Below are 102,624 nucleotides of genomic sequence, written 5' to 3'. Positions count from 1 at the left end.
GATCAAAGAAAGTCAGGCTATTGTTATGAGCCAGCAGAAAATGTACTCTTCCTTCCTGTCTTTGCAACACGTGAAGGTTTGTAAACCTATTTTGAAGCTGGAAGTTGTTTTTGAAGTTATTACTTGCAAGGTTGTACTGTGATAATTTTAGTGTTAATTTATTTAGAATGTAGACTTTAGAAACTGAATTTACACTGATATAAAATCCGAACCGGCAATTGTTATTTTGAAGCTTTTTAACTGATCTAACCCTTAACATTAGTTTTTGTTGGTGTAACTTAATATATTTTACATGTTTTAATGTGATCTATGTTCTGGAAGTATCTTTTCCATAATTTTTTTTTCCATGATAGGGATTTCATAAAATCCTTCATTAAAGAGTTTTTAAGCCGGCACCACTCTAGCAGACTCAAAAAACTTTATTTTGACATATGCAGCAGTTTTGCTGAGATTTCGCTCTCTTCGGTTTGAAGTATGACACACCTACTGATTAAGAATGGTGGAGGGTAGACAGACATAACAACTCAACGCAACTCTCTCTCTCTCTGTTCCCTGTCTTGAGGAGCTTGCCGAAATAACAACAGGAGGACTGCTTGAGCATAAACAATTGTAAAACAAATGATTTAGGATGTGATTCATGCAGTAACGTTACCTTGTGGGTGTGTATTTATCCCTTCTTGCCATAGAACACATATCTCCATATGCAGCTTTCAGTGAGTTAAGAAATTACATTAAATAAAACAGACTGTTTTTTAGTCTAGGAGAAAAATACAGGAAAAACGCTTGGTGACAGAATCACTTGAATTACAGTCAGCGTTTGAGATGATATGCAACTGAGCGTGATGAAAATGTTCAGATCAACTTGACGTCTTGTCATTTCTTCAGTAAAAAATGAAGCTCATTGATCACTTGAAGAGAATACAAGAGTCCGCCCTGATGACAGAATTATTTTTTCAAGCAAGCTGATTTGCCTTTTCAGTTTTTGAAGCCATTAAATCTGCAGGAAGTCCAGATGATCAAGTGATAAACGACCTCCTGCTGGCAAGCACTAATTCACGCTTTGTCTCCCTCTGACCGGCTGGCGATTATATTAATGAACCTCACACATGATAATCACTGGAAAAATAGAAGTTTGAGTATGTAGGAAGACACAATCTATTGCGTCATTCACATTGTGTCATGGGAATGGGTGGTCGCTGAAGAGCTCTTTTGGCACACTTTAATTGGTCCCGATTTTCTGATTGTGGAGTGTTTCCCTTCAGGATCATGAGTAATGTAGTTCTGTCTAGGTCTGTCCTTAAAGCTTTGTAAGTTATTGTGAAAAATCGACTCCCCTATGGAAAAAATGTATGGGATTTTTACTTCCGGAATAATACTTTAGTACTTTTTATTCTTGAATAAATTTGAATAATATTGAATTTAATGAAAACATATCATTTAGATGTTACCACATTAAGCATGTTTTTTTGTGTGTAGAACTGATACTTGAGTGAGAGATCACAGTGGCCAACTAATGTAATGAATGTTTTTTTAATACTTTGTGATTGGTTTGCTTGTTTGTCAAGGATAGAGTTGTTGTAGATCTTTAGTTGTTAAGTCAAGCTCTGCTCCTTATTGGATTCCCTAAACATTTTATTCAAAGCTGCAAGCAGCACCTGACCTTAGCTATCCATTACTCCCTCCATACAGTATATCTGACCATTCCACAGAAAAGCACTGCCCTCTGTCACTTCAGGTGTGACTGGGCATTTGAAGTGTCTTCAAGGTATTAGTTTATGAGAAACAAGGAATATTCCTGTTTGGTCTAAATCAACCTGTCTCTCAGCAGCGGAAATGGCAGAACTCTAAAACTCACACGGCCTGTCATTACACTAAAATATTTAACACATCACAACACCTGAGACCTTAAGATGCCCTAGAGCTTCAGATAAGAACCGCAAGGTCGCGTGTTAATTATTTAATTGTTTGTGTGAAAATGGCTGTTAGGAAAGAGTGACATGTCTTAAAGCATTGTGATCATTTAAAATTTTCAGCCAGTTACCGATAACTGATGTTGGGTGGGTGACTATACCCTCCTCCTGTATAATTGATAAGAACATTGAGTAGAGGAGAAAAGCAGATTGATTTGAATTATTCTGTGATAAATTAGGGAATTGAGTCATTTTCCCCTTTACATGGATAATTGTTGCATGTCTCTCTCTTCATATGCATTTTCAGCATTGCATGCACAAGAGCTGACCGCAGCAGAGAGAGCTGTCAGTCTTCTGCGCTGTAACGCAGGTAGAGGGTCCTTGGCTCCACCTTATCAGATCCGAATCTGACTTTGTAGCAGTGAGTGTTCAAACACTGAACTCAGCCTTAAGGGCCCCTTATTATTACAAGACCTACAAGGCTTTTTCTTGCATGCCTGATGATGTGTGATTGCGTATTTAAAAAACAAAATACAGATGGCTTTGATGTTAAAGGCGCAGATTAAGAGGATTTGGTTTCAGTTTTTTGTGTTTATCAGTAAAATTATTTTAATGAGTGTTTCTCTTTGAATTAAACTTTTTTGTCTTTTTTGCCATGGAGCACACACATCAACCACCTTCACATTGTGTGCTGTAAACTAAAAACTTAAGCACAAACACAAAAGGGTGCTGTTCTTCTCACTGGAGGTCTCTTAGTGAGACAAAGCATCTTCATTTACCCACTCACAACACCAAACACACACAGACTCACAGGGGATTGATCGCTCAGACCAGCATTGCTGTATCAATGGAACCAGTCGCCTGGCAACATGTTGAAAGGCCTGAAGTGAATTGACAGGACACAATAGTTCTGGCCAGCGTTTGCTGGGTGCTGTTTTATGACCAAACAGTTCCCGCTCCTCTTGCTATACTCCAAAAACTTGAGAGTGTTGACTCACAGTCACTGAACTTTCATTTAAATTGTTCTGTGATCAAGGGGCTGTTTAATTGCTATAGAAAGAAAAGAAAACATAATGTGACAAAATTTGCTCTACAAATGCTTATAATTAAAGGATTCATTTTATCAATGCCTTGTTAGCTATTTGAAGGTAATTCTGTCAGGATTAGAAGTTCAGTGGTCAACAGATGACCAGTTAGCAGCTGTGAGCCGATGCTGCTTGAGCTAACATTGGCAGTCCCACCCACTGGTGTAATTTGTCTTTGCTTAGTAGTATGAATTATATGTTGACACAGTGATTTCATGCACACACAGGCATTTGGTTGGGTTGGAGTCTCTCTTGCACTTGCTGAATTCAGCTAAAGTCATGCTGATTATTATGGGTATGCTCAAATATCCTTACACTAAAACCAACACAAGAATAATTGGTGGCCAAATTTTTGGCCTACGTTTCCTCCCCAAAAAATTACAGCTCATGTAGTGCACTATGTTGTCACATCTTATTGTTTGGCAACACACACAATCAAATTTATATTCAGAATAGGGAAGAGTGGCTTTTTTTCTTACTAAAGTGGCTGTTGTTTCTAGTAGAAAAATCCACTATGATTAATTTCATTGAAAGCTTTCTGTCAACTTGAGAAAAACAAGCAAAAAAAAAAAAAAAGAGAGAGAGAGAGAATGTTTGATTATTTTGGACAATTTTGATGTATTACCTCTATTCCTGCCTTAGCTAAAAGTTGAATAAAATCTTAGATCAAAACAAAAGATTGGATGCACACAAATGCAAATATACCCAAATTTGTAATCATATAACATTTGGTTAAAAAGCAGCCAACACTTTTTTTTTTAGATGTTTTGCAACATGTCATCACTTGGAGCAAAACAAAAAACTAAAATAAATCTATTACAGTAAAGTGTGTGAATCTGTGCAACTGTTACCTTAAGGATTTTTTTCTATTTGATCTTAATCTTAAAATTGACTGCAATTAATGTAATCTAATGTAGTCAGGTTGGTACTGTAAATTTAAACAATATTTATTTTAAATGTAATAAAATCTGTTTATTTAGAGGTTACCACATTTAAGCTTTTAAAGAGGTTGCACTTTTGTTCATTTTTAAGGTGGTATCTGTCATTTTGGTTATATATGTCTTTTAAGATTCATACAAAGTGTGTGTGTGTGTGTCTCTGTGTGTCTCTGTGTGTGTGTGTGTGTGTGTGTGTGTGTGTGTGTGTGTGTGTGTGTGTGTGTGTGTGTGTGTGTTTTCACTCTCCAGGCTCCAGCTTGTTGATTTATGGCAATATAAATATCTTTGCCATTACTTGCCTGTGCCTGTTCAGGTATTTTTGCTCATAAATATGCACACCCAAATTTAATAATGTTGCATTCGGAGAGAAATAAATAAGGCTATTTAGCTTACTGTGGGCAAAACCTCCCTCCAAATAAGTTCTGTGAGTTGATTTCTAGCTTGATGACTTTAGTTTTCCTCCAGTGTGATTATAAAGAACAGGTCTCTGTCAGTTTCATCTCCTGCTGCCCAGGTTAATGCTGGCTCATTATTCAGGCCACTGACTGCCCACATGCATTAAGAAACAGATAAATTATATATGCTAATTACCTGTGATATTTTCCAATTCTAATCAATTATTTTAATTAAAACGGATCTTTGTGAATTTGGATGAGATGCTAAACTACAAAAACTAACGTTTATCTTTCTCAATAATCTGATGTGTTTGATCAAACTGCAAAGCAAAGAGACTGTGTCCTCAAATCAATAGTTTACCAAAATGTATTTTACTAAATTGTTATTTAGTTGGAGCAAACAAAGTAAGGTGTCAGTCAAGAATTCAAGTTTTCAGGGCAGTTTTAATTTTGCTATTTTACTCGTATCATATTTACTGTATGTCATTATATATAAGTCATGCACAGAGTGGCTTTATCCACTTGATTTTTTAAATAATTAGCTAATGTCAACCTAAAATTAGTGTCAGGAATGTTTGACACAAGTGTGCACAAAATGATCATTAATTGAAATGTTTGAAATTTAAAGTGAGAGTCAAATCAAAGATAAACTCAGTATAAATTATGTTCTCTTTTAACACAAAAATAAAATTTTAATGATTTGCAGTTGTTCTTGTAAATATCTGGCATTATAAAATGATGGAAATAAAAATCACATGCATCTTGTGCTATATTGCTATTGCACGGTAAAAAAAAACAGTTATGTTAGCTAAACTAACAAATGTGCTTTGTGTGGAAACATCTGAATTAACTAGTTTTATTCAATTCAAAAATATGATTTTTTAATAGGTTACACCAACAAAAGTCATTTTAATTGGTAATTTTAATGTAGTAATAAATCCTCAAGGTAACAACTACAGGTTAACACATTACATTTAATTATTTATTAAACTAAAGCATATACCTTAATTTGAAGAATTGTATTATTAAGTTTCCAATAAGTAACCACTTTAAAGTTGGATAAATAAAAACCTTTGTGAATCAGATAATTAAAACAATTAAGGGACACCTATAAAATTATTTATATATATATATATAGTCAAACTGAAAAAAGTGTGGCATATAGTAAGTGCCCAAAGATCTGTTCACATGTTTTGGTTTATATGCATTTATACAGCAGACTGTAAATGTATGTGAACACTTATAAACCACCGTTAAAAATGTATTCCTTTCAGTGGATAATGAAGTATGAAACCTAAGTGAAAACTCTCAAGTTCACACAGCCCTAGCAGAGTCACCTTGTAGGGCATCACAAACATTATATAGACAGTCACGAGTGTTGTGTTATGTGTTATAATATAGTGTAGATGTTTATTAAAACGCAAGTCGGTTGCAGGGATGCAGGTAGCCTACTTTTCAGTTCTAAAAAGTTAAAAATGTTAAAGATCGAAAGAGTCCCGCGACTAGTCTTCGACCGATTGAAGAAATACGGAAAAAAGGCAAAATCAGCTATTGTCATCGTTTCCCTTTCGGCTCATTGCACATCAATTACTTAAATGACCAATGAACATCGATTCGGACTTGATTTCACTTAATAAATATAGACCAATGCAGTTTTTCTTTCATTCCATAAATGTCATGCCGATTTGACTAAATTTGTGCAAATCAAAGCATTGTGTTTTCTGCCCAGTGCTCACTTTCACAGCTCAATTTTAACAGAAGTAATTAGACCAGCCGAAGGTTGCATTACCTCAGAATTGTGTTTTTTTTTGCGTTCTATCTCAGTTTATAAAATGTGCTTCTATCGTGCATTATTATTAAGCCTATTATTCGTATCATTGGTATAATTTCCACTTAACATGATACTGAAAACAACAGGAAGCTGCTTCTATACAGCAACACCAGCAATTGATATTAATTACAATAATTTCAGAAAACAACCCATGCAATATCTAGGCTACTGCATATGACAAAATAAACAAAAATTGAAGGACAAATTTTAGCTGTGAATGTTGGTATTTTAATGAGGCTTGATGGGTTCATGATATAGTTCATTATGCGTGAAAAGCAGCATGCAATAGTGACAAATACAACAGAGCATGTCATCATTATCCAGAAAACATACAGATTTTATAATATCAGGATAAATTAGCCTGAGAATTGTTCACAGAACAATATCTCTCGCGTGATCTATAACGTCAAAAGTGCATTTGTTATGTGTCTGGCGCGTGGAAACGCCGCAGCGTCTGTGCTTACATGCAATCCTCATTTGTCCTCTTCCGTACCTTGCCTTTATTGAGCCCAAGTAGGTCAAACATACCCCAGAATCATATGAAATCAAATTATTTACAATGATAAATAACTTATTGTAACTCTAGGTATAGGCTTATCGTGAACCTTAGCCATAGCTACTGTCCCAAAATCCATCGAACAAAAACTTTTTACGCATGTTCACACATTTTTACTTTCGTTGCCCGTTGTGCATTTGATTTGACTCGATTATTCTTGAACTTTAATCATATCAGCTTGCCTAAATTCATGATGTAGCTAATTCTGTCCACCTTATTTTGCCGTAGTGCTTTACTAAATGAGATATTTGAAACAAGTCACCATTAGAGCTTCTTCATTTCAATGTTGACGGTCTCAGATCTTTGCAATGTTCATCTGTAGCCTAATGGAGACAAATGTCTGTTTTATTGTCTTGCCGGCTTAATTGTCGTTGCCACTGAACAGTGTTCATGCGTAAGGAAAGTAAGAACTCCCTCTTTTCTGGTCGTTTTAAGTGACCTCTTGACAGTGAACGGCGACCGAATAGAGCAGTGAGGTCGGGCTCGGTATGGCGGGGCTGCTGGTCGCTGTCTGTGGAGACGTTGGGCTCAAGGACTGTGGGGAGCCCGAGAGAAAAGCTGGAAGGTGCGCAGGGAGCCTCGGGATGGACGGAACCAATGCTGGAGCGGGTTTGATTGGGACAGGGATCGCCGGTAAACTTAATGATTTGAGTGGTACTCCATAGGTGGTATATTCAGCGCTGGGTATCGTGTCCATCACATTACTGCTATACATGTGGGGCCAAGCTGTGGCCAGTTGGTTGTGCATCGGATAACCCGTTGACATGGACTGCATGGTGGAGAAGGCAAGACTTCCTGGCATTTTGTAATCTCTTGCGATTATATTTTCAATGGCAAATGGGTGTTTGAAGGTAGATGGTTGAGACACGCTTAAGTTGTACCCGGTCATTTGAGGTAGATGTGTCCCCATAGCAGTCAGTCTGAGTTTTGCTTGTTGCTGGAGGTAGTGCGCGGCGTCTGAGGGTTTTTGCAGGTGCTCGGTTGTGATCATGACTTTGAATCTCTTTCGGCGCCTCAAGAAGCTCCCGTTTTCAAACATGTCACCGCAGCTGGGATGGAGAGCCCAGAAGCTGCCTTTCCCCGGCTGGTCCGGTCTCCGCGGGATCTTGATGAAGCAGTCGTTGAAGGAGAGGTTGTGGCGCAGGGAGTTCTGCCATCGCTGCGTGTTTTCCCGATAATAAGGAAACCTGTCCATGATGAACTTGTAAATGTCACTGAGCGGGAGCATCTTCTCTGGGCCACTCTGAATGGCCATAGCGGTCAGAGAAATATAAGAATATGGTGGCTTCTGGTCGCTGTACGTGTTTCTTCCAGGACGAGGCATTTTCCCAACTGTATTTATCTTTATTTCAGAGAGTCAATGATGGATACCTTTTAAAAAACTGTTTGTTGAAAAGCGCACATAAGAAGTGGAGTCATGCAGAATAATTGACAGTCACTTAATTTCCATTCTTGTATTAAAGTTGTGCAGTCCGTTTCATTCTTGCTTGCGCGTTATAGGTATATATACACTTCGGCTTAGTATCAAAGTCTTCTCATAGTGTCTGTATCCATGATCTCAGAGTTCTGAGTGTGTGCAATGAGTGAAGTCTGTCCCCCCTATATCTGTCTCTTCAAAGTCCTCCGTGCTGTCACATGACAGTCTTCCTCAAAGGAGGGGCGCACGCACTGTCTTCAAAACAGTTTTCTTTTACACCCTTTTCACGCGACCACTTGCTTGAACCAATCAAATTAGAAATTAGAAATAGAGCGCATGTGAGATGATGGCATGGCACCTGGCTATTGATTGTGTAACAGATGGTTATATCATGGGAGAAAAGTTGAAAATAGTCTCTCATTTCATTGGAAATGAAATCAGTATCAGTATCTTGGAATCACTATGTATTCTAACCTCAAAATATATGTTAAGATAGTTATAAACACAGTAAAGTTTCATTGATCATTTTCAATATATTAGATGATGTTTGACCAAAATAGCAGCAAGATTATATTTTAATGCATTGATCATTCCACATTTGACATATTGTGTAACTAGCTGGATTGCATGAAACTCTCAAACCTTTCAACTATTATATCATCAGGCTCTCAAAGTTTTAGACATGAAGCCAAATATATATCATCTGTCAATCAATCCAAAATCAAAATCTGAGCTGGGATATTTCAACTATACAACAGAGTTTATTAAATACAAAATAACAGGCAGATCTACTAGATTGCTAGAGGGAACTGTGAAGTACCCATGTGACGTTCAGCTTTTGGTCAGTCAAGTTTTGCTGTCCGAGCAAGTCAGACATGGAATATTTTGCCTATTCATATCAGGACCTGTAAAACATATCACTCACTCATTTACGTTGGGGAGTAATGGAATACAAGTAACAGGATTACGTATTTAAAATATTAAATATATGTAACTGTATTCCACTACAGTTACAATTTATATCATTGTTAATTAGAATACAGTTACATTCAAAAAGTATTTTGATTACTGAAGAGATTACTTTTGTATTTTATTATCATTTGTTTCATTTAATATTTAGTCCTTTCAGATGGAAAACATTTATACATATAAATGATGTGATCCAAAGTGCATTTGAACAGCAGTGAAACACTTTCTTATGATGTGTTACATTCATAGGAGCAGACAGAGAAGTACATTTGAAGTAAGTTTGGAGCAGAAGAAATAGAAATAAACCTTGTATAAATTGTCAGATTTAAATTAAGATAAAATGCTTTTTCTAGCCATATTACATGCACATGCTACCAGACACAGTCATATTTTTAATCAAGAAAAATTCACTTGATCATAATATCTGTTTTTTTTCTAGTACGACCTTTGATATTAGGGCAAAAAATCATCTTCTTGGTAATAATTATTTTATTGTTTTCCTGTAAAAACTGACCTCGAGTAATCTAATGTAATATTTTACAAATGACATTTTACAGCATGTATTCTGTAATCTGTAGTGGAATACAATTCAGAAGTAACCCTCCCAACCCTGATCATTCATATGCACTTTAAAATTGTGGTTAAAAGAAAATCAACAGTGTGATCATACTCCACAATTGTCAATTTTGATTTAAATATATTTAAGTGTATATACTGTATATCATACTGTTTTATAATGTTTATTTTCACTTGAATTTTAAGGATTGTAATCAGTTTTATTATTGTAATATTTGTCCTCAATTTTTATCTTTTTGGATGACCTGCCCATGGGACAGTTGAAAATGAGCTGTAGCTAAACTGGCACATATACAGAAATGTTTATTGATGTGCACTGTCCCTGTAAATCTAAACTGAATAAATAAATCAAAATAAAACTGTGCACGTGGAGTTTGTCAACATAGGCCTACTCTGCAGAATGACTGGCAGTCATGTAGTGAAAATGAACTCACGAGGGAGCCTTTATGTGTTCTTAAATTTAGTTCTTTAAATTCTAATCTTTTAAATATCCATTTATAGGAAGGCTGTGGGACGGTGTTACTGATTATTCTTGCACCACCAGCAGCGGGACACAAACTAACGGGGGCTAGTTGTAACACACGTGGTTTAAATGTTTCCTCACACACTGGTAAGACGAAACTTCGTGTGTTTACTTGTTGCCATAGCAACACTGTGTAGAGAAATACATTTGGCAGAATAGAAAAAAGGTTGGAAGATATCGCCAGAAGTTCATTTTAAAGTAGCAAAAGTAATAATTCACACGAAAGTTAATTTTCATCTTTATTTTTAGTCTATTTTTAAAATGACTTTTTGTATCTTTTTTTTAATCTCCAATCTCTTTACAAGCATCTTACATATTCTTTTCATTCTTATCTACCCAGCAGAAGCGACCAGCCAAGTTTAAATCCCAGTTGCGCTGATGTAACTGCGTTACAATGTGCCCCAATTACAAAAAACAATTATGCAATTCCATGCTATCAGATATTTAATTTACATAATTCACCTTAATGCAATTATACTGTGGCTGTATACTATTGTGTAGTCATTGTCAAATTTCAATCGTATTGTAAATGACAAATTAATAAATGTATTTTATTGACGTAATATTTTTGTTTATCTTCTATTTATTTTAATTAGATCAGATATAGTTATTAGAGGGGGATTTTAAGATGTCATGATGGTCTTGTTACAATATGCCCCTCAACATTTCACTTTCCTTTTTTCGAGGTAGATTGCTGTTCATGAAACAAGTCCACATATTTGTACCAGACACGTGTAAAATTAATGTGGAAAAAATAATACTTTGAACCCCACGTGCTTTTACGCAAACTTAAGAAAACCATAATTTATAGGCTACTTTTTAAATTTTATATATATATATATATATATATATATATATATATATATATATATATATATATATATATATATATTAAACTGTTCAGTTTTTCTTAACTGAAAAGACACATTACAATTATTTTGAAAATATTTGGGTTAAAATAAGAAAATATATAAATCAAGAGTTAGTTTATCCAAATGTGTGTATATGTGCGTGCTTGTGTTCTTTTGAGTCACTCGTTGTGTAAAGCTGGACCACACGCAGCCTGATCCCCTGCAGACTGCTGTGCAATCCAGATCAAGCACATCTATGGGATCACATGTGCGATACATGTAAGATCATGTTTTTGTGCCTATTTCAAGGATCGGATGTATTCATCATCAGAATGAGTTTGAATGAAACAAAGTGAGATTGATTGAGAAATAAGTTTAATGTTCACGACTGCCGGTGAAAGCGCGGGACATTCAAAGAAAGAGGTCATGACACGAGAATGACCACCTTAAAAGTCTGTTCTTCATGAACGTACACAATCAGAAATAAAAGCAGAAGACAACAGGCTACCCCAAAATAATCTTTTAACTCTTTTAAATGAAATGAAACAAAAACGGTGAGACTTCTGAGCTACTCTTATCACGTCATTAATATCATGATTTTGAAGAGATTGCAGCTCAATTGCAAACGTGCACAAATTACAGCAATTGCGTTATAAATCCTGCGCATTCCTTCAATGTTTGTCCCTACATTTATTACCTATGGACATTTAATGCAGAGCGAAAGTTTGTGAATAGTATAACTATTTTGTATCATGAATTTTAGAATTAATGCATTTGGTGACTTTTAACTGGTAAAAATAAAATGTATTAAATTGAAATACAATGTATTTATTGTATTACTTTATTAATTAACCACAGAGAGGTTTTAAGGGACTTTAAACTCAGAACATAATTAAAGGAGAAGAATAAAGGAGGAATATGTTGTACCATATGTAAAAAAAAAAAAACAAGTATATGGTGTTCTCTTACTCATTTGACATTGTTTGTTTCAAGGTGAAGTCAGTGTGTTTGTTTCAAGGGAAAGGAGTCAGTCTTTAAAAGGAGGATGAACTTTAAAGTCCAACTTGTTGAGTCGTTTTTTACTTGGCACAATTAAACAGTTTGAGAAACCTATGTTGAAGACCTCATAAAGAAAGACATAAAATTGAATAAAGACATGTAAAAAAAAGAAAGAAAAAAAAGCGTAGGCTGCAATAATTTAAATCAATGTTTTAGTAGCAAAACTAATAACATAGATAGTTTTAGGCATTTTTAAAACTTTAATGTGAAGACAAAAAATTGTAATCTTAAATTGTGTATACCTGAACCTGGTGTGTGTGTGTGTGTGTGTAGATGCTGCAGTTAACCCTTGACCACTACAGCACAGGGTAAGACTTGGAGCAGGTTGCTGCTGTATGCAGTGATGAATGATTTTTAGTCTAATGGAGTGTCCTGCAGAGTCTGTAATGCATCTGTGTCAGATAGATGACACTGGCCTGTACAAACAGCCCTCTGATGACGACATGTATCTGCCAGCACAGAATTTTCATGCTTTTTAGATTCTGTTATTTACTAAGTGTTTAATGTCTCAAGGTTAGAGATACATGTGATCAATTGGCAAGTGTGCATCAATCACAAAGGTCATTTTGTCGCTTTATAACACTTTGTTCATTTTGCTGACATGGCAATTGTTCCCATGAGTTTTTTCAATTGTCCATTTTTTTATTTAGTGCTGATATATTTTAATTAAAATACACTCAATATGTGATATTGAAATATAGAATTGCTTTTGATTGCTCTTATGTAATACAATTACACAGAGGTCCAAGGACACCAATTCATTTTAAAGGGTTACCCAAAAAGGAAAATCCTCATCATGTACTTACCTTTAAGCCATCCCAGATGTGTGTGACTTTCCTTCTTCAGCAGAACCGAGCAAAATATTTTTATAAGCAGATTTCAGCTCAGTTTGTCCATGCAATTCATGTAAACAGGTGCCATCAGGCTGCTGGCTATTTGACGGTCCAAAAGGCAGCATAAAAGTAATCCACACAACCAGTCGATCAATTAATGTCTTCTGAAGCAAATCTATTGGTTGGTGTAAGAAAAAATAAACTCAACCTTTCTGGGATATTGCCACACTTGTTTACCCTCTGCCTATATTTTGTAGTTATTAATTAAATTGGCAATAAAATGCATGATGGCTAATCAGACTTTAAGAGGTATGTTGATTGCAGGCATAATTTCAAATGTATGAAAAAAAAATTACAATAATTAGAAAAAGGAATACTATTGATATAAATTGATATTTACATTTACATTCACTTTGTTTAATTTAACAAATGCACTTCTTTTTAGAAAGCACTTTTTTAAGTGTACTGATGTTATACAAATGGAAAGATAGCTTGATGTTGTTCAAATGCTGAACTTTCCCAGGTTTAAAGATTAAAGCAAGTCAACACGAGATACAATTAGGCTGATAAATTGTATGCATAAATACAAATGCACTTTCCATTAAAACTTTATTTCTGTTGCAGAACCCAAATTATAATTTTTATAAGAATATCTCATAATCATACAATGCAGGTGAATGTGATCAGCATTTTAGAGCTCCAAAAAGCACAGACAGTCATAGTAAAAGTAATCCAGCCTGGTCTCCTGAAATGTACGTGAACATGACAACATTTTTGCAATGAAAAATGTATGTACTGTATATCCCCTTTGGCTGAAGTTTTCCAGTGAAATGTCCAGCTGTGAGCGACAAAAGCAAGTAAAATTGTGTCGTATTCAGACACGGTTTTGAGGTGAATTTTAGAAAAAGAAAATTAAAACATGCCTCCCTAATCTAAAAACAAAAAACAAAAAAACATATAACAAGTTTGCAAAAATGTATATAGAGTCCCGTTTTCACTATGAGACCAGGTTGAAGTAATCCATATGACCCCAGTGGTTATATGAATGTCTTCTAAAGTGATAAGATCACTTTGGGTGAGAAATAATATTTAAGTCCTTTTCACTATAATTGTTTAATTCCGGTCGCTCTATTGCAAGTCCATGAGTGGAATCAGTTCACGCTGCCTCTCCAATCTCATGTGGGATGACATGAGGGTGAGTGGTGGTGGTTTAGTGGTCTAAGCACATAACTGGTAAACTGGTAATCAGAAGGACATTGGTTCAAGCCCCACAGCCACCACCATTGTGTCCTTGAGCAAGGCACTTAACTCCAGGTTGCTCCGGGGGGATTGTCCCTGTAATAAGTGCACTGTAAGTCGCTTTGGATAAAAGCGTCTGCCAAATGCATAAATGTAAATGTAAATGTGAGTAAATGTTGAGAGAATTCTTAGGTGTCCTGTCCCTTTATGTGATGAGCAATGTTTAGGGTGTTGCCTGCATTGTGATGCTCAGATCACAGACCCATATTAAGGAGGCAAGTCTGAGGCAATAGCACCCTCAATAACACATTTACATATAGTAATTTAGCAGATGCTTTTATACAAAGTGACTTAAAAATGAGACACATAACCGGAAAAGTTTAACAACATCTGCAGTATAGGACTGCCAAGTTCTCACAGTGACTGGAGTAGTAAAGATGCTAGCAAAAAAGAATGAAAGACAAGGATTTGTATTTTTATTTTATTTTTTACATTAAGTGCATGGTAATATCTTTCAGAAAACTCTGGGAGGAGCTATTATAATTTAGAGGATTCAGGGTAGCAGACCTTTAACTCACACTTTCATATTAAATGAGCTATTCAAATCTAATGTGGTTGTGCAATAAAACATTTATTCAGATAACAGATTTCTGATTTATTAGAACATTTTGTAAAATGGACCACTCTAATTATGGGGTTGTCTTAGCTAGACACTTATTTTGATGTCAATTTAGTGTGATTGTCAGAGCCAGTAAATCTTGTAAATCTGAATTGCTAATCTTGTTCAGACATCACTGATTATAACTATAACAGTTTGTTGATATTCAGTCTTTATTGTCCTGAATATTATATAATTTTATATAACAAAATATAGGGATAGATAGAGATGGACCGATATTGTTTTTTAATAGCCGATGTGATTATGATTCTTTTTGTGTTTAAGTGTCCATCAGCCGATATGCATAACCACATAAAAGTGTAATTCTTGTTTTATTTCTGTATTACAACTTAATCATGTATCACTAACCATTGGAGAACTGATATACAAAACTATTTTTGTGCACAACATCAAAAGCATTGTCATCTTACAAACTTCCAGAATTTATTTGTATTAATGTTATAAGACTTATAATGTAAGTTTTATACAAATGCATCGAAAAAATTCTAGGTATATTTTGAGCCATTAAGAAAAACACAAAGCTACAGGATTAAAACTTGACAGTATCTCTCAAAGAAATATGTGTATATAACTTCCATTATGTAAACTTGCATTGCATAAATCTTGTAATGTATTGTATGTTGCAAGGTTATGTCATGGCTGTTTATAAGAAGACATTGCTTTTGTAAATTCAATTAAAGCATGCCAAGACAACTTAATGGTATCCGATCATATCATAAAGATTTTTGACTGTCTTAACTATACTGCTTTTGCATGATAGTACTTACAATACCTAATAAATGTGTGTGTGTGTGTGTGTGTGTGTGTGTGTGTGTGTGTGTGTGTTACATTACAACTTCTGAGGATAAAATGACACTGATTCTGTTATAATGCACTATACTCTTTGAGTATAGGTTGTATTTCTATGTATTATAACTAGTTACAATTATTTAAGTTATAACATATTATAAGGTGTATATGAGACATTATAATTGCATTAAAATGACTTTACAATGCATTATAAATATGGGCTTCATAGAAAGTGTTACTATCCCACTTTAATGGTAAACCCCAGATTAAAGAACCGATAAATGATTAAGTGAAAAAGCATAAATAGTGGTAAAAATGATTGGTCAAACCGATTATCGGTCTATCTCTAGTCTGTGAGCCATAAAAGGACTCTGCTCCAAATGTGTGTTGTGAGCAATATCATTAGGTATCACAGAATGAATGACTCTAGATTAGTTTGTGTATTCATATCCAGACATTGATGACCTAGGCTTTCTTAAGTACACACATAAACACATTCTGCTATCTCTCCATTATCCACACACCCAAACAAACGCATTGTAGTAGATACACACCTCCCCCTACGACTCCCTCTCCACCTGCCATATTAGCAGCGTGGATTTATGACATCGTTAGCTTAAAGTATTAGATATGCAGGGACAGACCATGACTTTTATTAATTAGATTAATCTAGAGGCCCTTATTCAGAGTGTGATTAACTCTGCATGCCTCAGAGAAACATATCTGTCCCCTTGCTAAGACTCTTGAGATGAGTGTCATAGCATGACCTCTACCCTTCCCATTAATTATCAAAACCTGGAACTTTTGAGGGGTTAATCTTCAAGATTTGCCTTGTTTTGTTCAAGGCCAGCAAATGATACCCACTTTTTACACTCTCTCACTGATTGAACTGTTACGTTTGCAGCAGGGTTGTGCACCATTCTGAATTAAATGAGGAATGCCAATTCAACTTCAATTCAATCCCTGAATTTGGATTGAGGTAGAAAAAAGGATGAAGAATTTTAATTTAAGTAGAATTAAAATGGAATGAAATTCAAAGAAATTCATATGACTGTTATATTTTTTGATTTTCAGTATATCATGAAACATGTTATCATACTGTATTATCATATGCATAACAAATGGGGGTATTTCCAGAAACATTTCACTGTATAAAATATTATTAGATCAAGTAAACAAAGATGAAAAATCACTGAAATATTACTTGATTATTGTAGTTCCCTATCTGTCACTCACTCGACGTTGTGTGGATGAGTTGACACTAGGGGTCACCCTTGGGAGCCCAGACATCTCTGATCTTTGAGAAAAGGCCAATAAGAATTGGCGTGTGGGATTTGCATGCCACTCCCCCAGACATACGGGTATAAAAGGAGTGTCGCTTGCAAACACACACTCAGATTTCTTCTTCGGAGCCAAGCGGACGTATTCACAGAGCTGAATTCCTCCTGCGGTTCCATTCATCTCGCTCTCTGAAAGGATGTTGGATCTACGGCGCATTACAGAGGTTCTCCACCTCACACACAACGGTTGTGCTGAGTAAACACCCCTGGGTGCTTTGACAGCTGAGCAGAGCTTCTTATATACACACGTATATATATTTATATATATGTATATAGAGTGCCTCTTGATGGGGTGGAGCCTGAAGTGCCACTTGTGGCTGTGCTGAGTCTAGAGACATCAAAGCATTTACCTGGCTCCTTGTGACCGCTACCAGAACAGCCTGGTACGGGGGAGGAAGATTTTCATCCTTGTAACGCGTGGAGGTCATCACATCAGGGGCGCATTTTTCCACAGCTGGGCGCGCAGGGGCAGGAGGCCCGCCTCCGAGGTACCATACCTGGTACCCGAGAGAGACACGGTGCCCGGTGGTTGTAATAATGACAGCCGGGGACACCGACTGTGAGGCTCTTTTCTTAGAATGTGGGTACCGCGGCCCTGGGGGAAGGAGTGGTGCTCTTACCAACTTCCTGGGCTGCCCATCTCGGGGAACACTTTGAAGCCTTCTTGGGTTCTTGGTGACCGGCCATAAGATGGGTGGCGTTTGCTTTCTGCGGGTGGCTCGACGTCGTGGCCAGCCTACTGGGGCGGGCTGTGGCAGAGCCAGTGTTGCTGCCGCAGGGGGACACCTTGAATGTGTGTAGCCGCTACATCGGCACATCAAGATGCAGTAGAAGGTAAGTATTCGGGGAAGTATTACTTGATCCTCGGGTTCCTGAGAGCTCTCCGTGGTCCTTCGGGGCCTCACGAGGGTAGGGGACCTACAGTCATACTCTGTCAGCAAACCGTGCCTGTAGTTCGGTCCGGTTTACTCTCACGTCATCCTGAGACCCCGACCGGGCTATGTGCCCAATGTTCCCAGGACCCCGTGGTGAACCTGCAAGCGCTGCCCCAGGAGGAGGCAGACCCAGCCTTAGCGTTGCTGTGTCCGGTGCATGCTCTTCGCATCTACTTGGATCGCACTCAGAGCTTTAGAAGCTCCGAGCAGCTTCCTTTCTTTCCCCAATCCCCCATGATACCAGATCGGGACTGTATGCCTTGGCTACGCAATTCAGTTCGCTAGGCACCTGCCCAGTTCCAGTGCGCTCACTTCCGGCAGAAAGGAAGCGTTGTCTCCAAACAGAGGATTGCTCACTGGGTTATCGACGCCATCACCATGGCATACCATGCCCAGCACGTGCTGCCCCCTGCTGGCCTACGAGCCCACTCTACCAGGGGTGTTGCGGCTTCTTGGGCGTTGTCCAGTGGAGCCTCTCTAGAAGACATCTGTAGAGCTGTGGGCTGGTTAACACCTAATAACTTTGCAAGGTTTTATAACCTCAGGGTGGAGCCAGTTTCGTCCTGTGTGTTATCAGGTGACACAAACAGGTAAGTTCAGGTCAGCTGGCTGGGTGTACTGCTTGCACATAGCGCCTTTCCCCTCAATTGAGGTGAAGACGTTTGCTCTATTCCAAGCGGCATTCACAAAAAAGTGTGAAACCAGGAGGCCAACTGGCCGACGAGTCTTCGGAGAGGCTCACTGCCACCCCAGTAAGTGTGTCACTTAGGCCCCCGTACTGAGGTAAGTGCTTCACGTGTGCTGGTTGTCACCTTAGGTAACCCCGTGTGATGTATATTCCGCAAAATGGTTTCCCCGCTGGTAACCACGTCTTTCTTGGGCAGAGGGCCCTCTATCCTTGGCCACCGTGTGTGTAGTAATTCCTCCCCTCCTTGGGTAGGACCTACCATGGTGCCACACCGCACGACGTGCTTCCGCTCTGACCCGGTAAGACCGTGTGTTGTATTCCACTTAGAATTCCCCCCCTCTCTGGGCCGGGTGTGGTCTCCGCGGTGTCCTCTTTGGAGGGACACCCCCGAACGTGGACCTTATATTTGGAGGAGAACAATAGATTGGAGACTACGGCTGGGCCAGCCAGTCCTTAAACTTCTGAGCAGTTAGCTGCTCCCCGAGGTGTAGGTGTTATATTTGTTGACTTTAGGGGAATTAATAAGTATGACGAGGCAGGCAAGGAATAAGAATCTAAACACAGCTTTATTAAACTGAAAAACAAACAAGTTAACCCGGAGCAAAAGGAAAAGCAAAACACTGGGAACCAAGCACAGAACATGAAAGCTAAACATGCAAGAACTGACACAGGAAACAGGGAAACCAAGGGCATAAATACACAAGGGAACAAACAAGGGAATGAGGAACACCTGGGGAAACAATCAGGGAATTATAAATAATCAGGGAGAACCAATCAAGGAATACAACTACAAAGGACTACAAAACTAAAAGGAAACAGAAACTAAACAAGAATTTCATCATAAAAGTACAAAAACAAAAGACAACAGGGAATATGATAGAGCTCCGCTTTAAGGAGCGGATTCCAGACGAACATGGCAAGGTCAGGGAGCAGATCAGGCGGGCGGCCAGGAGACCAAGGGACCCAGAGCAGATCTGGGGGACGGCCAGGAGGCCAGGGCAGATCCGAGAGACGGCCGGGAGACCAAGGCAGATCCGGGAGACGGCCAGGTGACCAGGGCAGATCCGGGAGACCAAGGGGACCAGAGCAGACCAGACGGGCGGCCAGGAGACCAAGGAGACCAGAGCTAATCATGCAGACGGCCAGGAGACCAAGGCGACCAGAGCATATCTGGCAGACAGCCAGGGTCAGGAGGCCTGGGAGGTGGCCGTAGGACAGGGAGTTGGTCAGGGGGCCTGGGAGGCGGCCACAGGACGGGGACTGGGTCAGGGGATCTGGGAGGAAACCACAGGACAAAATAATCTCTTGGGGAGTGGGCGGAGCCACGTGAGGAATAGTTTCTGGGGGAGAGGGAGGAATAGTCACTGGGGAAGTGGGCGGAGCCGTGGAAGGCTCTGGGGTTGGAGCCGTGGAAGGCAGAGCCATGGAAGGTTCTTGTGGCGGAGCCGTGGAAGGTTCTGGGGGTGGAGCCGTGGAAGGCAGAGCTGTGGAAGGCTCTGGGGCGGAGCCGTGGAAGGCAGAGCCGTGGAAGGCTCTGGGGGTGGAGCCGTGGAAGGCTCTGGAGATGGAGCCGTGGAAGGCTCTGGAGATGGAGCCTGGGCAGCAGAAGCCTTTCTTCTTTTCTTCCGAATGGTCGAGGCTGGCAATGCTGGCTCTGGGACGGACGAGGCTGGCAATGCTGGCTCTGGGACGGACGAGGCTGGCAACGCTGGCTCTGGGACGGACGAGACTTCCAGCTCGTTGGCCGTGGAAGGCTCTGGGGGCAGAGCCTGGGGAGCAGAAGTCTTCTTTTCTTCCTCCTGCGGATGTTCGAAGTTGGCAACGCTGGCTCTGGGACGGACGAGACTTCCAGCTCGTTGGCCGTGGCAGGCGTGGGCGTTGGCTCGTTAGCCATGGCATGCTTGGGCGTTGGCTCGTTGGCCATGGCAGGCGTGGGCGTTGGCTCGTTAAGAGGATTCTCAGAGGCGAACATCTCTAAAATTAAATTAATGTACTCTTCCCATGTGTAGTTCCCGGTCTCCGGTAATTCCCTTCATTCACTGGCAAGGAGGCCAATCTGGTATAGGGACTTTAAGTGGCCATCAGCAAAACCAGTGCATCTGACTATGGTGCTGAACAGATGAGAGTATTCAACAATAGGGAGGTTCGCTCAGCTCAACCAGATAAAGACCGCTGCTAGATCCATCTTTTGGTCAGTTCTTCTGTGAAGAGGCAGGCAAGGAATAAGAATCTAAACACAGCTTTATTAAACTGAAAAACAAACAAGTTAACCCGGAGCAAAAGGAAAAGCAAAACACTGGGAACCAAGCACAGAACATGAAAGCTAAATATGCAAGAACTGACACAGGAAACAGGGAATCCAAGGCCTTAAATACACAAGGGAACAAACAAGGGAACGAGGAACACCTGGGAAAACAATCAGGGAATTTTAAATAATCAGGGAGAACCAATCAAGGAATAAATCTACAAAGGACTACAAAACTAACAGGAAACAGGAACTAAACAAGAATTTCAACATAAAAGTGCAAAAACAAAAGACAACAGGGAATATGACAATAAGTACATTTCAGGGTGTATGTTATCACTGTTATGCAGATGATATTCAACTATATATTTCTTTTAAGCCACATGAAATTTCTAAATTGTCTATTCTTCTAATTTGCATAAACTCTATAAAAGATTGGATGGCTGACATCTACTTACAGTTAAATGCCGAAAAAACAGAAGTTCTTATTTCTGCTCCTGCTGGTGTTCTTCCAAAGGTGATAGAAATTCTTGTTCCTTTATCTCATTTTGTTAAAGGGTTAGTTCACCCAAAAATGATCCCATAATTTGCTCACCCTCAAGCCATCGTAGCGTATGACTTTCTTCTTTCAGTCAAACACAAACAGAGATATATAAAAAAATATCCTGGCTCTTCCAAGCTTTATAATGGGAGTGAAATGTACCTTAGATTTTGAAGCCCCAAAATGTGCATCCATCCATAAAAAAAGTAATCCATACGGCTCCAGTGGGTTAATAAAGGCCTTCTGAAGCAAAGTGATGCGTTTTTGTAAGAAAACCCTTCGAATTGTAGGTATTTATATGGGACAAACCTTGAGTCTTGATCAGCATGTATATTCTCTTGTGCATAATTGTTTTTATCAGTTTTTATCAGAAATATTGCTAAACTAAGGCCAATTGTGTCCACAGTAGAAATGGAGATTATACATGTGTTAATTTTCTCTTGCCTTGATTATTGCAATTCTCTTTTTACTTGTCTTAATAATGCATCCTTGAAATGTTTGCAAGTGCTTAAAAATGCTGCTGCCAAACTTTTAACAAAGTCATCAAAGAGATCACATGTAACAACAAATGTAATTTCTTTATATTGGCTCCCAGTAAAATGTAGAATTCAATTTAAAATTCTTGTGATGGTGTTTAGAGCATTGCATGGTCAAGCTCCTGCTTATATAAAAGAGTTGCTGCTACCTTATAACTTCAGCAGGAATCTGAGATATTCGGAACAGGTCTTGTTAACTGTTTCTATAGACTAAAGACTAAAGGTGACTGTGCTTTTGAGGTTGTTGCTCCCAAATTGTGAAATGCACTCCCTTTGTATTTAAGTATGTAATCTGTGGACTCTGTGGTCATTTTTAAAAAGCAACTAAAACCCCTCTTGTTTAAAATTGCTTTTGTCTAATTTGTTTGTTTTGTTTTTGTTTTCTGTTTTTTTTTTATGTATTTTATATTTTTTTAATTGTATGCTTCCTTGTTTTTATATTGTGGATGTTAAGAACTGTGTGATGTCGAGAAAGGTGCTATAGAAATAAAAATTACTTACACATTTTTTTTTTTAAGTTTTACAAACACACCACTTTTTATAGTATTAATCATCAATAATAAATATAGTAAAATGTAATAATGTTTCAAATGTTTTATAACCCATGGTGGAAGAACACTTAATTTACACGAATGCTGTATTAAAACAATATTATATTAAACAATATATATATATATATATATATATATATATATATATATATATATATATATATATATATATATATATATAAAATTTAAAGATATTTGAAATCAATGTGGTGGAAATCAAAAAAATTATCTTTTGATGACTGTGTTAATTTTAGTATATTTTATTTATTTATTTGAGAGAGAATTATATACTTTTTTTTTTTTAAGTTAAATGTTTTTTAAAATTCTACCTATTAGAGAATTAACAGGTATACTTCGTCAAAAATAATAACTTAATTATTTTATAACAAAATGTGTCTTGGACTAATTAAATTGTTTAGTGTGACTGTGTTGAATTTATTTTAATTGTATTTCAGTTAATTTCACTTCCTATCATTCCAATTCCAATTCAACTTCCTGTGAGGCGTAGCCAATTTAAAGCAAATTCCAATTTATGAATTGAAAGGGAGCTCAATTCTAAAAGTCTGAATTTTGGACAACCCTGGTTTGCAGAAGAAAAGAATATTATGCAAAGGGAAAAAAACTCATCCTTTGTCTGACAATTAAAACCTTGTATTCATGCAGAAACAACTGTGACTGCATTCTATCAACTATAAAAGCAAGTATAAGCACATAACAGACATAGTCCATTCTTTATCATAATCTTGCTGTCCACATGAAGGTGCTTGAGCGACAGAACCATTCCACACTCAAGCTGAAGAGAGAAAGGCATGGAGCTGAGGTGATGGATACACCGCCAAGAAAGGAATATGTGCGTTTGTGTGCTTGATAAAGATGTGAGAGTGGCGAGGGGTGGAGACTGAAGCTGATTAAAGGAGGGAGAGGCTCCACTCCATCTTGTCTTGTGTCTTGCGTGTCTTATGATATCTTATCATTAGTTCCCCTGACAGTGATTTAGCAGCTGCTATTCTCTCTCATTGCCAGGGAACAGTGTTTAAAAGTAACCTTCTTTTAATAATCGTGGCCATTTATCACCTCTGTTACTGTCAGAGTAGATTGGAGGTAGCAGCACATTTTGTGGCCTGAGTTCATGTGTGTTTTGAGGCCTAAAGGTCCCAGAGGGCAGTCATCAGGCCTTCATGAGTCATCTCTGAACCCTAACATCCACTCAGGAAGAGTTCAGTCAGTAAGAAGATAATTCAAGGTCAACAGTGAACCAGAGAGGCTTATCTGGACCCCTTTCCTACCTGATCCCCTAAAGACCTCCAGGCCTTTACACATTAGCGTATATGTCTTTTCTGTGTTGGTTGGGTGCTTATACTGTATATGCTAGAGGAGGAGATGTCTTGTATCTCTATAGTATGAGATCAATGGCCCTTCTATAGTGTAAAGATAAGGTTAATCATGAGCCACTCTGACAGCACTCTAAGACCAGCCATTTTTCTCCAGCGATGAGACAGCCTCTTCAAAGGCATCTGTGTTCATTGTATGAGTGAGCACAGAATGACCTTCTTTATTCCTATTCTTTGCATGCACGTGCAAGTGTGTTTGTATGCTTGCCTGTGAGTTTGAGGAGTGATGAATGAGACTGTGTTGGATCCGGCATTGGTGTTGGTGTAAATGTGTTGACATTTTGTCAATACAGTATTGACATTCTGGTTAAACTGTGGATTAGGCCGATAAGCGTGTAGTAAATTGATTGTTTGCCATTCTGCCCACCATAAATCAGGCAGCAACTCTCAAACACACACACATAAGATGTTTAGGTTGTTTTTTCTCTCTTAAAGGAATATTCTCAGGTTCAAAACAAGTTAAGCTCAATCAACAGCATTTGTGGCATAGTTTTGTTTACCTCAAATAATAATTTAGACTCATTGCTCCTTTTCTTTAAAAAAAGCAAATATCATGTTTACAGTGAGGCACTCACAATGAAAGTGAATGGGGCCCAATTTGGAGGGTTTAAAGGCTGAAATGTGAAGCTTATCATTTTATAAAAGCACTTACATTGTTATGTTAAACATCATGTATTATTTAATCAGTAAAGCTGTTTAAATCAGTGTTTTTACAGTATTTATCATGGTTTTAGGGTTTAAAGTGTTTTGTCATCATGACATTTAAGGTTTAATGTTGGATTTTGCTTTAAACAGGAAAGGTTATGAAGCAGTTTTACCACAATAAAATTTATGTTGACCCACATATATTTTTGAAACAGTGAGTATTTTAACATTTACGGAATGACCCCATTAACTTTTCCTGTAAGTGCCTCACTGTAACACGATTTTTTTAAAGGAAAATAGTGACGTATCGAAACAAATTTTTGTGGTAATCAACAATATGCCACAAATGCTGGCCATTAATCGTAACTTGTGTCGAACCGGGTATATTCCTTCAAGACATTCCTTTACAATGGCATCACAATAAATGTCACCTCAGCTCATTACCATAAAATACAAATATTTTAGGGAATATTTCAAATTTATGCAGTGTTTAAATTCATTTAAAGGGATAGTCCCCCCCCCCAAAAAATGAAAATTCTCTCATCATTTACTCACCCTCATGCCATCATAGATATGTATGACTTCTGCACACTTCTGTAGAACACAAACACATTTTTAGAAGAATTTCTCTGCTATTTTAGTCCATACAATGTAAGTGAATGGGTGCCAAAAGTTTGAAGCTCCAAAATCCACATAAAGCCAACATAAAATTAATCCAGACGACTCCAGTGATTAAATCCATGTCTTCTGAAGAGATATGATAGGAGGGGGTGAGAAACAGATCAATATTTACATTTTACTTGCTGTAAACTTCCTCCCTGCTCAGTCCCTCTCCACTTCAGTTTCTCTTTCCCTTTCTTCTGTTTTTGGTGATTTACATTATTTGTGCATATCTCCCCCTACTGGGCAGAAAGGAGAATTTATGATAAACTGACGTAAATATTAATCTGTTTCTCACCCACACCTATCATATCATGTTTGAAGTGAATATATGGATTAACCACTGGAGTCATATGGGTTAATTACATGCTCCCTTTATGTGGATTTTGGAGCTTCAAAATTCGGGCCAAGGACCAACAGAGCTGAAAACTCTTGTGAGTAAAATAACTTCAATTTATGTGATTTAGTTGCATGCCCAACTTCATATGATATGTAATTCTGTAAAAATATTGGATTTCATGTGTCTATGCACGGCTTAATCTCATAATTAGTGTGAATTAAAACATTAATGTAGTTTCTGCAGGGTCAGAATGAATGATAATCTATATGACACTAATGGAATGTGTTCACTGTTCAGTAGAGGTTGAACAAGTCATGAATCAAGAGATAATCAGAATGCTTGATGAAAATAAGGTTTGCTCACTGCACACTTTAAATTGCATGGATATTGGGAACTTTTCTGACATATTTTTTCTGGACAGCAAACATGGAGAGTTTAAAAAAATAGTAATGGTCAATGAACCAGTTTTTTGCTGTTGTGACTTGAACTCTTTGACATTTAGGGAAAAGTTGTTTTATTTTTGTCAATTTTAAGTTACATATGTGGCTGTTTAATGAATGTTCATGTGTAATTAGTGTGGTTTCATGACCTTCATAGCCTGATGTTCTGATTTCTGATTGTTTGTGCAATTAGTTTACATGTCATATATGGGCTGGCACTTCATTGTGTGATGTGTACAGTATATACCTGTAGATGGTGCTTTGTCTGCATTGATTATCTATGTGTATCATTAATTATCTAGGAAGTGCTCCCAAGGTCACAGAGCTGGAAATTTAATTAGGCTGCCACTTTATTAAGTGGTCCATTTAAAATGCTGAATCGCAGTAATTTGTGGGGCAGTATTCCTACAGAAAATTAGTAGTTTTGCTCCTCCTCCCAGATTAAGTGTGTGTAAACATAAATGAAGATCCATAGACTGTATTTCATTTCCTCTATGAGTTGACAGCTGCTTCATTGGGGTAGTGGTGTTGTTCATTTTATGACAAGGTCCTCACGTCTATAACACCACATAGCTGACGGCAGCCTAACTGGTTTAACACATTCAGGATTTCCTCACGGTGTAGTGCATTTCACAAATTCTCTTTATTGCCACACACTGTTAATTTTACAGTTTCTGTTTTGTTTTTACACTAGGTCTGGGTGAATAACCTGCCATTTGTTTTTCACAAATACAGCATCTACTAAGTATCAGTGTTTTTTTCTTATTCAGAAGTGATCTCTCAGGTTTCGTATTCTACATGCTAATAATGCTCCAAAAGACAATGGTTTCACAAGATTTGAAGTAATCAAGCAGTCACTGAATGAATATTTGTATCATACTGTGTCTGTTTAAAGAGCAGAATTCATTCCTAATTTCAAAATGTCCATTGACATTTATAGAGGTTATGTAAACATTCAGAGGCTCATGGATCAATGACATGATGATAATTATTTGTCCAGATCTACTGTGTTGTTCAAATTCTTAGTTGTGTGCACTCCTGTGAATTCAAGGTGAAAGGACAGTTTATAATACCTTTTAATTGATGGTTATACCACTTTGCATCTTTAAAGACATAAGATCAGACTTTTATTTTACTGTTATTGTTTTGTAGAAAATGCTATAAACATTTTTCAAAAAGGTAACCAACATGGTAATAAACATTACATTATAAAAGCTTGATGCATGTTTTTTAAACTAGATTTGTAAAATATTTCAAATTTTTATGTTCTCTGATGACCTAATGACCCTCAAATAAACATGTGCCATAAACTATTATTCCAAATATGTGAAAATAAAATGACTGGAATTATTTCCTTTGATTTCTTCAATATCAAATTATTATAATAGTTAGTTGTTTGTTTTAATTTTATTAAAGCATGCACTGCAAAGTTTCTGTCCTAAATTCATTTGTGCTATGGCAGGGCATGGACAGGAATATTTCTCAGACAACATTAATCTGTTCCCATCAAAATTTATTCTGATCAATCAATTGTATGTCTGTTCTTATTAACAAATGTATTCTTAACCATTGGAACTCAACAAACAAGATTATTTTATCTTGGTGGCATTGCAATATTGCAATAGCAAATGGTTTACAATTAACCCATAACCCTGAATAAAGGCAGAGGAGCCGAATAAGGTCAGGATAATCTGTCCTATTCCAGCAGTGGGGGAGGATGCTGCAGTCATCTTCATAGCCTCATGAAGAACCAGCATTAAGGCACTGGTGGCTGAGATTTGGTCGGGTGGCCTGAAAGACTGTCATCTACAATGGAGAAACATAACTGAAAACCCTGTCTATCAGAGACAATGAGCCGTCACTGGGGTCGCCTTGATTGATCTTATTGCTTGAATTGAACAGGATTCGTTTTCAACGATTAAGGGCTTTCATGAAGGTTTTCCTGGTCTTCCCCTAAATACCATAATCAATTCAATCATATTGGCCATCAAAAGGATGCTGTACAGTACAAAGATCTTATTTTATCAAGAACAGTGACTTATTGATATTGATATTGTTGTTATATGACAGCTTTTATAAACTACTAACATTTTTAGTTTTGTTCTACATCTCCTGACCAAAATGTATGGCCTACGAATGATGTATCATTTTGCATTCTGAATGTTGAAGCTGTTTGAGAAAATATGTAATTTGCTTTTAATCGCACAGTTATACAGAGATGGGGAAATTAATTAAGATCATCCCAGTCTCTGGGGCATTGTTGTGTTAATTGCTCTCATTGACTCATGTAATTATTTGTTTGCTGATCACATTTGCATACTCTTGCAAATGCTGCTGATGAATGGTCTAATGATTGGTGATAAGCTGTGCTGTTTGTAGCAGTTCATGCGCTTTAAAATGCAACCATATGTACGAGAAAGGGACGCTTAATGAAAATCAGCTTTACTCATGATTCATGAACAGTAATAGAGATGTAATTCAACACAAGACACTGGCTGCATCCTCCTGCACTCTCTTGTCTCAGGACAGGGTCTTGGGTGAAATGAAAATGAGAGGTGTGTTGAATTCCCTCTGATCTGAGAGAGGTGAGAGGTCAGAGGGTGAAAGTTCCCAGTGAATCACATGGGTTACTGAGGTCATGTAGAAACAGTGTTGAGCTCATAGGGCTACACTCAATTTTCACTCACTCATCACACCATCTCTCGCTTAAAATGTTTGTTCTTTAAAGGAATAGTTCACCCAAAAATGTAAATTATCTCATCATTTACTCACCCACCATTCAGTGGCATTGTATGGACCTACACAGTGGAAATATTCTTCTAAAAATCTTAATTTGTGTTCAGATGAAGAAAGTCATGCACTTCTGGGATGGCATGAGTGTGAGTAAATGGTGAGAGAATGTTCCATGTTGGGTGAACTATCTTATTAACACTCTTGTTTGCTTCAGATCTAAATCAGATCCAGTTAAAACATCACATCACATTTCCTAAAAGAATTCAAAATTTGTTGAGAAACCTTCAACTGACTAATCAATGGCAGGTGTTTGTTTCTTTGATATTTTATATATATATATATATATATATATATATATATATATATATATATATATATATATATATATATATATATAAAAATTTAAATACACTTTGATGACCACTGAGAAAAACAGCGAGTATTGTGAGGGATAAATTCACATCCTGTCCTCTTACTCACTTAACCATGTTTTAGTTGCAGGCTCAGTAAAGCAAGCCTTTAAGCAAAAGTCTAGCACAAATGAAGTAAGAATAAATGTGTGGTGTAGTGTTCATGTTTTCTGATTTCTAAGGTAATTCAGTTTGACACAGTAATTAAATGAAGGAAGCAGCTCCCATTTCTGCCAGCCTCTCTGTATCCATCATCGTTTAAAACTCACCATCCTCCAGTGCACACAAACACACGCTCAAGAGGAGATGAATAAGCTAAATGAATGCCATTATTCCAACACAGAGAGAACAGAACCATTGATCAATTTTGATGGTTTGGTTTGTGTCGAGCCCACATTCTCTCATTGTATCCAAATAATTGCTACCATTTTTTCATCTATTTACTAGGTGCCTTATTTGCATTCTCTAAAAACTGAAATCATTACAAGGATGTAATTTCAAATATCTCTATAAACACTTCCATTCATTATGAAGAATCAATTTATGAAGCTAAAGCACAGTGAGTATTTGGCCAAATTTCTTCCAAACCATGATTTATCAATGGCTTTCCTTGTATAGATGCTTATTCGAGCATCTGCTGGCATCTTCATTTGTCTGTCTAAAGTGTTACTAATGAAGAGCTGTTTTTAGTCTCAGTCTTGGGCGTCTGGACGGATCCATCATGTATTGTTTTATTATTTTTGGGTAGTCTTCAATGAATTTAGTTAACTTGGTTCAATGTGTTGCCTCAGAAGGAACCTTCAGTTACAATGCCGAACCACACATTTAAGGTCAGAATGATCCTTTTTTCAAAATTATTGCTAGCAGTGATGGTAGTAAACTGTCTAACATTTGAATTAAAATATCAAAAACTGGCTCAGAACTCAGAGCATATATCGGGTGTTTCTTCAACTTTGGGTACTAAGAGGCCTTGAATTGTGGACTTCTAGGAAGTAAAGTCTCCTTTAAACTTTTTCCCATTTCTACCACATCTCAAATTCTGTATTGTGATGGAAATTACATTTTTAACATTTTTGAAAACAAATGGCCAACTCCTGCTACGTCCATTTCTTAGCTAACATTTTATGTATCCTAAATACACAATAAAATTATATTTACACACTTTTTGTGTTATTTGGCCAAATTAAAGCTTGATTTGAAATGATGCCCAATAAAAAGTATTCTGCTCACTAGTGATATACCTTGATTATTTATTGGTTTCTTCAAACAACACATGTCTCATATTTCATCTCAAACATGCTCTTACCTGACAATTTTGTCAACTTGGTTGACAAGTATACTACTAACATTTGAGAAAACTTTACTAGGTGCAAAATTATTTGATGTGGGACAAAAAAATTATAGAAATTATTTTTGTATAATAAACACTAAAATGTTTTGTGTTTATTTCACTCTTTGTTTACTGTAGATTATCATTATTCATGTTATAATTTGCATTTGTAGTTTTAGAAAAGTAAAATAAATAAAAGTTGAAGGTATGGTCATTTTTCACACCCAACTTAAATGTAATTTAGTTTTTAGTTTTTATTTAGGGGAAGATTTGCTATTTTTTATTGTAAAGTTATTTGAAGCATTGTTTTTGCAATAGGCATATCAACAGAAACTCTATCTATTACATAACATGTTATCATACGAAAATGCACATTTTTCAATATCTATGAAAAACATTCAGAAACGTACAAATTACAGCACATTACAAAGGAGCGATGGAAGTTCATGCGATTCTCCTGAAGTCCACTATCATCTCCACTGATTTGAGCGTTTTCAGCTTAAGGTGGTTGTGAGCGCACCAGACAGCCAGCTGATCAACCTCCCGTCTGTACGCAGTCTCTTCACCGTCACGGATGAGGCAGATGACCGTGGTGTCGTCTGCAAACTTCAGGAGCTTGACAGTGGGGTCCTTTGCAGTGCAGTCATTCATGTACAGGGAGAAGAGCAGTGTATAGAGAACACATCCCTGAGGAGTGGCCATCTAGTGGCCTTTTATGAAACTGGCAAAAGTTATTTAAAAGGATTGTTCACCCTACAATAAAAATGATCTAATCATTTACCCTCATGCCATCCCAGATGTGTATGACTTTCTTTCTTCTGCAGAACACAAAGATTTTTAGAAGCATATTTCTGCTCTATTAGTCCATTCAATCCAAGTAAATGGTGACCAGAACTTTAAAGGTCTAAAAAGGCAACATTAAAGTAATCCGAATGACTCCAGTGGTTTTCTACATGTCATTAGAAATGACACGATAGGTGTGGGAGAGAAACAGATAAATATTTAAGTCATTTTTACTATAAATCTCCACTTTCACTTTCTTCAATCAGAATTTATAGTAAAAAAAGACATCCATATTGATCTGTTTCTCACTCACACCTATCATATATTTTCTGAAGACGTATTAATCCACTGGAGTCTTTTGGATTACTTTTATGCTGCCTTTATGTGATTTTTAGACCTTTAAAGTTCTGGTCACCATTCACTTGGATTGAATGAACTAATAGAGCAGAAATATGCTTCTAAAACTATTTTTTGTGTTCTTCAGAAGCAAGGGCGAGTCTAGCCCCTTTTTAGGGGTGCTTCAGCACCCCTAAGAAGGAGCTCAGCACCCCTAAAACTTGGAGTAAGAAATGTTGTTATTCTAAAATGTTTGTTCATCTTTGACAAGGTTAAATAATGTCCAAAACATACTCCGTAGTTTGTGGTTTAAAATGTATGTGTTAAGGATGAAAATGAAAACAACCCCGCTTAGCAAATGGTATCATCCTCTTCTCTTCTTCTACTTCTCTGTACCTGCACCGCTCAGCACGACCGTCATCCAGCGCGAAACACACGCAGAGTGAGAACCCGTTATGTAGTGTTGTGAATTAACTAAGTTGCTCCAAAACTGTGTCTCACACTTCTTTCATTTTACCTAGAGTTGTTCCGATTCCGAAACCATATCGGTGAGTACTGGAGTCAGTATCCTGAATCACCTATAATAAGTGTTTATTTTCGGACTATTTTAGTCCAGCGGGTCGCCGCCGCTGTGGAGTAGCACAGGACCTGGGTGACTCATCCATAGTCATAAATGGAGAGAAGTAGCGCCGGTTATAATGTTCTTCCGCAAGACGCGTGCAGTTCTGTTTATTAACTGCTAGAGCGTGAAACAAAAACAGCAGCGCGACAATAAACTGCGTACTTGTGTAGTGCGTACGTGTGTCTCTGTTGGTAAAGTTTATCGTTAATTTAATACTCATTTTAACAATCGGGAATCATGTAAACATGATATCACGTGCGTCTTTTCTGGTCAGTCGTCATGGAAACATGAAGCCCTGGCGTTTGGACCAGAGTAAAACAAACATATCACTGTATACCACCAGTATGTGTGAAAACACTCACTGTGGCTTTTTAAATGAATTGTTATTAATTCCTAGATTTATATCTGTTATTTTTCAGTTGTGGCTGACTATCAAACTAGACAATAAAAGAAAGTTTAATGTTTTTCTTTTGCTGTATTTATTCATTCCTCACACACAGAGGATTTAACCTGAACCAGGCTTAACTCCTGAACTCCTAGCATTTCTCTCTCTCTCTCTCTCTCTCTCTCTCTGTGTGTGTGTGTGTGTGTGTGTGTGGCCTGCCAGTGAGCAATGGACATACGACAGTTCTTTAAAAGAGAAAAGACAGATTCAGGTGAGAGACTAGTCCATAATGACCTCTGTCTTGTTTTTTGTTTTATTTGTTCTTCTGAAAAGTGTTAAGCTAAAGTAACATATAATGCAAACCAGCTATCTGTTGCAATGACGTGCCGTGATGTCATAAAGAGGCTAGGCACTGAGTTATGAAAGCCAGATTACCTGATTTATTGTTTAAGCTAATAATACGTAATAACAGTGAACGTTACACACAAGCGCGGCATATCAAGAAATGTACAAATCAGGATGTATATCGTGTACTCACACTCTCTCTCTCTCTCTCTCTCTCTCTCTCTCTCTCTCTCTCTCTCTCTCTCTCTCACGCGCACACACACACAAATTTTTGGCCCCCATCTAAGGCTGGCGTAGACCTCCCTCTTGCAATTAACTCCTATTTGGAATTAAAATCGAGCTTGGAAAAATTTCTTAATTCCGTGATTACGGCCGGTGCTGTCATTTTGAATTTGGAGGGGATTAGGCATGTAGGCTACGCTAGCTGTGATGTAATGACGTTAGCTACGCAAATGTCCAGGAATATCTCGATTTTAATTGGTCTATGTCTGATACGTAACGGAGATGATTACGGGCATAACATATTTACGTCAAAAGGCACAGCAGATTTGTGCTTTTTGCCGTACATGTTAAAGAATACAGGATCGAAGTGCGCATGCGCAACAATGGTTTTCCGCTTGTCGTCTGCAATGAATGGACCGTAAAAGCACTGCTTATTCTACCATTTGTTTTTAGTTGATTATGCGTAACTGCTACATTTGTCATCTTAACGTCTAACAATTGGAATAACACACATATTGCATGTATAAATCACAAGAATAAAAAGTAAAAATCCAAATACAAGTTTATTATTTAATAAACATTTTATTTTTGAATTTTGGCAGGGTAGGCAGTGCCTAGTTTGCCTACCCAGACCGCACGTCAGTGATCTGTTGTTGTATCAAATGACTTATCTAGGCAATGGTCCCCTGCTTTTATTTTTTTTATTTATTTCAAACCCACAATGGAGAATACAGCTTCTCTTGTGAAAGGAATTTGTGATTTAAAAAAGTTTCTAAGCCTAATAATAATAATAATAAAGACATTTAAAATGGCACGCCTCTGTGTGCCTTTTGATCATATCCTTAGAATCTGTAAATGGTCTCCATAACATTTTTGTGACATGACAAACTGACCTCAACTCTTCTGCCTACAATATATTTGTGTATGATTGTCAGTGCCAAGGGAAAGAGAGGGAGATGGAGAAGGAGAAAGGGAAAGGGAGAGCATGCAGGAAGAACCAGGTGAGGAAACAACAACAATAAATTGACATAAAGTTAATAGTGGCAAGCAAAACAGCAACTACTCATACTCCTATACTAACTTATTGGCATTAAGTAGCCTATATTACATTTACTTTTTGTAACATTATTTTACAGCACATTTGTTCATAATAAAGGAGGAGGAAAACAACAGGGAGAGTCCATAAGGGATGAGAGGGAATTGACTAGTGAAAGAAATGAAGAGACAGAGGGAGTGCAACATAGAGACCACCAAGCCAAAGCAGCAGAGACAGAAGAGAGCTGTTCAGACTTAGGGGATAAGGACACTGGTCCTAAACAGTTAAAGCTGTCTCAATACCCTCATACTCAGTTTGGCACACAAAAAAGAGCCTTTCAAGAACCATTTTTTGTAAATAATTTACAGAAGATGAATTACATTTTGTTGTCCAAGTACCTGTTACTTTGTTCAATGACAATAAAGTTGAATCTAATTTAACCAATCTGATGACTGTTGATACAAAAGGAGGCACATGGAGTTAATGGTCAGGAAAAGCAGCTGAGTGAAGAAGGTTTTGTGTTTGTTACAAGGGGCTGTCTGAGTGAACTCTCACAATTAAGCTGGTGCTCTGAAAAGGTCTAAAAAAAAAAAAAAGAAAAGAAAAAAAATCTGGATTTTGGAGTTAGTTGAACCAATGTTAAAATGATAAAGATATTTTTCAATAGACATATTTTTTATTTTTGTGTGAAAAGAGGGTGGGTGGTGGCAGTGGGGCTCATTGGGTGCTCAGCACCCCTAAAGCTCTGACCCTAGAATCGCCCCTGTTCAGAAGAAAGAAAGTCATACACATCTGGGATGGCATGAGGGTGAGTAAATGATGAGAGAATTGTTAATTTTGGGTGAACTAGACCTTTAACACGAATGAAGAAAATCATAACGAAAAACAGTGCATAATAATAGGAAATAATAATAGACAACCCGTCTTCGTTTTTATGCTATGGGCAATTTATAAGTGCTAATGGGAACCATTTAATCTAATGAAATTAGAAGGACGTGTGTGCTATTCAGTCTTGTGACTGGGAGATTTCTTTCCCTCGCCGCTTTCCGTAGCGCGACAAGTCTACATTCGGAAATCAAGGAAGTCGCAGCCAGCGGGCAAATCACAAAGCACCATCAAACATCCAACGGTTATTTTAAACACTTCATCTGCTTTCACTCACAAATACACTATGGCATATCAGCTTTACAGAAATACGACTCTCGGAAACAGTCTACAGGAGAGTCTTGATGAACTTATTCAGGTAGGATTGTTTAATCAAAGTACAGTGATGTAGCTTAACTGCTAACAGTGAATGAGATACATAAACACTACAGCTGCATTCACAGCTCCAATCATCCACATGCCGATGTGTATTATACTATCCGTTTGCGTTGAAGCCTATCGTTTGTGTTATCTGTTGGTAATTTGTCGCTTTATATAAGTACATGTGTGTTGTCTAACGCCAGCTATGATTGTAGCTGAGCTGCTTTTTTATCAGAATAACAATCCGAAACATTAAAAATTACCCTAGTGAGGGATTAGTTTATTAGTTCGATGTTGCATAGCTGCTTACGCTAAATATCGTGTGTAAACACGTTTATTTGAATGCCTGTTCAGGGCTCGACATTAAGCTGTGTCATGTGTAAATTGGTCACTTGCCGAGTAAAAAAGTTACTTGTCCGGAGAGAAAAAAAGGACATATAAGTTTCATGCTCAAGTAAAATGTCAAAGTTTGTTGTATATTTTTCTAAAATTATGACCGATGCCCAACATAATAGTGTACCTATGCAATCGACTTAATTCTCTGCGACAGAAATGTAAACTGCACTGGTAGGGGAGGAGGCTATTGTCAAATTCTACATATTTTATACATGTGTTTCGTGTAGTAGTCAAATAAAGGAAATCCTCCATCGCCATCATTTACAGCAGGGGGATCATAGTTCTATGGAATGAGATCTACTTTTTCATCATGTTATTGCAGCAATATCTACCATGTGTTATAAAGGCAATTTCAGCACATACACCGCCTGTCAATCAAACAGGGTGCAGCTGTTACTAGAACTCTTGCTAATTAAAAAAACGATGCACTCTTGATTACTTTCAACAGCAAAATATGAACTTTATAATAAGTGACACAGGCCTAGGCTATCACAAATATAGCTGGTTATTTTTTCATTATTTACATTTGAATCAGTCTGATTGTCCGTTTGGGCAAGTAAAATTGTCTTTCACTTGCCCCTTCAAAAATCCACTTGTCCCGGACAAACGTTAACGTCGAGCCCTGCTGCAGTTTTGGAAATAAAAGAGAGACATTTATAGAGACAGAGATATCTGTGTCAATAATAATGAACATGCTTTCAAAGTTTGTGCTTTGGATTTAGCCTACATGGATGCATTCATTATTGTTGCTACTAATATTAATGTTATCGTAAGTGAGATAATTGCAGTGTTTTTCACTCTTTATGGCCTTAAAGCAGTGCTTAAGTCCTCTGGAGACACCATAATGTCTATTATTTTCTTCTGGTTAAAAAACGATGACTCATAATAGTGTGTTAAATATGTAGACATTCTCTCAGTGTTGAAAAACATGTGTTTTTCCCCTCCTATCACAGACTCAACAGATCACTCCACAGTTAGCCCTCCAAGTACTATTACAGTTTGATAAAGCCATCAACACCGCATTAGCCAACCGGGTCCGCAACAGGGTAAATTTTAGGGTAAGTCAAGTGACCATCATATAATATTGAGTTTATGCAGTTACATCTTTTTTTAATTAAACAAACAAGATGTACTATTTATTGTCTGAAAGCAAACATAAGACATTGACACCTGATCGTCATGGATTAGTCACGACTGCACTGAAAATCACTATTATTTGTTTTATCCACAGGGGTCGCTTAATACTTACAGGTTCTGTGATAATGTTTGGACGTTTGTTTTAAATGATGTTGAGTTCCGGGAGGTGACTGAATTGGTCAAGGTGGACAAAGTCAAAATTGTAGCATGTGATGGCAAAAGTAAGGCAAAGAAATTTGATTCACTATACTGATGATAGATTATGCATTATTTGTTGTATTTTTAATGCCTTGCATTATAATCTTGTGTTTCTTTGTTATAGACACTGGTTCTAATGCAGAGTAAGAACAAAGGAGAGGAGAGAAAGAGAGATGAATCACTGGCTGATGGGGAGGATGAAGAGTGTTAAAAACAAGGCACACAGCAGCTGGGACTGTGTTTATATTATTTATTACAAGAAACAGTTCTTCAGCCTTCATACAACAATCTGCTCAGTGGAGGACTGACAAAAGTATGGAGCACACAAGGCTTTGGATGTCACGTAGAATTTTTATTTTTTATATATATATATATATAAATGTATATAATTTTCATAGAAATGCCAATGCTTATCAGTTTGTTACAATTTAACCTATTCTCTAATAAACTTGTTTTAAAGGTTACCGGTTTCTCTTTAAATGGACTGTTGTGGCAGGTTGTTTTTAATGGGCTTTTGCCATCATGTGGTAGAGATATAACAGGAAACAAAAATACCATTGAATGTATTCAAAAACACCAAATTAAGATTAAATATAAAAAAACTAAAATAATGCTCAATCTTGAAGTGTTTCTGAACTGTAAATCAAGCAGTAATAGAGTGGTTTTACTATATTTCAAATGAAATAATCTCTTGATTATGCATAAATGTGTGTGTGCATAATATATTTTTTTTTATTTGACAATCTCCCTGAATTGGAGAGACTTGTGTTTAAGATTGCAATGAAGACCGGTCTCATTATTTGAGTCAAAGGAGAGTGCCAGGATACCATATTCAATATTAACATCAGTTCTTGTAATGGTATAAAGAAAATCAATATTTGAGGTCACCTTATCTTGGCATATGAGTAATTGTGCCACACTGCTTTACTTGGTATGTGAATCAAGATGACTATAGGCGTTACAGGAACACGTCTGTTCAGTTATTTCTGATTTGATTCTCCCTTTTTCTTTATTGACATTAAACTTGGGAACGGCTGCAACAAAGCCCTGTATTTCTGTTTCTTTATACTTTTGAAGTCATAACCTAACTATGCAGCAGGTTTTTTTATTTAGCATTAGAACCATTTTTGGTTTGACTTTTACCCAAATAAGATTTCCCTTCAATCACCATTTATTAAATCTCCTGCATTAAAGAGCATCTCTCATTGGCAACTCCATTAAGCCTGATTACACACATACACATACGGTAGCCGAGAAAGGGGGTCTTTGTGTTAGCGTCATACTATTTGCATCTCTCTGTGTGTCTATTAATCTCTCATTCTGGTTGTGGTTTGCTGGAGGGGGATATTAGAGAGGAACTTGTCAACTCTGTGGGATAGTGTGAGACTGGAAGGTAATGGCTGGACTTTAGGAGCACATTATAAAGGGATAAGTCATCACTTGTGCAGACGGAGGAAGAGAGGCAACTTGTGCCATTATCATGGAGCACAGAGGCCTTGGGGCGAAAAGAGGCAAAGAGGGTTCTTATAAGCGTGCATCCATTAAACACACCTCCTCTGGGTCTCAGAAGGTAAGAGAACTAATCTAGCTTTGAACACCCCCAACTCCTCCCACTATTACTTATTTGGAACTACTTCTGTTCAGGTAGAATACATGTATGCATATATTGAATGTTTATGTTTGAGTAGATAGCTGCAGGGACACTGTCATATGTAATGCATTTTGTTGGGATTTGAGACATGGTGGAACGTTTTAAAGATTTGACTAGGTTTTGTACTTTAAATTCCCCTATGCAGAAAGTTACAGATGTGTATATTGTTAACAAAATGAGTCTGTTGTTGATTATCTTTGATATGGCCTTTGAATTCGGACAGTCAATCATAAGGGTGTCTATTCATTTGGTGAATGCACTAATTCCCATGCTGGTCTTGATATGTGAGAGCATGCTCACACACCTGTAATTGCTTGTTTTGACTCACTTTAAAATAAGCCCAACATGTGTACACAGATGTATCTTCTTCTCTTCAACCCTGAACACTTAAGAAGTTACATTATAAAAATGTATGTTTTTCTTAAGTCACAGTCTTGGTGTGCAACTATGCACATTATTTTACCACAAATTTAGTGTAATTTACTTATCTAAACAAATAAATGCATATAAAATGCATATAAAAGCCAGCGTTTTGCATGCAACCATGCAATAATGCAGATTTCTTTTAATTCAACCTTCGCATTTTATATATTTTTTTTTAAAAGAAGGCAGAAAAATACATACATATACCGTTTATACACTTAAAACTGTGGCAAGTTCTCCAAAAACCTTTCTGCCATCAACATCAAAAAACTGCACAAAGTGAATTTAGGAGAGCTTGTGCTGTTTAAAGGGCATATGGTGGTCACATGGGTAGGATTTTTATGATTATTGCACTTTGTGTGCAGATTATAGAAAATGTAAATGATTCGTGGCATTATTTCACAATTGCCTAAAACTTTAGCACAGTATATACTGTGTGTGTGTGTGTGTGTGTGTGTGTGTGTGTGTGTGTGTATATATATATATATATATATATATATATATATATGTAGGCCTACTATTAGTTTACATGCTTGTTGCATTGCTTGCCAGATCCTCTTAATTTTAGCAATCACCATTATCAAAAGACAAGTTCATGTTAATAATAATATGTTTAGAAGAACATTCCTAGAGTCTTATAAACTTCATGTGGGAACAACTTTTTATGAGTTTGATTCAAAAAGACCTCATTGTCAACAAAATCCCTGATTTAGGTTGCATTATACAATATTGACTATTGTGTTTTCTGTGAAAATACTTGAAAACGACACTCTGTTAAACTCTCTGTAAATGAGTCATTGTTTTCTGATTGGCAGAAAGAGTCAGGTTGATTTGCTTAGACAAGGATAATCTGAGATGAACTTCTAACAGAGCTCCTTTATGTAGCTGCTCACAAGGCAGACATGTGTTAATGTGAGCCTTGAGGGACTAAATTGTAATTATGGATCCTAAGGGGTAGTTTTTTGGTTTTCTCTTTCTGCTTAATTTAGCAGTACAAGTGTTTCAGGAAGCTTTTGAAGGGACTTGGGACAATATTTTGGCTATGCATCGCAGAAAAAAATTGCACAGATGAAAAAAAGAAGATAAAATATAAAGAAAAACTGGAATTGTGATCGTTAAGCTCTATCCAAATATAGATTTTTATTGTTACACCCTTATGATTCATTCAGTATATAATATAGCTATATACATACTAAACATAGAAGTATACATAATAAAGGTTTTGCAGAACTCTCATTTCCATAAAAGACAAAATAGAGCTCTTTTTCAGACCTGTTTGTGTGACTATGGTGCTCCTGAGTTACTGTGACTAAACCCTCTAGGATTTGGGAGAAATTAAAATTTAAAATGCACAAATCCAAAGATGTCAAAAGCTGTCAACAGATGTCTAAACACAAATCTCACATGTACTTGGGACAGAGCCAGATTATGTTTCAACTCACACTGGTCTTTGTGAAAGAGAGATTGCGCTTAATTTAATTTCTGTCTGAGAGTTGTTTTTTACATGGGAGCATGATGCTGCCACAATAACATTACATTATTAGAATGTTTTTAGATCGCCTCCCTGACAAATAATTAAATACAAATAAAAATAAGACAAAAACTCTCTCACTCTTTTTAATATATTGTATGTACTGCGGAGCACCTAAATGACAAGGACTTTTGACTTTAGCAAGGACTTGAAGCATTTCTATCTTTCATATACTTTTTATCTTTCTCAGTGTATCTTTCAATCTATAGCAATAAGTAAAGGGTTGGGGGAGAGATAATCATGCTGACCATTGAATCAGATTAGAAGTTCCCTCAATTCAGAGTAGGCTTTTGAGTTTGGAGGTGTTCCAGTCAATTGGTCATGAGATTCCAGCAGGATTATCTTCAGCAGTGGTCATGGGACTCTCAGACTGAGGTCCAGCACACGTAGTCCAAGGCAGTATAAAGACCACTGCTGCATAAATGAAGGCCACTGTCACTTGAAGATATGATGGAAAGAACTGACTTCATGGCATGCTTGGCCTTTTGTGTCTCTTCAACAGACTTCATCAGGGGTAAGATCTATATATGTTAATGATAGAGGACAGATTAAATATTTATTGGTTGAATGTGGCAGTACTGGGATTTTGCACTCATAGTAGTGATACTACTGGCTATATTAAAGTAAAATGTACAAGAGTTACAGGTATTTCTGCACTGTAACCTGTTCGTCTCCCAGGCTTTGGTCTGTAAAGTGGTTGCTCCATTATAGATGCAATTTCTTTACTTCCAGACCAGGATTGTTTCGTCTTTTAGGGATTAACTTTCCACTGATTAATTTGACTTGCTGTTCAGGTATTGAAGTTGTGGTCCTCTGCAAAGCATATTTCTAAAAATACCCTTGTGTTACACTAATAACATTAAGCTGATTGCATTACAGGAAAAGTTGCATACCCTGCTGAAAAGACTGGTTGATGCTGGTTATTGCTGGTTAGTTTAGTACTTGTCTAGCTGGTGGATGAGCCATATCATTCATTAGCAAAATACACTTGTCAACAAGCAGGGTTGATCTGATTAAGCTGGTTGACCAAAGGATGCTGGCTCATTAAGAAGCATAATATGGACACCAGCACACCTGCATTGCTGGTCTTAAAAGTTCAAAGTAAAAATTAAGATATGTCTTCATTAATGATTATTAATGATACTTTTTATGTTTTACAAACTTTTTTATTTCAGCCATTGCTGTCTATTTTTTAATAGAAATAAAAATTTATAATTGTGAGTGTAGCCATTAAAGGGAGTACATGATTGTTTTGTGCATTGGTCTAGATGGAGGGAGAATGGTTAGACTGTGTTAATATTGTTCTAATATGTCATTATCTAAAGTGGTTTCATTAGCCCAGAGTGCTTTCCAGACCACCTGTTGTGAACCCCCTTAACACACACATACATACATATGCACACTCTGTATACTGTACATTATGTATACATGATCACAGATGTCCTTAAAAATGTTTCTGATATTATTGTGCACATTAATTATTTGAAAGTAAGTAAAAGGGCAAATTGCATTCCAATTGAAATGTACGAGTATCCTAAAATAGGACTAAACTCTAAAATATACTGCATTTAATCATACTGAACTCTTTTCATATCATGCTGACCTCTTTTGTGTGTGTGTTTGTGTGTGTGTTTTTGCAGGCTCAGAAGGCATGGATTGAAAGAACATTTCTTAAAAGAGAGTGCATTCACATATTCCCCAGTAGAGAGCCTAACAAGTCAGTCATTTCTGTTTTAACTCTCTGTAATATAATAGATAAACTGGATGACACTCAATTAACCAGAAAGTTATTTGCAACATTTTAGATACTTTAACCTGAGGTATAAACAACTGAGTTTCAATTTGACTGAAAATGACTTGTGATGCAATGTGATAAACTTAAAACAATTCAGCATTAGGAACACTCTTGATTGTTCTTTAACAGGCTGAAGTAAACAGCATCTGTGATGTGTGTAATTAAATTACATGGGTAATGTGTGTATCAGCATGCACATTGGCAGTGGATTTGTTCATGGGGGGTTCTGTCTTGCTCTATGCAAACTGTTGTAGATGCAGTTGTGGTCAGCTGGTAAACCAACATGTGGCTATTATTCCTGGTTCCACCAATAAAAGCAAAGAGGAAGGTCAATCGGTCCAGATTGAGCCTCCTCAAGATAAATGGTCTGTTGCTAAGCACACACAAGCCACAGCCACTGACGCATACAGCATCATCGAATTCCAGGGTGGAGGTCATTTCAACAAGGCCATGGTATTTTTTAGATAAATAAGTATTTCATTTGTTTACTTGTTTTTTGGCAATAAAATGTTGGTGTGTACAACATAATTTTTTAAAGTATTCTAAAGTTGCTTAAGTCCTTAATCCTTATAGGGGTCATGACATACATAATAAAATGTCCTTTATTTTTTGACGTATAAGAGTTCATTGTACTATAAAAGCATACTTTAAGTTTCAGAACTCAAAACTTCCTTCTCACTACAAAAAGAGCATTTGTTGTAACCAAGCTGCCAAAACGACTCGTTCTCTAATTCCACATTGTGATGTCACACTGTGGTAGACATTTGCATCTAGCTGCCTCCACAACATCAACCCCTACTTTACCACTTCCGTAGCCCTGCCCAGTAGAGGTGTGCACTGAGATTACAAGGAGTGAGAGGAGGTCAGTCAAGAGCAGAGAGCCAATCATAATTGTCAAGTCTTAAAGGGGAAGCAGCACCAAAACCAAGTGTCTCTGACAGAGGGTCGGAATGAGGGTGGGATATGATCGTGTTTTACAAATATATGACTGGGTTTTTTTTTCTGCTTAACTGGGTAAAGAAAACTGTGCTAATATTACAAGTGAACCTCAAGGAACATATTAAAATGATAAAATGTCATGACCCCTTTAATATTGTCCAGAACATTGAACCCCTAAGCCTTTAAAAGTCATACTATTTCCTTAATTTTTCTCCATCAGTATATCCGTGTGTCATATGATACTAAGCCTGATAACCTTCTGCATCTGATGGTGAAAGAGTGGCAACTGGAGCTGCCCACGCTGGTCATCTCTGTTCACGGTGCCTGCAGAACTTTGACATGCAACCCAAACTCAAGCAAGTGTTTGGAAAGGGCCTGATAAAAGCAGCGGTCACCACCGGGCCCTGGATCTTTACTGGTGGAGTTAGTACAGGTGAGAGTTTGACTACACATTATCTGTTAAATTAAAATAGCACCAGAAGAGGACGAAGAGGGCTATCATTGTGGACTAAGTCATGGAATGACCAAACTGACATCAATTGAAACTTAAATGGTCATCTGTTGCTTTTTTCTGATGCTTAATCATCTGGTTTCCTGTTGAGCAATTTATTGTGAATAACTCCACCACATGACACAATATATACTTGTGTGGAAATTGCAGTAACTTGCAAAAGACAGCTTCTCACTTTGAGCACACAAATACGTGTGTCATTTATTTTGTATGAAAAAACGCCAGAAAACAAATGGCGCTGGCAAGCGTCCTACGTCATCACCCATACAGAACATTTAAAAGGACCACGATCCCTGAACAGTTATGAGGAAAAACGCTAAGAACAAAGTACTGCATTTATCACCAACAATGTATAGAACTACATTTAACACAAAGGTGAATTATGTATGTCACAGTCACTACACACGTCCCCCCAGAATTCACCGTATCCGAAGAACCAAACTGTCAACGGGGAGGTGGGCGTATCAACCGACCACAACGACTGCGCTGTACTGGAGGTTGAGGAGACCTCACTGCAGCCGGTGTCCCGTCATGACCCGGGTGGAGGCAGAGCAGGAGGCCGTCCGTGGCGTGGGGGCTGGGCCAGGTCGATGGGCCTGGCCACGTCCAAATGAGCCGGTTTGAGGCGGTCGATAGAAAGTTGCTCCGGTTTGCCGCCCCTGTCCACCACAAAATGTTTGTCCCCTGTCTCCAGAACCCGGAATGGGCCCTCATAGGGCGGATGTAGCGGTCCCCTGTGGGCATCGTGGCGAATGAAAACGTAGTCAGCCGTCTGAAGTCCAGCGGGGATGTGTGACTGAGGGAGGCCGTGACGTGAAGTTGGAACAGGTGCGAAAAGCCGTGCATTGTCCAGTAGAGCAGACCGCTGGAAAGTAGCAGACCAGGGAACAGTGGCACTAGGGACAAACTCCCCTGGTACCCGCAGTGGCTGTCCATAAACAAGCTCCGCGGATGAGGACTGAAGGTCCTCCTTTGGCGCAGTCCTGATGCCCAGCAACACCCATGGGAGCTTGTAGACCCAGTTGCTGTCTTTGAGGCTGGCACGCAGGGCAGCCTTCATTGACCTATGAAAACGTTCACAGAGTCCGTTAGCCTGCGGGTGATATGCGTTCGTGCGGTGGAGTTTCACTCCGAGGCTCTGTGCGACAGCGTCCCACAGCTCAGACGTGAACTGCGCGCCTCGGTCAGAGGATATGTCCGAAGGAGTGCCGAAACGGGCAACCCAGGTGCCAATAAATGCCCGCGTCATCTCGACAGACGGCATTGACGTCAAAGGCACAACCTCGGGCCAGCGGGTGGTCCTGTCAACCATGGTGAACAGATATGTGAAACCGTGAGAGGAGGGCAGAGGACCGACCAGGTCCACGTTTACATGATCAAAACGTCTCTCCGGAACCGGGAACAAACCTAACGGGGCTTTAGTGTGGCGGTGGACTTTGGCTCGTTGGCACTCAACACAGATGTTAGCCCAATCCCTAACGTCCTTCTTGAGGCCGTGCCAAACAAACTTAGCTGCAACCAGTCTCTGTGACGCTTTCGAACCTGGGTGGGAGAGACCATGGATGGCGTCAAAAACTTGTCGTCTCCATCCCGAGGGAACGACTGGCACCACGCTCCTGTGGAGATGTCACACAGGAGCGTGGTGCCGGCATCGCCAAAAACCACATCCTCGATCTGCAGACCTGTAGTCGAGGTCCTCAGGAGTTGCACGTCCGGATCTGTGGCCTGAGTGGCCGCCATGCGGTTGTAATCCAAGCCCAGGTGGACTGCCCCAGCCACAACCCGTGATAAGCAGTCAGCCACGTGGTTGGTCTTACCAGCAACATGCTGCAAGTCCGTGGTGAACTCCAAAATGTAGGACAGATGACGTTGCTGGCGGGCAGATCACAGTTCAGCCACCTTGGCCATGGCAAAAGTCAACGGCTTGTGGTCCACAAACGCAGTGAAGTGTCGGCCTTCCAGCAGGGAACGAAAGTGTCGGATGGCGAGGTAGAGACCCAGCAGCTCCCGGTCGAAAGTGCTGTACTTCCGCTCACAGGGGCGCAGCTGACGGCTAAAGAAAGCCATCGGCTGCCAGGCACCGCCTACCCACTGCTCGTAGACAGCACCGACAGCATAGTCTGAGGCATCCGAGGTGATGGCGATGGGGGCTGTTGGAGAAGGATGCGCCAGCATGGTGGCGTTCGCTAGGGCTGCCTTAGTGGCGGCAAAAGCCCTGTCTCTACTCTCAGTCCAGTCCACAACGTGCTGTGGTTTACCTTTCAAGGCCTCTTGCAAAGGCTGCATGAGCAGAGCAGCTCGAGGGATGAAGCAGTGGTAAAAATTCACCATGCCAAGGAACTCTTGCAGGGATTTGACAGTGAGCGGGCGTGGGAACTGTGTGACTGCCTCCACCTTTGATGGGAGAGGGACCGCCCCGTCCTTAGTGACTCTGTGTCCAAGGAAGTCAATGGTCGAGAGGCCGAACTGGGACTTGGCGGGGTTGACAATCAATCCATGTTGGCTAAGCCGCTTAAAAAGGGTTTGGAGGTGCGCCAGGTGCTGAGACTCGGACGTGCTCGCTACTAGAATGTCATCCAAGTACACAAAAAGAAAAGGCAGGTCCCGCAAAACAGAGTCCATGAGGCGTTGAAAAGTTTGGGCGGCGTTTTTAAGGCCGAACGGCATGCGCAGGAACTCAAACAGACCAAACGGCGTGATCGCTGCCGTTTTGGGGATGTCCAGTGGATGTACCGGCACCTGATGATATCCACGAACAAGGTCCACCTTGGAAAAAATCACCTTGCCAGACAGGTGTGCTGAAAAATCCTGTATGTTCGGGACTGGGTATCGGTCAGGCGCCGTTGCCTCATTAAGGCGCCGGTAGTCGCCACACGGGCGCCAGCCGCCACCAGGTTTGGGGACGATGTGGAGGGGCGATGCCCATGGGCTGTCGGATCGGCGAACTATTCCCAGGCGTTCCATGTTCGCAAACTCAGCCTTTGCGACGGCAAGCTTGGTTGGGTCGAGGCGCCGAGCGCGGGCGTAGACGGGTGGACCAGTGGTGGCGAGATGATGCTCCACACCATGCTTCACGGCAGATGCAGAGAAAGTGGGCTGAGTGAGGTCTGGGAAACTGGCAAGCAGACGGTGGAAATCATCAGAAGCTGAAAGCATGCTAGACAGCCGTATGGAGTCGGTCCCGCTGAGCGTGCATGTATAAGAGCAAAACATGACAGCGTCAATCAGATGGTGATTCTTTACATCCACCAACAGTCCATGTGCACACAAAAAATCAGCGCCGAGGAGGGGAACGGCAACCTTTGTGGTAACAAAGTTCCAGCCGAAGTGCTGTCCTCCTAAACACAATTCGATGTACCTCGTTCCATATGTGCAGATGGGGCTACCATTGGCAGCTTCCATAGGGGGGCCGTGGCTGTCGGTCACCATGTCCAAACGGGATGCAGGCAGGACGCTCCTCTGTGCTCCTGTGTCGCACAGAAAATGCCATCCAGAGATGCTGTCGTGGATGAAAAGCAGCCTGCCTACGCGGCCGACGCTCATGGCCACTACTGGCGTTTCCCGACCCGCTGAAACTGCATGGTGAGCGACATTTCTTAGCCTTGGTTCCAAACTTAGCATGGTAGAAACACAAGCCTGGAAGTTGTTGAGGGCCAGAAGACAACTGCCGCCGAGAAGTGGTTGCCGCGACGAAGGTGGAGTCGTCACGTGTCACCGAAGCGATGTGCGCAGGAAAAAGCGCGTCCGCACAATGTCCGTGACTCGCCAGGAAAAATGTATCAGCTTCCTCAGCCAGTCTTCGACAGTCAGTGATTGTGGTGTTGGCTAATGCAGCTCTCACTTGTGAAGGCAGCTGATGCATGAAAAGCTGGATGAACAGAAAATCTGGTCTGTGCTCTCCCAAAAGATCCAGCATACGGTCCATGAGCTCGGACGGTTTGCTGTCACCCAGTCCTTGAAGGGAGAAAAGCCTGCCAGCTCTCTCAGCGTCCAACAGTCCGAACGTTTTCGACAGGTGGGCTTTGAGTGCTGCATACTTCTCGTTTTCCGGAGGATGTGTTAGAAGGCTCACCACTCTGGATGCCGTTGAATTACCGAGAGCCGACACTACGTAGTAGTATTTTGTTGTATCCGCGGTGATCTCACGCAGCGCGAACTGCAGTTCAGTCTGTGCGAACCATGCCGATGCAGACGATTCCCAGAATTCGGGGAGTTTGAGGGTGACAGCGTTCGCAGTCATGGTCGTGTTGTGTCAATGGATACGTCCAGCAGACTAATGTCGGGGTCACCAGTGTGGAAATTGCAGTAACTTGCAAAAGACAACTTCTCACTTTGAGCACACAAATACGTGTGTTGTTTATTTTGTATGAAAAAACACCAGAAAATAAATGGCGCTGGCAAGCATCCTACGTCATCACCCATACAGAACATTTAAAGGGACCACGATCCCTGAACAGTTATGAGGAAAAACGCTAAGAACAAAGTACTGCATTTATCACCAACAATGTATAGAACTACATTTAACACAAAGGTGAATTATGTATGTCACAGTCACTACACTTGCTTTAAAGTTTATTCCCTCCTGTCACATTACACAGGAGTGATTCGTCATGTAGAAGATGCACTGAAAGATCACTCCTCCAAGTCCCGTGGAAAAGTGTGTGCCATTGGAGTCGCACCCTGGGGCATTGTGGAAAACAAAGAGGATCTGATTGGACGAGATGTAAGCCCTATGTGTATTTTCACTGGAACATATGGACTCATTTGAATCTATTTAAAAGAATATTCCAGGTTTAAAACAAGTGAAGCTCAATCAACAGCATTTTTGGCATTATGTTGATTACCACAAAAAATGATTTTGACTCGCCCCTCCTTTTCTTAAAAAAAAGCAAATGTCTGGGTTACAATGAGGCACTAACAATGAAAGTGAAGGGAGCCAATCAGTAAACATTAAAATACTTTCTATTTCAAAATTATAGCCATAAGACATAAACAATATGCTTGTTAACATGATTTTAGTATGATTAAATTGCCAACCATTTCTGTGTAAAGTTATGGGCAATTTTACAACTTCGATGTCATGACAACGCAATGCTGTTTAACTCTATAAGCGAAAATATCACACTAAAATCTGGTAAACAGAGATTTCATCACACCAATATCATGTTAACACATATTGTTTATCTTTTGTGGCTATACTTTTGAAACAGTGACTATTTTAATGTTTACGGATTGGCCCCATTCACTTCCACTGTAAGCGCATCACTGTATCCAGGATTTTTGCTTTTTTTTAAAGAAAAGAAGGGACAAGTCAAAAATATTTTCTGTGGTATTGAACATTATGCTGCAAATGCTGTCGATTGAGCTTAACTTGTATTGAACCCGGAATATTCCTTTAAGAGGATGTTTAAACAATGGTTTCCGTGAGGTTTTTAAGTAATGTATTACCACACGTTTATTTACTAGGTGACGCGACCTTACCAAACTATGTCCAACCCCCTCAGCAAACTTTCTGTACTTAACAATAGCCACTCTCACTTCATTCTGGCTGACAACGGCACACACGGAAAGTATGGTGCTGAGGTCCGTCTGCGCAGGCAGCTGGAAAAACACATCTCCCTGCAGAAGATCAATACACGTAAGTACAACTTTTACAGAACAGTAATGATCAGTGTTTAAGTCAGCTTTTACAGATATTACTAAATAATAGCAAAAATTCATCAAGTGTTCAACAGTTATAAAGCATATACTGGAAGAAATATGCTGCTTTTAAAAGTAGGAATAACACACACACACACAAATGTCAAAACCTAAAATGTAATTGTTATCAGACAAACACTCTCAAAACTCCATGAGTCCATGAATGTTGGACTAGTGATGTAAAGTTCTGCCTGTGACCTCCTGGATTTCCCTTTGTCATCCTATGCCTGAAGTTGATGATGAGGCAGGGACAGCAAAGGGGGGTTCAGCCGTCAACCCAAACTGCAGTTAAAAACCACCATTTTAATCATGCACAAAAGCATCATGTTGTGTCCAAACTGTTTCTTTTGTACATATTTGTATACAAGTGTGTGTGTGTGCGTGCGTGCGTGCGTGCGTGTGTGCGTGCATGTGTGTGTGTGTTTGTACAGGTCTGGGCCAGCGCGTCCCTTTAGTGTGTCTGATTCTTGAAGGGGGGCCGAATGTAATCTCCATTGTGTTGGAGAGTCTGCGTGATGACCCTCCTGTGCCTGTGGTGGTGTGTGATGGCAGTGGCCGAGCATCAGATATAATTTAATTCGCTCACAAGTATTCTGAGGAGGATGGGTGAGGAAAAAAATTTATAATAGTCAATATGCAGTGATTATTAATGAGTCTGAGGTGCAGTCTACAGTTTGTTATAGGATCTTATAGCCTGTGTTTTAAAGGGTAGTTCACCCATCAACTCGTAATTTTCACAATTAAGTCTCCCACATGTTGTTCCGAACCATTTGACTTTCTTTCTGCAGTGAAACACAAAATTAGATTTTGGGAGAGTATTAACCTCAGTCACCATTAACTTTAATTGAATGCTAAACATCTCATTTTGTGTTCCATGGAGGGACAAGTGTTTGGAACAACATGATGGTGATTAAATGTTTATTTTTGGGTGAACTATTCCTTTAATATATAAAGGAAATGGTTGTGAACAGTTATGGACAGTTTTGCAAATTCTCCTGAGACGTATTCACTCATTTTATAAACTACAGAACAGGAGACAAATTAAGTTTTACTGAAAGTTTGTTGCGCTGCTGAAAACTAACATACTGGTGCATACCTTAAAATTAACACCCCTTCTACCCTAATCCCTCTGTCTCAAGATTATAAAAATATACTTCACTTTACAGGTTGGTAAATGACAGTGTTAGAGACCAACTTCTTGTGACCATACAGAAGACATTCAACTACAACCGCAATCAGGCCCAGCAGATCTATCTCATGGTGATGGAGTGCATGAAGAAAAGACAGCTGGTAAGTAAAATAAATAAAGATGAACAAGGAAATGTAAAGTATAAAAGACAAATAAGTGTCAGATATTTTGCTGTCCTATAACATATACTACAAGAGTTAGATTTGTGAGATTGACCTTAAATTAAATGATGTTTGTTGGATTGTGATATTTTTCAGATCTGATAATAAATATGATGATCATTCATTCTGCCTCATTTGCTTTTTTCATATCATGCAATATATTGTTTTCACAAATACCAGCTCTCAGTTTTCCATTCCAATACCTTTCATTGAGTGTTTTTGTTCTCCATAAAAATAAACACTTGCTGTTTGACATTTTGTTTATATCCAGCAACATTAGCTCAAAAAGTAACTTTTCTCAAAATTCAAGTTTGTGAGATTGCTGTATCATGTAAAGAACTAAAGGGATGCCTACAACCCCACGCTATTGCTTTTGGAAACTTGTCAATATTTAAAATAAAATTGTTTGTGCATCTTTCTCGGTTCTTTTCAACTGCAATATTTTTATATTTCAGTGTATCACTTTTTACTTTGTTGAAGCTTAGGCTTGGTCTTGAGATGAAGATATATACACACAAAAAAGTTGCTATGAATAGTTTAAGTACCCTGCAGTTTGCATAATGTGATACAAGTCTGTAATTATTATATGCCAGCAGCCATATCACCCTGTATCTCTAGACTGGTTACCCACTAAAGCTAAGTGGGGTTGAGCCCAGTCAGTACCTGGAAGGGAGACTTATTGGGGAAACTCAGGTTGCTGCTGGAAGAGATGTAATGGAGGCCAGCAGGAGGTGCTCACTCTGCGATCTGTGTGGGTCCTAATGCCCCAGTATAGTGACGGGGATTTATACAGTATAATGGCACTGTCTTTCAGATGAAAAGTAAAACCGAGGTACTGACACTCAGTGGTCTTTAAAAATCCCAGGACACTTTATCTTAAAGGAGTAGGAGTGTAACCCTGGTGTCCTGTCCAAATTCTGCCTATTGGCCTTTCTCAAACATGTCCTACTAATAATCCCATCCTTCATTAGGCTGTATCACTCCACTCTCTCCTCTCCACCAATAACTGGTGTGTGGTGAGTGTACTGGTGCACAATGGCTGCCATCGCATCATCCAGGTGGATGCTGCACACTGGTGGTGGTTGAGGAGAGTCCCCTGTTTACTGTGTAAAGTGCTTTGAGTGTAGTGTCAGAAAATATCTATATAAGTGTAACATTCGTTCATTTCACACTTGAAATATTAATGCATGCGTTTATAAACATCAGTATTCTTACTCACTCCATGCCCTCTCAATGGCCATACCATTATGATCTGCCTAGTAGTCACCTTTTTTTCTATCAGTCATTACTTTCCTTTCAACACATAAAGTTAGTCGAAATACACAATGCATCTTTGTCCATAAAATCCCTATACTTATAAGAAACATTAATGGGAACTAGCAGAGGTGAAAATGAATAAATAAACAGTATAAGTCTACATGCTTTACAATTACATTTGTCATTTGTGTTAATATTATCACCACATAAGCCATACAATCATAATGAGTGTGAGAGAGCTGATATGTTGTAATTTTGTGCTTGTACAACAAGTTGTGTATATTACTTTATACTATATACATATGCTATCCACAATCTACTAGTGTATTATTATATGCACTCTACAGAGTTTTTACCTTTGTGCTGAAACAGATCACAGTGTTCCGCACAGCCTCGGAGGGTCAGCAGGATATTGAGATGGCCATCTTAACTGCTCTGCTGAAAGGTGAAATCACCTAGAAGGTTCACATCACAGAAACCCAGTTTACACTGTTACTACAGTGTGGTAGTTTAACAAAACAACCATGAATGATAACCTATGACCCTTATCCATTCTATATGACTGTCCTCTTTATACTGTATATCATTGTGCTATTTATGACAACACAAATTCAACAAGACAACTATACTGGTGATCCACCAAGTACATCTGGAATAGATACTATTTTCTTCAGTTGTAACAGACTGATGTGTAACCCTCTCAAAATACATACTTTTGGGGGGAAATGACTAGTTTTGATGTAAATGAAAACAGGGATTTAATATTTCATGCATCATAAGGTTAACATTGTCCTTAAATGTCCTCTCAAATTTCCCTGAAAACTAAAGCTAAACATTTTTATTTTCCTAATAAACTAATTGCACCAAAATCTTTGTAATATTTTTCTTTAAATATTATAAATATTAATGTTGCTCCTCTCATAGATCTCTCTGGTTTGATTTTGGCATTAATGTATATTTTTTATTTGGGGTCTATCAGGCACAAATGCCTCAGCTCCAGACCAGCTCAGTTTGGCTTTGGCCTGGAACTGTGTGGATATTGCTTGCAGTCAGATCTTCATCAATGGGCAACACTGGCCTGTAGGTGATGTCATGCAAATCAGACTTGCAGGCTACAGAGCACACAGATTGTCTATACAGGCTTTTTTAAAGGATAGTGATTGAAGTGATTAATGGATGAAGTATACATTTAAAAATACATATTCCTCTATCCTTACTGTAAGCCCGCTGGGTCCCTGCCCACTGCATCCACAAGTCAACAGGATAAACTAAAGAGCCCAGCCACCCGTGCCAGCAAGAGTAAACCTGCCAGGGGGAAAAAGGAGACAGACCCCAGAAAACTGGAACTGCTTAACTGGGTAAGATGTCCTCTTTTAGGCTCAGTGATCACTCTGTGTTTACTCAATGGGTCTGAATACAAGTATGTATGTACTGTATGTTCTAAAAGGAATTCTGCTGTGCATGTCTGTGTGTTCTTAGTTGTTGGATTAAATTGTGTGTGTGTGTGTGTGTGTGTGTGTGTGTGTGTGTGTGTGTGTGTGTGTGTGTGTGTGTGTGCGTGTGTGTGTGTGTGTGTGTGTGAGCATGTATTTATCACTTTGTGGGGACCAAATGTCCCCATAAGGATAGTAAAACCCGAAATGTTTGACCTTGTGGGGACATTTTGTCGGTCCCCATGAGGAAAACAGCTTATAAATCATACTAAATTATGTTTTTTGAAAATGTAAAAATGCAGAAAGTTTTCTGTGAGGGTTAGGTTTAGGGGTAGGGTTAGGTTTAGGAGATAGAATATAAAGTTTGTACAGTATAAAAACCATTATGTCTATGGAAAGTCCCCATAAAACATGGAAACACTACGTGTGTGTGTGTGTGTGTGTGTGTGTGTGTGTGCTGTGAAATAGGTTAATTCTCTGGAGCAAGCCATGATGGATGCACTCGTGCTTGACAGAGGGGATTTTGTGAAGCTCCTCATTGAAAATGGCATCAACATCCACCATTTCCTCACCATCCCATGGCTAGAAGAGCTCTATAACACAGTCAGCACTCAAACATCAATTGATGGAATGTTACAGGATCTCATCGGCATTCTGTTTAACTGTGCTGTCCATTTCCAGAATTACATTTCTGTTTTAATGATCCAAGCTATAAAGAATGTGATCCATATCTCCAGTTATTAAAGTTTTCAATGTAGGCCCCTGCACTCTTTCCAAGCAATATGGGTTTGAAATATAATTTGTGTGTTCAGCATTACATTATCATATCATGTCTTAGTAATCTGTTGTTGAGGAGAAAGCACTTAGCCTGCTTTCATCTCTGTGTCTGAAGCTTAAGGCACATTTCTTTGAACTTTGTACAAAGTAACATGAATCCAACACTCTGCATTTTGTGGTCAGAGATGTAAAAAAGGTAAACGTTCATTATTAATCATTTATATTATGATCTTTCATTGTCATAACTTAGAAACATTGTCATAACATAGTGTGCTATAGCTGAAAGATATTCCGTATGTTTTCCTATTATTATCTGTTCTGTTGATCTTTAAATGGTAAAGAATAATATCTTAATCTTATTAACAGTGTGAGTGTGTGTGTGTGTGTGTGTGTGTGTGTGTGTGTGTGTGTGTGTGTGTGTGAGCGTGTATTTATCACTTTGTGGGGACCAAATGTCCCCATAAGGATAGTAAAACCCGAAATTTTTGACCTTGTGGGGACATTTTGTTGGTCCCCATGAGGAAAACAGCTTATAAATCATACTAAATTATGTTTTTTGAAAATGTAAAAATGCAGAAAGTTTTCTGTGAGGGTTAGGTTTAGGGGTTGGGTTAGGTTTAGGGGATAGAATATAAAGTTTGTACAGTATAAAAACCATTATGTCTATGGAAAGTCCCCATAAAACATGGAAACACAACATGTGTGTGTGTGTGTGTGTGTGTGTGTGTGTGTGTGTGTGTGTGTGTGTGTGTGTGTGTGTGTGTGTGTGTGTGTGTGTGTGTGTGTGTGTGTGTGTGTGTGTGTGTGTGTGTGTGTGTGTGTGTGTGTTTTCAGGGCCGGCCCTAGGGTTTTGGGAGACCTAAACAAAAATAGTGTATGGGGCCCTACAGGTTTCTGAACCAGCCAAAAAGAAGAGAAATTTGAATTTCTCTAAATAAAAAGGCTCCCAATTCAGAGATCTCTTTCTTTATCAATGTGCCATAAGAATAGAGAAGCAAAGGATCATTTTATGTCAACTTACCAGCTTCATCCTCACTGGAGGTATCGAGAGGGAGTGTCTGTGCACCACTAAGACCATTTGGCATTGCTGTACTGTTGCTGCAGCACCAGAATGACCAGCAGCTGCTGGAGATGAAAACAGCATTATAACCTGGTATCATGAAATAAAGAAGAGAAACTAGATGTTTTATAAATGCAAAAACCTCTAATTTCAGAGATAAGAGAAGATATCAGAACAGTAGTAAGGGCCATGCACTAGCAGTGTCATCGGTGTAGGTGGTTTGTGTTCCTGTCCCGAAAAACTTTAATAGTGCTCCTGAGGAGAAGAAGGAAATTATACATACAAAAAATGGATGGAAGGAGCATTACAATTAACCCTCTGGGGTCTGAGGGTGTTTTGGGCCCTGGAGAAGTTTTGACATGCCTTGACATTTGTACTTTTTTCAGTTGCTTAAAAAACAAAGTAATGGCTTAAGTCTGATAACACTGTATTCAGCACAAACTGGGCTACAATAATATGTGAGCAACATGTGTGTACATGGTTGTATTTTTGAGAAAATAAAGTTTGTGTGGTTTTTGAAAAAATAAGGCCATATAACACATACTAAACATTTGTTCACAAGACTTTTGATCACTCATTCATTCAAAACAATATAGTTATTTCTCTTTTGTAAGACACTGTAAAGCAGTTCAATGGAAAGGAGGTGGCAAGAACCAGCTTGCCAATATATATAATATTTTAATGATAAACTTAAACAAAAGACAAAACACACACATGACAGACATGTCCGTAAACGATCTCTCTCTCCCGCACCACCGTCTGCAATCAGCCTTTATCCCTCTCGGAGGCTTAATTAGCCTGATAGGGACCGGGTGTGTATAATCACGACCCGGCCCCGCCCTCCACCCTGTCACAGACACGTTTAGTGTTAGAAAGGTCATATGCGAGGAGGTGTGAACTATCATGAATATGGAGGTGATTCACACTTGAGGACACAAAGACCCCTCCCCTGGGCCTATCACTGAAGAATGTGAAAGAAAGAGAATGAATGTGAGGAGACTTAATGAACAAAATCAAGTTTTAAGTTAAAAGAAGTAATCTGACTATATATTTTCTTTACATAAAGACTTTACTTAAAAACTTTAGACCTACAATACCATTTAAAAGAAGTCTCCTCTGCTCACCAAGACTGCATTTATTTGATCCAAAATACAGTAAAAACAGTGATATTGTGAAATCTTTTTACAATTTAAAAGAACAGTTTTCTATATGAATATATTGTAAAATGCTATTTGTGATCAAAGCTGAATTTTCAGCATCATTACTGCAGTCTTCAGTGTCCATGATCCTTCAGAAATCATTATAATATGCCGATTTCCTAATATGGTTAAATTTACATCACATTTGACACATTTACACCTGAACAAATATTTGCAAGCACAAATTTCGTTGATGATGAGGCAGCATAAACATTAGTTAAAATATAATCCAAGCATTCATATTATTTTTATCTCATATTATATATCATATTTATATCATATACCTAAACAAATGTTTAGTTTGTTTATTGGGTTAGGCCGGCCCTGTGTGTGTTTCAAATGCCCAGGCTAAGCCACAAATGGGTCCTATTAGAGTGATGTTAAAGAACTGCAACAATACAAGGACAATAGTTATTTTATGTTTTTAATTTATGGCCATTACTGTTTCCAGGGAAACCTACCGCCAGATTACCAGATCACCCTGATTGATATTGGACTGGTTCTGGAGTACCTCATGGGAGGGGCATATCGTTGTAACTATACAAGGAAAAGTTTCCGTACACTTTATAATAACCTCTATGGACTCAAAAGAGTAAGTATTTACCAACCCATTTTACACCTGGTCTATTTTCTGCAAATGCTCAACCAGTCTTAAATTGCTTAATAAAAATATAAATTAATAGTAGCTTGTTTATCAATTTCCATACTTTATGAAAAGTAAAAGCCCCCCCCAAGTCCTATTCGTCCGCCTCACCGTGGTGGGGGGGTGAAACAGGAGTCTGTCGTCGATGTACAGCGGGAAGCAATTCCTGGCAGGTTCAACCATGCTGAGAAGATGACAGACACCTGGCTAAGGACGAGGGCACAGACCTAGTGGCCTTGCAAGCCGAGGTCTGAACCCAACTGCAACGACAACGACAAACAAGGGCCTCAGTACCCTGCACGCCCCTGCGCCCGTTCTACAGCGGCGGAGCGATCCGGCCAGGGATGAGAGGCTGCTAAGAATCTCAGGTACCAGGCCGCCATACCGACCAAAGGACCAGACTACCAACACCATGGCGCTCGACATTGCTACCTTCAACGCCAGGACTGTGTCGAATGAGGCCAACCTGGCTGCCATCCTGGCTGCCATCCTTGGTATCGCACAGTGCTCGGGCTGTGCGATACCAAGCGCCGGGAGCCGCTGCACATGCGCCGCAACGACGGCAGGACGGTCATCTTGGGTGCCAGGGAAGAGACGCGGCCTGTCGGTGGCGTCGGCTTCATTGTATCCAAACGATGGTCGCCGATGATTGACCTGGTCGACGTGACCAACCCCGAGTCGGCATGCTCACCCTGCGCCTACACAACAAAGCCACCATCCGGATCGTGCAGACATATGCACCAACAGCAGCGGCTGCGGCCGAGCAAGATGAGGATTTGCTTGAGCAGTTCTACGAGGCCGTCGAGGCAGCCACTACCCCCCGTGCCACCTACCTCGTCCTGATGGGCGACTTCAACGCCAAGGTGGGCAAGGGGTTGGATGGCGAGCGCTTTGTTGGCCCGTTCGGCAGCGGCAACAGGAACGGACCGGGCGAGCGACTGGTTGCAATGGCCGAGCCCAACCGGCTGTTCATCGGCAACAGTCTGTTCAAGAAGCGCCCCGGCCGCCGATGGACAAGGATGTCTCCCAATGGAGAAACAACCAACGAGATCGACTACGTCCTTTGCAGCCACCGCCGCATCCTGCAGGACGTCGCTGTCATCGGCCGCAAGTTCTTTGACATGGGCAGCGACCATCGGCCGGTAAGGGCCAAGCTGGTCATCGACGGCAGGACCGAAAAGCGCGCACTGGCAGCCAGCAACAGGGCAAAGCAGCCGGCCACCACTGACCTAGCCGTCTTCCACACTCTGATCGACCACACCAACTGGGCCAAGCTTGAAGCCGACATTGACCAGGACTACGACCACTTTATAGGCCTGCTCAAGTCAAGCCGCGATGCAGCTACAGTGCCGACCAACAGCCGGGCCAGCCGAATTTCGGACGCCACCAAGGCCCTGATGCAGAGGCGGCGGCAGATGCGCGCTGACGGACCCACACACGTCGAGTACGGCCTGCTGTGCAAGCAGATCCGGCAGCAGCTCAAGACCGACCTCGACCAGTACAGACAGAGGCGCCTGCTGGCGACAGCCGAGAGCCGCAAGAGCCTGAAAAAGTGCAGGCGGGCGATGCAGCAGCAGCGCGCCAGATACCAGCACTGAAGACGGCCGACGGGCGGACGACCAGGACTTGGTCCGGTATTGAGGCCGAGTGCAGGCGCTTCTACAGTGACCTGTTCGCCAGCAAGGTCCCCGTCCCCCCACCTAACCTTCAGCTCGACCAGCTGCCACCCATCCTGCCAGTGCTGGAAAGTGAGGTCCGACATGCAGTCGAGCAGGCACAGGCGGACCGGGCGCCCGGCCTGGACGGCGTTGAGATCGACCTGCTTAAGGCCGGCGGCCACTCACTTTGGACAGCCATGGCAGCCCGATTCAGCAGCTACATGGCACAATGCCAAATCCCCAAACAGTGGAAGACGGCCAAGACAGTACTGCTGTTCAAGAAGGGCGACCGCGAGCTGCTCAGTAACTACCGGCCGATCGCACTGCTGTCGGCCGTATATAAGATCTTCACCAAGGTGCTGCTCAACTGGTTGGCCAAGCAGCTGGACGAACAGCAGCCCGTCGAGAAGGCCGGATTCAGATCTGGCTTTAGCACCATGGACCATGTGCAGGTACTGAACCAGCTGCTCGAGCGGGCCAGGGAGTATAAGATGCCGCTGGTCCTGGCCTTCGTCGACTACGAGAAGGCCTTCGACTCGGTCGAGATCAACGCCGTGCTACTCGCCCTCCAACAACAAGGCATCGGGGACGAGCATGTGGCCCTGCTGCAGGAGCTGAACAGCAACTGCGCCACTACCATCACCCTGTTCGACCGGCCGCTTAACATCGAGGTCGGCCGCGGGGTCAAGCAGGGCGACACCATCTCGCCCAAGCTTTTCACCGCCTGCCTCGAGCAAATTTTCCGGCAGCTCAACTGGGACGAGGTCGGCATCAAGATCAACGGCCGCTGGCTCAATCACCTGCGCTTTGCCGACGACATCGTGATGATAGGCTGCTCGGCAGTCGATGTACAGCAGCGGCTCGACCAGCTCAACCAGGCTGGCGCTCGGTGCGGCCTCAAAATCAATCTGGCCAAAACCAAGTGGATGTGCAACGACCAGGTGGCCGACACTACCCTTCATGTCGGCCAGCACCAGCTCCAGCAAGTCGATAGATACATCTACTTGGGCCAGGAGCTGACTACCGACCACAAGATTGGTCGAGAACTGGCACGACGACGCCGAGCCGCCTGGGTCAGCTTTGGCTCAATTGCCGAGATGGCCACTAACAGAACCATCGACCCAGACATCAGGGCCGCCCTATTCAACAGCACCATCCTGCCGGCCATGCTCTACGGGGCCAAGACCTGGGCAACGACGGCGGCCGACCGACAAAAGCTGGCCGTGACTGAACGCGCAATGGAGCGCCACATGGTCGGGGTTAAAAGGATCGACCACGTCCGCAACGAGCAGCTGCGGGCCATGACCAGGGTGGCCAACGCGGTGGACCTGGCCAACAAGGCCAAGAAGCGCTGGGCTGGGCACCTGATGCGGCGGACGGATCGAAAGATGGACACGCGAAGTCACCGCCTGGTTGCCGATCGACATCAAGTGGCTATCGCGGCGCTCTGCAACACGATGGCGCGACTCGCTACGACAAGATCTGGGACACAATTGGATGGGACTCGCCCAGGACCGACAGACCTGGGCAGATCGTTGTGGTCTGCGCTGACCACCTTTGGCCGGCGAAGACAGACCGATTCTGGATTCTGGATTCTGGATGAAAAGTAAAACAAATCTTTATAAACTGTAAGGCAGGGTGCCAATGTGTTTGCATTCAAAGGCAAAGAGCAAATGTATGATCTTTGAGAAAATCAACAAACTAACTTTCTCGCAATTAGCAACTCTTTCTGAGGCACCACACCCCACTGAGTGAAGACTGCAAATTCACACCTCATTGTTGCCCTTCCACATCTGTCCCATTCTCTCCTCTCTCCCCCATTCAGCTCAGAATCACCTAAGATCTGTATGTAACAAAAGTCTATATCTGATGTATACAAATAATGTAACTAGTGTAACATGTTTGGAATCATTTAAAATGTCTCAGTGCGTCTGCTATAGTGCTCTTATTCCCAGGTTTGTAAACTTAATGACAGCAAAGTTACAGTATAAAGTCTTTGCCAAATGCTTTATAATTCTGGAGGTCTGTCTCCATCCCTGCTTGTATGTTAATGAAGTATGTCCCCAGGACTTCCAAACCTAACCACTCCCAAAATCCCCTTTGTCCATGGTTTGGGTATTTAAGGAAAGGCGACACATTGCTCAGGGCTCTCTGTAATCAGACGATCCCAAACAGTTTACTGTTTGTAATTTATATCAGGTGATTGCAATTCAAATTTCTTATGTTTTGATAAAATGTCTAATTTTGACTTATCAATGTCTAATTGGAATTGATGAATTGATTATGTTACCTGGTCAATAAATTGTCAACATTTGATTTTATTCTGACTGACTCTGACATTGTGTTTCCGAAACAGATTAAACGATTCGTATGTTACCGCAAGTCTGCGTTAGATTAGTGACGACTAATATTTGGCATTGATTCAAGTGTACTTGGTTTGCAAAGACAAAAAGGGAATTTCCGTTTAGAACAGCAAACGCTGCTTGACCAGTCTAAGTTTTAATTTGATGTTTCTCCATATAAGTGTACGTGGGAAACCACGCATGGCCAATCCAAAGCTATTATAAGAGGAGTTATGTTGGTCAACTTACATCTGTAATAGTGGCCGTGACCTCTACCGAAGAAAACGTTAAGTTACATTCAAGTGTATGCAATTCCATGGAGCTATACTGAAGTATCTTTGATTGTGTGAACTTGAACGTGACCAATTTCAGGTATATAGCAATTACCTCTGTTTGATGATCCAATACTGGCCACTTGTGATTGTGAGACCCGCGGTGTAGAGAAAACACGCGAGGACCTCAAAGCGACATAGTTTCTTAATCTAAACGGGTAAAAATATAATTAAAGGAGTTAAAAGAATAATCAAACATTCGCTCACTTTTAATGATACTCAGATATCATTAAAACCCTTTTTCATTTATGAAGTCAGATGAAATAACGAGGTAGTACATAAGAGAAAATGTATTTCATTTATTATTGTTGTGTTGCGTAACAAGAAAGACATTAACGTGCAGAGACCTTCACCCGTATTATTGGAGACCGCCATTGGACCGATAAACGGGCTTACAGTACCGATTACAGGTGTTTATATTTCTACAAACTTTCTTACCCAGTGTTTGTTAAAAGTTTCTTTAAAATTACCTGACACCTTTCTTTTCTATTCTTTTTTAGCCGAAAGCGCTGAAACTTCTGGGTATGGAGGTAAGAAAAACTACTATAAACAACTGAAGGTGTTATAAGCTATTATATTTTCTTTTTGAAATACCACATGAGATGAGAGCGATTTGGAACACGCACATAGGAGGAAATGTCACGCTTCTTTTAAATAGCGCACAAGCCTCGCAATGGATTTCGAAACAGGTGATGCGAGAGGAAAGACACGATCCTCTAATGCATAGCACACACGCATTTTGGGTAAAATAGTGAGTTCCCTTACCACACACTACACTCGACATTGTGTAGCAATGCATATGGCAAATACATTCTTATACGACATAGTTGAAACCTCTCTACAATAACGCCAATATTCTAATATTGGCCGTGGTGTTTGAGCCCCGTCTGTTTTGGCGCGAAACTGTCCGCTATAAAAACACTATTTCCTCAGAATTTCTTCCTTCAAGACAGCGATCGTATTTTGTCTAGTAGCTCTCTACCTTCGCCATCGATACACATGAGTCAGTGGGCGGAATTTTCGCGGGAAGACTTTTTGCTCCCCTGCAGTGCTCCAGCGAACATCACACCTCCAGCTGACACTTCGCTGGTGAATGGGCCTCAGCATCCTGATTCCCCGCAGTTCCTCGGCAGGGATTGTGTATCCTTACAAATCAATTGTATATTATGTATTGTATACTGTGTGATATAAATATATATATAAATTTATATATCTAAAATGTCACTTACATGTCACTTACATGTTCACGTCTTTTTAAAAATTCCATTCTGTATGTGTTCCTTGTGCGAGAGACACATACTGCCATCAGATCAGCATGTGAGCTGCGTTCACTGTCTGGGCTGGACCCATGCAGAGACAGCTCTCATGGAGAATATTCTCACTGTGAGGGCATGAGTCTTAAGATGCTTTGCTCGTGAATCACTCTCATTCTGAGTTCTCCCACCCACCTCTTCTGTGATGCCTGAGGAAACACACAAGGAGGCACGGTGGGGCCGCAAGGTCGAGCAGGATGACTATGAGGTGGTCCTCGTGGCGGCACATGCCCCACAAGCCCCTCAGTCTCTCCAAAGTGCATGTTTTCCGATACGCTATGTGCGAACACGGCTTCGATCCAGAGACATTCAAAGAGCTCCGCACCGCTACAGACTTAGCACTGCATACCACGAAAGTCACTGTGCAGGCCATCAGCAAGTCCATGGGCAACCTGGCAGTTCTGGATCAACATATATGGCTGACCCTCACAGAAATTAGTGATAAGGAAAAAGCCACTCTTTTGGATGCACCAGTATCTCCAGCTCTGAATAAGTTTGCTGAGTGTTATGTCACGACTCAGCAGCAGTCACAGGCTTTGAGACACTTTATGCCCAAATGGAGTATATCACAGCCAGTTCACCCTTGCTCTGTTTCGAGACAACATCTGACTAAAAGCCCCATACCTGCTGCCTCACTGGCATCTGTGTATCCTATGCAGCAAAAGTGCTTCTGACGGGCACAACCCTTTGAAGCGGAAAGTAGAGTTCCCTCCGGGTCTGCTCCAAAAAGTCTCACTTGGTGACACAAAACACTGTTCCCCATCTCCCCACTACTGGTTGTCTGGAAAGAAATATTGTTGTTCACAATATTGTTCAAAATATTGTTTCTGTATCTTGCAAAAAAGAATACAGCACTTGTTGCAAATGCACAAGATGCTCATACATTCTCAAAAAAGAGCCCTTTTCCTCTTCAAAGCACACACATTATGCGTAACTGCTTTCCTATAGTGAGTGTCGCATCATACCATACAGTGAGTAAACCAAATTGTCCTCTTTCCCATTACGCGGACACGTGGTGAGCCCTTAAGGGTATTTCAGAATGGGTGCAAAAAATGATCTAACATGGTTATACGATCAACTTGCATGCCGGCCACCCCGTTTCAATGGCATTCTATCTTCCACGGTTTTACCCGAAGATGCGGCACTGTTATGAGCTAAAATACACAATCGCATTGTGAAAAATGCACCACATGATTGGTTTGCGTTGATAGATCTGAAGGATGAGTACTTTCATATCCAAATTGTACAACATCACAGGATGTTTTTGAGATTCGTGTTCAAGGGAACAGCATATCAATTCCAAGTCCTACCCTTCAGACTGTCTATGGCTCCTCACACATTCACGAAGTGCATCGATACGGTCCTCGCCCCTCTGAGACTGAGCAGCATATGCATCTTGAACTACCTCGATGATTGACTGTTTCTGGCACAATCAGAGGCTTTGTTATGCTAGCACAGAGACATACTGATTCAGCATCTAAACACCTGGGACCCCAATGTGATCTGAGCGAAGAGCACGCTCTCCCCCAGCCAACAAATCTCCTTCTCCACGAGCCGGGCGTGAGCGAGTGCGTTCAGGCCATTCTACAGTGTCTGTCTCAGTTCAAACTGGGGAGAACACTTCCACTGAAACTGTTTCAGAATGCATAGGGATTTATGGCGGCATCATTGCATTAGGTCTCTTACACAGGAGACCTCTGCCGTGCTGGCTGAAGCGCCGTGTGCAACAACATGCTTGGCGCAACTGCATCACTCTATTCCACTGCTGTATAGCTGCTTTAGCACCATGGACAGCTCTTGCATTTTATCAGCGAGGTGTTGCACTGGGGCAAGTTGTCATGCAGAAAGTGGTGAACACGGATGCTTCCAACACAGGTTGAGGGGCGGCGTGCGATGGACACCCGACTTTGGGCACCTGGACAAGAGTGAAGAAAGCGTGGCACATAAACCACCTAGAGCTATCAGCTGTACTGTATTTCTAACCTTAAAGGCTTTTCAGTCAGAAATAGCGAGCTGCAAAGTCAGAGAGGTCAAGGAAACATTTCTATTAGTTGCGCCGAAATGGCCTAACCAATCATAGTTTCCTGTAGATGTTATACAGTTTGCCATGGGAAATAACATTGTGGAGGGATCTCCTCTCTCAATTGCAAGGCACAATCTGGTATCCACAGCCCCAGCTGTGGAACCTGCATGTGTGGCCCCTGAACGGTGCGCACTAGACGTGCCAGAACTGATGTGTTCAGTAATTTTACCAATTTACAGGCCAGAGCTCTGTCCACGAGATGCCTCTAAATGCTAAAATGGAAGATGTTCACTGATTGGTGTCTCTTACATGGGAAAGACCTAGTAAATGGCCCCATATATGAAATTCTAATATTTCTTCTAATATTCACATGAATCCAGCACCTCTATAGGCAAGCATGATTTAATCATAAAGTTTCTTAAGGGAGTAAGAAGATTACCCCACCTCGGCCAGCTACAGTCCCAACTTGTTACTTAATTTTAGTCCTAAAAGCTCTTGCAGGGCCCTCCTTCGAGCCCTGTTGATTTCTGCATGCTCTCAGTTAAGGCAGCACTACTGCTGGCTCTGGCCTCAGTAAAATGGTAGGTGACCTGCATGCACAATCAGTCAACAATTCATGTCTGGAGTTTGACCCTGGTCTTTCAAGTGCCACTGTCAAACCCAAGAAAGGCTATGTGCCTAAGATCTTAACCACGCCCTTCAAAGCGCAAGTGGTTCACCTTTAGGCCTTCTTCTAAGCAAAGGCTCTCTCACTGGATTGTTGATGCAATAGCCCTGGCTTAAGAGTCGCATGGTAAGACTTGCCCAATTGGTGTTAAAGCACACTCAGCTAGAGGCATGGCCTCCTCATGGGCATGGATGAATGGTGTGTCCTTACAAGACACGTTTTGCAGCTAGGTTGTCCTCTTAAAACACATTTGCAAGGATTTACAACCAAGACATAATGTTTCTTTCTTTACAAGTCCTCTCTGTTTAGAACACTTACTATTCATTGGCCAAATATATATATTTTTGCCCCCCCCCCCCCACCCATTAAGTATGGTCTCCCCCTCATTTACACAACCGCCTGTCAATCACAAACACTTTCATTATAAATAAACTCCCTTCCCAGCTGGGTTGATAAGGATTTAATTAATACTATATGACTATACTTCATATATTGTTATGAGTGCTCCCCTCCTGGCCAACACGAGAATCACTCACTGTGGTATACTCACGTCGGTCACCGTTCCACGAGACTGCGGCGTCATGTTCCTCTCTGTGAAGTGCGGCATGATGGGATTCTGTTCCCCATATGCCATGCTACACATGTCAAGTGTACCAAGTCATAAGAGAACGTCTCAGTAACGAACATATCCTTGGTTTCCTGAGACGAAGGGAACGAGGCATTGCGAATGCCGCACTACAAGACTCTTGAAGTTCTTGAGTTATGAGCAATGCAGTCCTTGTTCTCAGTCAGAAATTCTGGGGCAATTGTGTTTGTGCACCTATATTTATTGCGGATAGTTTTGTGTCAAAACTGGTGAGGCTCAAACACCATAGTCAATATTATGTTTATTGTAGAGAGATTTCAAATAGGTAGTATAAGAAGGTATTCCCCATATGCGTTGCTACGCAATGTCTCGTTCCTTCATCTCAGGGAACCGTGGTTACGTACGTAACCGAGACGTTTTCTATTATATATATAAAAAAAATGTATCTGTACTTTTCCGTATTGAATGGATTGAGAGGATATTATTAATCCAATTTTCTCTTGCGTCTTACACCATCTTGGATTTATTTTTCTGCCAAGCTCATCACAGTGCATTCTGGGATCGCCTATCTGGGGAAGGATACATATGATGATTCCTTAAAGTTTGGCCGAGATATCTTATGAGGCAACATAATTAAGATACCTACCTTTTGGAACAGCCTTCACCTCTGAAGTGTACCTTGTCTTAAAAGGCTGCCTCTGTTGGATGCTCACTAGGTTTTGGAACAGACCTATAGTATCATTATCAGTATGAAATCTTAGAAAAAGTGTTTTAACAGGGTACACCACATAAATTATTAGGGGTCTAGCCAGGGCGAAGACCCTACTGTAATCGTTAGTGTTCTTATTATTCTTTTTTTTTAGGGGTCAAGACCCCTATTGTAATTGTTAGTGTTGTTATTAGAGGTCAAGCCCTGAAAGAGTGAAGACCCATATTGTAATCGTTAGTGGTATTATTATTCTTTTTTTTGTGCCATGGGAGTCTATGGCAGCCCATAGAACCATTCACATGAAATTTATGAAATTGCACACAGCTAGAGGACAGTCTGAACTGATGAGGACTGATACCACAGCAAATTTTGAGTCTGTAACTTAAACCCTTTAGTGCCAAAGTTCCACTCATGTTTAAGCTAATAACATTTGAACAATAAGTCCTAGAGATACAATTATTTTTCCCCCGATTCCTGAGCTCACACCGAGTTGAATGCATAGGCCTACCTTGGTTTTGATTTCCGCTAGACTAGATTTTCCACCATTTTGAATTTTAAGGAAACATGTTTTTTTTGCTGCTACTCCTCCTAAAAAAATGATTCTCTGCAAAACTTTGACAGATTGTGACAAAACTTGGTATGTGTCATCGCCATCATGCCCTGAGGTCACCTTCAGCATTTCGCCACACTGCCCCCTACTGGTCAGGATATAGAAAAAAATTGCCCTTTTGGCTTAAAACTCTTGAATGCTTTGGCCAAAAATTATAAAACTTGTCTCTTTAGATTCAGTGAAACATTCCAAGTCAAACGATACTAATTTTCCCATGTTGGTGTTTTTGGGCATCGGCCATTTTGAATTTTGTCACAAAATTCTGTATTTTATGAACGCATTGGCCTGTGTCATCAGGATCATGCCCTGAAGGTGCCTGAGAAGTTTGGATCTGGCGCTACCTAATGGTGGAACATTTCATTTTGTTTTACTTTGTGAGCTTATAACTAGCACTAATTTTAGTGCCGTTGATCTATTTTCACAGGACTGATCTCGTTAATTTCGGGAGGACTTGCTGAGCGCAATGATACCATATAATGAAACCACCAAAATAAGAAGCGTCATTAGTCAAATGTTTGCATTTTTGAGAGACTGGTCTTGTTAGAATGTATGGGTCATGCAGAGAACAATGATACAATGTTTGGCCATGATTTTATTTTATGTAAATGTTTTGTTGTTGCTATTACGCCTATAACATTTGTCCAATCAACATGAAATTGAAATCTGCTGATTATTTGCAGACCATGCCTGAAAATATTAGCAAATAGATTTTTGTTGTTTAGAATTGTTTCACAAAAAAATGTTAACGTCCAAATTTATGAAAAAAAAATAAAAATAAATACCAAGGAGGGATTAAGGCTGTTGCATTTGCTTAGTAAAATGAAAATATTTTAGGACCTTGCCTGGGGGGTCATTGTGAATTCTGGATGCCCTGTAGTAAACAATTGCTAAATGTACTTGCTTGAAATATTTCAATCAATTAGAAAAACAAATTCAATTAAGTTAGTGTCATGGAACGAAATAGTGTCACTTTCACAAAATACAAAAAAAAAATAAAATTTGAAGAGACAAAAACAATTGTGTTCAAAGGCAAAAACGTTAGCTGAAGTAAAACAAGAACATTTATCAAAAAGAAAAGAAAAATAAATATTTGAAAAAATAGCAGTTCTATATTTAATTGTGTATAAATTCACTCTACCAGAATTATAAAGAATATATAGGAAAGTACATTATCAATCAGTAGAGATGTGATTATTCATTTGACATTTTCATTGATCTACCATGTATTCTCTAAAACCCTAGCAAAAACGGCATTTTGGCAAAGCAACATGGTAATTAGACTGTCAGTGGATGTTTACATGAAAACACTTGGAGCAATCTAAGGTTTAGTGCTTTGTTCAAGGGTACAATGACAATAGCTCATGGGTAGTATTGAGCTTGAACCAGCAAGTGTTCAGTACCACTCTTGAGCTTTGCCTATTATGAAAAAACACACCCATGGGAATTGTTATGGTAGTTATATTTATAATGTAGTTCAATATAGTAATACAGTTGTAAATGCACAATAGTTTTGTTTAGAGAAAACAAAAAATAATTTTGAAAATCTGAAGTTTTACATTGAAAAACAAAATGCCATGAAAATTTGTCCCATAAGGTTTTAAAACATGTTGTTTGTTTTTGAAGTAATCCCTGAAAATTGTGAAAGAAGTGAAGAAGTGAAAGAAGTCTTTGTTGGTACTGCTGTCCTGCTGTGAACAATGTCTGGTTTAAATGTCATATAAGTGTGCTTGTAGTCATCAGTACATGTCTGTGCATCATCCTGATCCTGTGATATCCTCACTGTACTTCATAGTCCTACAAGATAATAAAACAAAATATGTTTTAACTTGAGATATTAAAAAGAATAAGGAATGACATAAAAATGGAAAGCATTTATAGTAAATATACATCAATCTCATCAAGTTTTTTCAGCAGTAAAGTGTGGTCTTTCTTTTGACCTGTGTTGTTGTACACCAGAAGGTGAACAATGAGATGTTAAAAGATTTATTTATTATTAAAACAGAGTCCGTTGTTTTAAACCAGAAAGTGAAGGATGAGAGGTGTTGTTCTTAAAGTATTAACTGCAAAGTTCTAAAACATAAGAAAACAAAACAGATTTTATTGTAGTTTTTACATTGATATTAACAAATAACTTGAAAATGAAAATGAAAAACATTTAAAAAAGCATTTATAAACAATCAACATACTCACATCAAGTCTCTATCAAGATAATATTTTTAGCAGTGAAGACTACTCATCTTATTTTTGGTCGGTGTTGTTGTACACCACAAGGTGAAAGATGAAATGTTAATGTTTCAATGGTTTTAGCCAGGAGGTGTAAAGTAGGATAAGATGATAATATTTTTTAACAGAAGCTCAGTTGTGAACTCAGAGTGTTTGTGTAGGTTTTCTTTTTTTTTTTACATCATAGTTTTCTTAAATCTTATACAATATCAGCACTACTGAGAAACCCCCCAAAAATAAAAATAAATCATAATAAAATGTATATATATATATCATAGAGAATAAAAAGAAAGGAACTTTGTTGTAAGTAGAACCACTCAACCCCAAAGTGTCTGGCACAATTTGCCCAATATTAACCAATTTGGCTCATAAACTAACTCACACTTCTTTGGCTAATTCATTTAAATAACATTATATGTTGTCATAAAAAAATAGCAAATGTTTAAAACAAATGCAGGAGGTGGTTCACCTTACATACTGGCACATTTTCCCCAAATATAACTACCATGCAGTGACAACAGCTTTGGGTGTGGTTTGGCATAATAGCCAAAACTTGCTGGTTCAAGTTTAATAATTGTGGAGTGAAATGAAGAAAACAAAAAGAAAGAAAAAATAATAATAAGCAGGGGACCTGTTGTCATGATTCACTGTTGTTTGACTTGTGTCTCTCCCCTGTTATCTGTTCCTCCCGGACTACACTTCCCTTAATTGGCTGCCCTCATCACTGCCAGCTGTCCTTGATTGTCCTCACCTGTTTTTCATTAATTTATCATTCTTTGTGTAAATAATGCCCTGATTTCTGTTCAATCCTTGTCAGTTGTTATATGTATTGACCTCCTGTTCATTGACCCAGTCCTGTCGTAGATGTTTACTCTGTTCCTATGTTTCTCCCATCATGGATGTTTCTTTTGTTCCTGTGATTACCCTGTTAATCTGAACTTTGTTTACTTTATTAAATACTATTTCGCTGCACCTAGATCCAGCTCTCGTGACTTCCTTTCTAACGCTACAGAACAACTGACCACAAAAAATTGATCTAACAGCTTCTCTTAGACAATTGTGCCAGGCAGATTTACCCATTAGGGAGTACTCACTTCTGCGCCATAGCCAGCCTCACAGGTTGGATGTATTCTGACCTCAAATCCATACTCGCTGCAGAGGATCCTCCTCTCTCAATCCCAGTTCCGGCTTCCGAGTCTTCCATGCCTGAATCCGCTCCACGCCATGTCACAGCCACGCCTGAGTCCGCTCCATGCCATGTCACAGCCATGCCTGAATCCGCTCCACGCCATGTCACAGCCATGTATGAGTCCGCTCTACGCCATGTCACAGCCACTTCTGAGTCCGCTCCATGCCATGTCACAGCCACGTCTGAGTCCGCTCCACGCCATGTCACAGCCACATCTGAGTATGCTCCACGCCATGTCACAGCCACGTCTGACGCCCACGCCTGCCACGGCCAACAAACTAGAAGCTTCGTCCATCCCAGAGCCAGCGTTGCCAGCCTCATCTGTCCCAGAGCCTGCGTTGCCAACTTCGGCCTCCCGGAGGTGGAGGAGGAGGAGAAAGGCTTACGTTTCCAAGTCTCAGCCCATATAAACGACCACAGAGGTCGTTTCCAAGTCTCTGCCTTGTACAGGACCACGGAGGTCGTCTCCGTGTCTCTGCCTATACCCACGACCACAGAGGTCGTTCCCGAGTCACAGTCCATGCCCACGACCAAAGTGGTCGCTCCTGAGACTCTGTTCATGTTCACGACCACTGAGGTAATTTCCCAGTCATCCAGGATTTTTAGTCTCGAGCCTCCCAGGGCTCTGCCTTCTGTGGCTCCGTCCCTCGAGCCCCCCACGACTCCGCCTTCCACGGCTCCGTCCCTTGAGCCTGCCACAGCTAAGCCTGCCTTCGTCAAGCCTCTACCAGCTCCACCCTTAGAGTCTTCCATGGGTCCGCCTGCTCTCCCAGAGTCTCCTCCTCCCAGCGGCTTCACCTGCTCCCCCAGAGACGACTCCTCTTACAGCGGCTCTGCGTAACCCTCCTCCGCCTCCCTGGCCTCCTGCCCCTGTCCCTGCCCTATGGCTGCCTCCCAGGCCTCCTGACCCTGTCTCGACCCTGCGGTTCCCATGCCTCCTATGGCCATCTGCCTGATATACTCTGGTCTCCTTGGTCTTCTGTCCATCCACCTGATCTGTTCAGGTCTTCTGAGTTTCCTGGTCATCTGCCTGATCTGCACTGGTCTTCTGGGTCTCCTGGCCGTCCGCCTGATCTGCTCTGGTCTTCTGGGTTTACTGGCCGTCCGCCTGATCTGCTCTGGTCTTCTGGGTCTCCTGGCCGTCCACCTGATCTGCTCTGGCCTCCCTAGTCACCTGGCCACCTGCCTGATCTGCTTTGGTCTCCTTGGTCTCTCGGCCGTCCACCCGAGCCACCCATTAGAGGGGGGATTCTGTCATGATTCACTGTTGTTTGCCTTGTGTTTTTCCCCTGCCATCTGTTCCTCCTACACTTCCCATAATTCTCTGCCCTCATTACTGCCAACTGTCTTTGATTGTCCTCACCTGTGTTTCATTAACTTATTAGTCATTGTGGACATAATGCCCTGATTTCTGTTCATGAAGCGTCATAAGATGGCACTGTTTCTCTGGCAGAGGGGAGAGGAGGCCATGGCCAAAGCTCTGGTGGCCTGTAAACTCTACAAAGCCATGGCACATGAGTCCTCTCGGAGTGAACTAGTGGATGACATTTCCCAGGACCTGGACAATAATTCAAAGTGAGCAACTATTATTATTATATAGAAACAATTTATCTTCACCACTACCATGTGAGATTGGCAGTCAAAACCAGGGAGGAGACTGGGCTTTGTTGGTTCACTTTTCATTCTTTGTTAAATATCTCTGGTGGAATAAATATTAAGATAACTTGATGCAAATAAAGCTAAAGTTCATGGATAAAAAGACAACAAATAAAATGTAACTAAATACTCATTTACTATAATAATACTTAATTTAATATAATAAAAATTTTCTTAAAGAATAGTTTACCCCCCAAAAATTTTAATTCTCTCATAATTTACTCATCCTCATGCCATCCCAGATGTGTATGACTTTCTTTCTTCTGCAGAACACAATGAAGATTTTTAGGAGAATATTTCAGCTTTGTAGGACCATACAATGCAAGAGAATGGTGACCAGAACTCAGAAGTTCCAAAAGGCATTTAAAGGCAGCCTAAAAGTAATCAAAAATGTAATTCAAATCCAGCCATCTGTTTCTCACTAACACCTATCATATCGATTCAGAAGATATACTGTATATTAAACTACTGGAGTCTAATTTATTACTTTTATGCTGCCTTTATGTGCTTTTTTAAGCTTCAAAGTTCTGGTCACCAATAACTTGCATTGCATTGATGAAATCATTTTCATTTAACATTTGTTAATTCATGACTAAACGTATGTTTGCATTTAGACCAACCAATCCAAGTTTCTCCCACTGGGCTTGATATAGCATTTTAATGGAATAGAAAATAATTTGTTAGATCTCCTTGTATTTGGCTGAACAGTGGCTTGCCAATGTATCAGAGTTGTTCTAACACATAAACAAGAGTAAACCAGACCAAGTGCTTTTGGGGAAAAGAGTTTATTGATGTTGATCTTGTAGCATAGCTCTTCTGAATCTTAACCCAAAGCTCTGCCTATGTGTCAGAACTTTATACCTGATAGCAATGTGTTATCTAAACATATAGGAGACCCCCTAGGGACAACACTGTGGAATCTCTGAGGAACATCTCAACAAATGTGGTCTCACAGAAACCCCCCTCAAGATATCCCAATTATTGTAGGGTTGATGAACCTTGGCAAACAAAGATACAATGCAGGGGCTCTTTTTCTTTGCTGTCAATTAAAATGTCATATCTCAAATTGAACCTCTCGCTCTCTCTCTCTCTCTCCCTCTCTCTCTCTCTCTCTCTCTCTCTCTGTCTAAGTGAATTTGGTCAGTTAGCATATGAGCTGCTAGATCAGTCTTATAAGCATGATGAACAGGTGGCTATGAAACTGCTGACTTATGAGTTAAAGAACTGGAGCATCTCCACCTGTCTGAAACTGGCTGTGGCTGCCAAACACAGAGACTTCATAGCCCACACCTGTAGCCAGATGCTGCTCACTGACATGTGGATGGGTTGCCTACTAGTGGGGAAAAGCAACGGACTCAAGGTCTGAATTTTTATGAGTAAGATTTTTTATTTGAACACAGAAAAGAAAAACATAAATACACGAAATCCACCCCTCCCCATCCCCAACTGACCATCAACAACATGAGCACATACAAAAGAAAGAAAAAATATATAAAATTTAATTTAAATATATAAAAATCACACACATCAACAACTACCCATCTCTCTCCACTGTTTATCCCGAGAACCCCCCCTGCCCCATTTCCCAACATTAATCCATTTGTTAGTACCACCACTACCAGGTGTCTATAAACTTAATCCATCCAATAAAAGTATTCCCGAACCCGTATATTTCCAAAATCTTAAAAAGATAATCCCATTCTTCCATATCAAATGCCTTTTCAGCGTCCAGTGAGATGGCCGTGACCAGATTCTGATCATTCGCCACTGACCACATAATATTAATGAGACGCCTAATTTTATCAGAAGAGCTACGGTCCTGAATAAATCACACCTGATCTATATGTATAAGAGTCATACATATCGGTTTGCCAAACTTTTTACATCAAATATTTTAACATCAAGCTGGATCAGGGAAATTGGACAATAACACCTTCACTCGCTTGGATCTTTGTCTTTTTTAAGAATCAGACTGAGTTTTGTGCACTTTGCTAGTTTTTTTAAATATTGTAATTTTATAATCTGGTGAGATTCGATACAACTACTACATATTTGTTCTTTGAGGTAAACATGGCAAATAAGTCAAATTCCTCAGGCTCTTGAGACATTAAAAAACAAGCTGAAACCTCTGATGGGCCTGCGGACCGGGGACTCGGTTTGGAAGGTGCGGTCAGGGGCGAAAATTTCATCAAAATGTTGGGGGGGACAATAAACATAACAATTCTCAAGAGCAATTTTTGAAGGGGACACCAAGTTTTTTTTTGTTGTTGCCCCGTTTGCATTTGTATTATTTTATTTCTTAAACAATTATTTTAAGAATATATCATTATATTATTTACAAAATAAATATTTTAATGATATTTTAGGGGGGACAACCCTCAGATAGGGGGTCCTGACCCCCCGACCCCCCCGCGATTTCCGCCTTTCCGCCGTTGCTGATTTGGAGGATCTCGCTGTAATACGTCGATCGATTACGGCTATGGAAACAAAATTCTTCTGTAGAAAAACAGAATAAAATCTATAATACAAACTCCAGCCGATAGGCAGAATAAACAAAAAGAACATATAGATTCATTCACATAACTGTCCTGAAGGTGTGATCCTTCACAAAACAAACTCCAGTCTGTAGCTGGAAAAAATAAACAGCACAAAAAAAAAAAGGGGTTGTTCAGTTTCCTCGTACACGAGATCTTTATCGGCTGATCTCAGAAATTTGGCCAGAATTGATCGGGCCTGTCTCCTTCCACAGATCTCTGAGCCGGAACTCTGTGAGCTTGCTCGATTTCCAGCTTATGGCCTGCTATGTCGTGCAGACTCGGAAAGAGCTTGTCTAGGAATTGTCCCATATCTCGACCTTCCTCATGCTCAGGAATTCCAAAAATTCGGACATTGTTTTGCTGATTACAATTCTCAAGGTCTTCCAACTTTTCGCAAACGTGTTCCAAATCTACTTTGATCTCTAGCGGGTTTGCAGCTAATTCCCTCCCTGATGACTCCAGATAATTTATCTATTTCTCGGTATCCCCAATTCTTGTAACCAACTCAGAGAATTTCGTCTCCATTGCAGTGATCAATCGATGTATTACAGCAAGCATTACAGACATGCTCCCAGTCACTGAATCTCTCCCGCCACACCGTCCAGTCAGTCCCTGGTCTGCGGCGGTTATCAGCTTGAGCATTTAAGTGTCTTTTAACATATCCAGAGCCTGAGGATTTCTAATTCTTTGACATGTTGACTTCATAGAACAGTTATGTAGCAGGGTGAATCGAATCTCACCGGTTTAAGACACAAAAAGAATGAAAAACTAGCAAAGTGCGCAGAGCTCACCGTTCGCACGTCTGACCCCCGCATGGCATCACTCGACCCCTGAAATTTAGCATTTACACATACTACATTCATAAGTCATTAGGCATTGAGTTTGAATATGATGTAACTGAGTTTTTGTCATTTGGCTCCAGGTGATCATTGGAATAATTTGCCCTCCAGCCATCCTTCTCCTGGACTTCAGGACTGGAGATGATCTGTCTTACCAAAACTCCAAAGACAAAGAAGAGGTCAAGACATGGAGGATGAAAACAAATCCAGCAAGGTAACAGTATGTTCATATATTTGAATTGAACTACAGAAGGTTGTTACTTTTTTGTTGGTTATTAGGAGGTGAAAGTTGAGTTAAAATTCTTAGGGTGTTTTTTATTTTTATTTCAGGATGGCACTGTGAGCATGGATGCAGTATCTAAGAAAGGTGACGAGGAAGATGGTAAAAAGAACCAGAAGCGAGTCCCCATTGGGAAGAAGATTTACTATTTTTATAACCCTCCATTTACCAAGTTCTTGTTCAATACGGTATGTTATATATTTTTAAAATATTTTAAATGTCAAAACACACCATAAAAACCAAAGTCTCTTTCAATGCAAGTCAGTCCACTCTTTGGCCATGTTTGGAAATTTCCCTGGCATGTATACAAGTGGCATATAAGTGCAGCTCCTATCTACTTGAATAGGGATCAAAACCAATATCTCAAAAACGGTTGGTCAAGATTACAATCAAAAAATATTTTTAAAATCAGCTGTTAAATCTGACAACTAAACAACGCAACAAAACAAAACACTATTTTACAGGGTGGTTCAACTAATGAGCATGCACATGCTCGAGTTGACTGACAATGTCTGTATCTAAAAGATGATTGGCTCTTTTACAGGACTTCCTTTTCTACATCTGTTGGCTGTTCCAATTTCTTCCATGCATTTTAATACAAGTGGCCCATCTCTGCTAAATAGTCTCTTATAAAGACCCAATACCATGTCACACTTCTAACATTCAGATACTGTAGAGCTGCAAAAAATAAAGAGTATGTATCTTCTCAGACTGCCTACCTGGTGTAACTGATGCTGTACAATTACATCATCCTGGTGAAAATGGAGAGATGGCCCTCTTTACAGGAATGGATTGTCATCTCCTACATCATCACTCTTGGACTGGAGAAAGTTAGACAGGTGAAGCACAGAAAACATTTATGTTCAAGTGGGATTTGTGCCAGTTGGTCAGTTAGAGTTACTATATATATATATGCATCTAGTGTATGTGTTTGTGTGTAGATCCTGATGTCAGAGCCAGGAAAGCTGAAACAGAAGATAAACGTATGGCTTGAAGAGTACTGGAATATCACTGACCTGAAGTACATGTGAGTGGCTCATATAATTTTGTATTGTGTGATCCTAACAAAAAATGATTTTTTAATGTATGTGTGCAGATGATTGACATGCTCTACTTTGTGGTAATCATGCTGGTGGTTCTTATGAGTTTCGGCGTGGCACGTCAGGCCATCCTGCACCCTGACGAAGAGCCGACGTGGCGCCTGGCAAGGAATATCTTCTACATGCCCTACTGGATGATCTATGGAGAAGTGTTTGCTGACTCGATTGACCGTAAGACTAGAATTCATAGTAAGATTCTGTTTCCTGATTCGTGTGTGGATGATCCATCTTATCTCCATTTCACCGTCTTTGTGTCTGTGAACAATTATTCATGATTTGTGATCTCCTTCTCTTGTAACCATTTACACTGCAATGGCATTTGCCCTCCACTGAATCATGTGTGACAGGCTGAATGTGTGGCAGTGCTGGTCTTTATACCTCCCCTGCATGAGCTAGTAGGTTTGCTGCTGTCTTTCATAAATAAAAATGCAGCACCGATGTTGGTTTCTTTGCTACTTTAAAAAATAAAATTCCATCGTCATTTACTCACACTGTTGCATGCATATGACTTTCTTTTATCCACGGAACACAAAAAGGAATAGCAGAAGGACAGCCTTAGTCGCTATTCACTTTCATTGTTCAGAAAAAAATATGCAATTAAAGTAAATGGGGACTGAGACTAACATACTGCACAACATCTCATTTTGTGGAAGAAAGAAAGCCATGTGAGTTTAGAACAACATGAGTAAATGATGACATAATTAAACAATTTTGGTTAACTATCCCTAAAAGAGAACATAGAAAAATACAAGATGTTAGTTTTACACAAAATGTTACTGAACAGTAGTGTTACTAAAAGATTTGACTCTATTTAACACTATTTGTATAATATTTATTTTAATATTTAGCTCTGTTTTAAGATAGTCTTTAACTTCCATAATGAACTGTTGATATGTCTGGCTTATTGTTAAATTAAAAAATACAGTATGTACAGTATGTTCTCCACAACTTTTTATCTGTGCTTTCTCTCCATCTTTTAATGCATCATTTTAATGCAATTTCTTTTGCATCAGTCTATGCAATGGAGATTAATCGTGAGTCTACTGTTTTTCCACTATACCCACAATTATATTTAATTATCCAACTTTGTACTGTCACATAGTAAGAAATTAATCATGGCAGAACCAAAACTGTTGTTTATTCCAGCACCATGTGGTGAGAACATGTTTGATGAGGATGGAAAGAAGCTTCCCCCATGTATATCTGGGGCCTGGCTCACACCTGCCATTATGGCCTGCTACTTACTGGTAGCCAACATCCTACTGGTCAACCTGCTCATTACTGTGTTCAAGTGAGTCTTAAGACTAAAAAGAACAGAACATGAACCCTGTTATATTAAAATGATGTGTACCGTAGTACTGTTGTACTCTTTATTATGTTGTCATGCATCTATTAAAAGAATCGTTAATCTAAAAACGAACTCTGTCATAACCCACTCAGCCTCATGTCATTCCAAACCCATATTACTTTCTTATATGGAACACAGAAGGACATATATATATATATATATATATATATATATATATATATACATTAATACCCCTCCACTTTAGAAAAGTCCAGATTTGTACAATGACTGTGGATAGTGGTTCACTTTCAAGCTTCAAAAAGAATGCTAAAGTATCATAAAAGTAATCCATAGCTGGTTTTCCACCATCAGGCCGAACAGTTCTCTGCTAATACACAGGAAATACACGTCCCATGTCGCAAAAAGGAAAGCAACACGAGAGGTTTATTTACTGAGGGCTTGTAAATGCCACTGGACAAGAATATGCAGAAAGGTTAAGTTCCCAGACTAGCTAAAAATAATATTTTTTGACAAATTATTGTATAAGTATTATATGATACAGTACTGTGTCTTGCTCCCGTAAATCAACATCCCCCAAATTGGAGCACTTTTCTAAAGTCTAAATGTTCAGAAATTGTGCTCATTTCCACTTACCAGTGGAAATGTCATATATTATATCTAGACTAGACTTCTCATATTATGGAAAACAAGCTTACGGTTCATAGTGTTAATGATGTACCAATTTGCTGTAATTATTATTTATTAGGTGTTACATGAAATAATAATCTTGAAATATTTTGACAAAAACACCAGAAATCATAGAGGAGCATACTCTCTAAACTACACCTTTATCAACAACACAAAACCTTACATAAAGTTGCTTTGATAAAAAACTTGTTTCTTAATTTTAAGTGTATTACATCAGGTCAAAGATGAGCCAGGATGCTCTCAGCACTTGCACTAATTTCAACTGAACACAACATAATATCCAAAGGTCTTTGGCCATGGATGACATCGATGTAGCCAAGACTCGCATGGATTACTTTCATTAAACTTTGGCATCCTTATTTAAAGCTTGAAAGTGAATCACTATCCACTGCCATTGTATTGAAAAACAGACTGGGATATACTGTAGGCCTTATTCACGCTAGCGCCATCTTTGATTTTGAATGGGAATGAAAATGAGGCTGTGAGGGATAGACTTACCATCACTTCAATGGCACAAACAGTATAAATATCTATAAAGATCCTAGATCTGATATTCCTCAACTCCATGTCTGGAGTTCTTTGTATATTGAATGTTCTTGGACAGATATTTTATCAATGTTTTGTCTGCGGAATGATCCAAAACGCTATAAACTGCAGTGCAGCCCACTGAAGAAACTGTAGGTCTATCCCTCACAGCCTTGTTGTCATTCCAATTAAAAATCAAAGATGGCGCTAGCATGAATAAGTTCTATTCATTATGTGTTCCACATAAGAAAGTCAGACATAGTATGCTATGTTACAAAATGAGGGGAAGGAATTTTTTTAATTTGTAGGTGAATTATTCCATTAATAGCATTAGGAAGCTGACAGAACTCAACTGACATTTCCTCAATAGTAACACATTCTTCGAAGTGAAGTCCATCTCCAACCAAGTGTGGAAGTTCCAGCGTTACCAGCTCATCATGACCTTCCATGATCAGCCAGTCCTGCCTCCTCCCCTCATCATCTTCAGCCACATATACATTGTGCTGAAGCGCCTGTGCTGCCACTGTAGGATGAAACAGGAAGGAGAGCTGGACGAAAGAGACCGCAAGCTTAGTTATTACTCCTATTTACTGTTTATATCAATGTTAAAGCAACCTAGCTGGGGCCTGTGAAGTCAACACCAATGACTATAGACCCTCCAGAGAGAGGGGACAGGCACATAGACATGAGAAGTAATAATGGATTTCAACCTGAAAGAGCAAGACAATTCGCTATGTGCACAGGTGACGCGACGAACGTTCGAAATCTGTGTGGTGGGCGGGGGGACTTCCGGTTTAGGTTACTACCGGTATTTCCGATGTAGATGTTGTGGAAGAGTGAGTGGCAAGCTATCAGTGAGTACCGTATGTAAAATGTTAACAGTAAATAAGAGACGTCTTACATATCAGTATCAAATTGGCAACTCTAAATTACATTGTAGTGTTCCTCGATGTGCCGTTTCATCGAGGTATAATTCTGAAGTTTTCATCGTTTTCCGCATCAGCCTGAGGTACGAGCTCAGTGGCTAGTCAAGATAAGACGCGAGAACTTCACTCCTACCGATAACACCCGGGTATGCAGTCGACATTTTAAGCTAGAAGATTTCATCATAACAACCACAGAACGCCGAAAACTTGTTCAAGGAGCTGTGGCATGTCTTTTTGAGTGGAACAATTTTTGTTTACCAGCGCCAAGGACTGTATTTTTCTCTATGAGCTTCCCTATACTGCTTATATATTTTGTAATTTACTATGCTGTTTGTTTTTTTGTATCTTGTGATATACCTTTCAGAAAATTGTCTGAAATATTGACAATGTTTACATGTCATTTATTGTCTTTTACACTGCCAGGAGGAACACAAATACATGAGTTAATTCAGACATTTATTATACAAAGACACAAGCTGTCATACTACACTCAACAATAACATGGCTCCTATAATTGTAACATTGTAATGCAACGTTTGACATTTTGTATGAGTTAGTAGATAACTAGTCCACATAACTGCACATAATACAGTACTCAACAGTACTTTAATGCTTCTTTGCACTTCTGGTTGGATGTCAACTGCATTTCATTGGCTCTGTACCTGTACTCTGCTAAATGACAATAAAATTTAATGTAATCTAATAACTACTAACACTGAATTCATAATAACAAAAGGTACCTTGTATAGGTTTGTTGTTTATGTACATACATGTGCATTTCTTAAAGAGAACTATTTACATTGATTTTCACACAAACACATGTTTTGTACAGTCTGATACAGTAATGCAACATTATGATTAAGGCTCTGCCAGCCACACAGGAGCACTCAACCTCATAGAGCTGAACAGGAGTGGAGTCTTCTAGGACAATCTTTTAAAAAACAAAAAAGTGTGTTATAATCAGCAGAGATCACAAACTGATCAGATATCTCAAAGTCAAAAGTGCATTTTGCATTATTTTTCAAGTTAGCTACTATGAGTTAGAGAATGAGGTTACTTTAGGGTTAGTAAGAAAGTAAGTAAGTTAAACACAACACAATATAAACAGCAAAGCAACTGTCTCAACAACCAGCTTCTGGGGTTTCATATAAGAATGGTAGGTCTACTAGAACACTAATAGGGCGAGACACATCCAGCTGCAGACCACGCAGCACCACCAGTTTCAGAACCCCAGCGCCAGAACCTGAAGTGAGGGGCGGAGTTATTGACAATGAGACAAGCATGGCGGAGAGCGTGGTGAGTTGTGTAACGTTTTTGACATCATGTTGTGAAAAATTATCGCATATATTAAGTTCAGCGTTTATCTGCTAAATATTTAATTTGTGCATAACTTTATCATCTTAATGAAGCTTGAATATGTTGTCATACTTTACTGTATTAAAAAAAATTCTACTGGATGGTTCGATAAATTTTTGCGTGTTGTAAATGAGCCTTGCGGTGACGTTTTGAAGACATCTTGTGAAGGTGTTAAAGTGTTCCTCATTTGATACATTTTAAGTTTAATTTATACAGGATTGTCATGATAAAATGGGCCTAGGGGTGAATTGGTCATTTGTTGTATATATTTTTATTGTTTTTTTTTAAATTATGCTGAATTTTCTCTCTTTTAGTTTTTTGACATGTTTTATTTTACATAAAGAAAAATGCATGCTGCACATGTTCTTGTGAAATAAAGTATATTTTATATAAAATGCCCATAAGTTTCAAGCATTTTTTTCACCATCATGATCAGGAAGTAACTCTCATAATACAATGAAACGGATAACTATATACAATTATATTACACAAGATCAATGTTTTAAAATGCTTATTGTACTGTACCTTAAAGAATCATTATAACATACATGATAAAGTATGATGTTTCGCTTTGTAATAAAAGCAAAGTACTCTCCAAAACGTTAGGTGGCGCTACTCGGTTTAGAACGTAAGCTCCGCCCCTCACTTCAGGTTCTGGCGCTGGGGTTCTGAAACTGGGGTCCTGAAACTGGTGGTGCTGCGGGTCTGCAGCTGGATACTATTGAATAGGGCAGGCAAGTGTCATCATATTGTTACCTACTTCAAACGTTTGGCTAGCTAGATAGTTGTCTAAGATGTTCAACTTGTTTAGGTAATTATACATTTGTTTGCCAGTTTAACCCATCATTGCCAAATTGAAGCCCCAGAACATAACTGGAACAGAACTGGTTGGATCAGCCGAACAACTGAACTGTCTTTCATCCTACTCTGATGGTGTGAGGTTTCTCATGTTTCCTCAAAGATCTATGACAGGTAGCACGGATGCTGACTCTCCCTGTCTGTCTTTACTTGATACTGGGGATAACCAAATACTGTCAATACATGTAAATGAACAACACAAGTCATTAGTATATGGGTGATTCTTAGACTACGGGCACTTTTATGTACTTTGTAACCAAAAATGTCATTTTTTAAAAATATGACCAAAGTACAATTGATATGGATTGCAAGAGTAGATTTGTGTAATACTTTTTATATTATAATATTATAATAAATTACAATACTTTTTATATTTAGATTATAATATTATTTTTATTTCTAAATTATACTTTTATATTAATTGATTTCATTTAGATGAATGAAAATTCAATTTTTTGCATCATTTATTGCTTATATTTTTGCCTTGCCATAAGTTGTGTCAGTTATTTACAGTATGCACTGTAACCGCTCATCTGTGAGACAAATCAGTTGTATACATCAAACTCAGCACTACACTAAAAACAGTTGTGGTTATGTTTAATGGCTTTGTGAATTGAGTTTACTGAGTGTGATGAGTTTAATTGTTTTTCTAATAAACATCTCCACTGTTTCTCTACATTCACGTTAATTCATTGTCATTTCCATCACCACCCACATTTTTAAAAAATATTTAAAAGTTCTCATCACACATTAAAAATGTATTCACAATTTACTGAGATCATGCTCTACTTAATATAAAAATGCAAGTCATTTATTTTCTAATAAGCTCTTGCCCAAACCAGTATTAAATTTCAGAGTGTGACAGGTGTACAGTTCACCGTTTGGTCCTTAGGCAGTTAATTTATCTCATTGACAAATGTATAATTATTGTACATTGTGGAAAAACTGATAAAACTAGTTACAAAAATGATCCTAGACAATTCTTGACTGACATAAGTTATTCTGTTTTTAAATAACAGCATTGAGATGGTGGAAATGACATTTCAATGCTGTTATTTAAAAACAGAATAACTCATAACTTCTTAGTTATGAGAATAACACAGTCTCATAACTTCTCTTGTAATCTAAGTTTGTCCTCTTACAGACCTTAAAACTAGACAAATAATTTAAACTTATGAGACGGTGTTACGTGACTTCTGAACAAGTTTTTTTATTCAACTTCACAAGCCTAAAAGTGCCCCTTGTTGAAGAAACGCCCATACATTTATTCAATGTCAGATAGTAAAATGAACATATAATAAACCACATGTGACCAACAACTAAAATTAATCGTTTAATAAGTATTTTGTAAAGGTTACTTTCTAGCCTAACGTCACCTAGCATCATCGCTAACGTTAGGGCTACAGCTAGCTAAAGACATAGCATAACTTACCTTCATAATTCTCAATGAATGAAGAGACGTATATCTTGAAACCCTTTTCCCTCTTGCTCTTGGGAACCGATGATGACGCTTGAATTATTCGGTGTACGTCATTTATCGTTATCCTTGGCAGATGCTGAAGGGATCTGGTGTAGAAAGCCATGTTTATCTGGTCCTAGTCTTACCTGACAGTTACCGGCGTCGTCGATGAACCTAACGTAGCGTTAGACCGGAAATACCATCGCCCACCAGTGACGTCTGACAATCATGGAACGTTTGTAAAATCAACTAGCCAATCACAGTAATTGTAGTATAAAGACGTCTGAAGGAGCGCACTAGTGAGAGTGTATAAGGAAAGTATGTTTACTCTGGTGTTGTTTTTTACTAATTATTTTCCAGTATGGAATACACTTCTAGCTAATGTACACTAGTAAAGCTTGTTCACTTATGTCTAACAGACATTTAAATTTTTAATGAGAAAAGAAAGCTTGTGTTATTTTAATCATGAAACCCGTTAATAACAAAGGGAAATAAGGGGCTACCTCTATATTATAGATATGAAGTATCCCATTTTCTTCAAAATAAAGGGAAAGATAACTAGTGATCTGATTACCTCATTGATCTTGTAATGGACTTAGCATTTGCCTTGTCCAAATAGAGAAAATATTATAGGAAATATTATTCTGTATAATGTGATAAAATGTCAAAATAAAGCACATCTGCATAACTTAGAAAAGATATTTTAATTTTTTACATAATCAGTTAACACTGACATATTACAGAACAGACGATAAAATGTTCATATGGGAGGTTGAGTGCTGTCACTGTTTCATTGTAAAATATGCAAATGTGCCAGCATGCATATTCAAATCAAGACTTCAGAGCCATTTGCAATAGCAAGCCTCTGAGCAGGAACTGTCAAACAGATGCACAATACCCAATGGAACTCGAGCAATCATACAACCTTTAACAGAAACAGCAGAGTCAATCATTCATTAATTTTGAGTAACTTAAAGAGATTGCAAATTCCCCTTGAATCACCATAGGCTGTCTTCGGGTTTGAACTCTTTGCTTTTTGCATTTTAAATAACCAGGCCAGCATTGAATCTGCACATTGAAAGCAACAGATTTCAGAGTTGTAACGCCTTTCCCTCCCACCCCTTGCGTCTTCATTTATTGATTATTTTGGCTAATTTGATTATGCCTTAAGCTACCAAAAAGAGGTTTAATATAATTAATTCAAAGGAATTCCAGAAAATGCAAAAGTCTGTAGATTCAATCTGGGCCTGGTAAAACCTAATAAAGTGACAGGAGTAAACACTTTAACAACCAAATAACACATTAAGGCTTGTACAACCTAGCACTCTTTTTTGAGCGATTGAGACAATTTCACAAGGAGGATCAGTGGTTTATGAAGTGAGGAGGCTCTACAAGAGAGCCACACACACACACAGATAACAGTGCATGACATACATAAAAAAAGATACTATTGCAAGTAGTACTGTAAACACTACACAATTTCACACCGAGTCTTATAAAAGAGGGAATTAAAAAAGACAAAATACAGAATACTGTGATGCCATTAAACTGAGTTATAAAATAAGTATTAACAATAAATCAATGAATCTCACACAAGCACAAGTTAACATGCCTTGTGGTTTATACGCAGTGGTAAGTAAAAGATGATTATGTTGGTAGAGTAAAAAAATATAATACCATTAGTAAATGTAATACTGTATACTGCATATTCTAATATACAGGGCCTAGCTGAGGCATAGCTAGCTGCTGCTTCAACAAGCAATACGAAAAGGATGTTTTTTGTTTTTTTGTGTGTTTTTTTACGTAATTTACGAGTGATTAAGATCAAAGAAAGAATGAAAATAATTTTGACCAGTTTTGATTTTTTGTTTGTTTTTACTTTGGTCATGTAAGGTTAATAACGTAAGATCATGCAAAGGGGGAAGACTGCAAACTATGGAACGTTGCTTTGATTCCATAGTTTATTGTGGCTTTAGAGCAGTAACAAAAATTATTATTAAAGAAAATTAACCTTAAGAAAATTTATTAAACTACGTATAAAATTGGTGACTTTAAATATAACATTAAAAAAATGACGTTCAAAAGAATTATATTGCATTTCCTTCAATTTAACCAATATTTATCTGTTAAACCATCAGGTTCATCAGTTGCTACTTTGGGTCCACAGTCTTTATTGCCAAAAACTGCACAGCAGGAGTTTAATAGTCTGTAATCTCTTTCATATACCTTCCTTCATTAAATGCTGCTACACAGCAAATCACTATAAAAATCAATATAACTATAATTTTACTGCATGTGATGAATTCAAATCAAGCTACACTAAAAAGGGGACTGATCCAGGTTGCGAGGTTAAAGGTGTTTGGCGAGGTTTATGGAAATTTGGTTTAAAAGGACTTTTTGGGAACAGCTCAAAAGAGTCTGCCATACTCTTTCTAGCCATCAGTGTGTATACATGAGGCAGGCTGAAGTCCAGTGCTCTCAGCAGCAGCTAACAGCTGAAGGTTTAGTGGTAGAGTGAACCCTGCCACAAACACACTGCGCTCAAACAAACATAGAGAAATGAAAACATTCACACACTGAGGCTGCAGACGTTACTGGGTTAGAGCAAAGTGCAGCGGAAAAAGCTGGGCTTCTTGGATCGATTCTCTGTGATTTTCACTCCTCCTCCACCTCCAGCAGGGTTATTCTCATTCTGAAGGCAAACAGTCAAGCAAACAAGAATCCATTCATCATTAGTGTTCGAGATAAAGGCAGATGTTTCATTGAAGCGTTTACTGTCATCAGCCCAGATAGACAGTTAAAGGTATTCTAGATATGAGTAGACATTTTAATAATATGAACTCTTCAAGTTTGCACTTTTGCATTCTGAGTCAGTGTGTGGTAAGCTAATCAGTTGTCTTAGATACGATTAGAAACATTTTTCTATATGATCTTAGCATTCTCACCATTTTTCTGTTTAGTCTGGTCATGATGTCTCTAGCAAGGGTGACAAAGGCCTAGCATTGAAGAAAACAGAACCACGACACTAGATTAGATTAAACATCATGAAACATGCAATTCTTGCACACTAAAATTTATTAGATTGGTGCAACAAAAGAAAAAGACCTGTTTCAATAAGAAAATGTGACCCACCTCTTCGACATTTGTGCTGGATTTTGCACTGGTTTCCAGGAACTTTATTCCATAATCAATAGCCAACTATACAAAAAAAAAAAAAAGGGAACTGTTTATATACACACATCAGCATTATTTACATATTCGCTTGTTCAGGGATTTTCTTAGCTCTCACTTATTTACAGAAGAGAAACAGCAATTTCATAGTAAAAATCATAGTAATACCTTTTCCCCTCTTTCTTTTGAAACTTGTCTCTTATCATTCATGTCACATTTATTTCCCAGTACCATCCGTTCCACGTCTGATGATGCATGCTGAGGAAACAGAGGGGGAATTGAAACCACAGATCACTAAAGCAAAGTTGTCATACCATTAGTTTCAAGTCACTGATGTAGGAAATCAGTAACAGGTGTATCTTTTTCTCACCTCCTCAATGTTCCTGATCCAGTTCTTGATGTTGTCAAAAGATTTCTCATTTGTGATATCATATACCAGCATAATTCCCTAAGGGATAGACAGGAGTGTATTAAGTATAACAAATGGCAAATATATGATAACCTAAAATTTTTTAGTTGGAAGAATAAAAAACAAAATCTTACCATTGCTCCTCTATAATATGCAGTGGTAATGGTTCTAAACCTCTCCTGTCCTGCTGTATCCCTTTACAGCAAAAAAGCAGACATTTTTAAATATTGTCTGTGCACATAATATTATATACTGTGTAATCCTGAGATGCTATACTTCTTACCAGATCTGAAGCTTGATTTTCTTCCCATCAAGCTCTATTGTTCTGATTTTGAAGTCAATTCCTGCAATATTAGTGAATACAAAAATTATTAATATAGTCTTACAACAGTATTAATATGAATGCAATGGTAAACAGTCCTATGATGACACATTGTGAAACTGACTCATCTCAGAACACCCAGCCAAACTCTTTCCACTGAAAAGGGAACAGGTGCATTAGCACGATTTCATGGTGTATCCATAGTGACGGAATGCGTACAAAGGTCAGAATGGTGTAACACATGCCTGAGCTAATCAGTGTCACCATAGACTATTTAGTAGAAATGGGCCACTTCTATTAAAATTATCTGGAGAAATTGGAACACCCAACCAAGGAGCTCTGAGCACCCATTGGTCAACGGATGAAGAAAGGAAGTCCCACCTTACAGGTAAAATATCCAATCACCTTTTAGATACAGACATCGCCTGTCAATCAACTTGAGAATGTGCATGCGCATTAACTTTACAAGCTGTACAAATTGAGTTTTTTAGCAAAATATGAGGTAAAGAATCAATTTATGATTCCAGTATTGTCAAATTTTATTGCTGATTTGAAATATGTATTTTGATCATAATCTTGACCAACCATTTTTTTTGATTTTGGTCTTTCCCCATCCAAGTAGATAGGAGCTGCAATGTCATGACTGGAAATAGCCTCCTGAGAGCTTTCCAAACATGGTCAACAGTGGACTGACTTGCTAGAGAGAATTTGGTGTTGCTCCTTCAGGTCAAAGGCCAACCAAATAGCTGCATTGTTGCTAAAGTAGAGATGGACCGATAATCGGTTTGACCAATCATTTTCACAGATATTTACACTTTTCCACTTAATCAGTAACCTGTTCTTTAATCTCAGGTTTACCAATAAAGTGGGACACAAAAGACTTTCCATTTTAAATATTAACTTAGTGAGGGGCTTTGAACAAGTGTATACATATCAAATGAATTATTTGCAGACTGTGTGGAATATTAGTTTTGTAAAGCAGTGATAAATGATTAAGTTGATAATGTGCCTAAAAGCAGAAATAAAACAAAACATCGGTTTTGCATATTGGTTATCGAACACTTAAAAACAAAAATAATCAGTATCGTATCAGATATTACAAACCAATATGGGTCCATCTCTATGCTAAAGACAAATGTACCTAAACTTGTTGCATTCAGTCGCAACGGAACATGATCCAAGTTATGGCAATTAAGAGACAACTTGGCAGTCTATAAAGTATACCAGCAGAGCTATACAATCGTGCCATCAATGAAAGCTCGGACAGGACATGGGACAGGAAGTGACACAGCAGCATTGTCCATGTCAATAGGGGAAGTCTGTGGCATAACAATGACAAAAGGTCAATGAACTCTTGCTCAGTTTTCACACAGGAAATGAAGTATAGGACCATGGTGCAGATAGGCCTACCTAAAAAGCATTGTCAAAAACACTATGACAAGTAACATGTGATCAATAACTATAAGGCGGAGGGACAGCCTAGTGTCTTCATCCACACTTTGTGTATGTATACCTGCTTTATGATGTATAAGTGTACATTCTAAGACTAAAACTTTCATTTTGAATGTTTCATTATAGGCCTTCTAACTTCAGAGACAAGATTTGCTTCTTCAAGGCAGAACAGTGGTAATGTCAATTAGTAAGTAAGGCAAGTAAACTTAAGTATAATGAACATCAGCATTACACTGGAAACAAACAACATTAGATGAAGACATGAGATAAGACATCTGCATACAAATCCCATGCATGTTATTAAAGTACTCAGTTTTGCTAGTCTTTGGCTTCTTTTAGCAGTGAAAGTTTAATCTAAAACCATGGAGGGGTCTCTCTAACCACACTGCTAGCACACAGCTAACCAGACTGCCATCATGCTAGCTAGATCTACTAATACAGCATATTCTGGTGTCTTTTTATATTTTCAGATTAAACAGAATATGGCGACTGATTCTGACTTTTTAAATATGAAACATCGGCGCTGTGTTTCAAAATGCTAATAAACGACATGTGGATGATGAACAACTCAGTGGAGAGACTGTCAAACAGCAGCCACGGCCTCTTCCTGTCACAGACCACCTAAACATCCATGCATCTCGATAACCGCCGACTCAACTCTTCTATAAAACTACACAATCGCATACCTGTCATGTTTACATGTGAATCAAACAGTCGCAGTGGGATAAACTGACCTATAGTGGAGATAAAAGTGGTGTTGAACGCGTCCTCGCTGAATCGAAACAGCAGGCACGTCTTGCCCACTCCGCTATCCCCGATGAGCAGCAGTTTAAACAGATAGTCGTACGTTTTCGCCATGTCCTGTTCTTTTTTGTATTTTTTGGTATCTGGCCACCTTGCTTCGGCTCGGTAGCAGAGTAATGGTATTCGGCTAACGGTACATAAAAGATGCGGTTGAACTTGTGTTTCCGACTTCAGTCCGCAGTGAGGAAGAGGCTGGGCGTGTCTCATGTGACGTCATTGCGAAGACGACGTGAGCGACATGACAAGAGAGATACAGAAACTTTCGTTAACATCTGGGAAAATACCTGGCTTTTGCTGTAAAAGTGATTCATATGTGCTATTGTTTTCCCCTGCCATAATGCTCACATGTGAGGTTTCTGAATTTATGTTATTTTGTGACATAATATTTTGGGGACAACCCCGATTCAACTCAAAAATGACAGCGGTAGCATAGTTTTTGCCAAAATATCACAAAATACTACATTTGGTGTTACTGTAAAGTATATTAATATGGGATCTCATTTTAACAGACACGGTGTAAGACACTTTCAGAATCTTTGTCAGGTTTATTTTTAAATGTATACGTATTTATTGATGACATTGCTGCCTATAGCAAGTTGCTAGTTTTTTTTAAAGTTGTTGTAAAAAAAAAACTACATTTTTAAAAACGCATCTCAAGACCCCTTTGTTCGGTTTTGTTTGTTGCGCTGCATATAGGTTTTTTTTTGTTTTTTGTTTTAGCACAGTAACTGTTTGTAAGCTTACCATATCGTAATGTTTGCTACAATATGGCATGTTTCTGGATTACTTTATTTCACACTCAAAAATGACAGAAGTTTTCTGCTGTCCATATCCCCCAAAATGTGTATATATATATATATATATATATATATATATATATATATATATATATATATATATATATATATATATATATTAGGGATGTAAACAGTTAATCGATTATCGATTAATTGTCGACAAGAATTTACTCGATTAAATTAAATTAATTATCGGCATTGCGAACGTGACACGAGATTCTCACTGGCGGCGACTCGCGAGAGCCCCGACAAAAACTTGATGCGGCAAAAAAGAAACGAACATGAGGCGGTCAAAACGGAGTGGAGTGTGGGAGCATTTCAAATTAATTAATGATGACAAAGATGCCAAATGTAAACTCTGCGGTACTACAATTAAGTACAACAGCTCTACGAGTTCGTTAAGATACCACCTTCTTAACTTGCATGCAGCCGTGTTGCAGGGAGGAAGTCTGTCGTCTTCACAACCTACAATCGCTGCTGTGGTGGGAAGGCGAGTATGTGACCACAGGAAAGCGGAGGGCATTACTCAGAGGATTTGCGGCATGATCGAAAAAGATATGATGCCAGTTAGCACCACTGATGGTGAGGGATTCAATGAAGGAAGATTTCCGAGGCTGGCAAATGTGGCACGACGATATCTGTGCATACCGGGCACGTCTGTCCCATCTGAACGTGTATTCTCAGCAGCTGGCCTCACTGTAAACAGGCTGCGCACACGACTTACTCCTGACCATGTTAATATGCTTATTTTCTTGAACAAAAATATAGGGGTCTAGGTCAGGAGCCTATTCAAAACACATTGAGACAGGAATGTTTTTGTTTCAGGAGAGGTAGCCTATATCTTAATTTGACTGTTCCAAGGCACGCCCTCTAATTTTACTGTCGCAAGTAAAATTAAATCGCAAGAGGTGAACCAGTGCACAATTATTTTTTTATGTATTTTAATTTTCTGTGCATAATTTATTTTGTTAAAATACATAAATGCCATTATCTGTCCCAACTGTTATAATAAAACATCAATTGAGCAATATAGCCTGTATTTTTATTCAGTATATAAGCAATATACTTTTTATGTTAAAGACACTATTGATACTGTGAGAAATTTACATTCTCAGGAAAATAGCCGCTTATCAGTTAATCGTTAATCGATCGATAAGGTTAATCAACTAATGATTAATTAATTAATCGATAATTTGCATCCCTAATATATATATATATAGGCCTACACTCTTTTCTAAAAAACAAGACAGGGTAGATTACAGTCTACGGGGGGACTGTCCCCCTAGACTTTCCTTTTCCCCCCTTGTAACTCCTGACAACCCCTGGACCAATGACAAAACACGATCAAGGGGGAGAAAACCAAGTGAAAATATCGAGGAGGAACATCCCTTGGTCCAACAAAGTGATAAAAAGATGCCCCACCCTAAAGTTCAAAATACAGTTTTAGGTCACTTACTCATGATGAACTTTTTACAGGATTGTACATTTTGTAAAAAGAAAATTCTTTGGTGAGTAGCATGCTTACATTAAAAATGTTTTGTTCATTTTAGTTGGTTGCTCAATTATATATTGACATTCTTTTGGCAACTATGCAGAACGGAGTAACCCTTTCTCTGCCAATTTCACTGGCTGTAATACACTGTGTGCCCAATTATCAGGCAAATTTATTCCTCTTGATCCGGGAAATATATAAGTGTAGACAATTATTAGGCAACTATTAGTGTGCACAATTATTAGGCAGCTACAAGGAGAATTTCTCCCAACTCAATTGTTTATTCTCAATTTTTAGAGTAGGTGCAACAAATAAGTAACACAAAATGACAATTAAAAAACATTTTTAGGCTTTCAATACTTTTCAGTATAGCCACCCTTCTTTTCAATAACTGCCATGAGCCTTCATTCCATGGAGTCTGTCAGTTTCTAGATCTGTTCACGATCAACTCAACCTCCCAAATGCTGTCATTAGCTTGCTTTTGTGAATGCCGCCTTCGGCTGAATGGTACGAACACTCGATGAAGGTGGGCTTCTTAACCCAGATTTTGCATTTGCCTTCTGTGCGACGGAAAAGTAAATCTCAAATTTGAGAAGGGCCCACAAGTTCTCAGTACAATTTTAATCAGGTTATTTAGGCATCTTTGAGGTCCTTGCTGACTAGCCAAGCAGTGGAGTACTTGGATGCATGTGATGGAGCATTGTGGAGATCTTGGATGCATGTGTCATCTGCCTCCGCATCTGAGACCATCAACCCACACATCTTATCACATGGCTTGTTGAGCGTGTTGCTACGGAGATGTAGGAGGCTTCACGTACGTGTTGAGTTGATGCCATACATGATGCCATCCACTCACCACGTGCCCCACTGAGAAGGAACCACATTATAGTGACAACAAGCAGGTTACCCAATGTGACTCTACCCTCCCTAGCGACCAGGCCTATTTGGTTGCTTAGGAGATCTGGCTGGAGTCACTCAGCTGTCCTGGGATTTGAACTAGCGAACTAACAAACTCCAGGGGTGGTAGCCAGCATCTTGGCTGAGCTACTGAGCTACCCAGGCACCCCCAGTCCATCTTCAACTCAAAAAGGTCCAACTACCTCATCGTGAATGATAGCGTACATACCAGTACAAGTACCCCTCCTCCACCTTGATGGCACCTGACTTGTGGTGCCCTGTGTCCATTAGTGATCCAGCCACAGGCCCATCCATCTGGTCCATCAAGAGTCACTCATTTCATCTGTCCATAAAACCTTTGAAAAATCTGTCTTCATGTATTTCTTTGCCCAATCTTGATGCTTCAACTTGTGAATATATTCAGTGGTGGTCGTGTTTCAGCCTTCTTGACCTTGGCCATGTCTCTGAGCACTTGGCACCTTGTACTTCTGGACACTCCAGGTAGGTTGCAGTTCTGGAATATGGTAGCATTGGAGGATAATGGGTTCCTGGTAGCTTCACGTTTAATTCTTCTCAAGTCCTTTGCAGTTAATTTGCACCTTTTCTTCTCCATCTATGCACTTATCAGAGTTACAAATGACTTGCTCTTATCATCTGATCACAGCTGAATTTCACTTCTAGTGCTTTTAGATCTTAGTGCTGCATTCGACACGATAGATCACAACATTCTCTTGAATAGGCTAGAGAATTATGTTGGCATTTGTGGAGTTGCATTAGCATGGTTTAGGTCCTGTTTAGTAGACAGCTACCACTTTGTTTATGTAAATGAAGAAGTGTCAAACCAAACAAAAGCAAAGTATGGAGTGCCACAGGGATCAGTTTTAGGGCCTCTGCTTTTATCCTTGTATATGCTTCCCCTGGCAGATTGTAAAGCAGTCAATGGAAAGGAGGAGGCGAGAACCGGCTTGATTTTATAAACAATATTTTAATTATAAACTTAAAAGACAACAAACACACATATGACGGACATGTCCGTAAACTATCTCTCTCTCCCGCACAATCCTCCGCAGTCGGCCTTTGTCCCTCTTGGAGGCTTGATTAGCCTGATAAGGGACCGGGTGTGTATAATCACAAACCGGCCCCGCCCTCCGCCCTGCCACACAGATATTATCAGGAATAGAGGAATAAGTTTCCACTGCTATGCCGACGATACTCAACTTTATATTTCTTCAAAACCTGATGAGATTTCACAATTCACCAAATTGAAATAAAAGATTGGATGGCCAGAAATTTCCTTCTACTCAATTCCGACAAAACTGGGGTACTAATTATTGTACCAAAAACCTAAAAAAATAAGCCGCTAAAATATTTTGACTCTCGATGGATTTTTTTGTTACATCATCTTCAGCAGCGAAGAACTTAAGTGTTATGTTTGATACCAATCTGTCCTTTGAAAATCAAATGAACAATGTTTGTAGAACAGCATTCTTCCACCGAAGAAATATTGCTAAATTACGGGACATACTCGGTTGCTGATGCCGAAAAACTAATTCATGCGTTCATGATCTCAAGACTAGATTATTGTAATGCATTACTGGGAGGATGTCCAGCAAGATCAATAAATAAACTTCAATTGGTTCAAAATGCAGCAGCCAGAGTGCTAATGAGAACCAAGAAATATGATCATATTAGCCCCAACTACAGAAAAAGCTTTGAATGGTCTAGCTCCGCAGTACTTAAGTGATCTTCTACCTCACTATATTCCAACACGTTCATTACGATCACAAAATTCCAGCCTGTTAATAGTTCCTAGAATATCACAATCCACAAAAGGAGGTAAATCCTTTTCATATTTGGCTCCTAAACTATGGAATAGTCTCCCTATTACTGTTTGAGATGCAGACACACTCCCTCAGTTTAAGTCTAGACTAAAGACTCATTTATTTAGGCATACACCTAATTTATCCTTCAACCCACAATTAGGCTGCTTTAGTTTGGTTTGCCAGAACTAGAAACATTGATCATGATCTATATCTGTCACGAACGCCGGTGAAGGCGCCTCCTCCCTCAGTCGTCAGAGATCGCTTTCACCCTAATTCTGATCACTTAAACTACATTTCCCTTCTGCCCGCATACCTAGGTCTGATTAATCCCCAGCTGTTTTGTTACCCTACCCTTTTTAACCGTGCCTGTTTAGTCCTTCTTTGCAAAGTCTTGTTTGCCCCGGCGACATTATCAAGCAAGTTATTCTCTGACTCCCTTACTAGTTATTCTGTGTACCGATCCAGCCTGTTACTTAGACCCTGTCAGTTTGCTGCCTGCCTTGTTTACCTCTTGCCTGTTCCGTACTATGTTTGTTTGCTGCCTGCCCAGACCTCTGCCTGTTCTAGTTACTCTATTGCCTGCCTGCTATATTCTCTGTTTGCCTGCCCTCGACCTTGCCTGTACGACTTGTGTTTTGCTTATAAACAACCGCAGATGGATCCCAACTTGCCTGAGTCCTCGTTACAGAAGACTTCGCCGTCCATCGATCCAGCGGTAATCTCTCGCATGTCCGAGGAACTCTCCGCGCAGGCAAGCCTCCTGACCGCACAGCAACATCAGCTCGGGCGGCTGACGTCAGCCATTGAGGAGATAATGTGCGTCGTCCAAGCCTCGCAACATCCCACTTCCGCGCCAGCACCCGCACCCTCGACGGACCAGACCAGCCTAGCAGCCGCGCCCTTCTCTCCTCCGCAAGCCGCGCCCAACCCTCGACTCGCACTCCCGGAGAAATACGACAGAACACCCTCGAAGTGCAGGGGCTTTGTGATGCAGTGTTCCAACTTTTTGTCACAACAACCGGCTCTATATCCGACTGACGAGAGCAAGATCCTCTTCGTCAGCTCAGCGCTGACAGGCAGAGCCCTCGACTCGGCTACCGCGATTTGGACCAATCAGGGTTATTCACAGTTCGCATTTGACTCATTCATGCAGAGTATAATTGAAGTGTTTGACCATCCAGAAGGCGGCAAGAGCGCTGGGGAACAGCTCCTGGCACTCCGCCAAGGAAGTCGTTCAGCATCTGACTACGCTCTCACTTTCCGCACCCTCGCCACTCAAACCGGCTGGCTCGAGAGCACACTCAAACTCCTCTTCCGCCAGGGGCTAAACTCAGAACTGCAGTCAGAGCTGGCATGTCGCGATGAGGGAGTGCTGTTGGACCAATTCATCTCGTTGGCGATCCGCGTGGACAAACTCATCCACTCCAGACGAAGGGCCAGGTTGGTTCTGCAGCCCGCAACAGCACCTCGACAGCACCTCGACCGTACTTACCTGACCCAGGAGGAGAGAGAGCGCCGTCTCGCCCATCGCCTCTGCTTATACTGCGGTCTAGCCGGCCACCTCCTGGCCAACTGCCCGACGCGACCATCCGAACCACAAGGACCCGGGGTGAGTTTATTGCTTTCCTCAACCCTAACTGAGACCAGCCTAGTGGTACCCATTGAGCTCCATAGTCAGGCTTTCAGTGTAAGCGCCCACGCTATGGTTGATTCAGGAGCAGCGGGCAACTTCATTGATGCTGATTTCTGTAAGCAACATAACGTATCCCTGACGGCCTGCTGTCCTCCTTTAACAGTGGCGGTGCTAGACGGACGTCCCTTGGGTTCAGGCAAAGTGAGTCACACCACCACCAACCTCTTCCTGCAGGTGGGAGTGTTACACACTGAGACCATACGCTTCCACGTTGTAACTTCCCCTCACCATCCAGTCATCCGTCTTCACAACCCACGCATCTCCTGGCGAGTGCTCGGGAAAATGCTTAAGGCCTATTCTTCCCACCACCGTGGGGTCCGCAAAGATACTGGGGTCGCCCGACCAACCCACCCAAATACCTCCTGCATATGCCGATTTGAGGGAGGCCTTCAGCAAGACCAAGGCATCCCAGCTGCCTCCTCACAGACCTTTCGACTGCGTCATTGAGCTCAAGCCAGGAGCCACACCGCCCGAGGTCGGATCTTTCCCCTGTCTGAACCAGAGTCCCTCGCCATGAAGACTTACATCGAGGAGGAACTGGCCAAGGGCTTCATCCGACCTTCCACTTCTCCGGCGGCAGCCGGGTTCTTCTTCGTGGGCAAGAAGGACGGCTCCCTCTGCCTGTGTATTGACTACCGGGGTCTGAACGATGTCACTGTCAAGTTCCGGTACCCCTTGCCACTCGTCCCCGCGGCCCTGGAACAACTGAGAAGCGCCAAAATCTACACCAAACTGGACTTGCGGTGCGCCTACAACCTAATCCGTATTCGAGAGGGGGACGAGTGAAAGACCGCTTTATCCACCACCAGCGGCCATTATGAATATTTGGCGATGCCGTTCGGATTGTCCAACAGTCCCTCCGTGTTCCAGTCTTTCGTCAATGAGGTGTTCAGAGACTTGCTCAACCGCTGCCTGATCGTGTACATCGATGACATCTTGATCTACTCCAACTCGCTCGAGGAACATATCTGTCACGTGAGAACGGTCCTCAAACACCTGATCACGCACCAGTTGAGAAGTGTGAGTTCCACTTGAAGTCGGTTGCCTTTCTGGGGTATGTCATCAGCCCGGAAGGGGTGGCCATGGATGACAGCAAGGTGCGAGCCATCCTGGAGTGGCCACAACCCACCACAGTGAAGGAGCTCCAACGTTTCCTGGGGTTCGCAAACTTTTACCGCCGGTTCATCCGTAGCTTTAGTACTGTCGCCGCACCTCTGACCTCCATGTTGAAGGGGGGGAGAACCAAGCTCCACTGGTCCGCCGATGCCCTCCGGGCCTTCGCCCAGCTTAAGGAGCGTTTTACCTCTGCCTCCATCCTGCATCATCCCAATCCTGATCTCCCTTTCGTGGTGGAGGTGGACGCCTCTAACACAGGCATTGGAGCCATTCTCTCCCAGCGCCAGGGAGACCCCCCAAAGTTGTTCCCCTGTGCCTTCTTCTCCCGCAAACTGTCTTCGGCCGAACAAAATTATGACGTCGGCAATCGGGAGCTCTTGGCCATGAAAGCTGCACTGGAGGAGTGGTGCCACTTGCTGGAGGGCGCCAGACACCCTTCACCGACCATCGAAACCTCGAATATCTCCGATCTGCCAAGAGACTCAACCCCAGGCAGGCTAGGTGGGCCCTGTTCTTCACCCGGTTCAATTTCACCATTTCCTACCTCCTAGGGTCCAAGAACGTCAAAGCCGACTCCTTCTCCAGGCAGCACGAAACCACCTCCCTAAGTCCCTCTGCCGAACCGATCGTTCCCCCAGCACTGATTCTAGCCCCAGTCTAGTGGGATCTCATGTCCGACATTACCCAGGCCCATGCCACAGCTCCGCCTCCACCCGAGTGTCCACTTGACCGGACCTTCATGCCCCCAATCTCCGGGAGAGGACGCTCCACTGGGTGCACAACTCCCCGAACTCAGGACACCCCGGCATCTCCGCAACCATGCGACTCCTAAGGAACCGCTTCTGGTGGGAGACACTACCCGAAGACGCCGCCGACTTCGTTAAGAGTTGCCGCGCATGCAACCTCACCAAATCCCCTAAACAAGCACCGGATGGCCTCCTACTGCCACTGCCCGTACCCCAGTGCCCCTGGTCACACATTGCTGTAGATTTTGACACCGACCTACCTAGCTCCCATGGAAACACCACCATTCTCACGGTCATAGACCGGTTTTCTAAGGCTTGTCGCCTAATACCCCTGCCCAAACTGCCCACAGCCCTTGAAACCGCTGAACACCTGTTCCAGTACCTGTTTTCCGCTTCTACGGGCTGCCAGAGGACATTGTCTCCGACCGGGGGTCCAGTTCACCTCTCGGGTATGGAAAGCTTTCTTCCGCCTCCTCAACGTCAACCTAAGCTTTACTTCAGGATACCACCCCCAGTCCATGGGCAAACAGAGAGACTCAACCAGGAGATCATCAGATTCCTACGCACCTACTGCCACCACAACCAGTCTGACTGGAGCAGATTCCTTCCTTGGGCCGAATACGCCCAGAACTCCCTGCTCAAACCATCTACCAACCTGACCCCCTTCCAGTACATCCTGGGCTACCAACCCCCTCTTTTCCCTTGGTCCGGCGAACCCTCTGAGGTCCCGGCTGTAAACGACTGGCTTCAGCGCAGTGAGGCAGTGTGGGAACAGGCCCATGTCCACCTACAACGGGCCATGAACCGCTCCAAGGTACAAGCAGGCCGCCGCCCCGGCCCTGAATACGCTCCAGGCCAATGGGTTTGGCTTTCCACTTGAGACCTCCGTCTCCGCCTACCATGCCAGAAGCTCAGTCCTAGGTATGTGGGCCCCTTTAAGATCTTAAGAAAAATTAATCCTGTAACCTTTCGTTTACAACTCCCTGCTAATTATCGTATCTCTCCCACTTTCCATGTCTCCCTATTGAAACCGGCCGATGATCCAAGGGCTGAAGAGGAGGTGACCCACGGCCCCCCTTCCCCTGGTAGTGGGCGGCAAAGAAGCCTTCCTGGTGCGGAGCCTGCTTGACTCCAGGCGTCTCTGAGGTCAGATCCAATACCTGGTGGACTGGGAGGGGTACGGCCCGGAGGAGAGATCCTGGGTCGACGCCGGCGACATCCTCGACCCCAACCTCATCGCCGAGTTCCATCGGGTCCACCAGGAGAGACCAGCCCCGCGACCTCGGGGAAGACCACGACGCAGGTCGCGTCTTCGCGTCAGGAGCCGCTCACAGGGGGGGGCTCTGTCACGAACGCCGGTGAAGGCGCCTCCTCCCTCAGTCGTCAGAGATCGCTTTCACCCGAATTCTGATCACTTAAACTACATTTCCCTTCTGCCCGCATACCTAGGTCTGATTAATCCCCAGCTGTTTTGTGTTACCCTACCCTTTTTAACTGTGCCTGTTTAGTCCTTCTTTACGAAGTCTTGTTTGCCCCGGCGACATTACCAAGCAAGTTATTCTCTGACTCCCTTACTAGCTATTCTGTGTACCGATCCAGCCTGTTACTTAGACCCTGTCAGTTTGCTGCCTGCCTTGTTTACCTCTTGCCTGTTCCGTACTACGTTTGTTTGCTGCCTGCCCAGACCTCTGCCTGTTCTAGGTACTCTATTGCCTACCTGCTATATTCTCTGTTTGCCTGCCCTCGACCTTGCCTGTACGACTTGTGTTTTGCTTATAAATAAACAACCGCAGATGGATCCCAACTTGCCTCGTTACAATATCTCTGCAATAAATTGAATGGCATCTATGCTAATATTATTTTATTTGTTTCCCCATCTCAACCTTGGGACTCCTATCCTGAGGTCACCAGAACTGGCTGGATCCAGCACCATTCCTGCTTTGTGTTGGACTCCACTCCTATGTGTCGCTGTGTTATGATGACTTAATGCAGCCGGTGCCAGCCAAACAATTCAGTATATTATGATGGACTTCAGAGGATGAACTGATGCCATCTCCAACCATAAGACATGGGATACTTCACATGCCATTGCCTGAACCTTGGATTTAAGATGGACCACACCGAAATTACCGGCCAGGTTGAACTGTGATGCACCTCACTGATCTCTGCCTGCATCACCTCAATCTATTAATGGACTACACTCTTGAAATGGAATACATAGACTATCAATTGCCAACAAAAGCCTTCATCAGCCAATTAACAAAGACAATTGCATCTATGTGAACTTCTAGCAGTTAATCCAAGATGGACATCAAAGACATTGGTCATAAATCTTAAAGTTCATACAAAATCTTTGTTTAAACACTGACCCTTAACACTTACTTAGTTTAATAATTGTAAACCATGACTTGCACTATACATAAGTAATATTGGCATTAAATTCATGATGTTAGCCAGAGGGGAACTGGCCCCCACAGTGAGTCTGGTTTCTCCCAAGGTTATTTTTCTCCCATTAACCAACATCTTATGAAGTTTTGTGTCCCTTGCCAGAGTTGCTTTCAGCTTGCTCACTGGGGCTATAAATGCAATTATTCTTTAATTACTTATTTTTAAACACAATTCACTATCGTATTTTAACTAATTACACAATGATGACTCATATACATTACAGTTTTATCTTGTTAGTGCCTGATCTTCTGTAAAGCTGCTTTGAAATAATGTGTGCTGTGAAAGGCGCTACACAAATAAAAATGACTTGACTTAAGTAGAATGCATGGATGGGTCCGTGAGCTGGCTCCCAACTTGGTACCTCTAGACTTAAAAAACACCCCAGATAACCCTGTCTCTTTGCCAGCATGCAAGAGTTAAAGGTAATATTATTATTGATAAAGGGTATGGATTATCTTTATCAATGCACAATTTGCATTCGAAATTATCCAGATTTACACAGATCAGCCACAGCATTAAAACCACCTGCCAAGTATTGTGTAGGTCCCCCTCGTGCCGCCAAAATAGTACCAGCAATTCTTCTCGCCACAATTTTACAGAGCGGTTATCTGAGTTACCGTAGACTTTGCCAGTTCTAAACAGTCTGGTCATTCTCTGTTGACATCTCTCATTAACAAGGAGTTTCTGTCCACAGAACTGCTGCTCACTGGATGTTTTTTTTGTTTTTGGCACAATTTTAGAGACTGTTGTGTGTGAAAATCCCAGGAGATCAGCAGTTACAGAAATACTTAAACCAGATCATCTGACACCAACAATCATCCATGCGATTATCTAATCAGCTAATCATGTGGTAGCAATGCA

General features: G+C 40.2%; 3 protein-coding genes and 1 pseudogene across 3 annotated transcripts; 2 read left to right on the top strand and 2 right to left on the bottom strand.

Moving 5' to 3' along the window:
- Positions 1–7,145: 7,145 nt before the first annotated feature.
- Positions 7,146–8,039, bottom strand: LOC127621160 (forkhead box protein B1-like). Its single transcript, XM_052094691.1, has one exon. It carries the CDS (start codon positions 8,037–8,039, stop codon positions 7,146–7,148), a length of 894 nt encoding a protein of 297 aa, XP_051950651.1.
- A 27,203-nt stretch (positions 8,040–35,242) lies between these two features.
- On the top strand, positions 35,243–38,169 carry LOC127621246 (transcription initiation factor IIA subunit 2). The gene is made up of 4 exons (XM_052094793.1): positions 35,243–35,407; positions 36,759–36,863; positions 37,037–37,163; positions 37,265–38,169. Exons 1-4 carry the CDS (start codon positions 35,336–35,338, stop codon positions 37,285–37,287), a joined length of 327 nt encoding a protein of 108 aa, XP_051950753.1. The 5' UTR covers positions 35,243–35,335; the 3' UTR covers positions 37,288–38,169.
- A 451-nt stretch (positions 38,170–38,620) lies between these two features.
- LOC127645238 (transient receptor potential cation channel subfamily M member 1-like) lies at positions 38,621–80,626 on the top strand (annotated as a pseudogene).
- A 4,661-nt stretch (positions 80,627–85,287) lies between these two features.
- On the bottom strand, positions 85,288–91,169 carry LOC127644668 (ras-related protein Rab-8B). The gene is made up of 8 exons (XM_052127978.1): positions 90,682–91,169; positions 88,457–88,517; positions 88,308–88,368; positions 88,135–88,212; positions 87,933–88,022; positions 87,726–87,791; positions 87,539–87,589; positions 85,288–87,285 (listed from the first exon to the last, which is right to left on the bottom strand). The coding sequence occupies exons 1-8, from the start codon at positions 90,956–90,958 to the stop codon at positions 87,193–87,195; spliced, it is 777 nt and encodes a 258-aa protein (XP_051983938.1). The 5' UTR covers positions 90,959–91,169; the 3' UTR covers positions 85,288–87,192.
- Positions 91,170–102,624: the final 11,455 nt, after the last annotated feature.

This window comes from Xyrauchen texanus, chromosome 1, assembly GCF_025860055.1.
Source record: "Xyrauchen texanus isolate HMW12.3.18 chromosome 1, RBS_HiC_50CHRs, whole genome shotgun sequence".
In the NCBI taxonomy this organism is placed as follows: Eukaryota; Metazoa; Chordata; class Actinopteri; order Cypriniformes; family Catostomidae; genus Xyrauchen; species Xyrauchen texanus.
Note: the sequence above shows the minus strand (reverse complement) of the source record. Positions and strands in the feature narration are given on the sequence as shown.

What these genes read in the sequence shown, in the direction of transcription:
- LOC127621160 (XM_052094691.1), bottom strand. Translation starts at nt 8,039, where the DNA reads ATGCCTCGTCCTGGAAGAAACACGTACAGCGACCAGAAGCCACCATAT.
- LOC127621246 (XM_052094793.1), top strand. Translation starts at nt 35,336, where the DNA reads ATGGCATATCAGCTTTACAGAAATACGACTCTCGGAAACAGTCTACAG. An exon ending in GTCTTGATGAACTTATTCAG is followed by an intron (nt 35,408 to 36,758) that starts GTAGGATTGTTT and finishes CTCCTATCACAG; the next exon opens with ACTCAACAGATCACTCCACA. An exon ending in TGTAGCATGTGATGGCAAAA is followed by an intron (nt 37,164 to 37,264) that starts GTAAGGCAAAGA and finishes TCTTTGTTATAG; the next exon opens with ACACTGGTTCTAATGCAGAG.
- LOC127644668 (XM_052127978.1), bottom strand. Translation starts at nt 90,958, where the DNA reads ATGAGACACGCCCAGCCTCTTCCTCACTGCGGACTGAAGTCGGAAACA. An exon ending in CATATTATAGAGGAGCAATG is followed by an intron (nt 88,213 to 88,307) that starts GTAAGATTTTGT and finishes TCTATCCCTTAG; the next exon opens with GGAATTATGCTGGTATATGA. An exon ending in GGATCAGGAACATTGAGGAG is followed by an intron (nt 88,023 to 88,134) that starts GTGAGAAAAAGA and finishes CTGTTTCCTCAG; the next exon opens with CATGCATCATCAGACGTGGA.